The 135109-nt window shown below is 46.3% G+C and overlaps 1 protein-coding gene across 3 annotated transcripts; it reads left to right on the forward strand.

The window, feature by feature from the left end:
- Window positions 1-41639: 41639 nt before the first annotated feature.
- On the forward strand, window positions 41640-120524 carry get1 (guided entry of tail-anchored proteins factor 1). Of its 3 annotated transcripts, XM_072513266.1 has the most exons (6): window positions 41640-42003; window positions 87273-87446; window positions 106658-106880; window positions 108458-108525; window positions 112546-112660; window positions 117343-120524. In XM_072513266.1, the coding sequence occupies exons 1-6, from the start codon at window positions 41914-41916 to the stop codon at window positions 117414-117416; spliced, it is 744 nt and encodes a 247-aa protein (XP_072369367.1). In that variant the 5' UTR covers window positions 41640-41913; the 3' UTR covers window positions 117417-120524. The 3 variants fall into 3 exon arrangements, with proteins under 3 accessions (XP_072369367.1, XP_072369368.1, XP_072369369.1); XM_072513267.1 differs by lacking the exon at window positions 87273-87446; XM_072513268.1 differs by lacking the exon at window positions 87273-87446 and having other exon boundaries at window positions 106658-106823.
- The last annotated feature ends 14585 nt before the right edge of the window (window positions 120525-135109 follow it).

Genomic DNA, 135109 nt, shown 5'->3' on the forward strand with positions numbered 1-135109 from the left:
TGGAAACGCTATAGTTCGAGTACTTTAGATGGGTCCGTTTTTGTACAATGTGTGCAGGAGGGTTTCCTGACACAGTATGTCGATAGGCCAACGAGAGGCGAGGCCATATTGGATTTGGTACTGGGTAATGAACCAGGACAGGTGTTAGATTTGGAGGTAGGTGAGCACTTTGGTGACAGTGACCACAATTCGATTACGTTTACTTTAGTGATGGAAAGGGATAGGTATATACCGCAGGGCAAGAGTTATATCTGGGGGAAAGGCAATTATGATGCGATGAGGCAAGACTTAGGATGCATCGGATGGAGAGGAAAACTGCAGGGGATGGGCACAATGAAAATGTGGAGCTTGTTCAAGGAACAGCTACTGCTTGTCCTTGATAAGTATGTACCTGTCAGGCAGGGAGGAAGTGATCGAGCAAGGGAACCGTGGTTTACTAAAGCAGTCGAAACACTTGTCAAGAGGAAGAAGGAGGCGTATGTAAAAATGAGACATGAAGGTTCAGTTAGGGCGCTCGAGAGTTACAAGTTAGCTAGGAAGGACCTAAAGAGAGAGCTAAGAAGAGCCAGGAGGGGACATGAGAAGTCTTTGGCAGGTAGGATCAAGGATAACCCTAAAGCTTTCTATAGATATGTCAGGATTAAAAGAATGACTGGGGTAAGAGTAGAGCCAGTCAAGGACAGTAGTGGGAAGTTGTGCGTGGAGTCCGAGGAGATAGGAGAGGTGCTAAATGAATATTTTTCATCAGTATTCACACAGGAAAAGGACAATATTGTCGAGGAGAATACTGAGATTCAGGCTACTAGACTAGAAGGGCTTGAGGTTCATAAGGAGGAGGTGTTAGCAATTCTGGAAAGTATGAGAATAGATAAGTCCCCTGGGCCGGATGGGATTTATCCTAGGATTCTCTGGGAAGCTAGGGAGGAGATTGCTGAGCCTTTGGCTTTGATCTTTAAGTCATCTTTGGCTAGAGGAATAGTGCCAGAAGACTGGAGGATAGCAAATGTTGTCCCCTTTTTCAAGAAGGGGAGTAGAGACAACCCCGGTAACTATAGACCAGTGAGCCTTACTTCTGTTGTGGGCAAAATCTTGGAAAGGTTTATAAGAGATAGGGTGTATAATCATCTGGAAAGGAATAATTTGATTAGAGATAGTCAACACGGTTTTGTGAAGGGTAGGTCGTGCCTCACAAATCTTATTGAGTTCTTTGAGAAGGTGGCCAAACAGGTGGATGAGGGTAAAGCAGTTGATGTGGTGTATATGGATTTCAGTAAAGCGTTGATAAGGTTCCCCACGGTAGGCTACTGCAGAAAATACGGAGGCATGGGATTTAGGGGGATTTAGCAGTTTGGATCAGAAATTGGCTAGCTGGAAGAAGACAAAGGGTGGTGATTGATGGGAAGTGTTCAGACTGGAGTCCAGTTACTAGTGGTGTACCACAAGGATCTGTTTTGGGGACACTGCTGTTTGTCATTTTTATAAATGACCTGGAGGAGGGCGTAGAAGAATGGGTGAGTAAATGTGCAGATGACACTAAAGTCGGTGGAGTTGTGGACAGTGCGGAAGGATGTTACAAGTTACAGAGGGACATAGTGGGCCGGATCTCGAACAACGATGAGTCCGAATACAGGTGGGAGATAGAGAACCTAGTGGAGTGGTGTAGCGACAACAATCTCTCCCTCAATGCCAGCAAAACTAAAGAGCTAGTAATTGACTTCAGGAAGCAAAGTACTGTACACACCCCTGTCAGCATCAACGGGGCCGAGGTGGAGATGGTTAGCAGTTTCAAATTCCTAGGGGTGCACATCTCCAAATATCTGTCCTGGTCCACCCACGTCGACGCTACCACCAAGAAAGCACAACAGCACCTATACTTCCTCAGGAAACTAAGGAAATTCGGCATGTCCACATTGACTCTTACCAACTTTTACAGATGCACCATAGAAAGCATCCTATGAGGCTGCATCACAGCCTGGTATGGCAACTGCTCGGCCCAGGACCACAAGAAACTTCAGAAAGTCGTGAACACCGCCCAGTCCATCACACGAACCTGCCTCCCATCCATTGACTCCATCTACACCTCCCGCTGCCTGGGGAAAGCGGGCAGTATAATCAAAGATCCCTCCCACCCGGCTTACTCACTCTTCTAACTTCTTCCATCGGGCAGGAGACACAGAAGTCTGAAAACACGCACGAACAGACTCAAAAACAGCTTCTTCCCCACTGTCACCAGACCCCTAAATGACCCTCTTATGGACTGATTTCATTAACACTACACCCTGTATGCTTCATCCGATGCCAGTGCTTCTGTCGTTACATTGTATATGTTGTGTTGCCCTATTATGTATTTTCTTTTATTCCCTTTTCTTCTCATGTACTTAATGATCTGTTGAGCTGCTTGCAGAAAAATACTTTTCACTGTACCTCGGTACACGTGACAATAAACAAATCCAATCCAATCCAATCCAATCCAGATAAGCTGCAGCGCAGGGCTGAGAGGTGGCAAATGGAGTTTAATGCAGAAAAGTGTGAGGTGATTCATTTTGGAAGAAATAACAGGAAGACAGAGTACTGGGCTAATGGTAAGATTCTTGGCAGTGTGGATGAGCAGAGAGATCTCGTTGTCCCTGTCCATAGATCCCTGAAAGTTGCCACCCAGGTTGAGAAGGTTGTTAAGAAGGCGTACGGTGTGTTAGTTTTTATTGGTAGAGGCATTGAGTTTCGGAGCCATGAGGTCATGTTGCAGCTGTACAAAACTCTGGTGTGGTCGCATTTGGAGTATTGCATGCAATTCTGGTCGCCGCATTATAGGAAGGATGTGGAAGCATTGGAAAGGGTGCAGAGGAGATTTACCAGAATGTTGCCTGGTATGGAGGGAAGATCTTATGAGGAAAGACTGAGGGACTTGAGGCTGTTTTCGTTAGACAGAAGAAGGTTAAGAGGTGACTTAATTGAGGCATACAAGACGATCAGAGGATTGGTTAGGGTGGACAGTGAGAGCCTTTTTCCTCGGATGGTGATGTCTAGCACGAGGGGACATAGCTTTAAATTGAGGGGAGATAGATTTCAGACAGATGTCAGAAGTAGGTTCTTTACTCAGAGAGTAGTAAGGGCGTGGAATGCCCTGCCTGCGACAGAAGTGGACTCCCCAACACTAAGGGCATTCAAATGGTCATTGGATAGACATATGGACGATAAGGGAATAGTGTAGAGGTGCTTTAGAGTGGTTTCACAGGTCGGCGCAACATCGAGGGCCGAAGGGCCTGTACTGCGCTGTAATGTTCTATGTTCTATGCTCTATGTTATGAACCCCCAGGAATTCGAGGTCGCAGCGACCAGTAGAGTAGGACAGTGTCCCGTTTGGGAAGATGAGATCAGGAAATATCTCAAAGGGAAAGGATGGCCCCTTTGGAGTGAATTCAGCACTAATGAGGAAACAGGTCCCGGGAGTATCGGACATACTTGGTGGGAGAACCTGTCAGAGATCCATAAGAAGAGCTTGGGGAAAGCTCACAAGCCAATGGCAATCATGTCCTGCTTGGCGCAATTGCAAGGCACAGAGGAGGTCGTTAGGACGCTCTGTAGAGAGATAGAGAGACAGAAGTAGTGAGGTAGACGTGAGCGAAGTAGAGAAGGAGAATCGAGATTTAAAAGATCAGTTTGCAGCAAGGGACAGAGAGGTGGATGATGCCAAGCGGGCACACCAGTCTTGTCTCGCGCATTTGAGTAGTTTCCAAACGCAATACGATAAGGCCTACCAGGACATGCAACGTGCGGTCTTGGTAAGACAAGCGACAGAACAGCAAGTGGAGAAATTGCAGAAACAGTGCAATGATCTGAAAGCAGCCCTACGAGCACTCCATACTTCCACAATGGAACAAAGGCAGAGCTCCGTAGACCACGCAAAGTGCCGGAAGCAAATTGCAGAATTGCAATCTCTGCTGTCCGTTCAAAATGGGTTTCAAAGCACATTTGGACCACAATTAGATCAGGAAAACGGCCCCGATTGGCAGGAATTGAACGAGAATGTCTATAGATACGTACATGGGACATGCACGCAGGAAACATCCCAGAAAAGGAAAGCGCCCCAACCCCCAACCGACCAGGCAGAACACACCCCCATGAACCCTGTAACCACACACCGCAGGGCCACAGCAGAAGGAGACGCAGATTTCCTTTACACAACCTCGTTAACCGTGACCCAATTATGGGATGGGTGTGGAAACATTATACCGTTCCTTCCCACATCAGACCCCCACCAATTCTTCGCGAAAGTCAAACAGCAGGCAACCGTGTACGGCCTAGACGAGAAGGAGCAAGTGAAGCTCACGGTTTTAAGCCTCGACCCTTCAGTCGTGGCAGTCCTTCCCGACCCACAGAATGTAGGAGGAGGAACACTCCAAGAGATGCACAGCGATCCTTGATGCGATCGGCTTTAACAGAGGAGACCCCGTAGAAGGCCTAAATAAGTGTAGGCAAAAGAAGACAGAGCATCCCACAGCGTTTGCTGGAAGCTTGTGGATTCACTTCACAGCAGTTTTTGGAGAGTTAGCCCGCGCCCATTTGTCCCCAGATAATATGGCCAAATGGACCTGAATTCTAGTCTCCACGCCACAGATGCAGGACAAAAAGCTTGCTCAATTTATGACCCCTCAGGCAATGAAAAATGGGTTTTGAAAAGATTGTCCCGTGCTTGGGAGCAATCACTCCAAGGAAAAGCCACATTGATAAAACCCAATGAAGAGCAGGCAGATATGAATCCAGTTGAAGCACACCAGAACCCCGCATGGGTAAATGAGGGCAGGAACAGCCCACCCCAGCCCAAAGCTCAAGAATGTTACAACTGTGGACAGTTAGGACACTTTGCACGAGAGTGTCAAGCGCCCCAAAAGCAGCAGAAAGACCAACTGACAGGCACCCTAAACAGGAATAGGGCAAAGCCGATCCATAGCGTTAGCGCCCGTTCAGAGAATGCAGACATGAACGGCACCGACTGACGGTGTTCGGGCTCCCCAACTTGGGTCTGCGACACCCTTTGGGACAAATCCGATAGACTGGTAGTAGCAGGCAGAGTTGGGAGACACCCCGTAGAATTTCTTTGGGGCACAAGAGGGTCCCGCACCACACTCAATTCCTCCACGATGTTTCAACGAGACACATGGCCCACAACAGACACCATCACACTCAATGGTTTTACAGGCCATTTACAACAGGGACACATCACAGCCCCTGTAGCAATACAAATAGGGAACATCACAACTAAGCACCTTGTAGTTTTGGTTGATCTTCCCCAGACAGCAGAACGTATCCTTGGGATCGATTTTATGAGCTCCCATAACCTTTCTTTTGACCCAGTTAACAAGTGTGTTTGGGAAATGGCAAAGGCAGCACGAGCCCCCGCCACGCTCACAGTAGGAGAGTATGTAAACAGGATTAGCTCAGTAGGAGACTTCTGGTTTGACCCTCGAGCCATTAGTGCAGACAAACAGGTTAGGGCAGTCCTGCAGGAACATAAAGCAGCATTTGCACAGCACAAGCATGACTGTGGCAAATTGGCTGGCTTTGTGAACATTACAGGTCCCGACCCTAAACCCCAGAAGCAGTACGGATTTCCCCAGGAAGCAGAGGGAGAAATCTCCAAAGTAATCGAGAGTTTGTTGGATCAAGGCGTACTCAGATCAGTAGCCTCCACAAACAACGCACCGATTTGGCCCAGTCTGGAAACCGGATGGATCGTGGCGACTGACCATTGATTACCGGGGACTGAACAAAGTAACCCCCACCGTAGCCACGAGTCCTGAGACCATGCTCAAACAGGGACTCCAGTCAAAAAAAATTTCGGTTTTGGACATTAGTAACGGCTTTTGGTCCATTCCATTGGCTAAAGTGTGCCAGTACAAATTCGCCTTTACATTCTAGGGACAACAATATACGTGGACGTGCCTTCCACAAGGCTTCCACAACTCCCCCTCCATTTTCCACCGACAGCTGGCAAATTTTCCCGCCCCGATTGTCTGGTCCAGTATGTAGACGACTTGTTACTACAGACAGACACAAAGGGAGAGCACAATTTGCTTCTCGCCGAACTCCGAGCACTCCTAAAAGAAATTGGTTGTAAAGTCAACCCCAAGAAGGCCCAGATTTTGAAAGAGAAAGTGATTTACTTGGGAACAGTGATCACTCATGGTAAACGCGAGATCGAGCAAAAGAGAATTGACTCGATCGTCAAATTGCCCCTTCCCCACAATGTCTCAGCCCTCCGGACATTTTTAGGACTGGTTGGCTACTGCCGAAACCATATTGACGGTTTTGCCACTAAAGCAGCGCCCCTCTCCGAACCTCTCAAGAAGCAGGCACCTTGGGAATGGCTTCCACAGCATACAGATGCTGTGGATGCTTTAAAAAGAGCTCTCAGTACAGCCCCCGCACTACAGGTCCCTGATCCACTTTCCCTGTAAGCTATCGAAGTAGCAAGCACCGACCGAACCCTTTTGGCTGTACTCCTCCAGGAATGCCATGACCAATTACGCATACACCTCACGCGTGTTAGACCCCATAGAGCAAGGGTTTTCTGCCTGTGAAAGGCACCTGCTCGCAGTTTTTTGGGCAGTACAATACTTCGCCTATATTACAGGACTCAACCCCATCACCATCCTCATAGAACACACCCCGACACAGCTATTGTTAGACGGCCGACTTAAGGATGGCACAGTCAGCCAAATCCACGCAGCCCATTGGACCCTTCTTTTACAGGGACGGGACATCACAGTAAAACAAACCAAGATCCACACCTTCCTTGCCGATAATTTGCAGTATGCAGGCACCCCTCATGAGTGTGAGATCATCACCACAAAACACAACACAGGCCCATTTATTCTGAAAACACCTCCCAGGAAACCAGGTAGTACACCCCAGAGACCCCAGCCCACAGACACGTGCACACCCCTGAAGATTTCTGTGGATGGCTCCTCCACAGTGTTAAATGGAAAGAGAATTACCGATTGCGGTATTTACGTAGAGGACGCGCAGGGACGTGCCCTAGATGAGATTTCACTAAAGTTGCCAGGACACTTAGGCTCGCAGGCAGCAGAACTGGCAGCGATTGCTTATATTGTAGACCACCCCGACTCGTTCCCGACCCCAGCAGACATCTATTCGGACAACTTGTATGTATGTGATAGTTTGACGGAATTCCTACCCGTGTGGGAAACGAGAGGATTTGTTTCCGCGGATGGTAAACCCCTACCCTCAGCCCTATTACTCCGCCATATCTTAGAGACAGCGAAGGATAGAAAATATGGAATAATTAAGGTTCGCAGTCATCACCGTTCTTCCCCCCCCCCCCCCCCCCCCCACCCCGGTAAGGTTAAAGCAGACGCCCTAGCGAAGGCAAGCTTCAGCCATGGTTATTTTTGGAACCCCCCCGAAAGCACCCCAATACACGCAGTTCAGGTCTCACAGACCAATATTCAGGATCTAGCGAAGGCACAGAAAGAGAACGAGAAACTCAGGGAAGTTCTAAAGGGAATTTCCCAGCCCCATATGATAAATACAAAAATGCAATCACCCCACACGACGGAGTGATTTTAAAGGATGGCATTTATATAGTTCCCAGCCAGGACAGGAACCAGATCATTTGTCAGGTCCATGACAGTCATGGACACCAAGGTATTGAATCCACCCTAGCCCATCTCAGACCACTCTGCTGGTGGCCTGATTTAAAAACCGATGTAACGCACTACATAGAGAATTGCTTAATCTGTGCCCAGAACAATCCGGACAGATATGCGAAAAAGGCTCAACTTAGTCATACCGCCCCGTTAATGGACCCTGGACAAATCTCCAGATAGATTATATAGGACCCCTATCCCCTTGCAGAAATGGTTATAAGTATGTGTTGGTGGTCATAGACATCTTCACAAAATGGGTGGAAGCATTTCCATCAAGAACTAATATGGCCAAGACAACGGCTAAAATATGAACACACCACATCTTTACAAGATGGGGCCTCCCCCACAGTATAGATTCCGATCAACGCTCCCATTTCACAGGATGTGTAATGAAAAACGTCCTCATGATTTTCGGCATTCGACAAAAGTTTCATATCGAGTGGTATTGTAGAGAGGATGAATAGGACATTAAAAGCCACCCTCAGGAAAATGGTTCAGCAGAATAACAGCACCTGGGATTCAGTTGTCCCATTTGCTTTAATGTTTTTAAGAAACACGGTATCCACGTCCACAGGATACACCCCCCCCCCCCCCCCCCCCCCCCACTCTCATGACCGGAAGCCCCATGAAAGGCACTGAGTATTTATTAGGACTGGATTCGGCCAGTCCCGCAGTTACAGCCCTCACGCATGAAAATGCGGTTCAACAATTGATACAGAACATAAAGGCGGCCCAACTCGCAGCAGCTGTGAGACTTGGGACCAGGAAGAAACAGAGCAAGGCTTGTTTCGACAAAACAGTGCACGCCACTGAGTTTGCAATAGGGCAGCAAGTCATGCTTTCCCTATACAACCCCAGTTCATTCCTACCCCCTAGATTCTCCGGACTGTACTCCATTTTGGACAAAGTCAGCCCCTCAGTATACAAAATTACATATCCCAATGTTAAGTCTGCGTGGTTTCACAAAAACCAGCTCAAGGCTTATGGCTCGCAGAATAACCACACACACCACATCCTGCTCGCAGTAGCAGACGAGCACGCCCCGCCCACAGATGACGTTTTCCTACCCTCCCCCAACCAGTCCAGCCCACCCTCAGACACAACCTCAACTCCACCCCCAGAGGCACGACTCCGCCTCTCCCTTCCTTCAACCAGCAGCGGCAGTGATAGCAGCGGCAATGACGACAGCGACAGCACACCACATTATGACTATACCACTGCACCAGGCCCCACTCCCAGCGAATTCGAGCATGATTCCACTGACCCCTTTGAGATTACAAATATCAAAGCCCCTGACTCACCCGACGATTAAGGATTGAAACCTAGTAGCTCCAACCTCGACACACAATTCTGTGTAGCCATCTGGGTTGGCCAATTCCCGACGTAAAATAGAGAACAGCAAAGGCTGAAGGGAAATTTAGCCAACACAGGCAGAAACTAGCAGGCACAAGTTACTGTGTATTAGACTCTGCAAAAGCCCAGACAGCATCGATACCAGCAACCATCGGCATAATAATGTAGCAGCCATCTACATATTAATGAGCGATCCCTGGGAACAATCGAAACATTTAAGGTAAACAAGGCCAAGCCAGACTGCTCAGCACCAGCAGGAGCCAACACAAAAGAGGTTAACGGACACCTAAAGACTGCCCAACGATCAGGGAACCGCTCCAGCATTGGAGAAATCGAACCAAGCGATTGGAACGAAGTCCAATCACTTGAAACCAGGTACGGGGTCTGCCCCGAAGGGCGGGAAGCCCCATGGGACTATAAAGTAAAGCCCCCAAGTTCAAATCGTCCTTCTTGACAGGGTCACTCAGCAACGCGAACCAACCCTTGACAGTGACCTGTCCAGCTGCCTCCAAAGAACGTAAGTCTCAAATCAACGCTTGCTACAAGATAGGCGCTCCTAGCTACCAGTCCATACCAGCTTTGAATCCCGCAGACTCAGAACCCGAACAAAAGGCAATTTGTTCCCCTGACGTGGTGGGCCAGTCCGAAGCTAAGTATAGGCCTGTTGGTTATAGAAATAGCTTAGAAAGTAGAGTTTATGCATGAGTAGCAATTTACCGTGTATAATAAACGTGCTTTGATTTGAATCTTACTAATTGGTGTATTGAGTTATTGATCAATACACTTGAACCTTGTGGCGGTATCATAAAGATACATGGCGACTCTAGATCAAAGGTTATAAAACAGAGCCAATTGAACCAACCAAAAGTTAGCAACATCTGGCACCGAGACAATTTGTTCAGGCTCATCCGAAATGATGAGATGGGCCCCAATTCGCCCCAAGCAGCTTTAGCACGGTTACTACAGTCAAGAGTTTGGCAGCCGGGAGAAGATGATGACATAGGGTCTGACCCCCACCAAACAGATCCCTTTGCAACCCTGTTCGCTATTGGGCAGTGATGTGTCCAGATGATGAAGAAAAAAGGAACCGATGGAGAGATAAGGTGTCCTTTCTGATGGAACCTGCACCATGTTTGTTGTATGTTTGTTCGTTAGTGCTAATGTTAAGAGTTGTTCGTAAACTCGAAAGTTTTCACGGCCCCACGTCACCACTCCTTTGACGCCCAATGCCTGTTAGAGGAACAACTTTGTCCCCAGACAACAGTTCAGAGGAACTAGTTTGTCAACAGAAACCAGTTTAAAGGTACAAGTTTGTCGCCAGACAACCGTTCAGAGGAACTAGTTTGTCAACAGAAACCAGTTTAAAGGTACATGTTTGTCGCCAGACAACCGTTCAGAGGAACTAGTTTGTCGACAGACACGACTCATAGCTACTCTCCTGATTCGAGAGGAAGCCCCACGATGACCACATTCTTACCCGTTCTTGCCGGTTGCTCAGACAGTGGAGAAATGGCATTGGTCCCCGCCCTGCCTGAGGACCCCCCCTCTGGTCAGCTACGCTCGGGTAGAGCACATACGGCATTGATCACTGTCCTACCGAGGGATTCCACCACATTTTTTACCCGCCGAGGCCCATACGCACCCCATTTTGACACTTTCATTTGGAAATTCTTTTGTTTGGTTTTTGCAACCCTTCGGTTGCTTCCGTATGCTATTTACATCCTAAAACACTAGGATGGTAGATCGCACAGGCTGCGAGACAGCTCGCACTATGTCAGTATTTTCTCGGATGTCTTGTCCCGAATATTTGGTTTAAAAAATTAAAAAAATGAGGGAGTCACAGATGGTGACCAATTATAAAGGGAAATTGGCAACAAAGGACATTCAGACAGACATACGAGATCTTAAGCAAGATAATAACAGATATTATGCTTGTGTTCACAGAACTCCGGAACCTCAGGAACCCCAGAGGAAGACAAAGAAGAAGACAGAAGGCGACCTCCATATTTTTCACCTGGATCTTAGCGGGATCCCTTCAGTTGCGCCCGGACGCTACCCCCTGACCCCTACAACACAAGCCGTAAATGATTCCCACCCCTGCAATACACAGAACCCCGCGACAGCTAACAATACCCCGACCTGGTGTGATAGGTTTATCACCTGGTACTCACGATCATATGTAGTAGAAGCCCTCTTAGTACTGCCGATACTTTGCAGTGTCATGCAGACACTTAGAGTCAGAAAATGGCGAAAAAGAGCCTTCCACTCTCGCACCCCGGTATACAGGATTAGGTCCCTTTTTTCGGATTTCACCAGACCCCCGAACCCATTGAGACGGATTAAAGTGCATCCATTTCTCCTTATGTATTCTGTGAAATAAAGAGATGCAAACCTCTGTGTCTGACTGCCAGGCCAGAGAAATTTGTGTGCTGCTATTTTGTATAGTTTAAGATGTTGTAGATTTTTGGATTGTTTGAATGGGGATAGTTTATTGAGAATAGTTAGAGGTTCCAGGTTTTTTATTTTTCTGTAATGCATGCATTAATGTCATAGCGCCCCGTAGAGTTTTGTAATAATGTATGTATTTAAAATGATTTAGGTAAAATTGTGTTTCATAGGATAGGACAGAGTAGAGCCTGATTATGGGTGCCCCGTTTGGTCAGAGGACGAAGACGACGCAGTAATGTGATCCTTCACGCTGCGCGTTGAGGATCACAAGGAGGGTGTGTAGCCACCTGGGATGGCCACGTCCCAATTACAAAATGGACACTTGCAAAGAATGCAGGGAAAATTGGACAATACCAAAAAAGCAAGCAGGTGCAAGGTCTGTCTGTTGATTAGAGCCTTAGCTCTCAGACAGGACCGGTACTGCTAAGCCATCAACATACTAATGAGCCATCTCCAGGAACAAAAGGCAACATTTAGGTAAACAATGCTAAGCCAGACATCCCGGCGCCAGAGGAGATTAAAACAAAGCAAACCAATGGCCACCTAGGACACGCCCAGCAAACCAGGGAACCCACCCCTCTATTGGAGGAAAATCGATAGGAACAATTGGGAAACGGCCCAATTAATTGAGGCCAAGTTCAAGGCCCGCCCAAAAGCGCGCGAAGCCCTTTTGGGGTATAAAAAGGACTCCCCAAGAGAGGATCTCTCTCTTGGCCTTGGCTCTCAGTGAGGAGAGACTGCCTAGCAGCTACACCAGACCAAGTAAGTTCCAAGTCAACGCACGCTATGAGATAGACGCTCCTAGTTGCTATCCTGTAAACAGCTCAACCCAGTAGCCTCAGAACCGAGCAACGACCATTGTTCCTCTGACTGAGTGGGCACCCAAAGCTAAGTATAGGCTTTTAGTAATAGTGATGGTTTAGGTTGTAGAGTTTTATGATTGAGTAGATTTGACTGTGTGTAAATAAATGAGCAATGCTTTTGAACTTACTAACTGGTGTATCGAGTCTTTGATCAGTATTCGGTTTTGAACCTTATGGCGGTGTCGAAAGATACCTGGCAACTCTTGAGCAAACATAATTAAACAGAGCCAAATTAAGAGACAACAGCAAGTTAGCAACACAACCATTAATTCAAATACAACCCCCAAAGAATACAATACTAAGTAATCCTTACTAACTTCCCAAACAACATCCAGAAGACAAAAGACACACCTTTTAACAGAAGCACATTAGGTTTACATTCACTACTGAAAACATTTATAATTCTGAATTCACCAAATGATCAAGAGATGGTCTGTTCATGACAGAGAGATCAACAGTACACCTGCTCTGTCTGGCTTCAGCCCCAACACTGAAAACGAAACTAAAACACACCCTGCAGCAAACAGCCTAAAACAAAAGTAAAAAGCTGGCAGACAGCCCAGCTCCACCCACACTCTGACATCACTTATAAACACCCATTTCTGGGGACTTCCGTTTGCGGCTATGCAGAGCTAAGTCGCATGTTCGACGGCTCCCGCTTGGAACGGACTTTTGGGCTCTTTTCAGGGCCCCCAATGGAATTTCCCGGTGTAGGAAGAAGACTACAGCATTCCCCCGACAGTGTATGGCTTGGACCAGGAGCGGGGCGACTAAAAAAATGGTGGTGAGCCCAAAGAAAGTGCGAGGGAAGAAGAGCAAGATGGCGGCGGGCATGGACGAGGCAGCATGGATGCAGTGGGCGCAGGAGCAGTAGGAGGTTATCCAGCGCTGCTTCAGGGAGCTCAAAGCGGACCTGCTGGAGCCGATGAAGGCTTCTATTGATAAGCTGCTGGAGACCTAGACGGCCCAGGGGGTGGCGACCCGTGAGGTCCGACAAAAGATCTCTGATAGCGAGGACGAGATCTTGGGCCTAGCGGTAAAGGTGGAGGCACACGAGGCGCTCCACAAGAAATGGCAGGAACGGTTCGAGGAGATGGAGAATCGGTTGAGGCGGAAGAATCTGCGGATCCTGGGCCTCAGTGAGGGGCTGGAGGGGTCGGACGTGGGGGCCTATGTGGTCACCATGTTAAAATCGCTGATGGGAGCGGGGTCCTTCCAGGGGCCGCTGGAGCTGGAAGGGGCCCATAGAGTGCTGGCGAGGAGGCCCAAGGCTAACGAGCCGCCGTGGGCGGTGCTGGTGCTGGTTCGGTTCGCTGATCGGGAGTGTGTACTCAGGTGGGCCAAGAAGGAGAGGAGCAGCAGGTGGGAGAACGCGGAGGTTCAACTATATCAGGACTGGACTGCGGAGGTGGCGAAGAAGAGGGCCGGGTACAACCGGGCGAAGGCGGTGCTGCACCGGAAGGGGGTGAAGTTTGGCATGCTGCAGCCGGCATGACTGTGGGTCACCTACAAGGACCGGCACCATTATTTTGAGTCCCCGGAGGAGGTGTGGGCCTTTGTTCAGGCCGAGAAGCTGGACACAAACTGAGGGTCGGGATGGGGGGTCGGGCGTGGAGATGGTCGGGGATTGTTGTTGCTGTGTTACATTTTGAGGGGGGGTTCTTTGTTCTTGTTTCTTTTTGATTCGGTGTGGGTGGTTAGGGTGGGTTGGGCAATGTTTTGGTTGGGTCTGTCGGGTGGGCTCTTGGAGGAGGGCAAGTAAACGGAGTAGGGGGTGGATGGCCGCTAGGGCGGATGGGGCCCTGCGCGGGAGGGTGAGGCCCGAGTCGGGGGTGAGGGGACTGGGCCTGTAAAGGAGCTGCGCCAGAGGAGGCGGGGCCGGGCAGTTGGAAAGCACGGGCTTTTTCCCGTGCTGAAGGCTGGAGGCGGGGAAGCGCGGGTTTTTTTTCCCGCGCTCGGGATGGAAGGGGGAGGTGGAGAGCCTGCTGTTGGGTAATGGAGGGGGAGGGGAAGTCCCACAATGGGAGGAGTCGAAGGAGAGGTGGGAGTGGCCGGGGTCAGCAGGAGTCAGCTGACTTGCGGGAGTGCAATAGGGGGAGCAAAGCAGCTAGGAGGGGTCCTAGCTGGAGGGGGGGGGGGTGGGGGGGGGGGGGGGGACCGGGTTGCTGCTGGTATGGTCAAGGGGGAGCTGGAGCGAGTACAGGGGGTTGGGACGAGGGTCTGCCACCCTGGAGAACGGGCCGGGCGTGGGGTACGGGCGCGTGGCTGGCCGAGGAGGGGTTATGGCTAGTCGGCGGGGGAGGGGGGCGGGTAGCCCCCTGATCCAGCTGATAACCTGGAACGTAAGGAGACTGAACGGGCCCGTTAAGCGGGCCCGGGTGTTCGCGCACTTGAAGGGGCTGAAGGCGGATGTGGTCATGCTCCAGGAGACACACCTGAAGGTGCCAGACCAGGTAAGATTGAGGAAGGGGTGGGTAGGTCAGGTGTTTCATTCGAGGCTGGATGCCAAAAATCAGGAGGTGGCGATCTTGGTGGGAAAGAGGGTGTCGTTTGAGGCGTCGAGCATTGTGACAGACAATGGCAGCAGGTACGTAATGGTAAGTGGTAAGCTGCAAGGGGAGAGGGTGGTGCTGGTCAACATGTACGCCCCGAACTGGGATGATGCGGGTTTTATGCGGCGCATGTTGGGTCAGATCCCGGACTTGGAAGTGGGGGGCTTGATAGTGGGGGGGGGACTTTAACACGGTGTTGGATCCGGCACTGGACCGCTCCAGGTCTAGGATGGGTAGGAGGCCGGCGGCGGCTAAAGTGCTGAGGGGGTTTATGGACCAGATGGGAGGGGTGGACCCTTGGAGACTCGCAAGGCCGGGGGCTAGGGAATTTTCATTCTTCTCGCACGTTCATAAGGCCTACTCCCGGATCAACTTTTTTGTTCTGAGCAGGGCGCTGATAGCGAGAGTAGAGGATACCAAGTACTCGGCGATAGCCATTTCGGATCAAGGGACTGTTGAGGGAGAGGATTGGATTGCACTCTGGTGTCTGGGTTTGATTGCACGCTGGCATCTGGGTTGGATTGCACTCTGGTGTCTGGGTTGGATTGCACTCTGGTGTCTGGGTTGGATACCAGAGTGTGAGGGTCTGCAGCTGGTCGTTGAAGGTGCTGACTTAACCACCACCGCACAGTCCCTCGGAAGCACGCCAACACGTGATGTCTCTGCAGATGGCCCACAAAGCACTGATTCCATGACGCAGGCCATCAGCATGATGGGTACTATCAGAGCCAAACGAAAGAAGAGATGTAGTCACAACATCGCACTCAGAAAAGACAGGATGAGTGGTCACAAAATGGCACTCAAATCAAAAACGAGGAAGAGTAGAAGAGTGGGGGATACCGTGTATGTTATCCTTCCACGTGTTCATCAATAAAGCATCATTCTACTTAAGTCATCAGCAGTTCTGAGAGCATCATTGCAACAGCAAGACAACAGAACAGTACAGAAATTTTTTTCAGGAAAATAATGAGATTGAAGGCCGATAAATCTCCAGGGCCTAATAATCTTCTTCCCAGAGTACTTGAGGAAGTGGCCCAAGAAAGAGTAGGTCCGGGAAGCATGGTGGTGCAGTGGTTAGCACTGCTGCCTCACGGCACCAAGGTCCCAGGTTCGATCCTGGCTCTGGGTCACTGTCCGTGTGGAGTTTGCACATTCTCTCCGTGTTTGCGTGGATTTCACCCCCACAACTGAAAAATGTGCAGGTAAGGTGAATTGGCCACGCTAATTTGTCCCTTAATTGGAAAAAAATTAATTGGGTACTCTAAATTTATTTGAAAACAAATAGGAGGTCCATTGGTGATCATTTTCCCAAATTCTTTGGACTCTGGAATGGTTCCTACAGATTGGAGGGTAGCTAATATAAGCCCGCTATTTAAAAAGGGAGGTAGAGAGAAAACAGGGAACTGTCGACCTGTGAGCCTAACATCAGTAGTTGGGAAGTTACTAGAGTCCATTATGAAGGTTTAATAGCATAAAATTTGGAAAGCAGTGGTGTAATCAGATAATGTCAACATGGATTTGTGAATGGGAAATCATGCTTGACAAATCTACTGGAATTCTTTGAAGATGTAAATAGTAGAGTTGACCAGGGACACCACCCGGTGGATGTGGTTTATTTGGACTTTCAAAGGGCTTTCGACAAGGTCTCAAATAGCAGATTAGTATATAAAGTTAAAGCTCTTGGGATTGTGTCTTGAGATGGATAGAAAGCTGGTTAGCAGACAGGAAGCAAAAAATTGCAGAGTAAATGGGTCTTTTTCCAATTGACAGGCAGTGACCAGCGGGGTGCCACAGGGATCTGTGTTAAGACTCCAACTGTTCACATTATATATTAATGATTTTGACGAGGGAACTAAATGCAGTATTTCCAGATGATACAAAGTTGGATGCGAGGGTGAGCTGCGAGGAGGATGCAGCGATACTTCAGTGGGATTTGGACATGCTGGGTGAATGGGCCTATGCATGGCAGATGCAGTATAATGTGGATAAATGTGAGGTTGTCCACTTTGGTAGCAAAAATAGGAAGGCAGATTATTATTTGAATGGGTATAAGTTGAGAGAGGTGGATACTCAGCGAGACCTTGGTGTCCTCGTGCATCAGTCGTTGAAAGTAAGAGCACAGGTACAACAGGCAGTAAAGAAGGCGAACGGTAGGTTGGCCTTCATTTAAAAAAAATATATCTTTATTGAGCTTTTTACATTTTATATCACAAATTCACAAAGCCAACACATATATCAACAAAACAAGTTCCAACCTACAACTGTAACAATAGCCTCCCGAAACAAATATATGTCTCTTGCGGATTTTACGTTGCTAGACTTGGCCAAAACACATATTCACAGTGGTTTATGTACAGTGTGGTTCCGGCATTAATTTGCCAGCAAACCAATCTCTTTCTGTTTTCCTCCCTTCTGCCTGTCCCGCATGATCCTCAAGGGTGCTTTCGCCCCCATTCCCTCCTTCACCCCCTTCCCGAGTCCTTCCACACCCTTTCTTTCTCTTCCTTGTTCCGTGACTTGCTCTGTGTCCCTTCCCCTTCCCCCCCCCTACTTTATTGGTTGCTGGCTATGAACAGGTATCCATAAAATCCCTACAGTGCAGAAAGAGGCCATTTGGTCCATCAAGTCTGCACCAATCCATCCACTCAGGTGTGTCTCTTGCAGGAAGATAACATTGGCACTCAGTTTTCAGATGGGCGCAGACTCTAGATCTTTTCACTGGGCTGTTCAGTCCCCTGAAGTTCCAGGTGACTATTCTAATGGGGGTTTCTGTCCCCCCCAACTCCTGCAGGGTCAACCATACATATCTTGTGGATGCGCCCCTGTATTCCTGAGTTTCCCTTTGGGGGCCATCCGAGATGGCCACAGTCGTCATACTCACAAGCGGCTGAGCCCCTGCATGCCTGGGTTTCCCTAGGTTCAGTGGCCATCCAAGATTTCCGTTGATGCCATATTCAACATGTGGACGGGCCCCTGCACTCAGGCGTTTCCCTTTCCCTTCCCCCTGAGAGCAATCTTTACTTCCCGTACCTGCTGTGTTCCTTCTCCCCTCCACCCCACGCGTTTTCTCACCCCTTCCTTCCTGGGACTCGTAGCAGACCAAAAGCGAGGCAGTTCTATCCTGCGCAATTGTCCACACAAATTTCGGCCAATGAGGTGAAGTAATATTCCTTCCAGTGGAAGGTTATAATAATATAATAATCTTTATTAGTGACACAGGTTACTATGAAATTCACTTAGTCGCAACACCACAACTTCTGTTCGGGTACTGCAGCCAATTAAAATGGCTAACTTCCGATTTAGAATGGCTAACTCCCAATTTAAAATGGCGAATGGCAAAGGCTGATGAGAAAGTCAGCCAACAGGACACAAATGAGCAGCTGCAGGTTGAGTGTGTATTTACCTCTGGAATGGCCAGACAAGATCGATACCGGCAACCATCAGCATAACAAAACACCAGCCATCTGCATATTAATGAGCAATCCCCGGGAACAATGAGCAACATTTAGAAACATAAAGCCAAACCAGACTCCGTGGCGCCAGCAGAAGCCTACACAATGGGAGGTGAACGACCACCTCAAGACCGCCCATCGATCAGGGAACCGCTCCAGCATTGGAGAAAATCGAACCAAGTGATTGGGACAAAGTCCAATCACTTGGAACCAGGTACAGGGTCCACCCCGAAAGGCGGGAAGCCCCTGGGGACTATAAGAATCAAGCCCAAGTTCAAATCGGCCCTCTGCTTCTCTTCTGGACCGGGTCACTCAGCAACACGAACCAACCCTTGACAGTGACCGGTCCAACCATCGCTGATATCTAGTAAGTCTTACTTCAACGCTCGCTACGAGATAGGCGCTCCTAGCTACCAATCTGTACCAACTTCGAATCCCGCAGGCTCAGAACCCGAACGAAAGGCCATTTGTTTCCCTGACCTGGTGGGCCAGTTCCAAGTTAAGTATTGGCCTGTTAGTCATAGAAGTAACTTAGACGTAGAATTTATACATGAGTAGTGATTGCTGTGTATAATAACTGTGCTTTGATTTAAATCTTACTAAGCGGTGTATTGATCATTACTCGGACTTGAACCACGTGGCGGTATCACAAGGATACCTGGCGACTCAAGAGCAAAGGTGATAAAACAGAGCAATTAAACTAAGGCAAAAGTTAGCAACATTTATTTGGCGACATCCTGACGGGACCCAATCTAGAAGTGGAAAACCACTCCGGGAGAACCCAAGATTTTGAATTAGAGATCCAATTGGAAACAGAAAACCACAAGTGTTCAAGCGGTTCTGATCAATACTCATAATTCGGAAGTGTGTGTATGTATGCGTAACTAACAGGGCGATAAGGTAAAACTGATAGATTTTTGTTGCGTCAAAACTGTCGGAAGTTTGTATATCGGAAAGTAGCGAAAGCCGTACCCGTATTTACAGCACCGCCTTAGCTTCCCTGTTCCAAATTTAAAAGAAGCATTCAGATAGGAAAGATGGCAATGCAGGCAATGCAGCGCTTCATGAATCCTGAGGAATTTACGGTCGTAGCGACCAGCAGCAGTAGAGTGGGACATGTCCCATTTGGGAGGAAAAGATCAGGAAATATTTCAAAGGGAAAGGATGGCCCCTTTGGAATGAATTCTGTGACAATGAGGAATCAGGCCCCGGGAGTATAGGACATACTATGTGGGAGAACCTGAGCGACAACCACAAAAAGAGCTTCGGGAAAACTCGCAAGCCGATGGCAATCGTGTCCTGCTTGGCACAATTGCGAGGCACAGAGGAGGTTGTTAGGACGCTCCGGAAAGAGGTAGAAGGCATACATTGGATGAGTAAGGTCGATGTAAGCGAGGTAGAAAAGGAGAATTTAGACTTGAGAAGGAAATTGGCAGCAAAAGATGGAGAGGTGGATGACGCCAAAAGGGCTCACCAGTTTTGTCTGGCGCACTTGAGCAGCTTCCAGTCTCAATACAAAAAGGCCTATCAGGACACGCAACGTGCAGTCCTGGTACGAGAAGAAACGGAAAAACAGGTAGAGCCATTACAAAAACAGTGTAGTGACCTCAAGGCAGCATTGAGAGCACTCCATGCTGCCACCACAGAACAAAGACAAAGCACATTAGACCACGCAAAGTGCCGGAAGCAGATTGCAGAGCTGCAGTCACTGCTTTCTGTTCAGAAAGGTTTTCAGGAAACCTTTGAAGAAAGATTAGATCAGGAAGACAGCCCTGATTGGGAAGAATTGAATGAAACAGCACAGAGATATGTTCAGGGAACATGTGCGCAGGGAAAGCCACAAAAGAGAAAAGCGCCCCAACCCCCCACACAGCAGGTAGTTCCAGCTCCAATGAACCCAGTAACCACCCACCGCACAGCCACATCGGACGATGCGGAATTTCTATATTCCACCCCCTTAACAGTGACCCAATTACGGGATGCGTGCGATAAGATCACACCGTTCCTCCCCACCACAGACCCCCACCATTTCTTTGCCACAGTTAAGCATCAGGCGACCATGTACGGCCTGGATGAGAGAGAGCAGGTAAAGCTCACAGTTTTAAGTTTAGATCCGTCAGGAGCAGCAGCCCTTCCCGACCCACAGAATGTAGGAGGAGGCACCCTTGCAGAAATGCATACCGCGATCCTGGATGCGATCGGGTATAACCGGGGTGACCCCGTAGATGGCCTCAACAAATGTAGGCAAAAGAAATCCGAGCACCCCACAGCGTTTGCTGGACGCCTGTGGATCCACTTTGCAGCAGTCTTTGGAGACTTAGACCGCGCCCATTTGTCCCCAGACGACATGGCCAAATGGACCCGCACCCTTATCTCCCATGCCACAGAAACAGGACAGAAAGCCTGCGCGAGTTATGATCCCTCAGAGGAGGCCCATAACGAGAAGTGGGTAGTGAAAAGTTTGTCCCGCGCTTGGGAGCAATCTGTTCAAAGTAAACCCGCAGTTAAGAATACCGAGGAAAAGCAGGCCGGCGCAGATATGCAGGCAGTAAAGACAACACACCACGAGCCCGCATGGGTGAATGAGGGAAAGAACAGCCCCCCACCCAAGTCACAGGAGTGTTACAACTGCAGACAGTTGGGACACTTCGCAAGAGAGTGCAATGCCCCTAAAGATCCACAGAGAGCCCAGCAGACGGGCACTCTGATTAAGAAAAAGACAGAGCCCATTCATAGCGTTAGCGCCCGTTCAGATCAGACGGTCCTGACCGGAACGGACTGACGGTGTACGGGCTCCCCCAGTTGGGTCTGCGACACCCTTTGGGATAGGTCTGGACGACTGGTAGTTGCAGCAAAAATTCGGGGACAGCCCATCAAATTTCTCTGGGACACAGGAGGGTCCCGCACAACCATAAATTCCTCCACCCTGTTTCAAAAAGACACGTGGCCCACTACAGCCACCATCACCCTCAGCGGCTTTACAGGTCACTCACAGCAGGGACACATCACAGCCCCTGTACCCATTCAAATCGGAACCATCACCACCAAGCACCCCGTGGGTTTAGTTGACCTGCCCCACACAGCAGAACACATTCTGGGAATCGATTTCATGAATTCCCATAACCTTTCATTCGATCCAGTCAACCAGTGTGTCTGGAAGATGGCAAAATCCGCAAGAGCCCCCGCAACGCTCAACATAGGAGAGTACATGAACAAAATTAGCGCCGTAGGCAAATTTTGGTTCAACCCGACCACGCTTAGTACGGACAAGCAGGTTAGGGGAGTTCTGCAAAAGAACAGGGCAGCATTCGCGACCCACAAGCACGACTGTGGCCGGATGACTGGCTCCGTACAAATAACTGGACCTGACCCTAGACCCCCAAAACAGTATGGATTTCCCCAAGAGGCAGAGGGAGAAATCTCAAAGGTAATAGAAAGCTTATTAGAGCAGGGCGTGCTTAGATCAGTAGCCTCCACTAATAATGCCCCGATTTGGCCAGTGAGAAAGCCCGATGGATCATGGCGACTGACCATCGATTACCGGGAACTCAACAAAGTCACCCCCGCAGCAGCCCCCACAGTAGCCACAAGTCCCGAGACCATGCTCAAGCAGGGACTCAATTCCCGATACTTTACAGTTTTGGACGTCAGTAATAGATTCTGGTCCATTCCATTGGCAAAGGCGTGCCAGTACAAATTTGCCTTCACCTTTAAAGCACAGCAGTACATGTGGACATGCCTGCCACAAGGCTTCCACAACTCCCCCTCCATTTTCCACTGACAGCTGGCAAATGGTTTAGCCAAATTTTCTCGCCCCGAATGTCTAGTACAGTACGTAGACGTCCTACTACTGCAGACAGACATCAAGGATGAGCACATTGAGCTTCTGTCCAAACTCCTGGAACTATTACACTCAATCGGTTGTAAAGTCAACCCCAAAAAGGCCCAGATTTTGGAAGAAAAGGTGATATATTTGGGAACAATTATCACGCACGGTAAACGTGAAATCGAGCATAAAAGGATTGACTCGATTGCTAAATTGCCCCTTCCCCAGAACGTTTCAGCCCTCCGGTCGTTTTTAGGACTGGTTGGCTACTGCCGAAACCACATTGACAGTTTCGCCAGCAAGGCAGCGCCCCTCTCAGACCTCCTAAAGAAAGGAGCCCCCTGGGAATGGCTTCCGCAGCATACGGATGCTGTGGACTCTTTAAAACAGGCACTCTTAGCAGCCCCCACACTACAAGTTCCAGACCCGCTTTCCTCTTATGCCATAGAGGTAGCGACCACAGACCGCACCCTTTCAGCCGTGCTCCTCCAGGAACAGCACGACCAGTTAAGGCCCGTAGCTTACGCCTCAAGAATTTTAGATGCTGTGGAGCAGGGATTTTCAGCCTGTGAGAGGCACCTGCTCGCAGTATTCTGGGCAGTCCAGTATTTTTCAGATATTACCGGACTGAACCCCATCACAATTCTCACCGAACACACCCCCACCCAACTTTTACTGGACGGACGACTCAAGGGCGGTACAGTTAGTCAGATTCGAGCAGCGAGATGGACCTTTCTCTTGCAGGGACGGGACATCACTGTTAAAAGGACAAAGACACACACCTATTTAGCCGACAATTTACAGTACCCCGGAACCCCCCATGAATGTGAGATTATCTCTCCACACCACAACACAGGCCCCTTTATCGCTAAAACACCCCCCAGAAAGATAGATAGTTCAACCCAGAGCCCCCAGCACACGGAAACGTGTGAGCCCATAAAGATCTATGTGGATGGATCTTCCACAGTCTTGGATGGGAAGCGCATAACAGGTTGCGGTATATATGTCGAGGACGCGTAGGGACGCTCCCTCGGGGAAATGTTGTTACAACTACCCGGACACTTAGGCGTGCAGGCAGCAGAGCTTGCGGCCATCGCATATATAGTTGAACACCCAGATTCCTTCCCCAGCCCAGTAGACATATACTCGGACAGCCTCTATGTCTGCAACAGCCTCACGGAATTTCTGCCCCTGTGGAAGGCAAGAGGATTTGTTTCCGCAGACGGAAAACCCCTCCCTCAGCCCCATTGCTCCGTCATATTTTAGAAAGAGCCCAGAACAGGGCTTATGGGATAATCAAAGTCCGCAGTCACCATCGTTCCTCCCCCCCCCATGAAATGTGAAAGCCGACACACTGGCTAAAGCAGGTTCCATGCACGGATACTTTTGGACACCCCCGAAAGCGCACCAGTGAGTGCAGTTCAGGTCTCACAGACAAAGATCGAGGATCTAGTGGAGGCCCAGAAGCAGGACAGCACTCTCAGGGAGATTGTAAAAGGACAATATCCAGCTCCCTATGAGAGATTTAGAAATGCACTGACCACACATGACGGTGTGGTGTTAAAAGACACCCTTTATGTGGTTCCTGAACAGGACAGGAATCAATTGATTTGCTTGTTCCATGACGGTCATGGACATCATGGAATCGATCCCACTACAGCCCATCTCAAGCAGCTTTGTTGGTGGCCGAATTTAAAGGAGGACGTAAACCATTACATAGAAAATTGTCTTATCTGTGCCCAGAATAATCCAGACAGATATGCCAAAAAGGCTCAACTCAGCCACACCCGACCCGTTAATGGCCACTGGGCTAACCTCCAGATTGATTTTATAGGACCATTGCCCCCGTGCAGGAATGGCTATAAATATGTACTTGTGGTAATTGACACATTTACAAAATGGGTGGAAGCATTCCCAGCCCACACAAACACTGCAAAAACCACAGCCAAGATTTTGACCCACCACATCTTTACAAGATGGGGACTCCCCCACAGCATTGAATCCGACCAAGGCTCCCATTTTACGGGACGTGTCATGCAGAACGTCCTCACAATATTAGGCATCACCCAAAAATTCCACATAGCATACCACCTGCAGCCATGTAAAATGGCTGCGTTCCGATTAATCTGGCCAAAACCCAGTTTAAAATGGCTAACCCGAAAGACTGCTGGGAAAAGCAGCCAAAAAGACACAAGCAGGCAGCTGCAGACAGGTTTGCAGCTTCAGCTCTGGGAACGTAGCCCAGATCGATACTCAGGGCTACCAACAGCCCATCAACCCAGGTATCCGCAGTTTCATTCAGGACTGTTTACACCTAATCTACTCAGACATCCACAGTTAAATCGGCTATCCCCGGGAACAATTGCAACATATTAGTAATTGAATACCGGGCCAGACCTGTCGGCGCCTGCAGTGGCCGAAACAAAGACAGGTGAGCGACCACCCTCCGATCAAGGAATCGCCTCACCATTGGACACATCGACCCCAGAGACTGGGGACAGAATCCAATCACTTGGGACTCAGGGTCAAGGGCCGCCCCGGGAGGCGGGAAGCCCCTGGGCCCTATAAAAGTAAAGGTCCAAGTTCAGATCTCGCTCTCTCTCATCTTCGCCTGCTCGAGACCTTCACAAGACCAGCCACCGGCAAGTGTAAGTTTGAATCCAACGATCGCTATCCGGTAGAGACACCTAGCCACCGACCTGTAGCAGCCTTTTGAATCCCGCGGGCCAGATTTGATTGGACAAGCCATTCGTTTCCCTGACCTGGTGGGCTCTTCCTAAGTTAAGTATTGGCCAGTAGTGATAGGTTTGTTATATAAATAGTAGTATTAGGGGATTAATATTGCTTGTTGTATATAATAAATGACCGTTGTTTTAATCCTGACTAAGCGGTGTGCTGTGTTATTAATCATAACCTGAACTTGAACCACGTGGCGGTATCATAAAGATACCTGGCGACTCATGAGCAAAGGTGACCTAAACAGAGCAAATAGACTAAAGCTAGAAAGAGCAACACACCCACAGTCGAGTGGTATCGTGGAGCGCATGAATCGGACCCTAAAATCCACCCTCAGAAAGATGGTCCAGCAGAACAACACCACTTGGGACTCAGTCCTCCCTTTTGCGCTGATGTTTTTGTGTAACACAATTTCTACTTCCACAGGTTACACCCCACACACCCTCATAACCGGACGCCCCATGAAAGGCACAGAATATTTGTTAGGTTTGGACTTGACCAGCCCCGAAGTGACGGCCCTCACACACGAGAAAGCAGTAGAACAATTAGTGGAAAATGTTAAAACGGCTCAGCAAGCAGCCGCAGCAAAATTAGGCACAAGGAAGAAACAGAGCAAGGCTTGTTTCGACAAGACAGTGCATGCGACTGAGTACAGTATAGGACAGCAAGTTATGCTCTCTGTATAGAACCCCAGCACATTCCTGTCACCAAAATACTCGGGTCCGTACTCCATTGCGGATAAAGTAAGCCCTCCCGTTTACAAAATAAAGTACTCCAATGGTAAGACTGCGTGGTTTCATATAAACCAGCTGAAGGCATATGGAACACAGTCGAACCACACACACCACGTCATGCTCGACGCAGCACAGCGCACCCCGCCCACAGCCAACGTAACCCTACCAACCCCCACCACGTCCAGCCCAGCCACGGACTCGACCTCGACTCCACCCCCAAAATATACACTCCGCCCCGGAACGCCCACAGACTGCAGCATCAGAGACAGCGACTGTGACTCGGACGATAGCCACAGCACCCCTCCCTACTATCCCCATGCAACAGGATCCACACCCAGCGATTCCGACTACGATCCAAGTGATCCCTTCATGATCACTTTCCTAAATAAACCCCACCACCGAACCACACTGACAACCCCGATTTTGTCCCCACACAGCTAGACACCAATTATTGGCACCGAGATAACTCGTTCCGACTCGTCCGCAACGACGAGAGCGACCCCACCTCACACCACACAGCCCTCTCAGCCCTGATACACTCAAGAGTTTGGCACCCGGGAGAAGAGGACGACCTTGGGTCTGACTCCCAAACCGAGAACCCCTTTGCGACCCTGTTCGCAACCGAGAACTGAGGTGTCCAGATGATGTTTTAAAAGGAACCGCTTGGGAGAAGTGTTGTCATTTCTGATGGAACCTGCAGAATGTTTTATGTTGTTTGTAAGTTTGTTAAATGTTGTATGTCCGACAGGAGAATTTAATTTTCTCACTGCCCCATGCCTATTCAGCCGAAACCTCTGAGGACTTGCCTACAGAGACTCACCATTGCCAGACACTAGTTCAGCAGAAACCTCTGAGAGCTTGTCTGCAAAGACTGGTTAAGGAACCAGACGCCCGTTCGTAACTGCCCTTCTGGTTCGAAGGTAGAACCACTACGGCAGCCCCACCACGATGACTACATTTTTTGCCCGTTCTTGTCGGTTACTCAGGCAGTGGAGAAACGGTTTGGGACCCGCCCTGCCTGGGGACCCCCCCCCTCTGGTCAACTACGTTCGGGTAGGAGAGATATGGCATTGGTAGCCGTCCTACCCGGGGACTCCATCCAAATCGTACCCGTCGCGGCCCATACGCACCTCATTTTGACATTTCAGTTCAAAAAAGTTTTGTTTTGTTTAGGTAACCTTTAGGTTGCCAACCCCATGCTATTTACATCCTGAAACATTTGGATGGTAAATTGCGCCGTCTGCGAGACGGCTCGCACTGGTTCATTATTGGGAAGTGTGTCTTGTCCGAAAATTCAATTTTTGAAAAAAAATGCGGGAGTCACACATAGTGACCAATTCTAAAGGGAGTAATTGGCACTACAGGAAAGACACACTATCGTACAAGATATTAAACAAAGATAGTTACAGACACTATGCTTATTTCCACATAACTCCAGAAGCTCCAGGACCGGAGAAGAGAAGAAAGAAAAGGAAAGAGAAGAGCCATGAGGACTTCCTTCACATGGATCACCCTCACGTATATGGACCTTTGGTTGCGCGTGAACGCGAACCCCATGACTTCAAGCCCCCCAGCCGTTAATGTTTCACTTCCCCGCAGTACCCAGAACCCAGTCACCAGCGACACCACATCATCCTGGTGTGCCAGGTTTATAACCTGGTACTCCCTGTCCTATGTAATCAAAACTTTACTAGCATTAGTGATACTCTGCTGCATTGTGCAGACTATGCGTCTACGGAAATGGAGGAGAGCCTACCGCACTCGAACCCCGGTATATAGGATCAGATCCCCTATGTTCGGATATGACCAGACCCCCGCGATCTATAATAAAGTGCATTCACTTGCGTTTATCGTAAATAAAGAAATGTAAAGAACTGTTCATGAGCAAATTGTATGATCCTGAGCTTGACTGCCAAGCCAGGAAAGACTGTGTATGAAATGCTATGATTTTGTTGTATGATTGAGGAAGGTAGGATAATGAAATGTTTAAGTGAGTGTAGTGTATTAAGAATAGTTAGAGGTTCCCAGTTTATTGTTTTGTAATGCATGTCCCTGTTTGACATAGTGCTCTTAGAATGGTTAGTTAAAATTTTTTTGCATAGCTATGGTCAGTGCAGTGGCCATGAAGGAAGTGTCCCCGCCAGGTCAGGGAATGGAAAGCAACATAGTTATGTGATCCTTCATGCTAGGATCACAAGGAGGGTATGTAGCCAGTTAAAATGGCTAACTCCCGATTTAGAATGGCTGACTCCCGATTTTAAATGGCGAGCGGCAAAGGCTGATGGGAAAGTCAGCCAACAGGACACAAACGAGCAGCTGCAGGTTGAGTGTGTATTTACCTCTGGAAAGGCCAGACAAGATCGATACCGGCAACCATCAGCATAACAAAACACCAGCCACCTGCATATTAATGAGCAATCCCCGGGAACAATGGGCAACATTTAGAAACATAAAGCCAAACCAGACTCCGTGGCGCCAGCAGAAGCCTACACAATGGGAGGTGAACGACCACCTCAAGACCGCCATTTGATCAGGGAACCGCTCCAGCATTGGAGAAAATCGAACCAAGTGATTGGGACAAAGTCCAATCACTTGGAACCAGGTACAGGGTCTGCCCCGAAAGGGGGGAAGCCCCTGGGGACCATAAGGATCAAGCCCAAGTTCAAATCGGCCCTCTGCTTCTCTTCTGGACCGGGTCACTCAGCAACACGAACCAACCCTTGACAGTGACCGGTCCAGCCATCACTGATATCTAGTAAGGCTTACTTCAACGCTCGCTACGAGATAGGCGCTCCTAGCTACAAATCCGTACCAACTTCGAATCCCGCAGGTTCAGAACCCGAACGAAAGGCCATTTGTTTCCCTGACCTGGTGGGCCAGTTCCAAGTTAAGTATTGGCCTGTTAGTCGTAGAAGTAGCTTAGACGTAGAATTTATACATGAGTAGTGATTGCTGTGTATAATAAATGCGCTTTGATTTAAATCTTACTAAGCAGTGTATTGGAGTATTGATCAGGGGCTGTTTAGCACAGGGCTAAATCGCTGGCTTTGAAAGCAGACAAAGGCAGGCCAGCAGCACGGTTCAATTCCCGTACCAGCCTCCCCGAACAGGCGCCGGAATGTGGCGACTAGGGGCTTTTCACAGTAACTTCATTGAAGTCTACTTGTGACAATAAGCGATTTTCATTTTCATTCATTTCATTACTCGGACTTGAACCATGTGGCGGTATCATAAGGATACCTGGCGACTCAAGAGCAAAGGTGATAAAACAGAGCAATTAAACTAAGGCAAAAGTTAGCAACAGTACACAGAGGGAGAATTTATAATGTCCAATTCATCTAACAAGCACATTTTTCGGGACTTGTGGGGGAAACTGGAGCACCCAGAGGAAACCCACGCAGACACGGGGAGAACTTGGAGACTCCGTGCAGATAGTGACCAAAGCCGGGAATCGAACCTGGGTCCGTGGCGCTGTGAAGCAACATTGCTAACCTCTGTGCTACCGTGCTGCCTTACCCAGAGCTTGGCCGGGTACAGCATCTCAAACTGCACCTTGCTCTTGTACAGGGCTGCCGTGGCTGAGTTGAATTTAACCCGGCGCCCCAATGTCTTGGTGACACGGATCAAGTGTCCCTCCCACTTACAGGACCATGTATGCCTTGCCCAGTACAGGATTTGCTCCCCATCTTGGTACCGGTGCAGCTTCGCGATGGTGGCCCAGGTCTGCTCCGCCGTTTTGGGGCTCAGCCGAAGTGACTCCTGGGCTCTGTCTATCTCTGGAGGTTTGGGGAGGTCCTCCCCCTTCCACAACCAATTTCCCCAGCATCTGGGCCACGTGCTCCGTGGAGCTCCTGCCCTTGATGCCGAGGATCCGGTAGGTGCACAATGTGGAGATGCTGCTGTCATGACCGTTTCTCCTAGTCCTCGACCTTCCTGTTCAGCGTCCCTCGTGTTGCCACCAACTTTGTCATCTCCATCTACAATGAGGCGATCCGGTCACTCTGGCCAGTTGCTGCCTTCTCAAGTTCCATGATGGTTGCCTCCTGTGCCTCCAGCAATTGCTCTGTCTTTTCCAGTGCCACCTATAGGAGGCCAAGGCATCTGCGGCTGCCACCTTCACCTCTAGTTTGATGGAGTCTCTGAGCTTTAAGAGCTCCCGTGTTAGTAGGTCCATCCACTCGCGTATCAGTGGGTAGTCCAGCATGTTTCTTGCTGACTCGGCCTGTTGGGGTACAGCCAGCTCTTCCCATTCTGCAAGCTCGTCGTCACCCCATCCTTTCTTTCAAGGCTCTTACTGATCCTGCCGTATTTTCAGCCTCTAGAATTGTTTGCGGACATTTTTTGGTATCTGTGGTGATCTTGAAGAAGGATGGGGATGGGGGGGAGGCGGATGTTCACAAAATTAGGTGCCTATTTTGGGAGTAAAAGTGTCAAATTCCAGCTTCCAGGAGGAGAGCCACCTTTCCTGCATCTGCTCAGCACACCCACATCACCGGAAGTCACATTGGCATTCATAGCCAAGGTTTTGAGTAAAGGAGCAGGGATGTTTTACTACAATTGTATAAGGCATTGGTGAGGTCACACCAGGAGTATCGTGTAGTTTTGGTGTCCTTATCTGAGGAAGGATGTTCTTGCTACGGAGGGAGTGCAGCGAAGGTTTACCAGGCTGATTCCTGGAATGGCGGGACTGTCATATGAGGAGAGACTAAGTCGGTTAGGATTATATTCATTGGAGTTTAGAAGAGTGAGAGGGGATATCACAGAAACTTAAGAAATTCTAACAGGATTAGACAGGGTAGATTTAGAGAGAATGTTCCTGATGGTGGGGTGTCCAGAACTAGGGGTCATAGTTTGAGGATAAGGGGTAAACCTTTTAGGACTGAGCTGAGGAGACATTTCTTCACAGAGAGTGGTGAATCTGTGGAATTCACTACCACAAAAAGTAGTTGTGTCATTTCAAGAATAAATTAGATATAGCTCTTGGGGCTAAAGGAATTAAGGGATATGTGGGGAAAGTGGAATCAGGATATTGAACTTGATGATCAGCCATGATCATAATGAATGGCAGAGCAGGCCCGAAGGGCCGAATGGCCTCCTCCTGCTTCTATTTTCTATATATGTTTCTATGTATTCCAGGTGGAAGCCATCCATCGCCTTCTTCAAGTATCTGTTTGTGACCAGCAGCAAGGGGAAGGGAGAGGAGAGTAGTGAAGCGTGAGGAATTGAACCTCAGTCCCTGGCACTGTGAGGCAGCTGTGCTAACTACTATGCCACTCCAAATGTATTAAAAGGTGCCAAGGATAATATAACAAAGAAAAGTGAGTATTGTCAACTATGCAATGTTTTATTTTGTTTAAACCATTATTTTGAACATTATGGATGGAATTCTCCCACCTGGGGACTGGGTCTTGTGACCGGGGCAGGAAGGTGTTTCATAGCACCAGGGACCTGGGATCAATTCCTGGCTTGGGTCACTGTCTGTGTGGAGTACTTTCTCCCTGTGCCTACTTGTGACGCTAATCTTTTTGGAACATCTTTATTAGTGTCACAAGTAGGCTTACATTAACATTGCAATGAAGTTACTGTGAAAATCTCCTGGTTGCCGCACTTTGGCGCCTGGTCAGGTACACAGAGGGAGAATTCAGAAGCTCCAAATTACCTAACAGCACGTCTTTCGGGGCTTGTGGGAGGCAACCGGAGCACCGAGCGGAAACCCATGCAGTCACGGGGAGAAAGTGCAGACTCCGCATAGACAGTGACCCAAGCCAGGAATTGAACCCAGGTCCCTGGTGCTGTGTAGTAACAGTGCTAACCACTGTGCTACCCTGCCACCTCAACTTTGTCAAATTGCTTCCTTCTCAGGGCAACAACTACCGAGAATACCCAATAAAAATAAATCTGGGGATTTGGAAGAATATAGTGGATTTAGATTGGCAGATTCCAGAGGGGTGGCTCCAGTGGGAAATTGTAAGAGTAAATGCCTGACAGCATAGGATGGCGGTCATCTCATCTCACTGTACACCAGTGAGTTCACATTGGGGGAAGCCGTTCATCTCTCAGTCATCCATCCTACTGAGGCACCAAAGAGTTCGATAGTAGCCATGATGTGGAGATGCCGGCGTTGGACTGGGGTGAGCACAATAAGAAGTCTTACAACACCAGGTTAAAGTCCAACAGGTTTGTTTCAAATCACTAGCTTTCGGAGCACTGCTCCTTCCTCAGGTGTTGTAAGACTTCTTACCAAAGAGCTCATCAGTGATTGTTGCTGTTGAAATTTGTTGTTTATCACCTCCAGGACTGAAGTATATTTATTGGTGTTAATAAACTCCAGCCCAGTTATAGGTGTTAATATTTTGTATAAAAGTCAAATAAATGAGCACGAAGATAAAAGCAAATTACTGTGGATGCTGGAATCTGAAACAAAAACAGAAAATACTGGACAATGCTGCTTTGAAAGAGTCATCCGGACTCAAAACATATGCTCCCCTCTCTCTCCCCAGATGCTGTCAGACCTGCTGAGGTAGTCCAGTATTGTCTATTTTTGTTTCAAATAAATGAGCTTTGTGTTAAAAAAGGACAGAGACTAAGCTTTGCAGGTTTAGTAGCAGTGGCTTGTAGGTTAACAGATCTCCCTATATATTGTTTTTCTGCCTTTCTGGAGAAATACTATTCTGCTCAAGTATACAAGTGTTATTTGTATTCATAAGGATAGCTACTGGTCTTTTCAGAGTAAAAGACAGATACCGGCTTCAAACACTTGCAGAAAAATGTATTTTTTTGCTACTCAATATGGGAAGTGACGGCTCGCAACTAACAACGTCCATAAATGATTCTTCACGTCAATTATAAATTATGCAATGCGCAACCAGATTTCTTCAGCAGCTCCAGAGATCAATAGTTGAAAGGAACATGAGAGAAGCCAGGAGTTCACAAAGAGCGTGAGGCGATGGGAGTTTTAAAAAGAGCGCAAGAGGAGCTGGGGATTTAAAAAAGAGCAGGAGAGCCAGGAATTCGCAAAGAACGTGAGTGGATGGGAGTTTAAAAAAAAAGAGTGCAAGAGCAGCCGGGAATTTAAAAAGAGCGAGAGAGGAAGTAAATCTAACAGAACCAGGTGGGTAAAAGACTAAAAGAAAGAGCGGAGTGCAAGTTTCTATCACCTAAGGAAATCTAAACAAGCTGTTTGGGAGTACAGTTGGGTAGGTACTTACAAATCTTATTAGTTATAATTAAGATATCATTCAGTGATTGTGTGTGATATATATTCTATAATAACAAAGACTTGAGAAGAAGGGACCTAGTTGATAGTTTGATATTAAAAGGATTAATTTAACTTAAAGGGGCAAGATATGGCAGGAGAACTCCCAAATCGTGGTCTGATCTTATTGCTCCATGTGGGAGACCAGGAACAGCACGTGAAAAAGGAAATGTCTCCAGCTGCAGCTCCTGGAAACCTGAAAAGGTTTCTATAGGTAGGATAGAGAAAAAGATTGACAAAAATGAAGGTAGCACCTTTAGTCAGAAACAGGGGCATTCAGAACGGGGAACAAGGGAATGGCTGAAGAACTAAATTCATACTTTATTTTGGTCTTCACAAAGGAAGACATGAATAATGTCCCGCAAGTTCTAAGAAACATATGTTTTAGTGAAGGAAATCACTATCAGTAGAGGACGGTTTTGTGGAAATTAAAGGGATTGAAGGTAGATAAATCTCTCTCCAGGGCCTGATAGTCTTCATCCCACAGTACGTAAGAAAGTGGCCCTAGAAATAGATCCATTGGTGATCATTTTGCAAAATTCTTTGGCACGGTTCCTACAGATTGGAGGGTAGCTAATATAAGCCCGCCATTCAATTCCTCCAGGTGTTCCAGTTCCCTCCCACAAGTCCTGAAAGATGTGCTGCTAGGTAATTTGGGCGTTCTGAATTCTTCGTCTGTGTACCCGAACAGGCGCCGGAATGTGACGATTACGGGCTTTTCACAGTAACTTCATTGCAGTGTTAATGTAAGCCTACTTGTGACAATAAAGATTATTATTATAAAACAGGAGGTAGAGAGAAAAGAAGGAACGATAGACCAATGAGCCCAACTTCGGTAGCAGGGAAGTTGCAAGAATTTCACAGCACAGCATTTAGTAAGCAATGGTACAATCAGACAAAGTCAGCATAGATTTACGAAAGGTAAATCATGCTGGACAAATACTGGAATTCTTTGATCAATCTAGTAGAGTTGACCAGGGAGAACCAGGGCATGTGGTTTGTTTAGTCTTTCAGAAGGCATTTGACAAGATCTCACACAACAGATTACTATGTAAAGTTAATGTGCATGGGATTTAAAGCACATGGATTGCAGCCAGTATTTTGAGGTGCATAGAAAGCTAGTTAGCAAACCAGAATCAAAGAGTTGGAATAAATGAGTCTTTTTCCGATTGGCAGGCAGTGACTAGTAGGGTACCGCAGGGATCGGTGTTAGGACCACAATTGTTCACATTATAGATTAATGATTTGCACAAGGGAACTAAATGTATTATCTCCAAATTTGCAGACGATACAAAATTGGGTGGTAGGGTGAGCTGTGAGGAAGATCTAAGCAGATGGTTCAGCAGGATTTGGACAGGCTGAGTGAGTGGGCATATGCAGTATAATATGGATAATTTGAAGGTATCCACTTTGGTAGCAAAAATAGGACGGCAGATTATTTAAATGGGTGTAAATTTAGAGAGGTGGATACTCAGCAAGACCATGGCGTTCTCTTGCACAAGTCGCTGAAAGTAAGCGCACGGGTGAAACGGGCAGTAAAGAAGCGAGAGGATTCGAGTAAAGGAATAAGGATGTTTTACAACAATTGTATAGGGCATTGGTGAGACCACAGCTGGAGTATTGTGCAATTTTGGTGTCCTTTACGGGAGGAAGAATGTTCTTGCTATGGAGGGAGTGTAGCGAAGGTTTACCAGGCTGATTCCTGGGATAGCAGGACTGTCATATAAGGAGAGACGAAGTCAGTGAGGGGGGAAGTTTCTAACAGGATAGACTCAGAAAGAATGTTCCTGATGGTGGCAGAGTCGAGAAGTAGGAGGATAAGGGGTAAATCTTTCAGAACTGAGGTGAGGAGAAGTTTATCCATCCAGAGTGGTGAATCTGTGGAATTCACAACCACAGAAGAGGCTAAAACATTGCCTGATTTCAAGGAATTAGATATAGCACTTGGGGCTGAAAGGATATTTTTTGGGGGGGGGGGGCGAAGAGAAGGCAGGATCATAATATTGAATTTGATGATCAGCCATGATCAGAATGAACATAGAACAATACAGCGCAGTACAGGCCCTTCGGCCCACGATGTTGCACCAATGAATGGCAGAACAGGCAAGGGCCGAATGGCATCTTCCTGCTTCTATTTTTTTATTCAAGTTTCTAACTATTCTGACTTGGACAAACTGCCATTGCTTCACCAATCAGAATCCTAGCACTCCCCACCTAGTAGAACAGTGTGAGCATCTTCACCACATGGACTACAATGGTTCAAGGTAACTGACCTATCTTCTCAAGGGTATTGGCAGCAATGGTGATGTCTCAGGAATGAATTAAACAACAATTAAAGTTGGTCTTCTCAGCACATTTGTGAAAGCCGACTCCTTACCCAAGAACAATCTGGATAGTCAGGCTTAAATTGCTGTCAAAAGGCGAGTTTTTGCTCCTTACAGTTAGACCATAAGACAGGAGCAGAATTAGGCCACTTGACCCAGAGTCTGCTCCGCCATTCAATCATGGCTGATATTTTCTCATCCCCATAACCCCTGATTAATCAAGAACCCATCTATCTCCATCTTAAAGACTCAGTGAATTGGCCTCCACAGCCTTCTGCGGCACCACCCTGACTGAAGAAATTCCTCATGTTTTAAAGGATCGTCCCTTTAATGTGAGATGGTGTTCTCGGGTTCTAGTTTTCCCGACAAGTGGAAACATCCTCTCGACGTCCACTCTATCCAGGCCTCGCAGTATCTTGTATGTTTCAATAAGATGCCCTCATCCTTCTAAACTCCGAGTACAGATCCAGAGTCCTCAAACGACAAGTTCTTCATTCCAGGGATCATTCTTGTGAACCTCCTCTGGACCCTTTCCAAGGCCAGTACATCCTTCCATAGATATAGGGCCCAAAACTGCTCACAATACTCCAAATGGAGTCTGACCAGAGCCTTATACAGCCTCAGAAGTACATCTCCGGTCTTGTATTCTCGCCCTCTTGCCATGAATGCCAACATTGCATTTGCCTTCTTAACTGCCAACTGAACCTGCACATTAACTTTCAGAGAATCATGAAGTAGGACTCCCAAGTCCTTGTGCTGCTGCTTCCCGAAGCATTTCCCCATTTAGAAAATAGTCTACGCCTAAATTCCTCCTTCCAAAGTGCATAACCTCACTTTTCCATTGTATTTCATTTGCCACTTCATTGCCCACTCTTCTAGCTCGTCCAAGTCCTTCTGCCGCCCCTTCCTTGCTTCCTGTCCCTCTACAGATCTTTGTAGAGTTACAAAGGTTTTTTTGTCACTGGCCTTGAAATCTAGATACAGCTGATCAAAAAGCCTAGGGTCATGAACAGAAAACATCTAAATAATTGCTGCTTACATCACTTTTTATACAGCACCATTCCCATATCACAGTGCAGGCCCTTCGGCCCATCAAATCTGCACCAGCCCTTGGAAAGCATACCCCACCCCCTTAACCCCAATTAACATTTTTGGACACCAAGGGCAATTTAGTATGGCAAATCCACCTAACCTGCACATCTTTGGACTGTGGGAGGAAACCCGAGCATCCGGAGAAAACCCACGCGCACAGGGAAAACATGGAGACTGACCCAAGCCAGGAATCAAACCTGGGACCCTGGAGCGGTGAAGCAACTGTGCTACTATAGCAGTGTGCGCTATATTTGAAAAGCAGTTGTTTCACATCAGCCCCATATCAAGCATAAGGTATATGGAGTAACAGAACAAAAGAGAAGCAAATATGTAGCAGCAATTTAAAGAATGAGTGTAATCTGTGCACTTTTATGTTCGACTTGGAATTAGAGAACAAAGGCTAACTCGGAACCGAAACTAATATATGTTCTTCACTTCAGGTTCCAGCAGATGACTACTGCTATGGTTGAATCACCTCAGGTAATTGATACCCTCAAAACAGTTAAGAATTCCTGCATTGGAATGGCAGCTACACTGAAAATTAACTATTAAATCTGAACAGTATTGGTCCTTCCTGAAGCCAACTGTCAAGTCTTCACATTTGTTTGTTAGTCTGCAGGCAATTGAAAACAAAACTCCCTTCCAATGATAACTAATGCATTTTAAACTAATGCATTTTCACCCCCCTTCTGATAGCTAGGTGTGGACAGCTGTACTAACGACGGTTTCCTATTAGGCTCACCCTGAACTTAAAATACAGAAGGGTTGTTAGTGCATATGGAACAGCTTTGCCAGTATTAATAAATGAGACAAAATTGTAGTTTCACCCTCCGTACAAAATCTTCTTGAGCATAGATTGAAATCTAAACAGAATAATGTGCCAGGATCTCGACTCAGTGCGAATTTCAAAAGATGCAAACCTGAATTTCATGTTCACGGACATTCAGATTGAAGTGGACTGTAACCTCTGACTACTCAAGAGGACTTAGTGTTGGACAATTTAAAGTCATATTGCAAGAATTATCACAAAAAACCCAAAGCATGTCAGTTACTTACACATTGGATGCCAGGATCAAATCCATCACTAAACCTTTAAGATTACACAAGATTTGGATGCAAGTACAAGGTAGATCGTGGAATTTGCATGTGGCATCTTTTAACTTTGGCAATACATTTCTTCTCATATCAAGACAGTCTGAGCAGTTCAGTTTTGGCCAACCATTGCTTAAGATCCAACCTCCCACACATATCCCTAGAGCACTGGTGACTTTCTTTTACTTTGTCCTGTACGCACCGTATGCCCTCACTCACTTCACACCAAATCCAGACAAAACTTTCATCCATCACTGAACAACTTATCAGATGTTTAACTATATTGTAATAAGCTACTTATTCCCTTAGACTTTGTCCCCTATCTTAAAACTCTCCATTAACCGGTTTATCCAAAACTGCTGCCTGTATCCAAACCTTCCACGAAAGTCCCCTTCATCAATCACTCATGCTTGCTGACATAGATTGGCTCCTCGTTTGAAATTCTCACATGTTCAAATCTCTTCATGGTTGAGCCCCCCCCGCCAAAGCTCTCGAAATGTCTCAATTCTGCAGCCATCAAGCTGATACTCCAATGCTGGTTTGTTATACATCCCAATTACCTTTACCAAGCCTCCAGTTAGCAAAGGCCCTAAACTATGTAGTTCCTTGTCAAAATCTTTCCATCCTCCTGGAGCCTCTTTATAACCCATCTCTTTGACCAACTGACCTAATATGGCTTGGTGTCAAATATTCCTTAAATGTCTTGAAACCAGTGCTCTGTTAAATGGGGCTGGTTTAGCTCACTGGGCTAAATCGCTGGCTTTTACAGCAGACCAAGGCAGGCCAGCAGCACGGTTCAATTCCCGTACCAGCCTCCCCGAACAGGTGCCGGAATGTGGCGACTAGGGGCTTTTCACAGTAACTTCATTGAAGCTTTCTCGTGACAATAAGCGATTTTCATTTCATTATTGTAAATAGTCATTTTTATATTAAAATCCATGTTCAACATCCAACTCAAAACATGATTTTAAAAAAATCAGTCCATTTCTATAATCTAAAAATCCACAAAGTCTATGCTTGAGCTTGTATTTTATTGATTTTTATTTTAAATCCACCATTACACAGATACAGCTATGAACAGTCTGTACAATCCTACACAGAACCTGTACGGAAATAGAAATTGAATGCCTTCAATACATGTAGTTAAATGTTAATATCATAATTCTACAAGTTCCAGTGACTTTTCAGCATGATGTTTTTGAAAACAATGTCAGTAACTACGGGACAGAAACGTTGACCAAATATGTATAACACTCCTGTTATGCACCCATGGTGGTCAATCTTTTCTGTAGGCAACTTCACCTATCCATACTGCTGACAAGTCACACTATAAACCCCCAAAACTATCTTACTGAACCCATTCACAGCAGTTTTTCACAGAAGAAAAGAGAAATCCAAGAAACACGATCACAGATATAGCCAAGACAACATTGCCACAGATTAAGAGGGAAATCCATGCTAAAGCAGGTTTTATTAGGCAAAGTTATCTATTAAAATTTCAAACAATGGGCACACAAGTCACCTAACATTTAGATTGTTTAACATACAAATGAATGTAAGATATTTTCAAAAAAAGCCAAAATTTAATATTTTTCCTTTAAATGTCCATGACAGCCATGTTAACAAACTTTTCCCACCCTTGCCCATGGAATGTTACATATTTGGATTAAAAAGTGACTTTCAAACTCACTAACATATCTCAAGTGTGTTTGTGGATTTCATGATAAAAATCCCTGTAACATCCAAGTACACAATTCTTTTATCTTTAATATAAAAAAATTAACATTTACAGACATGAACACCTTTAGATGTAAAATGGGTGGCAGGGGAAGGAAGAACAGATGTAGTTGTGCTGGGATTCCCTCCTATTTCAAAATGTGTTGCCTATTATTGAACTACTAAAACCTTGCATTTACAAAATAGTTGATAAAAATATTCCTCTGAATTGTACAAGAGGTACATCGACCAAAGATAAGGGGACAAGACAGATGTTATTCTGACTTGGCTTCGTTCTCTCCAGCAGCAGGTGCCTGCAAAATATGAATCTGCATTAATATCCAAAGTAAACAAAAAAATCATATAATCATTTTGATTAATCTATTTACCTCATTGTTTTTCCGTTCACCGTTTTCTGCAGGTACTGAATCATCAGTGGCTTCCTGATTAGCCTGTGGGGGATTTGCTTTTGCTGCTCTGGCCTTGACCTTTTTCTGCATAAGAAAATCAGTTCTGGGGCATGTTTCAGAAAAGAAAGTTTCAGAATTTTGAAAAACAACAAAAACTCACTTGAGCAGCTGGTTTCTTTTTTGGGTTTTCATTGGTTGGTTTTATACGTCTCTAAGAAGGTGCAAGACAATAAATAGGTCAGCCACATTCTTTAAAAAACTACTTGAATAAAAAGTAAATTTCCTTTACAGCTTACCTTCCTCAATTGCATGGAAGTTGATGGTAGGGACTATAAGAGAGCAAAAAAGAGCAAGTTTATAGAACAGAAATACATATCCTCCCCAAAGTTTAACATCTTGCACTTCATTTTTGTTGCTTACACACGTCAGTATAAACATCTGCAAGCAAGCTCAACATTTTGAAAACTAAGGGGAGTGCAGAAGCCAAATTAAGGCCAATAATCTATTGATTCCTCACAATGTTCACTTTCCTGATAACGAAACATTAATAAACAGTCAAGTGGTACAACTTAATTTTACCCAAAAATAAACTAGTGAGCAATTTACATTTTCAGTCACGGTGCAGTACTATATGGAAGGGGCAATTACTCCACTTCAAGACAAAGCAAAAATTAAAACTAGGTTATGACATTCGTAAAAGGATACCACTTTTAATAATTTTAATTAGTTATTCAGTGTGAAGGTAATGAACTCCTAATGTTTCAAAATACAGCAAACCTGTTGCACAACTGCAATCTATGACAAGGCACACCAGACCTTTATAAAATCAAACTATCAAACATGTGGACTAAAACTGTTATGACCTTGCCAACAAGATAATAAAAATGCATCTTACTTTGTCTATTACTCGATCAGAGGCCTGTTAAATAAAAGATATGGTAGTTAAAAATAAATAATTTAATAGCTTCACGTCACGGAGGGATAGAAACAGAAAGCCTTCAGGACGAGGATGGTACTGCTGAAGTGTTTGCAAACAGTGCAGCGCCTGTTAAGATGTAGGAAACGGGGCGGGGGGGGGGGCGCAGTAAGGGACGTAATGCAAATCTTCCCGCCTATTTGTAACCTGCTGGACGAACTTCAGAACTCCGTGTTGCATTCTCACCCCTCCAAATGGTTATACAGAACATTCGAGATTCTGAATGGAGCTGCCAGTTTGCAGCAGCGACAGCCTAAAAGCAACATGGCTCTTTATCACCCCCCTCCCCCTTTGTCTGCGGGAAAAGCCCGCCTAAAAAAAGGTATGCGGGAAGAAAACATTTGCAACATTTTTTTTTGCGCGGGAGGTAATAAGCCACCGTTTGAGTCATTTACTTAAAAATAAATTGCCCTTCCACCGAATTAATGGAAGCGCATTTTCCCCCAGTCTGTTTGTACCAGAGGATTGCCCCAAATTTCAAAAACAATCGTATTACTTCACAACAGGCTATTTAAAAAATATAAATATATATTTATAATGCCCTATTAAATTCCTTGCCCCGAAGACTGCAGAATTCGGAATACAATTATACGCATAAATCGAACATGCAATCTACTCGCAATTTCTTTCGCCCTTTATTTTTCTAAACCCACTTATTTCCTCTTAACAAAATAAACGAAATTGAAGCTACTCACCCCCTTCTTAGGCATGTTTGGAGAGTTTAAAAAAAAAATACGTATAACGAAAAATTAAAATTTTGGGGGGAAACTAAAAGGCAAACAGATTGCACTCCTGCACAGCAAATTGTGCAGAGAGCCCCGAATGCTATACAACTACCTTGTTACAATACAACTATGGAACGTTAATACATCCAAACCAACTAGTTCCAGCCAGATCCCTTCCTTTACTCAATGTCACCCAACGCGATGATGGCTCCCGCGCGTCTATTGGCCGCCGCGGCTCATTAACATGCATTCAAACCATAACGAGCCACCTGAATGGTGCTCCCGCGCTGTCAATCACTCCGCCCCTCCCTTCCCCCCGGTTTCAGGGTTGGTTGAGGCGGGCGCGTAGGAAAGATCTCTGCTGATTGGAGCTGTCCTCTCACATGGCGGGGTGGCTTTTTTTTGGGGGGGGGGGGGGGGATCGCTGCTTTCAAAAAGGCACCATGTAAAACCTATTCGTCTTTCTTTTTAAATCTCCATGTAGTGCATTAAATCCATTGCATCCCATTCCTCTCACTGCGGACTTGTTTCATGCTGTGTCTCCCTCAAGCTGACCACTTGACAAGCAAAGTCCTTTAAATTAGTTTGGAGGGGGACATTGAGCCGAATGCCTGGAGTTTAACTCTGTTCTTGTCGGTGTGTGTGTGTGGTGTGTGTGTTTTCCTGGGGTGGGGTTAAATGACAGCAATATGGCGGAGAGCTATGCGTGGTTGTTAGTGCTTGGCTCAGTTTTGCTATGCAGTCTGTTCAAGATGCTGCTGCCGACCCTGTCCTCACTTGTAAGTATCCATTTGCAAGCCTACACCAACAATAACGAGCAGAGTACTTCTCTAATTGCAATATAAGATCATTTCAAATTATGTCAGCCCTCTCCTTTTTTTTGTACAAACATTGCACTGAAGAAAAATATGTATTTAGAAGCGGAAAACGTCAAGCTTTGGATTGGATCTTATGATTTTAATAATTTTAATAGTTTTGCAGTTCTGGGCAGAATTAAAATGCATTCCAAGCAAAACCTCTTATTAGCGATGGTTCCTTTTGAATAACATTTGGTCATTTATACTGTGCATCTAACTAGAGTTATTTAGAATGAGTAAATTTGTGGAGAAAGGTGTGTCGTAAACTGAAATGAATGATTCCTGCGACCTATTAAATGAAATGTAAAATGAGGATTGCCTTGGATTGGTGAATAACTGCCTCTAGCTTGAGAAATGTGTATATTTATCGAAGGCCATGTTTTTACTTTTTGAAGACTGAAACTTTGATTGTATACTTTTATTGTGGGTCTATCCTGTGGCTTATTTTTTTTGTATATTTAAGGAAGATTAATAAAGCTGATCATAAAGTTCGAAGTACAAAATTTATAATTGTATTAAAAATTCCAGACGGCAATCGGCAAATAAATATTTGAAATAACTTGATGTAAAGCATTGTGTTAAACCGAGCAACTAATAATTTTAGGAAAGTAAGACTTTAAGTGGTGGACGCTGTAATGCCATAATTAAAATGTTTTGCCAGTTTTGTTTTAATCAATTGTATGGGTTAAAAATGTTGGTTAAATGAATATGTGCAGCATTGTCACTTGAACGCACAGCTTGCATCTGGGGTAAACTTTTAAGAAATCAATTTCTTTGAAGTAAGAGTCATTTAAAATTGATATCACTGAAAAGTGCAAATTGCTGAAATGAAGCGCAACTTAACCAGAGGGCTTGACCAAATCTGTTTTTTTAAAAGTGAAATAAGGATTCTAAGTCCACTGAATTTGTAATTGATTTCAATCAAAATTATTTGAGTGGGAGGACAAACAGCCAATTTTTCCCCGGCCCAAAAGAAATTAAATTGGTGGGATGAAATGAGGTTCAAACTCTAACTTTTCACAGTTTTTTTAATGGATGAAAAAGCAGCGTACACAAAAAACTGGCAATTGTGTGACAGTAATCAGTTTCCAAAAGAGGGAAAAATTGACTAACCTTTGGATGAAGGTATTTCATAATTTAAAATAAATACAGATCTTGTAGCAAAGTATGTGGCAAACATTGCATTGGGGTTTATTTATTTTCCACTGAACATGTTGACACATAGTATTTTTGTTTCTAAACTTAATGCATGTCACTACTTGAATTTAATCGAGAAACAGCGTATGATGCAGCAGTAACAGATAATTGCCATCTACAAGTACCTGAAGTACAGAACACCAGATTTCTTGTAATTTGGGGAAAAGGATCTAAGATCTAGTTACCTGATGCCTTTGTTAACTTTCAGAAAAGTTTTTGAGCCATTTTTGGTTGCATTTCGAAATTAATAGCTGTGTGGCTGAAAAATGTGATCCTCTAGGATGGTTTTTTTAGAAAATGGATTGTAAGTTTTAACTACAAAATGTATAGATTCTGGAGAGGAAAGTAAATTAGCAATGTTCAATCCACTATTGGCATATAGAAAGAGATGGGACACGTCTGATGACATTGATGGGGAGGCATAGCTTGCTGCCATATGTTGTAATATGTCAGGTTCTCTAGTGACTGCAGCTGTGGACTCCACTAAACGTTTCTTTAATGAGGTGAACATTTTTTCAAATTTGTTTTCAGATTACAGGGGGATGTCATTTGAAAATAGTGTCATTAATTTTTTTGTGAAGAATGTAAGATTATTCAAGGATCTGGGTCTGAGCATTGTTTTGTGGTTTGCACACTTCTAAAGAAGATTACAGAATTGTTTCGACCAGTGCATCCAAGTGGCGGGGCTACCTGCGAGTCAACTGCATCCACTAAGGGTTCCATGTACTGCCTGGTAACTGCCTTCACTACAGGCATGTCCTTTCTGTTGCTCAGCCTAACTGTGTTGCAAATGGTGACTCAACAGGGTAACTGGAATGTTAGTCGATTGAGATTTTTTTTAAAGAAGTGTAACATTTTTATTCTATTGAAACATTGCCATATTGATAAATTGTGCTATTGGAAACCTATGGTGCTGCAACTATTTCTATATCTGGATAATTATTTTCATATTCTGGAATGGGAAAACTTGGGTTGACACTTAGGTTGAATTTATCGGAGCAAACTTTGTCATGTTAATCAGGTGGCCAAAATAACAATTGTGCCAAAGCAACAGTGGATGCTACTAGATCATGGCAGATAACCAGTTTTAAACTTAGCTGAGTGATTATCAGAACTGATTAATGATCACTTGGCATTGCGTATTCAAAATGCTCAATGAATTATATTTAAAGCCTCATTTAGTTTGCTTTCATAAAGCAGTAAATTAATAGACAACTGTTAGTTTCACTCTGTGTTTGAATCCACAACAATAAAAGGCCATTGAAACCATATGTGCTAGCACCATCCTTTGGCTGATTACATGCCCGTCGAGCAATCTGTTAGTCTTCAACTCCTGAGAGGCAAAAGCTCGAGACGTACAGCTAATTTGGGAGTCTTTTAAAAAAAACATTCCTCTGCTCCTAAGTCTCAATGTCAGACAACTATTTTCTAGGATTACTTGCTTTTCTACACGTTGTGGTCTCTTTTCCAGAAATCCACCTGATGCCCTTTTGAAAGATTATCCTGTTTATCATCACTATCTGCACAAATGGAATTGGCGAGGGAAAAGAGTGCTAACTTTTTTTTTTCAAAAGAATGTACCGTATTCACACTTTTCAACCTGATGGGTAGTTAAGATGTCAAGCTAGTTACAAATTGATTCATAGAATACTACAACACAGAAGGCCACGAGTCAGCACTGGCTCTTCCCACTCGCCATCTCTTTCCCCATATACCTACAATTCTTTTTTTCCCTTCCAAGCATTTATTTAATTCCCTCTTTGAAAGCTAGCATTGAATCAGTTTCCACCACTCTTATCGAGCAATGCATTTAAAATCCTAACCAGTCATTGCAATAGTAAACACATTTCTCTTCATGTCATCTTTATCAATTGCCGTAAATGTTTGCAGTCTTGTTCACAAGAGAATTAAAAATGAATTTGGAGGAAGTCCATATTGAACTTAAGTGTTAACTTTAGTTTCTCACCCTACCGATGCTCCTGTTGAGCTTTCCCAGCACTTTTCATATTTATTTCAGATCTCCAGCATTTGCAATATTTGCTTAAATTGCCATCCAAGATAGAGCAATCCGCTTGAATGATACCCCCACCCACCACCTTCAATATTCATTCCTTCCGTTGACAGCAGTGTGTTTGCCTCCGATCTTGCACCCTCCATTTACTTCAGTTTATCCAAAACTGTTGCAAATGTCATTTCATATAGATAGACCCGAATTGACCTCGAGGCTATTTCTAAAATCTATCCAAATTCATTTTCAGTGTTGTTCCCTCTTCCAACAAACAGTTCTGCAATATTAACGCAATCATTAATTGAAACTTGGATCACAGCACTCACTATATACTAGAACAACATTCCTGTAGTGACTTTATATGGAAAATGTCCTATGGTGTTTCACATAGCATAATCAGCCAAAACTCACTACGCTGACAGAAATATTAAAGGAGATTAAAGGTTTGGCCAGAGTTTTAAGGAAGAGGTTTGGAAGGGATTTTCAGAGTTTGGGGCCTAGTTGGTCGAGGGCACGTCCTTCAATGGTGTGGCCATGGGAATTCAAGATGTGAAGTGTATAAGTGCTTTTGGAGCGTTGTAGGGCTGGTGAAGGTTACAGAGATCGGGGTGATGAGTCAACGGAAGGACTCGAGCACAATGATAATTTTAAACTTGGTGTTAGGGAACTGGGAGTCAATATATGTATCGGAGAGGTGATTGATAAATAGGATTTGGTGTGGGTTATGATGAAGGCAGAGTTTTGAATGACTTGGTCTATGGAGGATGGGAGTAAAGTCAGGATAGTATTGACGTGTCATGTCTGGACGTAACCCAAGGCATGGATGAAGATTTTTGCAGAAGCCAAGCTGAGGTAGCGGGAGGTTGTTGAGGAGGTTTGCAGAAGCCAAGCTGAGGTAGCGGGAGGTTGTTAAGGAGGTGATAGGCAGTCGTTTATGAACAATTTGTCATTTGAGTTCTCGGGTCAAATCGGGTTGTAAATGGCCTGCTTCTATCTAAAGCAGTGACCAGGGAAATGGGTAAGATTCAGTGGTTTGGGTATAGATGTGATGGGAGCTGAAAACATTGGATATTGCTTTCCTGCTATTTACCTGGAGGAAATTGTGTCTCATCCAGAGCTTAAGATGTCTTCTAATAGTTTGTGATTCCTCAGCCAAATTGTCAGATTCATATTCCCATTTAAATTCCTGTACTTCATGATTTAATTTCCTTTCTATCCCTCGTGACATGGAAATCCAAATAATTTGGAGTTCGGTGAAAAGGGAAGGATTATTTCATTTCCTAACTTTCTTCAGCTTCCAATAGCTGACTCTTAACTTTGCTACGGGGAAAAGATGATTGATGAGTAATTGGTTTATTCAACTTTCCCTAATTGTAATGAATAGTTTTTACTGTTACTGTATGGCTGGTCAGCTCGCCCAGGTGGAATGTGCACCTGTGGGATGTGGGAAGTTACGGGTGCAGCATGTGTTCCAGACCAATACATTGCAGGGAGTGGCGACTGGCTGCAGAAGCTTGAGCTCCAGAGAACTTAAAAAAATTTTTTTTAGAGTACCCAATTAATTCTTTCCAATTAACGTGCAATTTAGCATGGCCAATCCTACTCTTTAGCGTGGCCTACTCTGCGCAACTTTGGGTTGTGGGGGCAAATGGGTTGTGGGGGAGAAGGTGCAAACTCCACACGGACAGTGACCCAGGGCCGGGATCGAACCTAGGACCTCAGCGCCTTGAGACAGGAATGTTAACCGCTGCACCACCATGGTGCCCTAGATTTCAGAACTTGAGCGGCGGCTGGAAGTCATTGTTGTGCACCCACGAGGTAGAGAACCATGTGCATAGCATGTTTAGGGAGGTGGTTGCCTGCAGTTAGGAGCATGCAGGCATAGGGAATGGGAGACCACCAGGCAGTCGACCTAGGCAGGTAGCACAGGAGTCCCCTGAATCTATCTTGCCCATTCATTGGTTTTCTAGTCTAGATAATGGTGAGGGAAAAGATCCTCTGTAACCAGAGCCATGTCTGTGGCACCATGAGTGGCTCAGCTGCATAGGAGGAGAGGAACAAGAGTGGGAGATCAATAGTGATTGGGGATTCCATAGTCATAATAAACCAGGCATTTCTGTGACAGTTAACCTGACTCCATGATGGTGTGTTGCCTCCCTGGTGCATGGGTCAAGGTTGTCACTGAGCAGCTGCAGATGGGAAACGGCCAGAAGTCATGGTCCACATTGGTACCAATGACATGGATAACAAGGGTAATGAGGTACTGAAAGCATGTTTTAGGGAGTTTGGAAGGAAATTTTAAAGCAGGAATTCAGGAGCAGTGATCCCAGGATTATTCCCAGTGCCACATGCAAGTGAGCATAGGAATAGGAGGATTGAGCAGTTGAACACTGGGACTGGTGAACTGGTGTCGGAAGGAGAGCATCAGATTTCTGAGGCATTGGGACTAGTTCTGGGGAAAGTGTGACCTGTAGAAGCTGGATAAGTTGCATCTTAACAGGGCCAAGGCTAATATCCTCGCAGGGAGATTTGTTCTGTACTGTTGGGGAAGATTTCAACTAGCTTGTCAGCGGGTTGAGAACCTGAGGGGTAGTTCAGAATGGTAAATTAATCGGTGGAATCGGATGAAGGGAGAAAGTAATGAAGTCTAAATCAGGGTTATGCTGCATTATGTGAATGCATGGAATATTGTAAATAAGATTGAGTTACAGGCAGAGATTGCCATGTAGAATTCTGATGTTGTGATAAGAGATCTGGCTCAAGCAAGTGCAGGACTGAGTGTTAAATATTCCTTGGTATACAGTGTTCACAAAAGATAGGAAAATAATAAAAGGAGGAGGGGTATGCAGTATTGGTTAAGGAGAGCATTGCAGTTCTGGAGAAAGAAGATGTCCCAGAGGATTCCAGAACAGAATCAATTTGACTAGAGCTGGTTCCTCGGGGGAATGCAGCCAAAGCCAAGTCGGTGGCACCGTTGGGACGTTCAGCTGCACAGAAGGAAGCAAGAAAAGTGGGAGATCAGCCGGTACTGGGGATTCCATGGTCAGGGAACAGACCGTATGCAATCATATTGTTCAGTGTCGTAGTGGAAAGGATGTAGAGGAACAAATCTGTAGCGAAATTACAGAGTTACAAACATAGAGTAGGTATAATGTGGACCTAAATGACCCAAATATAGACTGGGATAGAAGTCGTGTCAAGGGCAGCGAGGCACAAGTGTGCCTAGCTTTGTGTTCAGGAAAATTTTCTGCAGCAGTTTGTGTCCAGTCCCAACAAGGAAACAAGGCACCTCTTGACCTGGTTCTTGGAAATGAGGTGGACCCGATAGGTCACTTGTCAGTGGGGGAACATTTAGGAGACCGTGATTATTGTATCATACCGTTTAGGATCACGGTAGAAAAGAACAATCCAGAGTAAGACTAATAAACTGGGAGAGAGCCAACTTCAATGGGACAAGAAAGGAGCTGGACCAGATAGACTAGAGCCAAAGGTGGCTGGAAAAACTGTAGCTGAACAATGGGCTACCTTAAAAAAAAAAAAAAAAAATTGTCTGGACACAATTAAGGTATATATTCCCTCAAAAATGAATGGTAGGGCAAACAAATCGGAGCTCCCTGGATGAAGAAGGAGATAGAAATTAAGATAAAGAAGAAAAAGTGCACTTATGACGGGTGTTAGGTAGAAAATACAATTGAAAACCAAGAGGGGTTAAGAAGGGAGATAAAAAAAGGAAACGAGAAGCGAAGAAGGATTATGAGAAAAGACTGACAGCCAACATGAAATGAAATGAACATAAAGTGGAACCCCAATAGGCACATAAATTGTAAAAGTATGGTAAAAGGAATCGGGCCAATTGGGGACCAAAAAGGGGATTTTCACATGGTGGCAGGGAGCATGACTTGAGGTATTAAATGAATACTTACATCTGTCTTTACCAAGGAAACCGATGTTGCCCTGACCACAGGTGACAGAAGAGGAAACTCACTAGAAGGGTTCAAAATTGACAGGGAGGAGATATTGGATAAACTGTCAGTACTGAAGTTGACAAGGCATCGGGACTGGATGAGATGCATCCAAAGATATTGAAGAAAGTGAGAGTGGAAATTGCAGGGCCACTAGCCATAATCTTTCAGTCTTCCCTGGACTTGAGAGGTATAAGAAGACTGGAGAATTTCAAATATTACACCCTTTTTCAAAACAGGTTGTGTAAGGATAAGCCCACCAATTACAGACCAGTAAGTTTAGGTTCAGTGGTAGGGAAGCTGCTGGAAACAATTATTTGAGATAGAATTAGTAGTTACAGGGGGAAAATGTGAGTTGATTAGGAAGAGGCAGCATGGATTTTTTTTTTTGAGGGAAAATCATGTTTAACTTACTTGACGATTTTTGAACAGGTAACGAGAGGGTTGATGCAGGTAATCTTGTTGATGTGGTATACATGGACACAAAACGCATTTAATACAGACCACAGAGTTGAGAAAAAATAACTTTATGGAATAAAAGGACAGTAGGAACGTGGATATAGAATTGGCTAAGTGATTGGAAACGGAGCGTAATGGCTAATCAATATTCTTGGGTTGAAGGAAGGTTTGTTGTGGAGTTCTCCAGGGGAATTGGGACCCTTTTCCTTTTTTTTGAAAATTGTCCCCCCCGTCCGCCCCAACCCCTCCTTGGTCATTCAGGGTGTACTGTCCCCTGGCTCCTATTCTCCACCTCCCCCCCCCCCCCCCCCCCTTCCTTCGTTTTCCACCTCCTGCCTTGCAGGTTTGAGGGGGTGCTTTTGCCCCCTCCCCCTCCCTCCGTGCTTCTCCCTGTAGTTCCCCTGAGTTCCCTCCTCTCTTCCTCGCTCCAGAGTTGTGTGTTCCTGTCTGTCTTCTCCCATCTCACTTTTTTCCCTGTTGGCTTCGAACAGGTCTTGGAACAGACCGACTAATTGTCCCCATGCTTTGAGGAAGCCTTCTTCCAACCCTCAGATGGTGTATTTAATTTTCTCCAAATGGAGAAATTCCGCCAGGTCTGCCAGCCAGTCTGCCACTGTGGATGGTGCTGCCGATTGCCAGCCGAGCAGGATTCTCCGGCGTGCGATTAGGGAAGCATATGCTAGGGCATTGGCCCACTTCCCCATGTGTAGCTCTGGCTGTTTGGATACCCTGAAAATTGCCACTCTTTGGCACGGCTCCACCCTCACCCCCACAACCTTGGACATTGCCTCGGAGAAGGCTGTCCAGAACGCTGCAAGTTTGGGACAGGCCCAAAACATGGGTGTGGTTGGCTGGGCCTCTCTGGCACCGTTCACATCCTCCACCTCTGGGAAGAACTTACTCATTCAGGTTCTGGTTAGGTGCACTCTGTGCACCACTTTGAACTGTGCACCACTTTGAACTGCATGAGGCTGAACCTTGCGCAGGAGGAGGTGGAGTTGGCACTGCTCTGTGCTTCGCTTCAGAGTCCCCAGCCCACTTGAATGGGATTCCTTCCAGTCCGCCGGGAACCCGTACAGTCCAGGCGACTTTCCCGCCTGAATGGAACTGATGCTCTTGATGATCTCTCCCAGATCTATTGGTGCTTCCAGTTCCCCCCTGCCTGTCTTCCCCTTCAACTGGCATGTCCAGTCTGTCGAGGAACTGTTTCATCCCCGCATCCCCATCGGAGGTTCGGAGGTGTACAGCCCTCGGTAGAAGGTCTCAAATGCCCAATTGACCTATTTTGGTTCCGTTACCAGTCTGCCTCTGCTATCTTTTACCTGCGCTATTTCCCTCGTGGCTGCTGCTTTCTCAGCTGGTGAGCCAGTTGGCGGCCAGCCTTTTCTCCGTGTTTGTAGAATGTCCCCCGTGTCTGGCGGAGTTGGTGTATTGCTTTCCTAGTGGATAGCAGGTTAAAGTCTATTTGTAGCTTTTTCTTCTCCGCCAGTATATCTATAGTCGGGGCCTCAGAGTACTTTCTGTCAACCTCCAGGATGGAGTCAATCAGCTGATGCCTGGCTGCCCCCTCTTCTCTGTTTCTGGGCGCCTTGAAGGCTATAATTTCCCCTCTGATGACAGCCTTTAGTGCCTCCCAGAACGTGGAAGGTGAGACTTACCCGTACCGGTTGTCACGTAGTCGCCTCTGGCCTGTGATGTTTTCTGGCAGTAGGTCTTGTCGGCCAGGCGGTCTGTGTCCAACCTCCCATGTGGGGCATTGGGCATGGCCCATCTCTAACCTCACATCCACGTAGTGTGGAGCGTGGTTGGAGATGACTAACGCGGAGTATTCCGCTGTTACAATTCCTGGAAGCACTGATTTCCCCACTGCAGAGAAGTTGATTTGGGTGTAAACCTTGTGGACCAGTGAGAAGAATGAGAATTCCCTCTCGCCAGGGTGCAGAAAGCGCCATGGGCCCACCGTCCCCATCTGTTCCATGAATGTCTCCTATTCCCTAACCATGCCTGTCTTTTTCCCCGTTCTGGGGTTTGATGGGTCGGTCAGCGGGTCCTGCACGCAGTTAAAGTCGCCCCCCCCCCCTGTAGTCAGTCTGTGTGTGTCGATGCCGGGGAGTTCCGCCATGGTCTATTTTATGAAGTCTGTCGTCCCAGTTGGGCTCGTACTCATTTACCAGTACCACCGGTGCCCCGTCTAGGACACTGCCTACTATGATGTACCATCATCCTTGGTCCATAACCGTCCTGGTCTCCATAAACCTCGTCTTCTTACTGATCAGTATGGCTACTCCCCTAGCCCTCGTCCCGTAATATGAATGGTACGCTCTTTCTTACCAGCAGTCTGTCCTTTTTCCTCGGGTGTGTCTCCTGCAGGAAGATTATGTCAGCGTTCAGGCTTCTTAAGTGGCCGAAGACTCTGGATCTTTTCACCGGACCATTAAGTGCCCTTACATTCTACCATACTTACCTGGTGGGTGCACTCCGGAGTTTCCCTTTTGTTAGGGGGCGTCCAAAATGGCCACGGTCACCGTTCTCATCATGAGGCCGGGCCCTTCCTCTCCGGGGTTTCCCTTTGTCAAGGGGGCACCCAGCATGGCCACCAACTATGTGCGCACCTGCACTCTCAGGTTTCTCTTTGTTTAGGGATCCTCCAAAGTGGCTGCTTGCAGTGCCATTTTGATTCCTCGGCTTGCTCCCTGCCTGCCCAAGCCAATCCTGTTGCCAACTCCTTTTCCCCGTTCTGTCCCATGCCTGTTCCATATTCCTCCCGCTGCCCCCCTCCCTACGTGTCTCCCTCCCTGACTTTTCTCTCTCTTCCCCCCCCCCCCCGGGCCAGGCGCTCCCTCTCTGCCGAGAGGTGCGCCGCGGCCCCCTTCCTGTCTTCCCATGCTAGTCCACCCTGCTAGTCTAGCCCTTTGCCTGTGTTCTCTGACTGCCTGTATTCCCCTCTCTGCTCCCTCACGTGCTTTCCCTGTCCTCGATGTCTGCTCTCCTTGGTCTTTCTGTTCAGAACAAGGCAGTACATGCCCGTGCAAACACGGGACCAGGTTGTAACAACATGCCAAACCACACCCCACTCTTGTAGAGCGCTGATTTTGCCCCGTTGAACTTGGACCTTTTCTTTGCCAAGTCTGCCCCAATGTCTTGGTAGACCCGGATTCTGAGTCCTTCCCACGAGCTCGCTTTCGTTTGCCTGGCCCACCTCAGGATCCCCGAACAGGCGCCGGGACGTGGCGACTAGGGGCTTTTCACAGTAACTTCATTTGAAGCCTACTTGTGACAATAAGCGATTTTCATTTCATTTCAGGATCCTTTCCCGGTCCTGGTATCGGTGCAGCTTTGCTATTATCGCTCTCGGCTGCTCCCCTGCTTTGGGCTTCAGCTGGAGCGAACTGTGTGCCCTGTCGAGTTCCGGGAGGTTGGGAAACAGTCTCTCCCGACTAGATTGCCCACCATTTGGGCGATATAGTCTGTCGGGCCTCTGCCCTCGATGCCTTCCGGCAGGCCCACAATTCGAATCGTCTGTTGCTGGGACCGGTTCTCCTGGTCCTCAACCTTCAAACACCCCTGGACTGCCACCAATCTTTTTACAACTGCTCCAGAGCAACAATCCTATCGCTCTGGTCTTTCGAGGTCCAGGAATGTTTTTTCCTGCCCCTCCACTTTCTTCCCCAGGTTATCGATCGTGCATTGGAGGGAGACCATTGTCTCCGTCACCACCTCCTTCACTGCCACTAGAATTTTGTTTTTATTGCCCCCTTTATGGCGGCCAGCTCCTTATTTAGGAAGACCTTCCACCCGTCCCCTGGTGGGGAGGAAGAAGTTGTTGATGGTGTCGGCGCCAGAGCTCGGGTCACCGGTCTTCCCCACTCTTGGGCGGCCGGGGCTTCCACCTCGCCTCGTGAGTCCACCAGCTCCTCCGCCCGCTGGTCATGGCCCTTTCTGCCACTTCTGTCCTTTCGTCAGCCCCTCGAGCTACCGTTTGCCGGCATCTTTTTCACCGCTGTATCTCCTTTTGGGATTCTTTTCAGTTTACTTTTCAGGCCAAATTCTTCTGAAACTAACTTTTTTGGTTCTAGTTGGGAGGAGAGCCACCTGATGGGCGTCCGCTCAGCACATCGCCGACACCGGAAGTCTTGGGACCCTTTTCTTGATGTTTATTAATGATCTAGACATTAGTGTGCAGGGGCAAGTTCAAAACTGGAAGGATTGTACACCGTGATGAGGACAGGATACACAGGAATTATTTGCTTTTTCTTGGAAATAGGAGACCTCCGGCTACAGTTTGCTGACTTGAGGTATTTGTGGAAACATATCTCAATAAGCAGTCATTTGGTTTTGGGTGGGAGTTGCATTTCTGGGGAAAAAGAGTGCAAAGTGCTACTGCGAGTTAACTGTGCAGAAGGAGTATCTACAGGAAATAAATTTAAAGAGAAGAGAATTGATTTAAAAAAAAAAAAACTCCTCAGTTGTAATTGCAGGCGCTGACTAACCTGGACAATCAGCTGCTGCTGAAATGGGAGGCGTTCCTGGAGGCTGTGTCGGTGACTGTAACAGTGACCCAGGGGGCAAGAAAGTCCATGGCTCCGGTTTCTACATCAGCCTCATATGGTCATACACTGTACTGCAGCAAGGATTTACCCAGAGAGAAAATGGGGGGGGGGGAGGAGAAGGAAGTCGAGCAATCTTTGGGGATCATTTTTGGTGACCAATTCTACATCATGTGACCCACCTGCAGGTCATGACCCCCACTTTGAAAAACATTGTTCTAAAGGGTGTGCAGGAGCAGAGGGACCTGTGTGTATATGTGTGCATAAGTCGTTAAAGGTAGCAGAACAGGTGGAGAGAGTAGTTAGTAAAGCATACAGTATCTTATCCTTATTAGTGGCATAGTGTACAAGAGCAAGGAGGTTTTGCTGAACTTAAATATTTTAAAAATAAATTAGAGAACCCAATTCATTTTTTCCAATTAAGGGGCAATTTAGCGTGGCCAATCCACCTAACCTGCACATCTTTGGGTTGTGGGGGCGAAACCCACGCAAACACTGGGATAATGTGCAAACTCCACCTGGGACCTCAGCATCATGAGGCAGCAATGCTAACCACTGAGCCACCATGCTGCCCTTTGATGAATTTTTATAAGACACTAGTTAGACCTGGGCAGCACGGTATCATAGTGGTTAGCACTGTGGCTTCACAGCACTAGGGTCCCAGGTTCGATTACCTGCTGGGTCACTCTGTGGAGTCTGCACGTTCTCCCTGTGTCTGTGTGGGTTTCCTCCGGGTGCTCCGGTTTCCTCCCACAGTCCAAAGATGTGCAGGTTAGGTGGATTGGCCACGCTAAATTCCCCTTCGTGTCTAAAAAAGATTAGGAGGGGTTATTGGGTTAGGGGGATAGGGTGGAAGTGAAGGCTTAAGTGGATCGGTGCAGAATGGCCTTCTTCTGCACTGTATGTTTTGTGTTCTAGACCTCAGCTGGAGTGTTGTGTCCAGTTCTGGTGCCACACTTTAGGAAGGATGTGAATGCATTGGAAGAAGAGTTGACAAGAATGGTTCCAGGGATGAGAAACTTCAGTTATGAAGATAAATTGGAGAAGTTGGGACTGTTCTTGGAGAGTAGAAGTTTGAGATTTGACAGTGGTGTTCAAAAATCATGAGGGGGCTAGACAGAGTAGACGGGAAGAAACTGTTCCTGCTTGTAAAAGGATAGAGAATGAAGAAGCACAGATTTAAAACGTTGTGCAAAAGATGCAAATGCAAGGGCAGCACAGTGGTTATCAATGCTGCCTCACTGCGCCGAGGACCCGGGTTCAATCCCAGCCCCGGGTCACTGTCGGCGTGGAGTTTGCACATTCTCCCTGTGTCTGCATGGGTCTCGCCCCCACAACCCAAAGATGTGCAGGATAGTTGGATTGGCCACGCTAAATTGCCCTTAATTGGGAAAAAGAAATAATCAAGGGGAGATGGTTAGAAAAACCAACATTTAGAAAAAAAAGCAAATTCGATGTGAGAAAAAACTTTCTAACAAACTTTCTAACATTGCAAGTAGTTGGGGTCTGGAATGCACTTTCTGGAAGTGTGGTGGAAGCAGGTTGTATTGAGGCATTCAAGAGGGCATTAGGTGATCATTTGAATAGCAACAAAGGGCCGGATTATTTGTTTCTGCAGGGTTATGGGGGTATGGCTGGGGAATGGCACTAAGTCATGGTGCTTATTTGGAGAGCCAGTGCAGACATAATGGACTGAATGGCACTCTTCTGCACCGGAACAATTCTAATGACGATCACTACCTACTGGATCTCCTTCACCCAATATGCTAATCATATCCTCAAAAACGTGACCACAAATTTATCATACATCACAGGTATATTAAGTACCTCCGGCAGACTCTTTGTTCTAAATGCTCACATAGCTTTTTCTCCTACCTTATCAGCCTTGTTTGGCATTTATCTGACTTTGTTATACTGATTTAATTTGAATTGGTTGCTTGTTTGTCCTTGTTTGGTCATTGAATATTGGGAGGAAGTACCCTCCCAATGGGAGACTACTGGATCCCCATGCAAAAACTGTATTATTTGGTGGGGTTGTTTTGCAGTGGTTTCTTAGCTTTAAATTGAGTAATGTCAGTTGCCGAATATGGGATGCTGTGTATCGTTGCAAGATCAGGGAGATGGTGCTTGTCATATGATGACTAGTACAGAGTGTCATTTTGAGTACAGTGCGTTCTTATAAGCTTTTTGTCTATGTAATTGTTTTTCTGGCATCTGCTGAGGCTTCTGAGCATGTGCAGGCTTTCCAGTCTGCAAGAGGGAGACCTGTAAGCAAGACCTGTTTTACTTTGGCTCCTGTATTAATGTATTTATTACTGTTAGTACTGCTCAGCTGAGTTACTGTTGTCAAATTTCATTATTTAAAAGAAGGAACTTCTTTATATAAATAGACAGCACATACTTGCTTTGTGGTCTCAAGTTACCATATCTTTTTCGTGACGAGAAACGTCAAGATTTCCGAAGAGTATCCAGTGCTGAGTAAAACGAGCATTTTGTTGCTGTTGCCCTTCACAACAACCTATATGTGCGAGGCTGAATTTTCCGTCCTCAAAGATGAAGACAGTACAAAGGAACCCTGAACTCTGCATCTGATTTACGCATTCTGATTTGCGCATTGCTCTCACTCCTCCTGTGAACCTGAATTGATGAGATCGTGAGGACCAAGCAGGCTCACCAGTCGCATTAAAGTTAAGAGACAATGGTGGGTTGTGAAGGTTGACTGGTGTGTGTCCCAAAGGCTGCCAGTTGGTAAATGTGGGTCCTGGGGGGAAAAGTGAGAAAAACGCTGGACAGCTCAGAGCATGCGGAAGAGCAAGTGTATGGCATGTTTAATGTGAATGAGGCCTATTTTTACTACAGTGGTGGTCGATGGTAAGCAAATCAAAATGGAGGTGGGCACAAGCATCCAAGCCTGTAATTGGTAAAGAGACCTACAAGTTGGTGTGAGACACTAACCGAGCACAAGCAGAGGTTAATTTTCGAATGTACAGTGGTGAGTCCATCCCTTTGCTCGGGGCGCTGGAAGTCCACATGCTCAATGATCAAGAAGCAAGGGCACACCTCCTTGTGGACAAAGGGAAGGGACATGTGTGCTCGGGTGTGACGAGCTCAGCAAAATTCCACTGAAGTGGGGTGAGATTATGCACACCAGCGGGACCAAGGATGTCAAGAAGTATGCGGACGTGTTTACTGATGAACTCATTTTTTAAGCCCAGTACAGGGCCCTATGCCATGAGAAGGAAAGTGAATGAGGAGTTGGATCAGCTGCAAATAATTGAGCCTATTCAGTTTCCTCGTTGGGCAGCTACAATGGTTCTTGTCTGATGGTACGGTGCGCATGTGTGGTCAACTCTTGATAGAGTAAGTTTCAAAGCAGTAAGTCCCTATCAACACTCAAAGGGCTGTACTTGTTCAAGTACAATCATCTTGGTTTTTGGCGTATCCTCCAATCCAGCGATCTTTCAAATGACAATGGACAACCTGTTGCAAGGTATTCCTCAGCTTAAAGTCTACTTGGATGAGATCTGAATTGCAGGGAAGACCGAGGAGCACCTATGCAATCCTGGATAATGTTTTTCAGAGGCGTGACTGTGCCTGAAAAGGAGCAAGTGCATTTTCCAGACACACAAGTATAGAGTATCTAGGCCACAGAATCACTGAACAAAGCTAATGTCCTTGTGGAAAGGGAAATTTTCACCAAAGTGAAGCAGTTCAAACAGTTCTGCCCAAAACTCATCAACCTGAATCATTAACCATTTTCCTCTCCACATTTTCCATATTTAGTTCGGGGTTCCTTTGGTACTTTGTGGAATAGTATTTAATTATTCTTGTTAAGAAATTGTCTCAGAACTTCTCATTCCAACCTCCAACGCATAATGTTTAAGCAGTTAGATGCCTGAGATCTCTGCTGCTCTTTGAGCAGTTCTCTGTGTCTTTCACATCTATCTGAGAAGCAATCATAGGCTTTGTCTAATGTGATGCCTGAAAGCCCACACCTTCCAGCATACAGCAATCCTTCAATACTGTACTGAAGTCTCAAAGGGCTGGGCTCACCCTCAACCTACGAAGACACTGCATTGCAGTGCTAAGAAAATGTTGTTCCAATGTATGAGGCATTGAGGTGGGATGTTAAATCCATTCCAGCATTGGTGTTAAAAGTTCTCACGGAACTATGTGATAAGGAGATGAGAATTTTTCTGGCAAGTGTTGTTTCTTCTGGTTATCATTTCCGTCAGCAGAATGCTGTTTGCAAAAATGGCTGTTCTGTTTTTTCATAATTGTCACTGCACTTGTCTGAAGGCCAAGATGCAACAAGGTGTCCTATTAATTCCACCCTTTATTTTTATTCCGGTCACTAACTTCCTGCTTTATGTCCAATTATTTCTTTCTATATTAAAAGAAAGCTATAAACTAGATTCACCACAATCTGGAAAGTGGATAAATTATTAGAACATTGGTTAACAGATCCTAAATGAAAAAATGAAAATGAAATGAAAATCGCTTCTTGTCACAAGTAGGCTTCAAATGAAGTTACTGTGAAAAGCCCTTAGTCGCCACATTCTGGCGCCTGTTCGAGGAGGCTGGTACGGGAATTGAACCGTGCTGCTGGCCTACCCTGGTCTGCTTTAAAAGCCAGCTCTTTAGCCCTGTGCTAAACCAGCCCCATATTATCTGACATTCCTGTGTCTATTGATTTCCCTCGTGAAAGAGATGGGCTAAGTATGTGGCAAATTCAGACTTGACCAAAGGTTATTGGTAGATGTCAGTAAGCACAGAACCCATTCATTTCTAAATGCTCTTGGGACTTTGTGTTTACAGCCATGCCCTTCAGAACAGAGAAGGTATTGCCAAGTCCTGGTGATGATGGTTTCCATTCTGACAAGTGGAATTCAATCCGTAAAAGTTTTGGGGAGGGCAAACAAAGCAAGGGAATACTCAATAAACAAGAAGATATTGAGAGGGGTGCGTAAGTGAGGACCTTGGGAGTGCATGACCACAGGTCCTTGAAGGTGACAGGGCAAGTGGACAAGGTGGTCAATAAAGCATATAGAATGCTTTTTTTCTGGGGCACAATATTGAATGCAAGAGTGGGGATGTACTGATGGAACTGTATTAATTGCTGGTTAGGCCATAGCTGGAATTTTGCATACAGTTCTGGTCACTACATTAGGAAGGGCATAATTGCTCTAGTGAGAGTGCAGAAGAGATTGACAAGAATGTTACCAGGGCTTGAAAATTGAAGCGATGAGAAGAGATTGAATAGGGTAGGGTTGTTGTCCTTAAAACAGAAGGCTTGGGGGTGACCTAATTGTGCACAAAACTGAGGGGCACAGACAGGAAAACTTGATTTCCCTCAGCTGAGGGATCAATTATCAGGGGGCATAGATTTTAATTTATTGATCGAAGGATTAGAGGGAACGTGAAGAAAAATCTTTTCACCAGTAAATGGTGGGCGTCTGGAATTCCCTGCCTAAGTTGGTGGTTGAGGCTGAAACGCTCAACTCATCTAAAAGGTACCGAGGTTGCATCTGAAGTGCTGGAACCTGCAAGGCTAAATGCGCGCAGTATACGGAACAAGGTTATTGGGCTTGTTGTGCACATTGAAATTGGCCGGTACGATGTTTTGGGCATCACAGAGACGTGGCTGCAAGGGGATCAAGGCTGGGACCTAAATATCCAAGGATATGTATTCTATTGAAAGGACAGGCAGATGGGCAAAGGGAGCAAAGGAATGAAGTTAAATCGATAGCAAGGAGCGATACAAGATGAGAAGGCATAGAATCTCTGTGGGTAGAGTTGAGGAATCGCAAAGGTAAAAAGACCCTAATGGGAGTTATGTATACAGGTCCCCTAGCAGTAGACAGGATATGGGGCAGAAAATAAATCTGGGAAATAGAAAAGGCATGTAAAAATAGCAATATTAAAATAATCATGGGTGACTTCAATATGCAGGTGGACTGGGAAAATAAGGTTGGTAGTGGATCCCAAGACTGGGAAAATCAGGTTGGCAATGGATCCCAAGAAAATAATTTGTGGAATGTCGAAGAGATGGTTTTTTGGAGCAGCTTGAGACAGAGCCTACTAGGGAACAGGCAATTCTGGATTTGATGTGTAGTGAGGCAGACTTGATTAGGGAACTTAAGGTGAAGGAACCCTTGGGGAGCAATGACCACAATATGATAGAATTTACCCTGCAGTTTGAGAGGGAGTTGCTGCAATCAGATGTAACGGCATTACAATTAAATAAAGGTAATTACTAAGACCATAAGACATAGGAGCGGAAGTAAGGCCATTCGGCCCATCGGGTCCACTCCACCATTCAATCATGGCTGATTTCAACTCCATTTACCCGCGCTCTCCATAGCCCTTAATTCTTCGAGAAATCAAGAATTTATCAACTTCTGTCTTAAAGACACTCAACGTCCCGGCCTCCACCGCCCTCTGTGGCAATGAATTCCACAGACCCACCACACTCTGGCTGAAGAAATTTCTCCTCATCTCTGTTCTAAAGTGACTCCCTTTTATTCTAAGGCTGTGCCCCCGGGTCCTAGACTCCCCTGTTAATGGAAACAACTTCCCTACATCCAACCTATCTAAGCCATTCATTATTTTGTAAGTTTCTATTAGATCTCCCCTCAACCTCCTAAACTCCAATGAATATAATCCCAGGATCCTCAGACGTTCATCGTATGTTAGGCCTACCATTCCTGGGATCATCCATGTGAATCTCCGCTGGACCCGCTCCAGTGCCAGTATGTCCATGAACATGAGTGAGAAGCTGGCCAGAGTTTATTGGAAAAAGAGCCCAGCAGGGAAGACTGTGGAACAGCAATGACAGGGGTTTTGGGTGTTATGTGGGAGGCACAGCAGAAATTCATCCCAAGGAGGAGGAAGCATGCTAAGGGAAGTTGAGCACAGCATAAAGCAAACAAAAAAGCATGCAAATTGGCGAGAATTAGTGGGAAGCCAGAGGATTGAGAAGCCTTTAAAAATGAGCAGAGGTCAGCTAAAAAAGCAAAAAGGGTGGAGAAGATGAAATATGTGCAAGCTAGCTAATAATATAAAGGAAGATAGGAAGAGTATTTTTTCAATATATAAACAGTAAGAGAGGCAAAAATAGACATTGGACCACTGGAAAATGTGGCTGGAGAAGTAAATCTAGGAAACAAAGAAATGGCAGAGGAAATGAATAGTTACTTTTATATAAGTCTTCACGATGGAAGACACCAGAGGGATGCCAGAGCTCCAAAGAATCGGGGGGGGGGGGGCAGAGGTGAGTGCAGTGGCCATCACTAAGGAGAAGGTTCTGGGGAAACTGAAAGGTCTGAAGGTGGATGAGTCACCTGGACCAGATGGACTATACCCCAGGGTTCTAAAAGAGATAGCTGAGGAGATTGTGAGGCATTGGTGGTGATCTTTCAGGAATCATTGGAGGCAGGAAGGGTCCCAGAGGACTGGAAAGTGGCTAATGTAACACCACTGTTTAAGAAGGGAGGGAGGCAGAAGACAGGAAATTATAGGCCGGTTAGCCTGACTTCGGTCATTGGTAAGATTTTATGAGTCCATTATTAAAGATGAGATTGCGGAGTACTTGGAAGTGCATGATAAAATAGGACAATAGGACTGAGTCAGCACGGCTTCGTCTAGGGGAGGTCATGGCTTACAAATCTGTTAGAGTTCTTTGAAGAAATAACAAGGAAGTTAGACAAAGGAGAACAAGTGGACGTGATTTATTTAAATTTCCAGAAGGCCTTGGACAAGATCCTGTATAGGAGACAGTTAAATAAGTTAAGAGCTCATGATGTTCAGGGTAAGATCCTGGCATGGATAGAGGATTGACTGACTGGCAGAAGACAGAGAGTGGGGATAAAGGGGTCTTTTTCAGGATGGCAGCCGGTGACTAGTGGTGTGCCTCAGGGGTCGGTGCTGGGACCACAACTTTTCACAATATGCATTAATGATATGGAAGAAGGTACTGAAGGCACTGTTGCTAAGTTTGCAGATGATACAAAGATCAATAGAGGGACAGGTAGTATTGAGGAAGCAAGCGGGCTGCAGAAGGATTTGGACAAGCTAGGAGAGTGGGCAATGAAGTGCAAATGGAATACAATGTGGAAAAGTGTGAAGTTCTACATTTTGGAAGGAGAAATGGAGGCATCGACTATTTCTAAATGGGGAAATGCTTCGGAAATCAGAAGCACAAATGGACTTGGGAGTCCTTGTTCACGATTCTCTTTAGGTTAATGTGCAGGTCCAGTTGGCAGTTAGGAAGGGAAATGCAATGTTCGCATTCATGTCGAGAGGGCTAGAATACAAGACCAGGATGTACTTCTGAGGTTATACAAGGCTCTGGTCAGACCCCATTTGGAGTATTGTGAGCAGTTTTGGGCCTGTCTCTAAGGAAGGATGTGGTGGCCTTGGAAAGGGTCCAGAGGATGTTCACAAGAATGATCCCTGGAATGAAGAGCTTGTCATATGAGGAACGGTTGAGGACTCTGGGTCTGTACTCATTGGAGTTTGGAAGGATGAGGGGGATCTTATTGAAACTCGCAGGATACTGCGAGGCCTCGATAGAGTGGATGTGGAGAGGATGTTTCTACTTGTAGGAAAAATGAGAATCAGAGGACACAATCTCTGACTAAAGGGAAGATCCTTTAACAAAGAGATGAGGAGGAATTTCTTCAGCCAGAGGGTGGTGAATCTGTGGAACTCTTCTGCGGCAAAATCACTGAGTGTCTTTAAGACACAGATAGGTAGATTCTGGATCAATAAGGGGATCTGGGGTATGTGGAGAAGGCAGGAGAAGGGGGTTGAGAAAAATATCAGCCATGATTGAATGGCGGAGCAGACTCAATGGCCTGAGTGGCCTAATTCTGCTCCTATTCTTATGGTCTTATGGTCTTAGGCTACGGACCAGGTGCTGGAAAATGGGATTAAAATGAGTGACTGGTGTCATGATATACACCAGTATATCATGGTGCAGATACACACACACTGATGGACACACAGCAAGACCAATCAACACACACAACACCGCAGCCAATCACCAGTTAGAGCACACTCACTATAAAGACAGGGGGCATCAGAGTTCCCGCTCATTCGGGATGCAGCCTCCTACAAGGACAGAGCTTACAGCACAGATCCTCACCATGTGTTGAGTGCAGAGACTGGTTTGGACAGGCATGGGTCTTTAGTTTAATCTAACATCGTGTTAACCCACAGTGAAAGTATGTTCAACAGCTTCTAACTTAATAAAATAGTGTTGCACTAATTTAAGTGTTGGTGGCCTGTATGTGTTCCACGGATCCAGAACGCCCAACACATCAACTAATTTCTGTTTTTTCTCTGGCTGGCCCAGACATGATGGGCTGAATGGCCACTTTCTGCACTGTAGTTTGTCTTTGGTTCTAAGCGTTGGGGATTATGTAGCAGCATATGTTTGATAACATTGCCATATTTGTTTGCATGATGTGCTCCCATACCTGCAAAGCAGGGTTAACAGTTTGAAACCAAAAGATGCATCATTGATATAGTTGTGGGATTGTGCTTTGGTCAGTGTATGGATGGGGAAAACCAAGATCTGACCATGTGAGCAAAGATATCATTATATCCTGGCCTTCCCAAAGATATGAGTATAGATATTTCTCAGGTTTTAATCAACCTCCCTGACCGAAAAGCCAAACCTTACGTCAGCTGAGGCAGAAAGAAATTGAGTTTGAAAAAATTCCTGCGTGCAGATTGCTCATTTCTAGCATGACAAATTATCTTTTACAACATTTAGAATGAGGTTGGAAATTAGGCAATGTTCTTCAGATTTTTTTCAAGAAAAGGATCAACTAAAGTAAGTGCATAAATCTTAAACAATATTCTTGTACATGTCCAGGGGTGCTGATATACAGGTCCGAGTGTAGGTAGAAAAACTAGGCATTGACTCTATAAGTGAAGTGATTACAAAGAAAGATTTGCATTTATATAGCATCTTTCATGACCTCAAGTGCTTTAATGTTAATGAAGTGAGTGTTTTACAGCCGTTGGAGTACTTTTTGAATTGTGGTCACTGTTGTAATGTAGAAAAAGTGGCAGTCCTTTAGTGCACAGCAAGCTCCCAAAGACAGTAATGTGATGATGACCAGAATTTTTAGTGATTGATGATCGAGTAATGAGTATTTGCGAGGAGACCGGGGAAAACCCCCCTTCCTGGTGATTAAGTAAGGCAGACAGGGCCTCATTTCACATCTTGTCCAAAAGACAGCAGCTGCAACAGTACCTGCAACAGTACCTCAGTACCGCACTGGAGTACCAGACTTTGTGCTCGAGTCTCCCATAACATGGGGAGGCGTTGCAGTAACTTCATTGCAGTGTTAATGTAAGCCTACTTGTGATAATAACGATTATTATTAGGTGGTGACGGCATAGTGGTATTGTCACTGGACTAGTAATCCAGAGACCCAGGATAAATATTCTGGGGACCTGGGTTCAAATCCCCACCAGGGCAGATGGTTAAATTTGAATTAAATAAAAATCTGAAATTAGAAGTTGAATGCTGACCAGGAAGCCATTGTCAATTATTGTTAAAATCCTATTTGGTACACTAATGTCCTTTTTAGGGAAGGAAATCTGCCACCCTTGCCTGCTCTGGCCTACATGTGACTCCAAACTCGCAGCAATGTGATTGACTGTTAAATGCCCCAGTGGAAAGCTACTCCGTTCTTAGGGATTGGCACTTGGGGATTGGCACTAAAATGTTGGCCCAGCCAGCGACACCCATATCCCTTGAACGAATTAAAAATAAATTCTGACTGGGAGGTGACTGTGCTAGCAAGTGAATCATGGCTGATATTTAAATTTGTACAAGATATTGATTGGGCTACAGAGAACTTTACAACACAGTAACAGGCCTTACTTCTCTGTGCAGTCTAGTCACATTATGGGATGAATATTAAACCATGGAACAGGTAAAGTGAATTCTACCAAAAATAATATCATTGAACGTAAAATTGAGTAAGTGGAGCTTTATCATGAAAGTTGACCGAGAAATCTTGACCAATATCCAAGTTCATGGTACATGTTAATATTTTTAAAATAATGTTTAATTATCAGAAGTTTGGCGTTGTGAAGATAAAGCATCTACATTGCTGGGACTTGGAGATTGCTAAAACACCTAAAAGAAAGGGCTGCTCAGAATGTAACCCAGGCTCCAGATAGAGAAAATGAAGTCGTAAAACAGGAGGTGAGCTTGCTTGAGAACTGGCGATGTGATGTCTGCACTACTTGCAAAGACGTACAACCCAGAGAGATGTTTTGTTATGGGAGTTGAGCTAAATTAGTTTGTCAGCATTTAGTGAGTCCTGAAAGGCTATGTTGTCATGGCAATGGGTGGAGCTTAAGAAGGTCCTTTGGTTACAATGTATCTGAGATTATGCTGTACTGAATATTCAAAGGGATACAAACCTAATCCATGCAACCTGTTCTTATAATTTAACCCTTTTAGCCCTGATATCAATCTGGTGAATATGCATTGTACTCTTCCAAGGCCAGTGTAAACTCCATGCAAGTGCATGAATGGAATGCGGAAACTGGATGTGATTTACCAGAGCTCGAAAGCTATAATGTAACTTTAGAGAAAGGCCAACATTCGATTAGCCTTATTAATTACGTTTTTAACCTGTCCACTAACTTTGATTTCAGTACTTGTGGCCCCAGATCCCTGCTCAACAATCGCTCCGAGCTTCTCATGGTTGCAAAAATACCTTGGTGTATCTTTCTTGGGTTCAAAGTGGCTGATCTGTTTTTCCCATGTTGAGATCAATCTGCCATAGCTTTGCCCCCTCACTTCATTTATTAATGTTCCTGTTTCAATTTGCTGCTCCCATATATGGTACTTTTTTTTCATTAATGTGCTGGTGCACATTTCTGGCTGGGCCAGCATTTATTGTCCATGCCTAATTGTCCTTGAGGAAGTGTTGGTGAGCCATTGACATGAACTGCTGAAGTCTGTCCCCAGAAGATATTCCCACAGTGCAGTGAGACAAGAGTTCCCAAGATTTTGACCCAGCGACAATGAAAAACAATATATTTTGAAGTCCGGATTGTATGTGACTAGGAGGAATTTTGTAGGTAACGGTGTTTCCCTGTGCCTGCTGCCTTCCCAGTTGGGGGTGTAGTGAGTTTGGGAGAACTTGGCAAGTTGTTGCAGTGCAGCTTGCAGATGTACACACTTCTGCCACTTGTGCATCAGCGGTGGAGGGAATGAATGTTTCAGTTGGTGGATGGGTACTAATCAAGCAGGTTGCGTTGTCCTGGGGGCGTTGAGCAGAGTATTATTAGAGCTGCACTCATCCTTTCAAGTGGAGACTACTCCATCACACTCCTCTTTGTTGACGGTGGAAAGGCTTTGGGGAGTCAGGAGGTGAGTCACTCATTGCAAAATACCTATTCTTGTAGCCATAGTATTTATACGGCTGATTTAGACTTTTTGGTTAATGGTGACTCCCAGTCACCACTGTACTACCACCAACTCCAGGATGATAATGGTCAGGAATTCATTGATGGTAATATTATTGAATGTCAAGAGGAGGCTGTTAAATTCTCAACTCTTGTTGGAGATGGCCATTGCCTGGTAATCAGGTGTGTCTCGTTTTTTTTTAATGTTAATTAGAAAAATAGTGGAAAGCTGCAGCCCTCTAGTTGGCTGGCATCAACCCTATTCACATCCTTGAGCGCATACCTATTACCCATGACTCCGCTGTGTCCCAGTCAGGTACCTCTGGGTAGAGTCATCCCGGAGCTGATGCAGATGCTAGAACAGGGCATTGAGATTCAGGAGGGGATGTCACCGACTCCAGCAAGTGTATAACATTTGGAGGAGCCCCAGAGGCTACGGGTGCAGGAGATGCGGCTGGAAATGCATGGCAATGAGGCCAAAACGGTGGCGAGCGCTGGAGAAAGCCTGGAGCACAATGTCAGCACCTTGAGTGGTGGTGTCCAAGGCGCACTCGGTCAGTGATGGCCTTGGCTGAGGGCCTCGACATCATGTCCCACTCTCTGAGGGACATGTCCCAAAAACAGGTGGACAATGCCGAGGCACTGCAGAACATGTCCCAGTCGCTGAGGGCATCAACACCATGGTGCAGACAATGGGGAGTCAGCATATCCAGATGACACAAGAGGCCTCCATCCCATGGAGACCCCGAGGACCCGAAGTGCACCTTCGGGGAGGAAGGAGCGTTGTAGGCTGACCCCAGTGCCTGCCACCTGGGAGACAACGGAGGTCTCCATTTCACCCCCTCCTGACACCGGTGCGTCTCCAGGTCAGCGGGCAGAACAAGATGGCGTAGCGATGCCATTGAGTCCGGTAAGCCGGCTGGGGCCCTCCTCCAGAGGATGTCCACCATGGACATTAAAAGCCACAGGGTGCAGGTCTCGCGAACTTGATGGAGGGTCTCGCGGACTTGATGGAGGGTCTCGCGGACTTGATGGAGGGTCTCGCGGACTTGATGGAGGGTCTCGCGGACTTGATGGAGGGTCTCGCGGACTTGATGGAGGGTCTCGCGGACTTGATGGAGGGTCTCGCGGCCTTGATGGAGGGTCTCGCGGCCTTGATGGAGGGTCTCGCGGCCTTGATGGAGGGTCTCGCGGCCTTGATGGAGGGTCTCGCGGCCTTGATGGAGGGTCTCGCGGCCTTGATGGAGGGTCTCGCGGCCTTGATGGAGGGTCTCGCGGCCTTGATGGAGGGTCTCGCGGCCTTGATGGAGGGTCTCGCGGCCTTGATGGAGGGTCTCGCGGCCTTGATGGAGGGTCTCGCGGCCTTGATGGAGGGTCTCGCGGCCTTGATGGAGGGTCTCGCGGCCTTGATGGAGGGTCTCGCGGCCTTGATGGAGGGTCTCGCGGCCTTGATGGAGGGTCTCGCGGCCTTGATGGAGGGTCTCGCGGCCTTGATGGAGGGTCTCGCGGCCTTGATGGAGGGTCTCGCGGCCTTGATGGAGGGTCTCGCGGCCTTGATGGAGGGTCTCGCGGCCTTGATGGAGGGTCTCGCGGCCTTGATGGAGGGTCTCGCGGCCTTGATGGAGGGTCTCGCGGCCTTGATGGAGGGTCTCGCGGCCTTGATGGAGGGTCTCGCGGCCTTGATGGAGGGTCTCGCGGCCTTGATGGAGGGTCTCGCGGCCTTGATGGAGGGTCTCGCGGCCTTGATGGAGGGTCTCGCGGCCTTGATGGAGGGTCTCGCGGCCTTGATGGAGGGTCTCGCGGCCTTGATGGAGGGTCTCGCGGCCTTGATGGAGGGTCTCGCGGCCTTGATGGAGGGTCTCGCGGCCTTGATGGAGGGTCTCGCGGCCTTGATGGAGGGTCTCGCGGCCTTGATGGAGGGTCTCGCGGCCTTGATGGAGGGTCTCGCGGCCTTGATGGAGGGTCTCGCGGCCTTGATGGAGGGTCTCGCGGCCTTGATGGAGGGTCTCGCGGCCTTGATGGAGGGTCTCGCGGCCTTGATGGAGGGTCTCGCGGCCTTGATGGAGGGTCTCGCGGCCTTGATGGAGGGTCTCGCGGCCTTGATGGAGGGTCTCGCGGCCTTGATGGAGGGTCTCGCGGCCTTGATGGAGGGTCTCGCGGCCTTGATGGAGGGTCTCGCGGCCTTGATGGAGGGTCTCGCGGCCTTGATGGAGGGTCTCGCGGACTAGATGGAGGGTCTCGCGGACTAGATGGAGGGTCTCGCGGACTAGATGGAGGGTCTCGCGGACTAGATGGAGGGTCTCGCGGACTAGATGGAGGGTCTCGCGGACTAGATGGAGGGTCTCGCGGACTAGATGGAGGGTCTCGCGGACTAGATGGAGGGTCTCGCGGACTAGATGGAGGGTCTCGCGGACTAGATGGAGGGTCTCGCGGACTAGATGGAGTTTTTCAAGGAGGTCACAAAGATGATTGATGCAGGTGGGGCAGTGGGTGTTGTCTATATGGACTTACGTAAGGCCTTTGACAAGGTTCCTCATGGCAGACTGGTACAAAAGGTGAAGTCACATGAGATCAGAGGTGAGCTGGCAAGATGGATACAGAACTGGCTAGGCCATAGAAGGCAGAGAGTAGCAATGGAAGGGTGCTTTTCGGATTGGAGGGCTGGAGAGTGTGCAGAAGAGATTTACCAGGTGTTGCCTGGTATGGAGGGCATTAGCTATGAGAAGAGGTTGAATAAACCCGGTTTGTTCTCACTGGAAAGATGGAGGTTGAAGGGCGACCTGATAACAGGTCTACAAAATTATGAGGGGCATAGCTAGGGTGGATAGTCAAAACTTTTTCCCAGGGTAGAGGGGTCAATTACTAGGGGGCATAGGTTTAAGGTGCGAGGGGCAAGGTTTAGAGGAGATGTACGAGGCAAGTTTTTTTAAATTTTTTTTATTTTTTTATTACAGAGGGTACTGGGTGCCTGGAACTCGCTACCGGAGGAGGTGGTGGAAGCAGGGCTGATAGTGACGTTTAAGGGGCATCTTGACAAATACATGAATAAGATGGGAATAGAGGGATGCGGACCCCGAAAGCATAAAAGATTTTAGTTTAGACGGGCAGCATGGTCGGCGCAGACTTGGAGGGCCGAAGGGCCAGTTCCTGTGCTGTACTTTTCTTTGTTTGTTCTACCGCTGCTCTCTGACTTTTCTTCAAGTCAGTAGGTTGCCTCCAATTCCATGCCTGTTCGGTTTTTAAGTCTTAAGTGGAGCCGTGTTGAATGCGTTCTGGAAGTCTGTATAAGTGACATCCATTCTCTACCACATTAGTCATGAATGCAACTAATAGGCTAAACGCAACGTGGTCTTTACAAATCCAAACCTGCTCTCTTAGCTTATTTATCCAAATGCTCAGTCACTCTGTTTCTAATAACAGATTGTACTGCAGTGGTGGGCAAACTAGGCTAGTGGGTGGGCCACATGGGTGGCCCACCATCTCAGTGGGCCACATGATTGAAATTGGGCTTATTCACTATGACCCCATGAAAAAGATTAAATATAGTTTGTAATGAGTGATAAAAAATGCTTAATCATTTATGTATTAATAGAAATATCAAATGGTAAAAACAAAATTTGCACTTTAGACACAGAGGGAGCACACAGCTCTCCCAGTCAATGTTGTGAGCAATCAGCGTACACCTCAATTCGCTTGCCCTTGCATGTGCATATCGCTTCAGTCAAACCGGTATGAAAATGACACCAACAGATGTTGTTGGAATTTGGCAACCTTGTGGGTGGGCAATGGTCAACAAGATGTCTTGTGCCGCACTTGGAACCCTAATGGGCCATGTATGACGCCCGGGCTGCAGGTTGCTCATCACCGTTCTACTGACTTCCCAGAACTGACTGACTAATAGCTCTATATAATGTTTTTGTTTCTCTCTTTCAAACAATGTAGTAATAGTGGCAGCTTCCAATACTTGGGACAATTCATGAATCAAGGGACACTTGCAATATCAACAGTTTGCTCACTTTTCAATGTTCTGGGGCGGAAATCTTTGGGTTCTGCATGCAAATGTGTCCACCTTTCATTCATTTTTCCATTTCTAATTTAAAAAAATATATATAAAATTTTTGTAACTCTGATATTTTGGTGAGGCAGTGGTGTACTGGTATTGTCACTGGATTAGTAATCCAGAAACCCCGGGTAATGCTCTGGGTTCCGCTGTGGCAGATGGTGAAATTTGAATTCCGTACAAATCTGGAACTACGAAGTCTAATGATGACCACAAAACTATTGTCAATTGTCGTAAAAACCCATCTGGATCACTAATGTTATCCTTACCTGGTCTGGCCTACATGTGACTCCAGACCCACAGCACTGTGGTTGACTCTTAAATGCCCTCCGGAATGGTCAACAAATGTTGGCCCAGCCAGCGACGCCCACATACCATGACCGAATAGAGAGAAAATATGATCCTCCTTTACTGTGAAAACCCATATAAGGTACATATTCACCTGTTGTTTTCTTGTGTGTCTCTGTGTGTCAGCAAGAAGAAGGCTTTTTAACCCATGTCTGTGCCAACCAGAACAGAATACTGCGGCCTGATCCCATTTTCCAACTCTTGGACATTAGCCCTGTAACTTGCCACATACAAGTGCATATCTTTTTTTTAAAATAAATATTTTATTGAAAATTTTTGGTCAACCAACACAGTACATTGTGCATCCCTTACACAATATTATAACAACACAAATAACAATGACCTATTTTATAAACAAAAAATGAATAAATAATAAATAACAAAAATGAAAACTAACCCTAATTGGCAACTGCCTTATCACAAGTAACACTCTCCAAAAATATAATTTAACAGTCCAATATATAATTATCTGTCGCAACGACCTATACATATTATACAGTATATATTAACAACCCTGAGAGTCCTTCTGGTTCTCTTTCCCCCCCCCCCCCCCCCCGATCCTGGGCTGCTGCTGCTGCCTTCTTTTTTCCATTCCATCTATCTTTCTGCGAGGTATTCGACGAACGGTTGCCACCGCCTGGTGAACCCTTGAGCCGACCCCCTTAGAACGAACTTAATCCGCTCTAGCTTTATAAACCCTGCCATGTCATTTATCCAGGTCTCCACCCCCAGGGGCTTGGCTTCTTTCCACATTAACAATATCCTGCGCCGGGCTACTAGGGACGCAAAGGCCAAAACATCGGCCTCTCTCGCCTCCTGCACTCCCGGCTCTTGTGCAATCCCAAATATAGCCAACCCCCAGCTTGGTTCGACCCGGACCCCCACTACTTTTGAAAGCACCTTTGTCACCCCCATCCAAAACCCCTGTAGTGCCGGGCATGACTAAAACATATGGGTATGATTCGCTGGGCTTCTCGAGCACCTCGCACACCTGTCCTCCACCCCAAAAAATTTTCTGAGCCGTGCTCCAGTCATATGCGCCCTGTGTAATACCTTAAACTGAATCAGGCTTAGCCTGGCACACGAGGACGACGAGTTTACCCTGCTTAGGGCATCTGCCCACAGCCCCTCCTCGATCTCCTCCCCCAGCTCCTCTTCCCATTTCCCTTTTAGTTCATCTACCACAGTCTCCCCTTCGTCCCTCATTTCCCTATATATATCTGACACCTTACCATCCCCCACCCATGTCTTTGAGATCACTCTGTCCTGCACCTCTTGTGTCGGGAGCTGCGGGAATTCCCTCACCTGTTGCCTCGCAAAAGCCCTCAGTTGCATATAACTGAATGCATTCCCTTGGGGCAACCCATATTTCTCGGTCAGCGCTCCCAGACTCGCGAACTTCCCATCCACAAACAGATCTTTCAGTTGCGTTATTCCTGCTCTTTGCCACATTCCATATCCCCCATCCATTCTCCCCGGGGCAAACCTATGGTTGTTTCTTATCGGGGACCCCCCCAAGGCTCCAGTCTTTCCCCTATGCCGTCTCCACTGTCCCCAAATCTTCAGTGTAGCCACCACCACCGGGCTTGTGGTGTAGTTCCTCGGTGAGAACGGCAATGGGGCTGTCACCATAGCCTGTAGGCTAGTCCCCCTACAGGACGCCCTCTCTAATCTCTTCCACGCCGCTCCCTCCTCCTCTCCCATCCACTTACCATTGAAATATTAGCGGCCCAATAATACTCACTTAGGCTCGGTAGTGCCAGCCCGCCCTATCCCTGCTACGCTGTAAGAATCCCTTCCTCACTCTCGGGGTCTTCCCGGCCCACACAAAACCCATGATGCTCTTTTCAATCCTTTTTTTAAAAAAAAAGCCTTCATGATCACCACCGGGAGGCACTGAAACACAAAGAGGAATCTCGGGAGGACCACCACCTTAACCGCCTGCACCCTCCCTGCCAGTGACAGGGATACCATATCCCATCTCTTGAAATCCTCCTCCATTTGTTCCACCAACCGCGTTAAATTTAAACTATGCAATGTGCCCCAATTCTTGGCTATCTGGATCCCCAGGTAACGAAAGTCCCTTGTTACCTTCCTCAACGGTAGGTCCTCTATTTCTCTACTCTGCTCCCCTGGATGCACCACAAACAACTCACTTTTCCCCATGTTCAATTTGTACCCTGAAAAATCCCCAAACTCCCCAAGTATCCGCATTATTTCTGGCATCCCCTCCGCCGGGTCTGCCACGTATAGTAACAAATCGTCCGCATACAAAGATACCCGGTGTTCTTCTCCTCTAAGTACTCCCCTCCACTTCTTGGAACCCCTCAACGCTATTGCCAGGGGCTCAATCGCCAGTGCAAACAATAATGGGGACAGAGGGCATCCCTGCCTTGTCCCTCTATGGAGCCGAAAATATGCAGATCCCCGTCCATTCGTGACCACGCTCGCCATCGGGGCCCTATACAACAGCTGCACCCATCTAACATACCCCTCTCCAAAACCAAATCTCCTCAACACCTCCCACAAATAATCCCACTCCACTCTATCAAATGCTTTCTCGGCATCCATCGCCACTATTATCTCCGTTTCCCCCTCTGGTGGGGGCATCATCATTACCCCTAACAGCCTCCGTATATTCGTGTTCAGCTGTCTCCCCTTCACAAACCCAGTTTGGTCCTCGTGGACCACCCCCGGGACACATTCCTCTATTCTCATTGCCATTACCTTGGCCAGGATCTTGGCATCTACATTTAGGAGGGAAATAGGTCCATAGGACCCGCATTGTAGCGGGTCCTTTTCCTTCTTTAAAAGAAGCGATATCATTGCTTCAGACATAGTCGGGGGCAGTTGTCCCCTTTCCTTTGCCTCATTAAAGGTCCTCGTCAATACCGGGGCGAGCAAGTCCACATATTTTCTATAGAATTCGACTGGGAATCCATCCGGTCCCGGGGCCTTTCCCGCCTGCATGCTCCTAATTCCTTTCACCACTTCTTCTACCTCGATCTGTGCTCCCAGTCCCACCCTTTCCTGCTCTTCCACCTTGGGAAATTCCAGCCGATCCAAGAAGCCCATCATTCTCTCCCTCCCATCCGGGGGTTGAGCTTCATATAATTTTTTATAAAATGTCTTGAACACTCCATTCACTCTCTCCGCTCCCCGCTCCATCTCTCCTTCCTCATCCCTCACTCTCCCTATTTCCCTCGCTGCTCCCCTTTTCCTCAATTGGTGTGCCAGCAACCTGCTCACCTTCTCCCCATATTCGTACTGTACACCCTGTGCCTTCCTCCATTGTGCCTCTGCAGTGCCCGTAGTCAGCAAGTCAAATTCTACATGTAGCCTTTGCCTTTCCCTGTACAGTCCCTCCTCCGGTGCTTCCGCATATTGTCTGTCCACCCTCAAAAGTTCTTGCAGCAACCGCTCCCGTTCCTTACTCTCCTGCTTCCCTTTATGTGCCCTTATTGATATCAACTCCCCTCTAACCACTGCCTTCAGCGCCTCCCAGACCACTCCCACCTGGACCTCCCCATTATCATTGAGTTCCAAGTACTTTTCAATGCACCCCCTCACCCTTAGACACACCCCCTCATCTGCCATTAGTCCCATGTCCATTCTCCAGGGTGGGCGCCCTCCTGTTTCCTCCCCTATCTCCAAGTCTACCCAGTGTGGAGCGTGATCCGAAATGGCTATAGCCGTATACTCCGTTCCCCTCACCTTCGGGATCAACGCCCTTCCCAGCACAAAAAAGTCTATTCGCGAGTAGACTTTATGGGCATAGGAGAAAAACGAGAACTCCTTACTCCTAGGTCTGCTAAATCTCCACAGGTCTACACCTCCCATCTGCTCCATAAAATCTTTAAGCACCTTGGCTGCTGCCGGCCTCCTTCCAGTCCTGGACTTCAACCTATCCAGCCCTGGTTCCAACACCGTATTAAAATCTCCCCCCATTATCAGCTTTCCCATCTCTAGGTCCGGAATGCGTCGTAGCATCCGCCTCATAAAATTGGCATCATCCCAGTTCGGGGCATTTACGTTTACCAAAACCACCGTCTCCCCCTGTAGTTTGCCACTCACCATCACGTATCTGCCCCCGTTATCCGCCACTATAGTCTTTGCCTCGAACATTACCTGCTTCCCCACTAATATAGCCACCCCCCTGTTTTTCGCATCTAGCCCCGAATGGAACACCTGCCCCACCCATCCTTTGCGTAGCCTAACCTGGTCTATCAGTTTCAGGTGCGTTTCCTGTAACATAACCACATCTGCCTTAAGTTTCTTAAGGTGTGCGAGTACCCGTGCCCTCTTTATCGGCCCGTTCAGCCCTCTCACGTTCCACGTGATCAGCCGGGTTGGGGGGCTTCCTACCCCCCCCTTGTCGATTAGCCATCCCCTTTTTCCAGCTCCTCACCCGGTTCCCACGCAGCTGTATCTCCCCCAGGCGGTGCCCCCCCGCCCATCCCCTCCCATACCAGCTTCCCCCCCCCCCCCCTCCCCCCCCCCCCCCTCCCGCTAGATCCCCCGCTAGCGTAATTACTCCCCCCATGTTGCTCCCAGAAGTCAGCAAACTCTGGCCGACCTCGGCTTCCCCCCGTGACCTCGGCTCACACCGTGCGACGCCCCCTCATTCCTGCTTTACAAGTGCATATCTAAGTATCTGTTAAATGTGGCAAGTTTCAGACTCCCCAGCACCAACCTCCAGGTGGGGAGAAAAAAACCTCAACTCCCATTAGTTTAAATGTTAGGACTTCGTTATTGAGCTCACCGCAAAGTAAAATACATTCTTCCTCTCCAGACCCCTCACAATTTTATCCACCTCAAATATAGTCCTCTGTTCCAAAGATCAGCATCCCAGCACAAACCAATATTTCTTTCTAACTAAAATTTGCCAATCCAGGCAACATTATTGTGATCTCCTCTGCATCCTTTATAGAATGATCATTATGCTTCTACGTGCTGATCTGAACAAGGGAAAAAGACTCATTTATTCCAATTTTTTGCTTCCTGCTGCTAAAGCAGCTTTCTATCCATCTCAAGATTCTACCTGCAATCCCATGCGCTTTAACTTTACATAGTAATTTGCTTTGTGAGACCCTGTCGAAAGCCTTGTGAAAATCTAAACAAACCACATCCAGGTCTCCCCGGTCAGCTCTACGAGTTACATCTTCAAAGAAGTCTAGTAAATTTGTCGAGCATGATTTCCTTTTCATGAATCCATGCTGACTTTGTCTGATTATACCACTGCTTTCCAAATGCTGTGCAATGAAATCCTTGATAATGGATTCCAGCAACTTGGATTGGATTGGATTGGATTAGATTTGTTTATTGTCACGTGTACCGAGGTACAGTGAAAAGTATTTTTCTGCGAGCAGCTCAACAGATCATTAAGTACATGAGAAGAAAAGGGAATAAAAGAAAATACATAATAGGGCAACGCAACATATACAATGTAACGACAGAAGCACTGGCATCGGATGAAGCATACAGGGTGTAGTGTTAATTAAATCAGTCCATAAGAGGGTCATTTAGGAGTCTGGTGACAGTGGGGAAGAAGCTGTTTTTGAGTCTGTTCGTGCGTGTTTTCAGACTTCTGTATCTCCTGCTCAATGGAAGAAGTTGGAAGAGTGAGCAAGCCGGGTGGGAGGGATCTTTGATTATACTGCCCGCTTTCCCCAGGCAGCGGGAGGTGTAGATGGAGTCAATGGATGGGAGGCAGGTTCGTGTGATGGACTGGGCGGTGTTCACGACTTTCTGAAGTTTCTTGTGGTCCTGGGCCGAGCAGTTGCCATACCAGGCTGTGATGCAGCCTCATAGGATGCTTTCTATGGTGCATCTGTAAAAGTTGGTAAGAGTCAATGTGGACATGCCGAATTTCCTTAGTTTCCTGAGGAAGTATAGGTGCTGTTGTGCTTTCTTGGTGGTAGCGTCGACGTGGGTGGACCAAGACAGATTTTTGGAGATGTGCACCCCTAGTGCACATCTTCCCTACTACCAACATTTAAGTCACTGGCCTATAGTTCCCTGTTTTCTCCCTATCTCCCTTTTTGAATAGCTGGTTATATTAACTGCCCTCCAATCTAGGAACAATTCCAAAGTCCAATGAATTTTGGAAAATGACCACCAATGGATCCACTATTTCTTGCGCTACTTCATTAAATACTCTGGGATGGAGATTATCAGACCCTGGAGATTTATCCACCTTTAGTCCCATTAATTTCCCCCAAACCATTTTTCCACTAATACTAATTTCTTTCAGTTCCTCACTAAAACTTGGGTTTCTCAGAACTTCCAGTACATTATTCATGCCTTCCTTTGTGAAGACAGACAAATTTAGTTCCTCTGCCATTTCTTTGTTCCCCATTATGAATTTCTTGTTTCTGACTGCATTGCATCCTACAATGTTTTTATCAATCTTTTTTTCTTCACGTACATACCTAGAGAAACTTTGCAGTCAGTTTTTATGTTCCCCACTAGCTTACGTTGAGATTGTATTTTCCCTCGATCAATCCCTTGGTCCGCCTTTTGCTGAATTTAAACTGTTTTCAATCCTCAGGTCTATTGTTTTTTTGTTAATTTGTATGCCCCCTCTTTGAATCTAATACTATCTCTAATTTCCCTTGCAAGCCATGGTTAGGCCATAGTTCCCTTTCTACTCGTCCGCCAAATAGGAATAAAGAACTTTTGGGGTTCGCCTATTCGTTCCTTGAATGCCTGCGACTGCCTGTCCGCTGTCCTTTCTTTCAGTAATGTTTTGCAGTCTGTCACAGCCAACTCATGCCTCATACCATCATAGTTACCTTTATTGAGATTCAGGAGCTTGGTCTCAGAATCAACTACCTCACTATCCACCTTGATCAAGAATTCTATCATATGGTCACTCGTCCCCAAGGGTTCTCTCACAACTAGGTTGCCAACTAATCCTTTCTCATTGCACAACACCCAGTCCAAGGTGGCCTGTTCCCTTGTTTGTTCCTCAACGCATTGGTCCAGAAAACCATCCCATGGACACTCCAGAAAATCCTCCTCTATTGTATTGTGACTAATCTGGCTTGCCCAATCTATATGCAGATTAAACTCACCATAATCACAGATGTTCCTTTATCATATGCATCTCTGATTTCCTGTCTAATGCTATTGCCAACATTACCACTGCGGTTTGGTCTGTATACCACTCCTATGAATGTTCTTTGCCCCTTAGTGTTTCTTGACTCGGCCCAAACAGATTCCACATCGTCTGTGCTAATATCTTTCCTCAATAATGTATCAATATCTTTTTTTAAAAATATATATTTTATTCAAGATTTTTTGGCCAAACATAACAGTACGTAGTGTTTCTTTTAAACAACAATAAAGCAATATAAATAACAGTGGCCAATTTTAAACAAATAAATAAATAATATATGAACAGAAACAAAAACTAAACTAAATGGCAACTGCCTTGTCAAAAATAAATACTCTCCAAAGATACGATCCAACAGTCCAATCTACAATTACCTATAACAAATGCCTATACATATACAATAACATCCCGGAGAGTCCGTCCGATTCCTCCCCCACTCCCCCCTGGGTTGCTGCTGTTGTCTTCTTCTTTTCCATTCCCTCTATCTTTCTGTGAGGTAGTCGACGAACGGTTGCCACCGCCTGGTGAACCCTTGAGCCGAACCCCTTTTAATACGAACTTAATCCGTTCTAACTTTATAAACCCTGCCATGTCGTTTATCCAGGTCTCCACACCCGGGGGTTTGGCTTCCTTCCACATTAACAATATCCTGCGCCGGGCTACTAGGGACGCAAAGGCCAAAACATCAGCCTCTCTCGCCTCCTGCACTCCCGGCTCTTCTGCCACCACAAATATAGCCAACCCCCAGCTTGGTTCGACCTGGACCCCCACCACCTTCGAAAGCACCTTTGCCACCCCTGTAGTGCCGGGCATGACCAGAACATGTGGGTGTGATTCGCTGGGCTTCTCGAGCATCTCGCACACCTATCCTCTACCCCCAAAAATTTACTAAGCCGTGCTCCAGTCATATGCGCCCTGTGTAACACCTTAAATTGTATCAGGCTTAGCCTGGCACACGAGGACGATGAGTTTACCCTATGTAGGGCATCAGCCCACAGCCCCTCCTCAATCTCCTGCCCCAGCTCTTCTTCCCATTTCCCTTTCAGCTCATCTACCATGATCTCCCCCTCGTCCCTCATTTCCCTATATATGTCCGACACCTTACCATCCCCCACCCATGTCTCTGAGATCACTCTATCCTGCACCTCCTGCGTCGGGAGCTGCGGGAATTCCCTCACCTGTTGCCTCGCAAAAGCCCTCAGTTGCATATACCGAAACGCATTCCCTTGGGGCAACCCATATTTTTCCGTCAGCGCTCCCAGACTCGCAAACGTCCCATCCACGATCTGATCTCTCAATTGTGCAACCCTGCTCTTTGCCATGCTCCAAATCCCCCATCCATTCTCCCCGGAACAAACCTATGGTTATTTCCTATCGGGGACCGCACCGAGGCTCCTGTCTTTCCCCTATGCCGTCTCCACTGCCCCCAAATTTTCAATGTAGCCACCACCACCGGGCTTGTGGTGTATTTCTTCGGTGAGAACGGCAATGGTGCCGTCACCATTGCTTGTAGGCTAGTCCCCCTGCAGGACGCCCTCTCCAATCTCTTCCACGCCGCTCCCTCCCCTTCTCCCATCCACTTACACACCATTGAAATATTGGCGGCCCAGTAGTACTCACTTAGGCTCGGTAGTGCCAGCCCCCCCCCCCCCCCCTGTCCCTACTACGCTGCAAAAATCCCCTCCTCACTCTCGGGGTCTTCCCAGCCCACACACAACTCATAATACTCTTCTCGATTCTTTTGAAAAAAGCCTTCGTGACCACCACCGGGAGGCACTGAAACACAAAAAGGAATCTCGGGAGGACCACCATTTTAACCGCCTGCACCCTACCTGCCAGTGACAGGGACACCATGTCCCATCTCTTAAAGTCCTCCTCCATCTGTTCCACCAACCGCGTTAAATTAAGCCTATGTAGTGTACCCCAATTCTTGGCTATCTGGATCCCCAAGTACCGGAAGTCCCTTGTTACCTTCCTCAACGGTAAATCCTCTATTTCTCTGCTCTGCTCCCCTGGATGCACCACAAACAACTCACTTTTCCCCATGTTCAGTTTATACCCTGAAAAATCCCCAAACTCCCCAAGTATCCGCATTATCTCTGGCATCCCCTCTGCCGGGCCCGCCACATATAGCAACAAATCATCCGCGTACAGAGATACCCGTGTTCTTCTCCTCCCCTGAGTACTCCCCTCCACTTCCTGGAACCCCTCAATGCTATGGCCAGGGGTTCAATCGCCAGTGCAAACAATAACGGGGATAGAGGACATCCCTGCCTCGTCCCTCTATGGAGCCGAAAATAATCAGACCCCCGTCCATTCATGACCACGCTCGCCATCGAGGCCCTATACAGCAACTGTACCCATTTGATATACCCATCTCCAAAGCCAAATCTCCTCAGCACCTCCCACAAATAATCCCACTCCACTCTATCAAATGCTTTCTCGGCAACCATCGCCACCACTATCTCCGCTTCCCCCTCTGGTGGGGGCATCATCATTACCCCTAGCAGCCTCCGTATATTTGTATTCAGCTGTCTCCCTTTCACAAACCCAGTTTGGTCCTCATGAACCACCCCCGGGACACAATCCTCTATCCTCATTGCCATTACCTTGGCCAGAATCTTAGCGTCCACATTCAGGAGGGAAATGGGCCTATAGGACCCGCATTGCAGCGGGTCTTTTTCCTTCTTTAGGAGGAGCAATATCGTTGCCTCTGACATAGTCGGGGGCAGCTGCCCCTGTTGAATCCCAAATTTCTTTCTCCGTCATTCTGGCCTCAATAAAAGTCGAGATGGATTTGCAAGTAAAAAGAAGTTATTTTATTCAGCTTGCAAGCTACCTAGTCCACAGTGATACAGATAACATGTTGCTTCCTGCAGCCCCGGGAACTAAGTGAAGGTCCCAGACAAAGAGATCAGTACTCATACATTCAAATGGCACCAAGTTTCACATACTCGACACCCATAGGTCATCCTATGTCCCTCCTGACTTGTTTGATCTATTCTGATTGGCTCACTTCCAATCCCTTTCTCCGGCCCCTATCAATGCAGCATCACTCTCATAGACACACCTCTTCCTGCTTTTTCCATGCGGTCTAAAATCCTTTGTCTCTACTTGCCAGAATCAAAGTGGCTTATTTCTACATTACATTAACTAATATCTCTAAAGTAACTATTTTATATCACATTCGTCACCCCCTTTCCCTCGCCTCATTGAAGGTTCGCATCAGTAGCGGGGCCAGCAAGTCCATATATTTCCTATAGAATTCAACTGGGAATCCGTCTGGTCCCGGGGCCTTCTCCGCCTGCATGCCTCCAATCCCTTTCACTACTCCCTCCGTCTCAATCTGTGCTCCCAGTCCCGCCCTCTCCTGCTCCTCCACCTTAGGAAATTCCAGCTGATCCAGAAAGCACATCATTCTCTCCTTCCCATCCGGGGGCTGAGCTTCATATAATCTTTCATAAAATGCCTTGAACACTCCATTCACTCTCTCCGCTCCCCGCTCCATCTCTCCCTCCTCATCTCTCACCCCCCCCTATCTCCCTCGCTGCTCCCCTTTTCCTCAGTTGGTGGGCCAGCAACCTGCTCGCCTTCTCCCCATATTCGTACTGTACACCCTGTGCCTTCCTCCATTGTGCCTCTGCATTACCCGTAGTCAACAAGTCAAATTCTACATGTAGCCTTTGCCTTTCCCTGTACAGTCCCTCCTCCGGTGCCTCCGCATATTGTCTGTCCACCCTCAGAAGTTCTTTCAACAACCGCTCCCTTTCCCTACCCTCCTGCTTTCCTTTATGTGCCCTAATAGATATCAGCTCCCCTCTAACCACTGCCTTCAGCGCCTCCCAGACCACTCCCACCTGAACCTCCCCATTATCATTGAGTTCCAAGTACCTTTCAATACACCCCCTCACCCTTAAACACACCCCCTCATCTGCCAATAATCCCATGTCCATTCTCCAGGGTGGACGCTGTTGTTTTTCCTCCCCTATCACCAGGTCCACCCAATGTGGAGCGTGATCCGAAATAGCTATAGCCGTGTACTCCGTCCCCGTCACCTTCGGGATCAGTGCCCTTCCCAAAACAAAAAAGTCTATTCGTGAATAAACTTTGTGGACATAGGAGAAAAACGAAAACTCCTTACTTCTAGGTCTACTAAATGTCCAGGGGTCTACTCCATAAAGTCCTTAAGCACCCTAGCTGCAGCCGGCCTCCTTCCGGTCCTGGACCTCGATCTGTCCAGCCCTGGGTCCAGCACCGTATTAAAATCTCCACCCATTACCAACTTCCCCACCTCTAGGTCCGGGATACGTTCTAACATACGCCTCATAAAGTTGGCATCATCCCAGTTCGGGGCATATACGTTCACTAAGACCACCGCGTCCCCTTGCAATTTGCCACTCACCATCATTTATCTGCCCCCACTATCCGCCACTATGGTCTTTGGCTCCAACATTACCCGCTTCCCCACTAGTATAGCCACCCACCTGTTTTTTGCGTCTAGCCCCGAATGAAACACCTGCCCCACCCATCCTTTGCGTAGTCTGACCTGCTCTATCAGTTTCAGATGCGTCTCCTGGAGCATAACCACATCTGCCTTAAGTTTCTTTATGTGTGCGAGTACCCGTGCCCTCTTAATCGGCCCGTTCAGCCCTCTCACATTCCACGTGATCAGCCGGGTTGGGGGGCTCTTTACCCCCCGCCCTTGTCGACTAGCCATCTCCTTTTTCAATCCAGCTCCTCACCCGGTTCCCACGTAGCCGTATCTCCCCCCAACGGCGCCCTCCCGCCCCGACCACCCCACCCCATACCAGCTCCCCCTTCTCCCCAGCAGCAGCAACCCAGTTAACCCCCCCCCCCTCCCCACCGCTAGATCCCTCACTAGCGTAATTGCACCCCCCACGTTGCTCCCAGAAGTCAGCAAACTCTGGCCGACCTCGGCTTCCCCCCGTGACCTCGGCTCCCACTGTGCGAGGCCCCCTCCTTCCTGCTTCCCTGTTCCGCCATAATTACCATAGCGTGGGAACAAAACCCGCGGTTCCCATTTGGCCCCGCCCCCAATGGCCGGCGCCCCCAGCTCCTCATCCTCCCTCCCCTCCTCCCCCACGACATGGGGAAGAGAGAAAGGTTACAGGGTCGCAGGATTTCTCCTCGACAATAAATGCCCACGCCTCTTCTGCCGTTTCAAAGTAGTGGTGTTTCCCTTGATGTGTGACCCACAGTCTTGCCGGCTGCAGCATTCCAAATTTAGCCTTTTGTGCAGCACCGCCTTGGCCCGATTAAAGCTTGCCCTCCTTCTCGCCACCTCCGCACTCCAATCTTGATATACGCGGATCACCGCGTTCTCCCACCTACTGCTCCGAGTTTTCTTTGCCCATCTGAGGACCATCTCTCTGTCCTTGTATCGGAGAAATCTCACCACTATGGCTCGAGGAATTTCTCCAGCCCTTGGTCTTCGCGCCATAACTCGATAGGCTCCCTCCACCTCCAGCGGACCCGTCGGGGCCTCCGATCCCATTAACGAGTGCAGCATCGTGCTCACATATGCCCCGACGTCCGCCCCTTCTGCACCTTCGGGAAGACCAAGAATCCTTAAATTCTTCCTCCTCGCATTATTCTCCAGCACCTCCAGCCTTTCCACACACCTTTTTGTGTTGTGCCTTGTGCATCTGTCTTCACCACCAGGCCCTGTATGTCGTCCTCATTCTCAGCAGCCTTTGCCTTCACGACCCGAAACTCCTGCTCCTGGGTCTTTTGCTCCTCCTTTAGCCCTTCAATCGCCTGTAATATCGGGGCCAACAGCTCCTTCTTCATCTCCTTTTTAAGTTCTTCCACGCAACGCCGCAGGAACTCTTGTTGGTCAGGGCCCCATATTAAACTGCCTCCTTCCGACGCCATCTTGCTTTGTGCCTGCCTTCCTGGCCGCTGCTCTAGAGGATCCACCGCAATCCGGCCACTTTCCTCTCCTTTTTCCATCCGTGTCCAGGGGGGATTCCCTTCTGGTTTACCGCACAGTGTTTTTAGCCATTAAAATTGCCGTTGGGGCTCCTATTAAGAGCCCAAAAGTCCTTTCCACCGGGAGCTGCCGAAACGTGCGACTTAGCTGGTCATCGCCGCACCCGGAAGTGATCAATATCTTTTTAAATCAACAATGCAACTCCACCACCTTTTCCTTTCTGTCTGTCCTATCTAAAACAGCCCTCAATATTTGCTTCCCATCTTTGGTCACCTTGGAGCCATGTCTCCGTAATCCCAACCATATCATGCCCCTTTACATCTATCATACAACAGTGCTCAATCTAACAGGATTATGGTTACTACAATGCTGTCCCAATAATGCCCCTCCCGCCCAACTTTGTTTCCTAAAACCAAGTCCAAAACCTCCCTTCCTTTGTGGGCTTTGCTATTTACTGGCTGAAATCGGTTGGTCAAGTGCATTTTCAGAATTCTGCACCTCTGTACCTTATCAGTAATGTCCTTTTCCATATACTTCTCGGCAGTTTACCTGCATATTGGACTTCAGTGATGGGGATGTGTTGAGCAGATGCAGGAAAGGTGGCTCTCCTCCTGGAAGTTGGAATTTAGTGCTTTCAGCCCAAAAATAGGCTACTAAATTTGCGAAAAAACCTTCCACCCATCCTCCTTCAATACCCCCACAGCCACCGAAAAATGCCCACAAACAGTTCTAAGGGCTGAAAAGGTGGCCGTCTCTCTGGTTGCCCAGCCAAGAATGTTGCTAGAATGGGGATCGACAAGACTATCGGGAGTGGCGGCCTGGCTAGGCGAATTGAGGGGCTCAGCGGAAGGCTTTGAGGCACGGTGGGGATTGTTCGTGACCGTGTTCGAGGAATTGTTTGTCGGGGTGGAGGGGGGGGGGTGGATGGAGGGTGTAAAAGGGGGAAAACTTGTACAGACTGATTGTGAGTTGGGGAGAATGTTCCCCAGATTATTTATGTTTTTGTAATTTTAAATATGTTTGGAATAAAATACATTTTGTAAAACAAAAAAGAAGAGATGGCAGGATCAGTGAGCCTGGAAAGGAAGGAGCCTGGGACTACGGCGCTGAGGACCTGGGTTCGAATCCCGGCCCTGGGTCACTGTCCGTGTGGAGTTTGCACGTTCTCCCAGTGTCTGCGTGGCCAAAAACAGGGGAGCAGACCCGTGTCATCATCGCGAAGCTGCACCGGTACCAAGATAGGGAGAAGATCCTGAACTGGGCATGGTACTCCCGGTCCTGTAAGTGGGAAGGTCACACGGTCCGTGTGTACCAAGACATTGGGGCAGGCCTGGCCAAGCGCTGGCTGAATTCAACACCGCTAAGGCAGTCCTATACAAGAACAAGGAAGTGCGGTTTGGGATGCTGTACCTGCCAAGCTCTGGGTAACCTTCCAGTGAAAGGAGTATTACTTCACCACGCCGGCCAAAATGGACACATTTATGCGCAGGCATGAACTGGGAAGGCAGCAGCAACAGCACTGAATACGAACTTCTTAAAAAAAGGAAAATCGCTGGATAGAGCTGCCTTGCTTTTGATCTGCTACGAGTCCCAGGAAGAAAGGGGTGAGAGAGTTGAGGTGCAGAAACGGGGGGGGGGGGGGGGGGAGGGCAAAAATTAACAGTGTGTCAGGGAAGGTAAAGGTCACTCATGGGGGGGGGGGGCACTACACAAGCCAGCGGACTATCGCAGGGAAGTACAAGAGAAGGGGTGCTGCGGCACAGCTCCTGGTGGAAGAGTGCCTTGTGGAAGTGGGGGTGGGTGGAAGGCCCACAGGGGCATAGGAGTGGGGGTATACGAGCCTGGGGGGAGGGTAATGGGTAGAAAGCTGGCAACAACTGAAACAAGTCCACTATGAATGGCTATTTTTAGCCCCCAAACAAAGGGGAAACCCGGAATGCAGGGCGCACCCTGTAAGTGGAAACAGAATTAAACGGCCCAGCGGAAAGGTCAAGTCTTCGCCCATCTGAAAAGCCTGAGGGCTGATGTTATCTTCCTCCAAGAGACACACCATTTTTTAAATGACTTTATCAGAGTTACAAAACCAGAGCTCAAGAGTGTGGACTTGTGGGCAAACCCCTCATCCAGCTCCTAGCCTGCTCCCAAAACAATTCAAATTGAATCCAATTCATGGTCCCCACAAGAGAGACGTACCAGATCCAGGCATTACTCCTGACCTCACGCTCACCTTAGCCGAAAGGCCGAGAAGTGATCCAAGAGACACATCTAAGGGAGAAGGACCGACTGTGGGTAAGAAAGATCTGGGTGGGACAGACTTGCCAATCGTGCTGAGGGACGAGGGTTAGGAGGGTTGACACACTGCTCAACAAGAGGACAGCCTTCAAGGCAACAAAGATGGTCTCGGACCCAGGGGGACAATAGGTCGTGGTTAGCGGTGTCATGGAAGGGACACCAGTGATCCTCAAACATGTACGTTCCCAACTGGGACAACGTGGAATTTGTAAAGAAAACTGTGGACAAAATCCCAGACAGACTCTCACTCATTATGGAGAGGGACTTTTAACTGCGTACAGGATCCACGGACTGTTGGTCAATCAAACATGGTGAGAGAGTTGCAAACCTTCATGGAGCAGATGGGGGCAGTTGATCCTTGAAGGTTCACTCACCCAGGAGAAAAGGAATTCTCTTCCTTCTCCAAGGTACACCGTTTGCTGACTTTGTAGTGGGGAAAGTGACACTTCCAGGGATAGGAGGAGTGGAGTTCTCTGCAATCGTAATTACCGACAACGCTCCTCACTATGTGGATGTGAAGCTGGAGACGAACCACCCGAAGATTAGGAAGAAAGTCCTGCAAGGGAGGTGAAATGTGGGAGGCCTGGTATCCCAAACCTCCAGTTGTATACTGAGCGGAATGGGTGAGGATGAAGGCACGTTCCTATGCCGGGGCATCCCTCTGAGCGCTAGACCCCCCTCCCCCTCCCCCTCCCCCAACCCAGGTACTTAAAGCCCCGTGATAGTATTCACACTCTGAACATGGAATCAAATGCAGCGGCTCTTTGGACTAACCAAAATGGCTCTCATCTGCAATGTTCACAGGTTCACTCCCGCAACAATGACTCCGTCAAAAGGTGGGAACAGGATGAAGGGACACTGTCGGTTAGGGATGTGTACATGGACTGTGGAGCAGCGACCCTGGGAGAACGTGTGGAGAAGTTTCCCTCTCTGAGAAGGAGCGACCTGCGATGCATGTTTAAAAACTTCCTCTGCAAGGTAACGACTACATGCCCCCAGATACCAGTACAGCCACTACTAGAAAGACTACTGGACACGGGCAACGTGGGGGAGGGGAACTGTATGGACATGTGTAAACGACTGTTAGAAGAGATACGTTCACCCCTGGATGAGACAAGTGGTGGGAGAAACAGAGGGGAAAGACTCTGGGTGGAAGCTCTGCAGATGTTTTGGTATTACCCAGACTAGTTGTGTACTGGACATCCTTCTTTAAGGTCAGGTCCATGGTTGTGAGAGTGGAGCCATTCTCACTCGTGGCAGTCATCAGGGTATCAGAGCAGCCAGAGCTCTTCACTGGGAGGGGGGCTGACAACTCAAGCATTTGTCTCCCTGATCGCCTGCCGAAGACTCCTGCTTGGCTGCCGATTGACAGCACCACCCAAGACTACAGACTGCTGTCCAACCTGACGGAATTTCTCAGGCTGGAGAAGATAAAATTTGGCATCAGAGGATCGAAAGAAGGATTCCACAAGGTGAGGAAACCGTTCACCAACTTGTTTCAAGACCGGTTTGTAGTCAGAAGCCAATAGACAGGAGGTGGGGTCACGGAACAAGGAAGAGAAAAGGGGGGGGGGAAGAGGAGGAAGGGCACGGGGTGGGAATGAGCGCACCCGAGAGGAACACTAGGGACAGGCAGAGCAGAGGAAAACTACAGGAGACCGGTTTCCTGGCAGATTAGTGCCTGAACCACATTGTACGTAAATCACTGTAAATAATGTAAACTCCGCAAGAGAAGTATTTTCGCTAAAGGGTGTTGTTGGAACCTGTTACAGTTGTCGGTTGAAACCACTGCTTTTATGTGTTGGTTTTGTTTGGCTTTGTAAACTTTGATATAAAAGGTTAGAAGCTCAATAAAACGATTTTACCTGCATATTTTCTCTTTTATCTCTGAGTCTTGTGGGGGCCTAATCATTTTACTCCAAGAAGGGTGGCAAGGAGACCTCTTCCCTTTCTTCTGTTCTAATCTTTTCACTCTTGCACCAGAATATCTATATGATGATTTAGAAATGTCTAATGCTGACCATTTAAATCAGAGCAGCAATATTCTGATTTTGTATTGCCCCATAATATTCTGTTCTATGTGGACTCAAAAGCACAGATGTGCTGTGGTATTCATGCTTCATATAGCCAGTGATACATAGTTTAGCCAGATCAGCATTTTGGGCTGTGTCTTAATCTTTACCATCCACATAAACCCTTTACATTCCACCAGCTGTCATTATCCTAGAAAAATTGTCTGTGCACGGAACACGCAAAGGGATCTATTCATAATACTTACTATTGAAACCCTAAACACTGCTGAGTACATGTCACTGCTGGCCAGTTAGTATATTACACATGTATAATCTACCTAAATGGAGACAGATTAAGGTGATGGTTCTGCCACTGTGGATGATGGTACAGATGTTCATCGTTAAGCTTTCAACTTGTTGATCCCTCCATGGCTTCAGTCTGCTCCATATCTCTAGCCAAGTTTTTGATCACCTGTTCTAATCTCTTATGGTAAAGGTGTTGCATAAATGCAGGTTATTGTTTCGATTACCTCAATTTTTTAATGTGACAGTCAGTTGTTAACTAACACTTTCTTTTTTTCCCTCCATCACTGCAACCATTTCACGAGTGTGAGCTAGATCTGCATTTGCTTTGGGTTAATTATGTAGTATGTTTTGACGGTATTTCTCCATAAACTGTTGGCTGCTGGGAATGAAATGGAATCCAAATCATTATTGACCTGAAACCCGTATCTTTTCTGAGTTGCTGAACCCATTCATTTCATCAAATAGCATTGTTTCAACCAAGATTAAATTGGCAGCTGTTTAGATTGAAACAATATCGTGGTTGAAGAACTGCAAATCTGGGAGGTGTGATTTTAACTGGAGAAAACCTGACCACTAATGTCAGGCAATAACAAAAGTTTGGCCTTTTTAAATAAGATTGTGCACCGATATAATTAGTGTGACCTTTCCAGAACGAGTGAGTCTGCATCCTCTCCTGATGCAGGATGGTGTAAATCTGGTCCACGTGTAAAATTAATCTTGGATGAGTAAATTGGATTGGGGATGATTTAACTTTCAAATCCAGCTTGAGACAACGAGGTCTTTCCCATTTGTTGTTGGAACCCAATCCGAAGACCTTAGGAAAATATATAATATACAATGACCTTATAGACAAAGATGGCTTTGGTAAAGTCAGCTTGAAACTTAAATATATCATTGTCCGAACGATTTGTAGTTTTAATTTTTTTAAGAAGTTTTTTTATTTTGTGACTTTAATTAAAATGAGAGTTAGTTTCCTTTATCAAATGACAACTCTCACTTCTTAAACCGTCCAATAAGAATTGCTCAAGAAGGGACACAGTTATTGCTACTTGCCATCTTATTGATAACTGTGCCAGTCACTGGGAGGTATAACAATACTGTTGATTTTCTTACCCTGTGGCATCTGCTTCCCCAACAAGCTATTCAAGCTGGAGAGGAACTATAAATGTGAGCCTACATCCTATGTCTACGGATCTGGGCATTTCATTTCCATTAAGTTAATCAGAGTGAGGATTTCTATTTGGGATGTGAACAAATTTCACATCCCTTCTGTAGTTGTCAAAAGATGTGGTAGATCCCCTTCTGATTTGCTGCCATCCATGTGGTGATTGTGCTTCCACGGTGGGGTTCGGGAGGGAATTCCGGGCTTCTGATTCTGTGATGATGGAAGAACAACAATCCAAGATGGTGGTGTTTCACCATCAGGTGGTTCTGCGCTTGCTGTTGGGTGGCCAAGACTGCAGGGGAGGGAGATGCTGTCAGTGATATTGGTGAGTTGCACCCTGTAGGTTATCCATATTGCAGCCAAAGTGTGTCAATGATAGAGGGTTGGCTATCCAGTGGAAGGGGCACAAGTTGAACAATCTGCTCTTTCCTAGATGGTTTCAGACTTTTGAAGTATGATTACATTCATCCCGGCAAGTATTCCACTTCACTCCTGATTCTGATTAGAGCCTTCTAGATAATCTTTATTGTCACAAGTAGGCTTACATTAACACTGAAATGAAGTTACTGTGAAAAGCCCCTAGTCGCCACATTCCGGCGCCTGTTCGGGTACACCGAGGGAGAATTCCGAATGTCCAAATTACCTAACAGCACATCTTTCGGGACTTGTGGTTCGAGTCTTGTGGGAGGAAACCGGAGCACCCGGAGGAAACCCACGAGACACTGGGAGAACGTGCAGACACGCCACAGACAGTGACACAAGCCGGGAATCTAACCTGGGACCCTGGCGCTGTGAAGTCACAGTGCTAACCACTGTGCCCGTGGTAGATGGTGGAGAGGTTTTAATGGTCAGCAAGTGAGTCACCTATCCGAGAACCCAGCCTGTGTCCTGTTCTTGCAGCTGCAATGTTGATGTGGCTGGTCCAGTCAGATTTTGCTCATTGTTAACGGTCAGGATGTTGATGGTGGGTGCCTCCGCGATGGTGGCATTTGAAGCCGGGGGGGGGGGGGGGCGATGGGGGTGGCTGTTTGGGCTTTTCTCTTTTTTTTTTTTTTAGATGGTCATTACTCCTCATTTGTGCAATGTTAATATTCCTTCACGCCTTCTGATCCCAAGTCTGGATATCCAGGTCCGGTTGTAAATTGTCTTGGGCAGCTTCATTATCTGAGGTATTGTGAATGTAACTGAACACTTGTTGTCAGCAAATGGCTCCATTCTACATCTTAAGAGGGAAATTTATCAACGAAACAGAAAATGTTTAGACTGAGGAAGCTTCCTTAAGGGTCCTGCAATTTGATCTGGTCTCTGGTAACCACGTCTACCTTTTTTTGTGCCAGGTTTGAATCGGACCATTGGAGGACGTTTTCCCTTAACTGACCCCAATTCAGTTTTGGAAGGCCTCAAATGGTGAATGCTTGCTTGATGTTGAGGACGGGCAGCCTTTCCTCTGGCTTTTGACTCTTGCATCTGTGTCTAGATTTAAGGTGTGGTGAAGAATGGTGCTGAGTAGTTCTGTCGGAATTCTAATGATCATTGCCGAGTAGCTATTGTTTGATGGCTATTTCATGACTCCTATCACTTTATTGTTGATTGGGAGCAGACTGGAGGATGGAGATTAGCTGGGATATAATTGTCTGTGGAGGACTGTCTGGGCAATTTTCCACTTATGTCTGTCTGGTAAATGACAGTGTCACAGTTTAGCTTGGCGAGTAACTAACTCTGGTGCACAGGTCTTCCAAGACTTCCAGCAGGATATTGTCAGTGTCTGCCACTGAACTGAACTGAATTCTGCTGATGGCAGACAGATGGTGGGGAGATCAGGCTGAGTAGGATCATCCACTCAGCACTTTTGGCTGAAGATGCTTGCAAATATTTTAACCCTGCCCAAGAGGCCAATCTTTAAATAAAAATAGTGAATGTTGACAAAAGATGAGCTTTCAACCAAATGTCTGTGCCATCAGTAAGTGTCTATTTCCATCTAATTAACATCACCTCTCACTGTCCCACCCCTGCTGTTAAAACCTCCCCCATGCCTATTCTATGTCTACATTTAACCACATCTTTTTAATTTTATTTATTATTATTAGTTTTATCTGGCTGGCCTCTCCCATTTTACCCTCTGTATCCTTGAGGTAAACTTCAACTTTGACAGCCATGTCCTTTCGCACACCAAGTCCTGTTAATCTATCACCAGTTTTCCCTCTGCCTGTAGCTTTGGAATTCTCACCCTAAATCTCTCATCACCACTTTCTTCCTTCAAGACACTACTTAATCCTAACTATTTTCACCAAGTGTTTGGTTCTGTGGCTCTGTTTTATATTTTGTTCCATCACATACTGAAATGCCTTGGGATGTTTTATTGCATTAAAGTAACTAGAAAATTGGTCCGATTTGTAGAGATCTACCATGCGGATCTAGTGGCACTTGCGAAACGAAAACTCAGTAGAAATTTGAGTGAAGACTTCTCGGGTGCAAATAAGAATTGTTTATTACCTCTATTTGATTACAATTGAGAATCACTTAAATCTTATTCTCTCAGTCCAGCTAGCAAAAAGGGCTTAAAGAGAAGCAACTTGTATTTAACTTTCAAAATAATACAGAAATGGTTTCTTGCTTACGGCAAAACAGCTTGCATTTACTTCAAGAGTTAGTGGAAAAGTGAAAGTATAGAGACAGCGAATAATTTAGATCAAAGTATAAATGATTCCAGAATAAAGTTGGCCATACGGACCCTCACGGTTATACAAAATCATATCAGTCTTTAGCCATCTATCTACACCCCTATGTAATCCTAATCGGTTTGGGTTGGAATCAAATGAGTTTGATTTGACGGTTAGCTGTCAATCTTCAGTGTGCAACATTAGTTTTAAATGTTTCATGTCTGCATACTTGTGCATGTTATGGAATGCGATTCTGTGCTGTTATCGCGACCAGCTTAAACTGGCCTTCTGCTGACTAGCTGTTATCAATATTGTGAACAAGGGTGCCTTCATATTACAATGTCGTTGCTATGGTGTTGCTATGTCCTTTTGATCTGATAAATGGCACAGCACAAGTAGTGTCAAATTGTCTTGCAAATGTATTTGTTAGCTCAGTAAAAGTGCCGTTTTAATTTATCATGGAATTATGCTGTTTCATGCTGTTTTGTGTCTCATGTATGTTATGAGATGGCCTGAGGTTATGAATGAATGTAAAATGGGTATTTAAAGACTAGGGCTTAATATTTACACGAAATAGCTATCTTTTGCCTATCAGGTGTATTAGAAAATAGTCGGTTTCTACAGTCCCGGCTTTGATAAATCGAAAGAATAAGTGAGATATATCACAATAAGATAAATGACACCATTAATGCAATAGGATAGGTAAAAGCGCAAAGAATAACTCATTCATATTGTCATTGCAATTTTAAATAATAGAGTGAGCAAGCATTGTATTACAAGCATTTCAGCAAAAAATTATTATAATCCTGAAAGAATCATTATTATAAAATAACTATCAATCAAATTTGATTCTACTGATTCAGTATTAATATATTAACAATATGTTAATAATACAATCAAATAATTGATTGATCAGTAACATTTTAACAATAATACTTAATTTCTATTTCATCTAATGGTGGTGCAGTAGGGTTAGTGTGAATCATTCTGACAGTTGGACCCTTTTGTTTCGTAAATAGTTCTTTGATGCACTTGATACATTGGCATGTTATGTAAATGATGAATCCAGCTACACAGGAAAATAAGATTATTCTTACTGTGGACATTCCAGTGTGTCACAGCCACCCGCAAAGTTTATCCCAGAGAGAGATAACTGGGGGTGGATCAAGTTTCTTGATCTCTTTGTGGATATGTGATGTGAGATTAACTTGTTTTGAGTTATCTGGAATGCAAGTGCAACACTCCGCACCAATCAGGGCGCAGGTGCCACCTTTTTCGGCTAGCACATAGTCAAGTGCCATTTGATTTTGTAATGCCACGGTTCGAATTGCTCGCATTTCGTCAGAAATTTTACCTAGGGCAGTGGCGGTGTAATCGGCTACGTTTTGTATGGTAATCGTTATTTTATTCAATTCATTGCCCATCCTTATTTCCCAATAGAAAGGAATAATTCTAGCATTTATTTCTTTGAGTGGCTGGTTCTGTAACATAATGGAAATGAGGCAAATGACGGATGGCAGGTACTAAGTATCCTAAATAGCAAGATCCTGACCAATATTTTGGGAGTCAGGAATATGCTCTATCATCACAAATAAAATAAGCCCCATTCTAAGCAGAATACAAGTAAATATCTTCTAAGTACCAATGATCTGAGAATGTTTTATTATTTGTGATGTTATGTATGCCTGTTATTGTTGAGGACCGTTTAATTCTTTGTAATAAATTGTGTACGTTTATAAGCTGTGTTAACATCTAAATAATTAGTGCAAACATTATTGCCCATTTTCATCCCTTCAGAGTGATTACTAATGAGGCATATTGATCCTTTTTGCTTAATATTAGTTGGGAGGCTAATATAGTGAGGATTTCTGTTGGGGTTATATTTAATTTGGTGCCATCCTGAAAAGGTGTTTAGTGGATGGCCTGCAGATTTCCATAAATTAATAAATTTCTGTAAATAAATCTTGCACCTTTTTTCACATGAATATGCTCCAGAACGGACCACGACAGAGCGAGGGACACTTTGATAAATGTACCATTCTCCTGTTTGTGAAGCATTAAAGGGGATAGTTAAGAAGGGAATACCCTCTCCTGTGTTAGATGGGGTTGCAATGCATACTCAACAATTGGAAATGTTGAAATTTTTAGCATATATCTTAGATGTGTAAAGGAATGTGTTCTTATCCAGTTCTGGTACAACATTTACAAAGCCAATTAAATAACTGAAAATGAATATTATGGTAAACATTTTACAGATTTTAATATTTATACGCGCGCTTCACATGTGACGCGTGGATCCAACTTTTCTTTACTTTTAATTTTACCGGATTGGGTGGTGAGAAGGATTACGAATGGCCCTTCCCACTTGGATCCTAGGGGTTCTTTTTGCAGCTTTTTGACATACACTTCTTCACCGGGCACCAGATCGTGCCCACCTTCTGGAGGATCTCCCCACGCAGCTAACACCTGTTGAGAAGCAGAACTAACAGCATTTGTTAGATTTTGACAATAAGTCAACAAAGTATCACCCATTAAATGACAGTCTGCTTTCCGCAAATCAATAGTTCCTGGCAGAGACATTGGTCTGCCTGTGATGATTTCAAGCTCTAATACTGCATGATACTATTGGCAAAGCTTGGACCCAATTCATGCCTTCTTGGCTGTACTTGTCCTGATGATTGTGGATGATAAGGACAGTGTAAATTCCAGTTAATGTTTAGTAGTTTACAGACTTCCTTACAAACAGCACCTGTAAAGTGGGTTCCATTGTCTTGAGTCAATGCTAGCTGGTACTCCCTATCTGGGGATAAGGTCTTTGCATAGCACTTTGGCTGTATGGGCAGCTGTCCCTCTTCTAGCTGGAGCAGCTTCCACCCATCTGGAGAATTTATCCACTATTACAAGGACGTCATTGTATTGTTGACATTTAAGAAGGGTGATGTAATCTACCTGTATGTCCTGGAATGGTCCTGCAGGAGCTATAAATTGAGGCATTGATATTATGGGTCCCAAGTTATTCTTTTGACAGGTTACACACCGTTTTATACTAATTGTGCATGTTTTTTTGAACCTTTACCACACCAATTTCTATGGAATCGATCCATCATTTGTTGAGGTGGTAGATGTCCCCATTAATGAATTTGTTGAGCTAAGAAGGGCACTAGTGATTGTTGTGCGACTGGTTTATCAGTTTGAACTTCTCTCCAAATATTGTCATCATATGGCTGAATACCTGATTCTAACCATGTCCATTTTTCTTCTTTTGTGCAATCATGCTGCATTTCACGTATATCATGTAATAAGGTGGTTACTCCCAATTTGTAAATGTGATTGAATTCCTTATGCCATTGCGGGGCAGCTTCCCTTGCTGCTTGGTCCGCAAGAGCATTTCCTCTTGCTTCCATAGTGTCCTCATGAGTTTGGGCTTTACATTTTAGAACTGATACTTCTTTTGGCAAGGCCATAGCTTCTAGAAGATCTCATACTTCATTTCCATTTCAGAAAGGTGCACCTGCTGTTGTGAAAAATCCTCTTTTTCTCCACAGATGGCCAAAATCATGTGCTACTCCAAAACCACCTCTTGCCACATGACATGCTTCTGTTAGTGCTTTTAATTCGGCCTGCTGAGCTGATGTACCTGGGGGCAAACTTCCTTCAGCTAATACTCCGTATGGGCTTGTGACTGCCCACCCAGCTTTTCTGATACCCTTGTCAATAAAAGTGGAACCATCAGTGAATAGGACTAAATCTGGGTTCTGTAGTGGCTCTTCTACTAAGCATACTTCTTCCATTTACTCTATTATTTTCACACAGTCATGCCCTTCTCCCTCTCTTCCCTTTTGTTCCTTGGGAAACGGGAGCAAAGATGATGGGTTTACAGGACTGGCTCTGTGAAAATGCAGGTTGGGAGCTTCCAAAACTGCTGTCCATCTAGCTGATGTAACTTGTGATACTCTGTTCATGGATAGGAGAGAATGGACTGAGTGTGGACATTTAATGCTTAAGTTTTGGTCTAGGACAAGGCCTGATGTTGCCATTGCAGCTCGACATGTGGCTTCCATTGCTCGTAAACAGCTGCCAAATGCCAGTGCCACATTGTCAATTTTAAGGGAATAGTATCCAACCGGTCTTAACAGATCACCATGTTCCTGGGCTAGTACTGCAGTCAGGGAACCATCTTTTTCATGCACAAACATGGTAAAAGGTTTGCCGTTGTTTGGAATGCCTAAGGCTGGTGCTGAACACAGGGCCTTTTTCAAATTTAGAAATGATTGCTTCTGCTCTGAATTGAGTTTAACTGAACCTTTTGATTTCCGGCTTCCTTTTAAAAGATCACTTAATGGCTGCGCTAACTTGAGTGTAAGAATCAATCCAATTTCTGTTCAAATTACAGTCCCAAAAAAGATATTAATTCCTGAACAGTTGAGGGTTCTTTAGCTGCTTTGATGGCAGCCGTTCTGTCCTGAGTGAGTTCCCTTTTGCCTTTGGATATTTTCTGACCTAAGTAGATAACTTTTTCCTGGGAAATCTGGGCTTTGGCAAAGCTAGCTTTGTGACCATTGTCATTGAGGTGGTTCAGGACCACGCGTACGTCTTTCTCATGATCATCTTTATTGATGGAGGCTATCAGAACGTCATCTACATACTAGATAATGGTGGAAGGCAGATCAGGCAGTTGCCGGAGATGATTCTGTAGAGCCATGTGGTAAACAGTTGGGCTATTGTGAAAACCTTGTGGTAGTCTAGTCCATGTGTACTGTTGTTGATTAACGGTGAAAGCAAACCATGGTTGTACTTGCTTAGCGAGTGGTACTGACCAAAAACCATTTGCCATGTCAATGACTGAAAACCATTGAAGGTCAGGAGTTAAAGAGTTAAAGATTGTAGATGGATCTGCCACTAAAGGAGCTTTTCTGACAATGAATTGATTTGCCTTACTGTAGTCAATAGTAAGGCGCTATGTGCCATTAGCCTTTTTTACAGGCCATACAGGGTTGTTTGATGAGCTGTGAATGCACACTAAAATACCCCTTTCTTCAAGTTGTTTTATTATAGGTAGAATGCCTTGAATTGAAGTTTTGTTAATGGGGTATTGTTTGGCACAAGGTGGAGCTGATCCCATGAAAGTGACTGGTTCCATTTTCAAAAGGCCACAATCATTTTTATCTTTTGCCCAAATTGGATGATTTTGTATTTCATCTTTTTTGATGTGTCTTACGGACCAGGTGATTTTTCCATTATTGAAATTGAGTGAAGAATTTAGTTGAGATAAGATGTCCATACCTAGAAGTGCTTGTGTTACCAGACCGACCCAAATTGATGCCATCAGTTGATGTGGTCCAAATTCTAAAAGCAGTGGCTCAGTTTGTCACAGAATTAAAGAATCTCCTCCTGTAGCAAAAGCGTTAATTTTTCCTTCAGTTAGGGGAAATAAAGCAGCATAGTTTTAAGTAACACAGTAAGTCCAGGTCCAGTGTCAAAAAGAAAATCGATACGAATACCTCCCACTCTTAGTGAAATATATAGTCCATTCTTTTTCTGTTCCAAAAGTGCATGTAGAGAAATATGGAAAGAATCATCAAGAGTGGGGTTCAGTAGTTTTTTTAATGATCAAACATAGAACGCCTTTGAGCTGGAGTGCAGCTGTTTAACATTTCGTTCATGCCATTGTCGTCATCGCGTGCATCCCTACGTGGGAATGGCTGGGAGGGTCTAGAATCCCTGTACACAAGTCTGGGTGTGTCTTGTTGGAACGTAGCCCTAGATGTGTCTTGTCTTGCGTGGTACGTGATTGGCCACGAGGCGGATACGTATTGTAGGAATCATTGCATACTGCATTATCATCTCTTGACTCGAGCCATTGTTTAAAATAACATGATGCCATCCAATGTCCTAGTTTCCCGCAGAAAAGACATTGTGGTATTTTCTTATGTGATTTTAATGGAGCAAGGGTGCATGCTTGCCCCGATGCTTGTGGGAGGTTGTAGTTACTGCTGATACCCCTGCAGGGGCTGCAGCAGCTGCCGCCGGAGCAGCAGGTAACACAGGCTGAATTTGAGCAGCCGCAGTGTTATAGTTTGTCTGGTTATGCATACCGCAATCTATCTGAATGCATGGGTCAACTATTTTGTGATATGTACCAGAGCGATATGTACCAGCTGTGGCCCAAGTTGGTAAAACCAGATTCAAAGCATTAGAAATTTCAGGTTTAATACCGGCTATAATAGCCGTCTTAAAGTGCTTGTGTCCCAAGTGTCAGTCTCCTCTTGGAGTTGCAATCCTGAATGTTCTATCCAGACATGTAAAAAATTTATGTTCGAAATCCTGTACATCTTCAGTATGTTTTCGAATGTAAGATGTGATTTTAGACCAATCGGTTTTTGGAGGGCGATATTTTAATAGCCAATTTTTGACTGCTAGCCAACCAGCTTCTAAATTTAGCAAATCATCTCCAAGGGCAAGTTCAACCTCTTCTCCAAGAGTTGCACTGTCACGAAAGCCTACCATTATAGACAGAATTTGTACTCCATCGAATGGGTGAAGATGATAAATGGATTGCAATCTGTGAAGTTGTTCCCATGTGGTCAAACCACCCCATTTTGGGTGATGAAGATCTTTCGACCATCTGTCAAATTTTTCAGTGTCTGCGGCCTCATGTACCCAATGATGGCCAAATATAGTTTTAGTAAACGTCAAACCGTCTTCGTCTACTTCTTTGCTTCCAATTTTAACCCGTTTGCGTTTAAAAGGGGCAAATCGAATTACTTTATTATTTTGCATTCTAGGAAAGCTTGTTTTATCACTTTCTTTATATGAGTCAACTGGCCAATGAAATTTAGGTTTTGATTTAGCACTGACACTTGATCTTTGCTTTGGAACTGGAGCTGATTGTGCAACTGGGGTTGCTTGTTGAATTGGAGCTATTTGAGGAACTGAAATTGTTTTCGAAATTGAATTTGGAGGTGAAACTGGAGTTGGAACTATGTTGCTCAGAGTACTTACTCCAGCACTAGAACTAACATTCAGGTTTGTGCTTTGATTTAAATTATGAGCTGCTAGATTGTCTGTCAAGATTTTGCACTGTCCTTTAAAATTGCTCATTTCACCTTCCAAAACACATCTTTCCTCGATCAACTGACAATTTTGACTTTTGATTTCATCAAATTCTCTTTGTAACCATTGGTATTTGGACTCTGATTCAATGTTTTTACATTGCAATTATCCAATTTGAAATGATTGTTGTTGAACTTTAAAGATTTTGTTTTCCAATAATGTTCTAATTTGATCACAGTGCTCAAGTCTAGCTTTTGCATCTCGTAATTCCTCAAGAACTGCGGCTAGTTGGTCTTTAGTGGACTTAAGGTCATGATCACTTTTATTTTTAACGATTACCTCTTGCTGTCTGCGAAGCTGTGCCATTATTGCAATAGACCATTGTGCACGTTTTTCACCGTTTAAGCGTGTGGTTTTTCCCCATGCCCTTTTGATATTATTGAGAGACCACTGTCCTTTGGGGATATCCTATTTTGATTCACTTTTTCTTAACTTCAGGCAGTCCAAATTGGCTACGAATCATAGATCTAAAATCACCCAATACATCGTCAATAGAGACATCCGGTACAGCGCGACCTCCCTTGGTAGTTGTGGGAAGTAGTTCTTTCCCATTTAAAGGTAATGAATCTATTTTAGGATTCATTTCGACCATAAACTCAACCTTACACCCAGTTTTTTGGTCGTCGACTATGTGTAATCTGTATACACTACCGTGACTATTTTTTCAGTCCCGTTTTATTTTAGTTTCAACGACCAGCACCCGATTGAATTAACACAGTCTATAAAAATGTCCTTTCTTTTTTGATTTGATTTGATTTATTATTTTCACATGTATTAGTATACAGTGAAAACTATTGTTTCTTGCATGCTGTACAAACAATGCATACCATACATAGGGAAGGAAGGAGAGACTGCAGAATATAATGTTACAGTTATAGCAAGGTGTAGAGAAAGGATCAACTTAATACGAGGTAGGTCCATTCAAAGGTCTGATGGCAGTAGGGAAGAGGCTGTTCTTGAGTCGGTTGGTATGTGATCTCAAACTTTAGTATCTTTTTCCTGACGGAAGAAGGTGGAAGAGAGTATGTCCGGGGTGCGTAGGGTCCTTAATTATGCTGGCTGCCTTTCTGAGGCAGCGGGAATTATAGATAGAGTCAATGGATGGGAGGCTGGTTTGCGTGATGGACTGGGCTACATTCACAACCTTTTGTAGTTTCCTGTGGTCTTGGGCAGAGCAGGCTCCATGCCAAGCTGTGATAAAACCAGAAAGAATGCTTTTTATGGTGCATCTGTAGAAATTGGTGAGCGTCGTAACTGACATGCCAAATTTCCTCAGTCTTCTGAGAAAGTAGTCGTTGGTGGGCTTTCTTAACTATAGTGTCGGCATGGGGGGACCAGGACAGGCTGTTGGTAATCTGTACACCTAAAAACTTGAAGCTCTCGACCCTTTCTATTTCGTTCCCATTGATGTAGACCGGGGCATGTTCTCCACTACGCTTCCTGAAGTCGATGACAATCTCCTTCGTTTTGTTGACATTGAGGGAGAGATTATTGTCGTCACACCAGTTCACCAGATTCTCTATCTCATTCCTGTACTCTGTCATGTCATTGTTTGAAATCCGACCCACTACCGTGGGGTCATCAGCAAATTTGAAAATCAAGTTGGAGGGGAATTTGGCCACACAGTCATAGGTGTATAAAGAGTATAGTAGGGGACTCAGGACGCAGCCTTGTGGAGCATCGGTGTTGAGGATGATCGTGGAGGAGGTGTTGTTGCCTATCTTTACTGATTGTGGCCTGTGGGTTAGAAAGTTTAGGATCCAGTCGCAGAGGGAGGAGCCGAGGCCACGGAGATTGGACATGAGTTTCGTAGGAATAATAGTGTTGAAGGCTGAGCGGTAGTCGATTAAATAGGAGTCTGACATAGGTGTCTTTGTTATCTAGGTGTTCCAGGGTAGAGTGCAGGGCCATGGAGATGGCGTCTGCTGTGGTCCTGTTGCAGGGTAGGCTAACTGTAGAGGATCAAGGCAATCCGGGAGGCTGGGGTTGATTCGTGCCATGACTAACCTTTCGAAGCACTTCATGATGATGGATGTCAGAGCCACTGGATGATAGTCATTAAGGCATGCTGCATGACCTTTTTGGCACAGGGATGATGGTCGTCTTCTTGAAGCAGATAGAGACCTCAGATTGTTGTAAAGAGAGGTTGAAGATGTCTGCGAATACACCCGGCATCTGATCTGCGTAAGACCTGAGTGCTCGTCCGGGTACCCCATCCGGGCCAGTGGCTTTCCGTGGGCTGACCTTCGAGAAGGCTGCTCTGATGTCTGCAGTGGTGATCTTAGATACAAGTTCATCCGGGGTAGAAGGCTCGCTCTCGCTGACCTCTTGCTCAAAGCGGGCATATATTGCGTTGAGCTCATCAGGGAGGGGTGCGTTGGCGCCGACTATTTTACATGCCTTCATCTTGTAGCCCGTTATGTCTTGCAAACCTTGCCATATACGGCGGGGATCCGTGTGGCTAGCCTGGGACTCGAGCTTGGTCCGGTACTGTCTTTTGGCATCTTTGATGGATTTCTTTAGATCATATCTGGCTTTCTTGTACAGGTCGGGGTCGCCTGACTTGAACACCTCAGACCTAGACCTCAGCAAGCAGTGGATATCCCTGTTCATCCAGGGTTTCCGGTTGGGAAACACGCGGATTTGCTTCTTTGGCACACAGTCTTCTACACACTTACTAATGAAGTCAGTTACTGTAGTGGCGCACTCGTTCAGGCTGGTTGCATAGCTTTTAAATACTGACCAGTCCACTGACTCTAAACAGTCCCGTAGGAGATCATCCGATTCCTCAGACCAACAATGCGCGACTTTCTTTGACGGATTCTCCCGCTTCAGTTTTTGCTTAGAAGCCGGGAGCAGGAGCACAGCCTTGTGGTCAGATTTGCCAAAGTGTGGGTGGGCGATAGAGCGGTAGGCATGTTTGATATTTGTGTAGCAATGGTCCAGGATGTTTGGGCCTCTGGTGGAACAGGTGATGTGTTGGTGGTAACTTGGTAGTACACACTTGAGCTTGGCCTGATTGAAGTCCCCAGCTACAATGAACAAGGCCTCGGGATGTTTTGTTTCAAGGCTATTTGTGATGGTGAATATTTCATCCAGTGCGATTTCCACGTTCTCATGGGGTGGGATGTAAACTGCTGTCAGGATAACGGAGCTGAACTCCCGCGGAAGGTTTAGCGTCTGGTATTCTAGATCCGGGGAGCAAAAACTCGCCAGTGTTGTTACATCTAGGCACCAGGAGATGTTGATCAGGAAGCAGACCCCACCTCCCCTAGCCTTACCTGAGGCCACCGTACGATCCATTCGGTGGATTGAGAAGGCCTCTGGTTGTCGGGCACAGTCCAGTGAAGCAGGAGTGAGCCATGTTTCCGTGAAACAGAGCACACAGCAGTCCCTTAGTTCTCTTTGAAAAGTGAGTCTGGCTTTAAGTTTGTCTAGTTTGTTTTGTAGAGATGGGGCATTAGCAATGAGTTAGCTAGGCAGAGGGGCTTTGGGGCCGCGTTGTTTCACTCTCTCCTGCAGGCCTGCACGTTTTCCACGCTTCCTGGAGTGACGGCTTCTTTTCGAGCCTGGGAGACGGAGAGAGTATGCAGTGTTAAAGGAATAGTTGTGTCCAATGAGGTTATTCACTCTGGTCGGTGTGTGGATGGAGGACTTGTTGCCTTGCTTGGGGTTCCTGCGTCGGTAGGTGGGTTGAAGCACTGCTTGGTGCGGCTTTAAGACTTTTAATGGGTGAAAAAGATGTTTCTTGCCCTCGTCTAGCCGTTTTTCTTTGGGTCTTCCGTCCTTCTGGGCTTCCGTTAACGATACGATCATTCGTGTTCCGACATCCTCCGATTCTCCCTGATCGTCTCCGACTCGTTCCGAAGGTTTCCGAAACTCTCTGATTTTGTCTCAACGCTCCTCCCTTTTTGCCGTTGTAGATATCTACCATGCGGATCATGGTAGAAGTTTTCATCCATTAAAACGTCTCGGGTGCAAATAAGAATCGTTTATTGCCTCGCTTTGATTACAATTGAGAGTCACTTAAATCTTATTCTCTAATAAGTCCGGCTAGCAAAAAGGACTTAAAAGAGAAACAACTTGTACACAATTTAACTTTCAAAATAATACAGAAATGGTTTCTTGCTTACAGCAAAACAGCTTGCATTTACTTCAAGAGTTAGTGGAAAAGTGAAAGTAGAGACAGCGAATAGTTTAAATCAAAGTATAGATGATTCCGGAATAAAGATGGCTGTACGGACCCTCGCGGTTAAACAAAATCATATCAGTCTTTAGCGATCTATCTACACCCCTATGTAATCCTAATTGGTTTGGGTTTGAATCAAATTAGTTTGATTTGACAGTTAGCTGTCAATCTTCAGTGTGCAACATTAGTTTTAAATGTTTCATGTCTGCATACTTGTGCATGTTATGGAATGCGATTCTGTGCTGTTATCGCGACCAGCTTAAACTGGCCTTCTGCTGACTTAGCTGTTATCAATATTGTGAACAATGGTGCCTTCATATTACAATGTCGTTGCTATGGTGTTGCTATGTCCTTGATCTGATAAACAAGTATAGTGTCAAACTGTCTTGCAAATGTATTAGCTCAGTTAAAGCGCTGTTTTAATTTATAATGGAATTGTGCTGTTTTGTGTTTCTGTATGTTTTGTGATGGCCTGAGGTTATGAGTGAATGTAAAATGGGTATTTAAAGACTAGGGATTAATATTTATGCTAAATAGCTATCTTTTACCTATCAGGCGTATTAGAAAATAGTCGGTTTCTACACTACTGTTTGACTCGGAGTATTATTACAGTCACCATTGATCCTGTCTCAGCTAACTGTGTGGTTTGGGTGCAGGAGGTGGCAAGGAGTTAAATGCCAGTTTCTCTACAGATGGACACTTCACAGCTCTGGTCACCACAATACAAGGAGGATGTGAATGTCCAGAGTGGATTTGGAGGTGATGTACAAAGAGATTGCCAGAACTGGAGAATTTTGGCATGGGAAAGATTGGATAGATTAAAGTTATTTGCTTTCAAACAGAGGAGAATGAGGGGTGATTTAATTAAGGTGTATAAAATTCAGGAGTCCAGACAGAGTGGCTAGGAGAGACCTATTTCCCTTGGCCTACAGGTCATTATAATAATCTTTATTATTGTCACAAGTAGGCTTACATGAACACTGCAATGAAGTTACTGTGGAAAATATCCTAGTCGCCACACTCCGGCACCTGTTCGGACACACTGAGGGAGAATTCAGAATGTCCAAGTTACCCAACAGTACGTCTTTCTGGACATGTGGGAGGAAACCCACACAGACACTGATAATGTGCAGACTCCACACAGACAGCGACCCAAGCCGGGAATCGAACCTGGTGCTGTGAAGCCACAGTGCTAACCACTGTGCTACCGTGCTGCCCATTAACTAATGAGAATAGATTTAAAGTGGAAGGGTTAGAGTCAAGTTGTGAATTTTTTCCAATAAAAGGTAGTGTTGGGCCTGGAACTCACTGCCTGAAGGGTGGGAGAGGCAGAAACTCTCATCTCATTTAAACAAAAACATTCAGATGTTCACTTAAGTACCATAACCTACAGGGTTACAGACCAAGAGTTCAAAAGCCGGATCGTTCTTTTTCAGGCCAATCAGCCTTCAGTGCTGCAATTTCTATAAATTTAGCGTTCAAATACTTGTGCCGGAATTTTCGAGCCACGCCAGTGGTGAGAATCGGTGCAGGCGGGACCAGAAAATTTGGAGAGCAGCCAAACATTAGTTGACTTTGGATGAGAACTGGGGCGGCATGGTGGTACAGTGGTTAGCACTGCTGCCTCACAGTGCCAAGCACCCGGGTTTGATCCCGGCCCCGGATTTGCACGTTCTCCCCAAGGGAAATAGGTGGGTCTTGCCCCAACAATCCAAAGATGTGCAGGATAGATGGTTTGGGCATGCTAAATTGCCCCTCAATTGGAAGAAAGAATTGGGTACTCTAAATATATATGCAAAAAAAGTTTGGATGAGAACTTCCAGTTCTGCCCTTGTTGGATTGGAAAGTCCCACCCTTGAGTACAGATTGGTTAACTCCAAGGGATAAGAAGCACTGAAGCTGTGGTCTCCTTGCTATGGTTCACCTTGTACCAAATATACTTCCATGGTATAAAAACAGCAAATGTTGAAAACATTTGGGTCTGTATATCCCAGCATTTTGTGTTATTTCAGATTTCCAGTTTTCATCACTTCCGTGGTGATTGGTCCTGATGTCCTGTATAAACCATTCCACATGATCTCAATTACAAGTTATCTTCTGAAATGGAACTTGGAACCCATCACTTTATTACTTACTGCCCTCATTGGAATATGGCCATTCAAATAGAAACAGCCTCCACACTGCTTCATGTTTGAATTAGTAGCGATTGTATTTATCAAGAACCAGTCAGCAGATCATGCCTATACTGCAACAAGCAGAACTAGAAAAGAGGGATTCAATTCTCTTCTGGAGTTTACTGTCCTCTTATTTTGCATGTTGCTGGAACTCCTGCAAAAGAGCATTTAATTAAATGCACAGAGATTTTGAGTGGTACGTTACTAAACCTGCTCAGGTGGTGAGGTAGCACAGTGGTTAGCACTGTTGCTTCACAGTGCCAGGGACCCAGGTTCAATTCCTAGCTTGGGTCACTGTCTGTGCGGAGTTTGCACGTTCTCCCCGTGTCTGCGTGGGTTTCCTCCGGGTGCTCCTGTTTCCTCCCACAAGTCCCAAAAGAAGAGCTGTTAGGTAAATTGGACATTCTGAATTTTCCCTCAGGATACCCGAACAGACGCCGGAGTGTAGCGACTAGGGCAATTTCACAGTAACCCCATTACAGTGGTAATGTAAGCCTACTTGTGACACTAATATAGATTATCATTATTAAATGGTGCTGCCTCTTTCTAAGAGTGCTTGTTTTTTTTCAGATGGCCAAACTTCTGCAGAAAGATGGAGAGACTGAGCTCCAAATGAGAATTGAAATTGGAAACATGAAGCAGGAGTTAACAATGATCAGCATGATGGATGAATTTGCTCGATATGCACGGCTGGAGCGCAAGATCAACAAAATGACTGATAAACTGAAAACTCACGGTACAGAGAAGCTAGTTGTCGATTTTAAAAAGCAAGCAGCAGGCAAAAGCAAAAAAAGTAACAATTACGGAGTTGTTTTTTTTCCTTTTGAGAGTTATGGGGAAAAACGTATGTTGTCTCTTACCCCACTCTGTCCCACCACATAATGCTGACACTTGAACAAGGAGAAGGAAGTGGAAAATTATGCTGCAAAATGAGATTGGTCTGAATGACTTTTTCCCCCTGACTCCTCTTCCGTTGCAACTGTTCTCTCCCCATCACTGACTGAGCCTGGGGAGCCCTTTGAATCTCAAATTCAATATTATTCTGCTCTCCCTTCTCTTCCAATTCCTCTCCTCTGCCTTATTTTCCTGAATCATTAACTCCCTCAGAGGTGCAGCGCTTTGGGGCTCCGTTAAATGTTCATTTTTCATGTGGGAACCATAAAGTTTAGTGCCAAAAAGACTGTAGAAGAGATCATATGGGCCCTAATCCATCTCCTTTTCCACTGTACACACTTGCTAACTTTTAGGATGTCTCTGTATAGAATGATCAGGAACATTTCCAACACCACCACAATCCAGTTTCAGTTCATTGTATAATCTACGCTATTGCCCTTGCTGAGATCTATTAATCGGGGAGGGTCACCTACTGCTTTTGCCTTGAGATCTTGCTTTCAAGCTATTCAGGTAGCACATTTTCAAAAACAAATCACTGCTGGAAATTTGAAATAAAAATAGAAAATGCTGGAAATACTCAACAGGTCTGGCAGCATTGGTGGGGAGGGGAACGGGGAGCTTTTTCTTTCACAAGCCCATTATTCTTTAAAATGTGATCCATTCCACAAGGCAGCATAATATTCCACCTAAAAAGCTGGAGGAACAGCACCTCTCTAATTGTTTTCAGTTCTGTGGTAGGTGAGGAGAACCATATTACAACTAGATGAATATTCTACGCCAGGGAAGAGGGAAAAACCAGGTTGGTTATCTGTAGCAGATCGCCATCGCCAGTGACAGCTTGTATCTGAACCTTGAACAAAACCAGAATCATGTTTGATTAATGTTTACGGACAAATAAGTGGCCAATTTATTTTCCAATTTGCCTGAGTTTTCCTGCCTTTGCTCTCATACTCTCATTGATTCTCTTGTGGTATTATTCCAGTTTTTCTAGTTTACAGTGATTCAGAAACTCATGGCAGCATTGAATCTTGCAAAACCAAAGGACCATTTGGCCCAAATGTTCTTTGAAAGTGTTGCCTAATTAATTCCACTCTTTCATCATAGTCCTGCAATATTTTCCTTTTCACATACGCATCCAATTCCATTTGGATGATTATTATTGAACCTGCTCCCCTCCACCTTTTGAAGCAGTGCATTCATTCAATGGAAGTTGGTCAACTGTACAGATTATATCCCAACAGTGAGGTTGTAGCTGATTCTGATTAAGCAACTGAGGAAATAAAATTAAATGCTACAATGGAGGATGTCTTTTTCCATGAACGGTAACTCAGTGACCTTAATTTCTCTTTTTTGTTCTTGAAAAATGATGGCTTCTGGCTTGCACTAATTAGGACCGCACGGGCATGAAATAAAATTAGATTATCTTCTGTCAATTGCCCGGCGATTTGTACTGAGCAATGTGTCCTCTTTTTATAGTCAAAACAAGGACAGCACAGTTAGCGAAGATCAAGTGGGTGGTGAATATTGCATTTTATATTGTTCAGGTAAGTCCATTTTAATGTTTTTAACCTATTTTGCCTAAATTAGCCATCACGTTGCTATTAGTGCAGAAAATAGTTACCCGCATAGGAGCAGAATTAGGCCACTCGACGCATCGAGTCTGCTCCGCTATTCAATCATGGCTGATATTTTTCTCATCCCCCATTCTCCTGTCTTCCCTCCCTAACCCCTGATCCCTTTATTAATTAATCCCCTTATTAATTGGCATGGGTAGCCTGGAGGCAGAGTTCATTGAATGCATTAGAGATTGTTTCCTGGACCACTGTGTTGGGTAACCAATCGGGGCAGAGGCTACTCTCGATTTGATATTCTGTAATAATGAGGAGGGATTAAGTAATGACCTCCTAATTAAGGATCCACCAGGGAGAATTCAGTTTGGGGGCGAGGAAATGGAGTCCCACATTAATGGTCTGGAATTAAACAAAGGAAATTACATAGGCTTGAGGATAGATTTGGCCAGTATAGATGGGCAGAAAGGCTAAAAGGTGGGACAGCTGATGAGCAGTGGCAGTTGTTTAAGGAGATACTCAATTCCTCACAACTAAAATATATCCCAGTGAGGAAGAAAGATGGGAAATGGGGTAAAAAACATCCATGGCTAAACCAGGAGGTCAAGGACATTATAAAGACAAAAACTAAGTTGTATCATAATGCAAAGACCAGTGGCAGGCTGGAAGATTGGGAAGCTTTCACAAAGGGATACTAAAAACATAATAAAAAGAGCTAAGGTAAATTACAAAAACGAACTAGCACAGAATATCTGAAAGGATAGCAAAAGCTTCTACATGTACAGAAAAGGGAGTCGCTAAGGTGAATGTTGACCCCTTGGAAGGGAGTCGCTAAGGTGAATGTTGACCCCTTGGAAGGGAGTCGCTAAGGTGAATGTTGACCCCTTGGAAGGGAGTCGCTAAGGTGAATGTTGACCCCTTGGAAGGGAGTCGCTAAGGTGAATGTTGACCCCTTGGAAGGGAGTCGCTAAGGTGAATGTTGACCCCTTGGAAGATGAAACTAGTGAGTTAATAGTGGAGAATGCAGAAATACGAAATCAATACTTTGCCTCAGTTTTCACGATAGAGGACACTAGTACCATCCCTGTAGGAACAGGCAATTCCGAGCTAATAGAAAGGGTGGAACTTGGAACAATCAGCATCAATAGGGAAACAGTACAAAGAAAAAAGAACAATACAGCACAGGAACAGGCCCTTCGGCCCTCTAAACCTGTGCCGATTATGATACCTGCCTAAATTAAAACTGTCTGCACTTATGGAGTTTGTATCCTTCCATTCCCACCCGATTCATATATTTGTCTAGATGTCCTTTAAATGCCGCTATCGTACCTGCTCCCACCACCTCCCCAAGCAGCGCGTTCCATATATTTACCACCCTCTGTCTTTAAAAAAATAAACTTGCCTCGCACATCTGTTCTAAATTTTTCCCCAAGCACTTTAAACCTATGTCCCCTAGTACATGACTCTCCTACCCTAGGAAAGAACATCTGATTATCCACTCTGTCCATATCACTCAATCTTGTAGACCTCTATCAGGTCGCCTCTCAACCTCCGTCGTTCCAATGAGAACCGACCAAATTTATCCAACCTCTCCTCCTAACTAATACCCTCCATACCAGGCAACATCCTCTTAAACCTCTTTTGTACTCTCTCCAAAGCATCCACATCCTTCTGGTAGTGGCCTAATTCTGCTCCTATATCTTATGCACTTATAATTCAGAACCTATCTATCTCTGTCTTGTGATTTGGCGTCCACAGCCTCCTGCGGCAAAGAGTTCCACGGATTTACCACCCTGTGGCTGAAGAAATTCCTCCTCATCTGTGTTTTAAAGGATTGTCCCTTTAATGTGAGGTTGTGCCCTCTGGTTCTATTTTTTCCTACTAGTGGAAACATCCTCCTACATCCAGTCTATCTAGGCCTCGCAGTATCTTTTAAGTTTCAATAAGATCCCTCCTCATCCTTCTAAACTGCAATAAGGACAGACCCAGTATCCTCAACCGTTCCTCATATGACAAGCTCTTCATTCCAGGGATCATTCTTGTGAACCTCCTCTGGACCCTTTCCAAGGCCAGCACATCCTTCCTTGGATATGGGGCCCAAAACTGCCCACAAAATGGGGTCTGACCAGAAGTACATCCCTGCTCTTGTATTCTAGCACTTTTGACATGAATGCTAACATTGCATTTACCTTCAACTGCTGACTGAACCTGCACATTAACGTTAAGAGAATCTTGAACAAGGACTCCCAAGTCCCTTTGTGTTTCTGATTTCCCCATTTAGAAAATAGTCTATGCCTCCATTCCTCCTTCCAAAGTGCATAACTTCAAAGTAATTATTTGAGATGTTTCTGAGACATTATGAGCTATATAAAATATGTCTCGAGTGAAAATTGTGCTCATTTAAGGGATGTTATTGAAAGATCAAATTTTATTTATTACTGTGTCATCATTGAAATCTAGATGCAGAGTTTTGTAAATATATGTATTATATATGTATCATACTTGGGAATGTACCTCAATCCCAAATGTTAACAAAAGGCTTTGCTGCAATATGATACTTGCGCCTTACATTAGCCATCCATACTTCCTTTGAGAATGTCAGGATGTGCAGCTTTGATTTGCAATCTAAAATCTAGACTTGAAATGAAAATCGCTTATTGTCACAAGTAGGCTTCAAATGAAGTTACTGTGAAAAGCCCCTAGTCGCCACATTCTGGCACCTGTTCGGGGAGGCTGTTACGGGAATTGAACCGTGCTGCTGGCCTGCCTTGGTCTGCTTTCAAAGCCAGCGATTTAGCCCTGTGCTAAACTGATACCTTCAGTTCTGCAGACTGCCCAATCTCATTGTATAAAGGATTTATACTGCTGGCAAAGAGAGAAGACCATCATGTCGTTTAGATTCAGACTATAGTCCAGCAAAAGGGGCCTAGGTTAACTTGCTGTGTTGTATCGTAAGATATTGAAACAGAAGGAGAGAGTCGATCTTGGGTTTATTCACTGAAACCATAGAAGGAAATAGGTGTGATCTTAGGGGCAGGTTACCAAGACAGTTGGAAAATGGGATGAAATTTCTAGTTACCACCAGAAACTGAGACAAGAATAAAAATAAAATTGGGGCGGCATGTGGTGCAGTGGTTAGCACTGGGATTGAGGCGCTGAGGACCCGGGTTTGAATCCCGGCCCTGGGTCACTGTCGGTGTGGAGTTTGCACGTTCTCCCCGTGTCTGCGTGGGTTTCACCCCCACAACCCCAAAGATGTGCTGGTTAGGTGAATTGGGCATGCTAAATTAGCCTTAATTGGAAAAAGAAAAATAATTGGCTACTCTAAATTTATTTTAAAAAGAATCAAAATAAAACTGGAGTCAGACGGTAATGCAATAGATGTAATATGTTGTAACTCGGAAATAAAGGAGTCCAGACTTTTTCATTTTGAAGGTGTGAAATTGAAGGACAGATACATTTATGATGCATTGAAAGCCTTGTGTATTACATACACTTTTTGCAAGGGTCGCATTAATACTCCACCCTCCTCCGATTCAATGGTACCGTTAATATTACAGAACCGCAGGTTGGCACTGCTGGCTCATGGTGCCGAGGTCCCAGGTCCGACCCCGGCTCTGGGTCACTGTCCATGTGGAATTTGCACATCCCCCCCCCCCCCCCCCCCCCCCCCCCCGTGTCTGCATGGGTTTCGCCCCCACAACCCAAAGATATGCAGGATAGGTGGATTGGCCACGTTAAATTGCCCCTTAATTGGGAAAAAAATGAATTGGGTACTCTAAATTTAAAATAAAATATTACAGGGCCGCATAACCTGTGATTTGAATCACAGGAAATCAACCATTGGTTGCAGGTGAAGCTCTGCAATAGTTTGTTAAGAGAGGTCTTCAATGCTGACCACTGAAAAATGTTCGAGTTTGAGGATGAAGCATGTAAATTACATTATTCTTTGCTGAAATGTCCATTGTAAATGATTATATTATGTTTTTCTGTCAGGCAGTGCTAATGATTTCCCTGATACTGAAATATTATTCTGAACCTGTTGCTATGCTCCCACGAAAATGGATGGCGCCTTTGGAGCGGATGGTAGCTTTCCCAACTGGAATAGAAGGTACAGTATAATTAGGCAAAGTTTCATTTAAATTGTCCTTGTTTTAAACAAATCAGATCTCTGGAAAGCTTGTCTTTTTTTTTTTCTTTTTTTCCCCCTTTTTTTCTCTCTTCCCATAACTAGCTCTTCTGTATTGCTCTATTCACACAGCAGCCCTTGGCATCTTACCCAAGTGGCTTTTCCAAATATCAGTGCAAATTATTGAAGGTTAGCGGCCTTGTTGGGGACAACTGAGCTTATCATTATTCTACTTGTGCACTCCATGTCTAGTAAATAAGAATTTTTTTTAGTAGCTTTGGAATGAAGGCATGCAATCATCAGGATAAGCTTTATATACGTGAGACACCTGACTGACTAAAACAAAATCCCTTGCAACAAGATCAGTAGAAATCCAGCAGCAGGTTTAACTCACAACAGTCAAATTCTGGTGGTGACCAACAGATGTGGCATGCAGATGAGATTTCTAGGAACATAGGAATAGAAGTAGACCATTTGGTTTCTTGAGCCTGCTCCACCATGGAACTAAATCATGGCTAATTTTTTACCTCGACACCATCCTCGCGCACTATTCTCATATCCCTTGGTGCCATTGATATCTAGAAATCTATTGACCTCTGATTTGAACATACTCAATGACTGAGACTCCACAGCCCCCACTGGTAGAGAATTTTAAAGATCCACTATTCTCTGAAGAAATTTCTCCTCATCTCTATCTCAAAGGACTTCCCTCTTATTCTGAAGTTCTATTCTCTAGTTCCAGATCCCCAACTAGGGGAAACATCCTTTCTGCATATATCATGTAAGAATTTTGTACACTTTAATGAGTTCACCTTCCGTTTTTATAAAGACTAGAGAATACAGGCCCCGTCTCCTTGGATGTTCTTCCAAGAACAACCCCGCCAATTGTGGGATTAATCTGGTGAATTTACGTTGCACTCTGTCTTTGACACTGACACCAAAGCTGTACACTGCTGCTGATGCTTTGTCACCAGACTCTATAACAATTTCGAGAATCACGGCTGGCCGCTGGGAGAATCGGCGCTCGCCGTTGGCAAAAGGCGAGCGGCGATTCTCCAGCCCGGATGAGCCGAGCGGCCGCCCCAACATGACAGGTTCCCGCCGGCGCCGTCCACACCTGCTCGCTGCCGGCGGGAACTGCGCGAATGCTGGGGGGGGGGGGGGGGAGCGCGGCCTGTGGGGGGAGGGAGGGGGGGTTCCTGCACCGGGGGGAGGTGGCCTCCAATGGGGTCTGGCCCGCGATCGGTGTTCACCGATTGGCGGGCCAGCCTCAAAAGGAGGACCTCCTTTCCTCCCCTGCCCCGCAAGATCCATCCACCATCTTCTTGCGGGGCGGCATCGGGGAGGACGGCAATGTCATTTACGCGGCACTGCTTTTTACGCGGCGCCAAGGCCCAGCGTGCGTAAATGACGCGACGCCGCTCCTAGTCCCCGGGGGCGGGAGAATAGGGGGCTGGGAGCGGGCTCCAACACTGGAGTGAAACACTCCGGTTTTCACTCCGGCGTCGGCACTTAGACTCCCGATGGGAGAATCACGCCCCAGCTTTTCCCAGTCTCTCCCCACTTACTAAATACTCTGCATTTCTGTTTTTCCTACTAAAGTGGATAACTTCAAATTTCCCACATTCTCTTTCATCGGCCATATTTTTACCCACTCACTGAGTCTGTCCAAGTCTCTTTGAAGCATCTTTGCATCCTCCTCTTAATGGTCACACATTCAAATCATTGATATAGATTGTGAATAGCTGGGGTCTAAGCACTGATCCTTGCAATACCCCACTAGTCACGACCTTCCAACCTAGAGAATGATCCGTTTATTCCTACTCTGTTTACTGTGCGTTAGTAGAGAGACAGTGGTGTAGTGGACTAACAATCCAGAAACCCAAGGTCATGCTTTTGGAATCCTGGTTCGAATCGCACTCATGCAGGTGGTGAAATTTGAATTCAATAAAAATCTGGAATTGAAGTCCAATGTTGACCATGAATCCATTGCCGATTGTCGTAAAAACCAATCTGTCTAATGGATTTAGGAAGGAATGGGCACAGCTAATATTGAGAAAGTACTAGGATGTCTTAGTGATCCAGGTTCCATGTGGGGGCAAATGGAGGTGAGTTCTTGCAAGAGTTCCAGCCTCGGTGCTGAAGTAACATGCATCCTTGCCTGTTTCTCAGGCAAGATTTTCTTCAAACTCCGTGTCCATCCTGAGTTCAGACAGCATTTTAAACTTAGCTCTGTCTTTGGCCTATATCTGCAGTAATCATCTCTTTTTGCCAGTGGGTTTTAGATTTGTCATTTGGGTCATGGGAGGGGACGGATTTGGGTACCCTAAATTTAAAAAAAAAAAAAAAAAAAAAAAAAAAATATTTGGGGTATCAGACTCACCAGTGCTGCGGATGAAGGTGAAAGGGGATGTTCTCTCCTTTGCCTCATTAATTTCCCGGAGACGAGGTTCTGCTTGGGTGGAGATCTTCCATTCGATCTGTGCCTCGGCTTAGTTGGGTGATCTCATGTCATTCTTGTATTTGGGGAAGATTAAGTACACCATTTGAAAGTTGGTAGTAGAGTTCTACCTAAGATGACCACCATTAATTTCCTTCTTTTAAAGAGTTGATGATGAGGTTTGATTTAATGTTGGGGGATTAAGTTAATGAGGATTCTTCACTGTTTGTGTTCATTTTGCATTGTAACGTATATTAACTGTTTCATATTACTGTTTATTTTTACATATAAATTTAAAGTACCCAATTTTCTTTTCCCAATTAAGGGGTCATTTAGTGTGGCCAATCCACCTACCCAGCACATCTTTGGGTTGTGGGGGTGAGACCCATGCAGACACTGGGAGAATGTGCAAACTCCACACGGACAATGACCCAGAGCCGGGATTGCACACTGGTCCTCAGCACTGTTGAATTTCAAGTCCTCTCTAATGCCCTAGTTATATGACTTGCCAGAACACTGGTTCTAGCATGGTTGAGGTGAAGACTGACCTAACCGTATCAGCTCCCACTTTCCCCAGCACTTGATGTCTGCCCAGGAACCGTTACTAATTTCTTCCACACAAATCTTAACTGTCTAATTTTATTTACCCTATGCCAATTTGCTTGTAGCTCGGGTAATGATCCAGTGATTATTACCTTTTTTGAGGTTCTGCTTTTTGTTTTAGCCCCGAGCTGCTCATACTGTCTAAGCAAAACATCTTTCTTATCCCTACCGATGTTGTTCGTATCAATTGTGAACCCAGTGCTCCAGCTCAGAGCAGATGTCCTTAACTCTGGCACTGAGCAGGGCTCACTGTTGACTTGCTGCCCCCTATCACTACTACGTTCCGCTTTGCTCCCCCCACTTGAATGCCATACTTCATCATGGTAACATGCTCTGACTTGCAGCCCTTCTCCTCATCCACATTGGTAGCAAGCCCCTTGTATGCGTTGGCAAAGTCACAGTCTGAGGCTGCTCCACCATTACCCCCTGATTCTCCTTAACCTAAATGACTCACAATCACACTGTCCTGTACCTGACCAATGATCAACTCTAAAGTTCTGCCTAACCTTCTGGAACAGTGTCCAGGTAACTATTTTTTCCCCCACCCCCCCTCCCCACCCATTTCAGCTCAGCAAATTGCCGATGAAGACACCTAAGCTGCAGACAATTGCTGCAGATGTGCTTCTCTGGTCTGACAGTACATTTCACAGACTCCCACATACTACAGACATGCATACCACTAGCCCCGCCATTTCTATCCAATTTTATTTAACTAGTCAATTAGTTGATAATTAATCATAATCTTTATTTTTATTAGTGTCACAAGCAAGCTTACAGTAACGCTGCAATGAAAGTTATTGTGAAAATCCCATAGTCGCCACACTCTGTTCGGGTATACTGAGAGAGAATTCAGAATGTCCAATTCACCTACCAGCACACACAAAGTGATAGAAAGTTGCACTCGGAAGAAAGATTGGGAAGAAAACTCACCAATTGCTGGAGGCTGAAAAAAAAAGAAGAAAAAGCAGCCCCCCCTTGCCCCACTGCACTGAATCCCACCTGAACCAAAACTACTCATTAAATCTGCGACTCACTCAGACATAGTCTGTTTTGATATTTCCAATATCAATATTTTATAAACATGTTTAACAAGTTTAATGCGAAGCATACAGAAAGATGAATCATCCCATCAAGATCGCACCTTGTATCTGCCGTGAGCAAAACTGCCCCCGGGAACGTTCTGTAAAACGTCTGAGCTCTTAAAGGTTATTGAGCAAAAATCCAGAATATCTAACTTTCCAGTCCTTGTTTCTCCATTATTCAACTCCGTCCTGTCGCTTTCTGTCTTCATGATTCTAGCAGCATAGGAACTATTCTAAATATTTGAACATTTGTGTATCTCAGAACTGTTGGACCCATTTCTGACTAATCATTTGGAGCAGTTGATTAGCTGGGTGCATGTCACGCATGTCTTTGGGTAGGCAGGAGAGATGAGCAAGAGAATTTTGGATTTCCTAGCTAACTTTATATTGTGCAGTTGCTTTCCCTCTAGTTTACAAATGGCACACTGATTCTACTTCATGTTTCAGTGACCATGAATGAAAATTGATGCACTTTTGTTATATATACACAGGACTCTGTATTACGATGCACATCTGACTTGCTTTGTTTTTCTTTGCAGGTGGCGTTGGAATTACCTGCTGGCTCCTGGTGTGCAATAAAGTTGTGGCTGTAGCATTGCAGCCATTTGGCTGAAATGTCACCCTGGGAAATTTTGTTAACTTGCATTTAATTTATTACTCTGGATTCATTTAAAAAAAAAAAAAAAAAATTCTTTGTGGCTTATAAATTACTTGCAAAGCCATTTTGTAAAGTAATTGTGTTTAAACTGCATCAATTTAAATGGGGATGGCGAAGAGGAGTCAGTAATTAAATTGTGTGACGTACGTAGATTTTGGAGACCAATGTAATAGAATTGGAAGATTCTAGTTGTTTTGAAATTAGAAGAAGGTCTTTGAGAGTAGTTGTGAATAACGATCTCTGTAAACGTTAGTGCCTGAGAAAGCACAATTTTAAGTTGTGATGCCAAACTATGTTTTATGATGGTCCGTGTGAACCAATTCAGGAGCTGCTGTCTAGGAGTTGCATTATCTTCATTTCATCATTGGTCCACATCTCGGAGCAATTTGTTTCAAATGGTGATTCTTTGCATTGCAGTTTTAAATACAAAATTCAATTTCCAGTGCTGACAGGAAACAAACTAATTGAAATAAGAGCTTGAACAGAACCTGATGGTATACTATGCACCCTTTGTTAGCGAAGCTGGAGCTGAAAGCCTTGTAATTAGCTAACTTGGTCATCAAAACAATGAGGTGTCATAACTTGCATTTGGGGTGGAGAATGTGCGGTGCCCCCATTCTGAAGTTGTCAAGAGCTGCAGGTGGACATGTGGGAGGGTATTGGATGAGAATGGGGTGAAACAAGGAGGGCAAGAATAGTTTTCATGTAAAAATAGCTCACTGGAAATCACTATCTTGGTATAAGCATGAAAACAGCTCATTTGGTGTTCATGCCACTAATGTTCTTGGAACCTATCCCAAGGTAACATATTGGATCTGACAGAGGAAAGTGAAGGAAAACAATCAAACTACAGGAAGCCTAGCAGTGAGTGGCTGCACATTGCAAATCTTATACAATATTGTGATTGTGTATAGTGGGCTTTGTGCGGCAGTTGCAATTGACAATGTCCCTTGATCAGATGTTTTTGAAAACATAAAACAATGACATGCAGATAAGTCAAGAGCTTTTACTTTAAGAATACTGTAAATATTCTTGCAAAAAAAAAAAAAATTGTTTTGGCTGAGTTAATTTTGTGGTTCGTTGTTTTAAAAAAAAAAAACTTTGCTCAAATCGGCAATTGACAATGGGTAGATGTACTGATTTTCAGAAAATTAAGATTGGGGTTATCTCACAGCGCCGAGGACCCAGGTTTGATCCCGACCCCGGGTCACTGTGTGGAATTTGCACATTCTCGTCATGTCTGCGTGAGTCTCACCCCCCACAACCCAAAGATGTGCAGGGTAGGTGGATTGGCCCCTTAATTGGAAAAATTAAAGAGTGGGGTTTCCTATCTACTACAGACTGATTAGTGGGAACGATAGAGCGTTGCAAAGCTGCAGTTCAGAGAAGAGAAAAAAATCAGTACTTTTTGCTGTCCTAGTCTGAGGGAATTGGAAGGTTTCTTGCTCCTTAACACTGTTCTAATTTTGTTGCTAGGTGCTGTGTGGTCAGAAGCTCAGGAATTACCTTTTTGCTTTCATTGCTCCCTTCAGTTGAACTGGATCCGAGGTCTCCAGTAGTACTCCCTCAAAATAACTCCTGTTGAGATTATGCACTTATTTACAAATTGCACAGTGAAAAGTGATTACACCTATGCAAGGAGGAACTAAGTGCTATGGATGGAACCTGTATTGCAATGGCAGTTTCTAGATGAGGAAATGGTCATTTTCTCTAGTCTTCATTGCAATTGTTTCCAAGATTCTACGAATGAGAGTTTAGAAACCTGGAGTTCACACAAATATATTTTCCATTGTGTGTGACTTGTCCTTTGAAACCAGGGGATGTAGGTAGTGTCATACGGCATAGGAGGAGGCTATTTACACGGTCCACGCCATGCTGGCTCTTTTACAGCACTCCAGTCGGTCCTATTTCTCTGCTCTATCCCCGTAACCTGCAATTTATTTCCCTCTAGTAACCATACGATTTTCTTCTGAATTTATCATCTCCGCTTCGACCACCCTCTTGCCAGCAAGCTTCAGGTTATTACCACACTCTATTGCTTATAAAAATTTTAAAAAATGTTCTTCTGCACATTTTCCCTGTATCTCCTGCCCAATATCATAAATCTATACCCCCTGGTCCTGGTATTGTCTGCTAATGGGAACAGCTTTGTTTTTGTCCTTCAAGCTACTGTCAGTCTTTAACCTGAGAATAAAGGTGGTTTAAATTATATGCTGGTGTAAATGTTAATTTTTGACATTCTCTAAGCATGTAAGAAGCAGTCTCTGAATTTATTCTAACTGTCTTCATGTTTCAAACATGAGAATTTCTTGCATGTTTTGTGTACGTGTTTGTTTCAATGTTTTGAGTGTTGTTTGGAGTTGAACATAATATTTATTTTCTTCCAGTCTGCACCAGTATTTGTTAACATTGCATTTGTTTGAAAAGAAAAAGACTGTCTATAGATTGTTGCTAAGCTGGCAAGATCTCTTATTTTGTATTATTCTGCCAGAGCCATTTTCTCCCCTCTTGTAGTCAAGCTTCATGCTGATGAGGTACATTCTCCATGGAAAGTGGGTTGCCTTGTGGTACGTTACCCAATTTCCATTCTCTATCTGTGGTATTCACACACTGTACAGTGGCTGCAAGAAAATGTCCTTCGTGTATGTTACCTCAATGTGTCTTGTTGCACAGAAGTCACTAAATGTAGGACTTCTCTTTCAATGGTGCATTGAAGCTGCAGTACGTAATGCCTCAAATGAGGACATCAGTTTAATGCCCCTCCTAATTGTGATCTTGAAACAGTTCACCAAGCAACATTGAAAGGAATATTTCTTTTCTGTACCTTGCCCAGCAGAACTACTTTATATGAGAACCAGTGACAAGTAAGGTCAGAGAAACCTAATTTATGTAAAATCAATTAATTTTCTAACTTTGTTGGGGGACAAAATGGTTATATGAAGATGACTGCACCATACACTTGGGAGAGATAATGGAAGCAAATCTATCATAGTCTTTTGTATTATTAGTTATATTGTACCTGATTAACTGTATTACCTGTTAATAAACATTTGCTGCTCCTTACTAGATGTTTTTTAAATCTTTTATAATGTCTACAGTGAACATAGAGACATTTTCTTATTGATCTATAATTTAAAGGAGAAATTTGAATTAACTATATCCCATCTGAGACTACATAAAAAATTAGTTTTAAAAAATCACACTTTTGTTTAACACCCATTTCAATCGAGGTCTCTTCTCACACATGGAATTGCTACCACGGCCTTTGCAAATAAAGAGCTTTCATTTAATTAATATGCTGTGAGAACTAAACATGGAGATTGATGCTTGATTTGCAGTAGCCACACTTTATTCTATTCCTGTTTGTCATCCTGTCCCTCTATTTAATGCCATTCCTATCATTCTTGGGTGGATTCTGCATAAAACCTTCTATACTACCCATCACGTCTTGCAATGTGTTTCATTCACTCATCAATGGATAGTTGTGCTTCGAGTATAGCATTCCTTTGCAGTTATCCAGCTTCAGGTACAATTCACAATTTGGTATGAGGTGGCCTTGAACTGTCATGATTCGCGGGCATATCAAATTCAGTGGGAGGTGAAAACATAGCAGCAATGGGGATGTGGGTTGACTGTTTCTATGATCTCCACTTCCAACACATCCAGCCCCATTCCCTTCAGGTGGGTTTAAGACTTCAGGTTCGGAAGCAGCAAGAGAAATTGGTGACTGTTTTCACAAGCTCTCATTGCTCTATGATTGGTCACTGACTACCAAAGCATCATGCCAAGGATGTGACGTGGACAATGGATGCTGATGGAGTCTTTATTTGGCCCTATTTTTTTAAATCACTTAGTGCCATCATTAAAATGTGTGTCATGGGGGGGGGTCACATGATAGGAGTGTGGGAGTGGTTGGGATTTTGAGCGTTCGGGCCCTGCTCATCTTTTTAACCCTGGTACACATTCCATATTTGCTTTCTCTTGGGTTACTTAGCTTGCACTCTATCTCTGGAGACTGATTGGTGTTTTGATGATAAGTTGTAAAACTGCTTGTTTGATCGTGGCTGTCAGAGTGGCCTGGAGTGGGGCCCAGCTTGCAGCGGCGCAGTTGCTGCTGAATGGGCTCTTGCTTCGGTGCTGCTGTGTGCATCCCAGTGATGGCCACCATTGCAAATGTTGCCTTGGTTGAAGATCTTGGCTTTGGTGCCGGTCGTCAGAGCTCACTTTGAGGAATTGTGGGGTACCTTTGGGAGCACACGAGAGAGGTCTTGCACTTGAAAGAACACTTTCCCTGGTGAGGGCCCCTTTGTGTTGTTGAGATTCTACTGTATGGTGTGTTTACCCTGCTGGGTTTGAGAGGTAGGAGCCGGGCAAGGTATGCTTGTGAACCTGGTCCCTGGCGAGGAGTGGGACAGCAGGTCTCAATTGAGTTTGAAAATTGGGTGCCATGTTTTAGTATACCCCCGTTCCCTGTCAGGGCCTTGTCTGTGGACCGCCTGGGCATCAGAGAGACGGCATGTTGGAGGTGATGGTGCCTTGTGCTTGGATCGTTTGAATCCTTGAGAGATCCTGAAGAGTGCACACTGATCCTGGCTTATCCTTTATTTTATGCAATGTGGATGGCATCTTTATCCTGTAATTCTTCTATTAACCTGGATGTTACTCCCTTGTGATTATGTTATTGCTTATTTAATATTTAACATTGTCCTTTCTCCTGCAAGGGAGTGAAAGATGTGAGTGTTGATTATCCTGTTGATATCATCATGTTGAGTCAATCAGGTGCGCGATCTGCGCATAAGTTTACTTTTTTTGTTATTATGTCTTATACTTGTGGTTGTGGTAGGAAGTGTTTTGTTTTTGTCACCTTCTATCTTTGTTTATAAGAAGGATGAGTGGAGCGGAGTGATGGGTGGATGGATACGGTTGGTAGGATTAGTTCAGTCCTCACGGAGATTGAGGGTAGCCCCCCCAGTTAGAACTAATCAGTGTTGGGTTCTTGGGGGGGGGGGGGGGTTTATGGAGTTTTTTAAATGTATGGGTATTTGAGAATCCGTGCCTTTATCTCTTGATGGTTTGGGCAGATGTTGTATCCTGGGGAGGACCCAGTTCAGTCTGACTCCTGATGTTGAGCTTTCCTTTGTTTGGGTTTCTCTCTATGGTCCTCTTTTGAGCTTTTAGTACAGGGAATTTTAATATTGGGACACGCTGAGGTGAGATTGGCTAATTGTAGTTGGGTCGTTGAGAGGGGATTACTCTTGGTATCCTTGCTGTGATGGTGGTCATTCTGAGTCCATTTGGATATCTCTCTCCTGAAGGTCATCTATCTTTCTCCATGCAGGTGAGTAGGGTGCTATTTCTAATCCTGGCCTGGTGCATTGGTCTGGGGAAGGCTCCCCTGGGTTGTCCCAGGGAGGAGGGAAATGCTCCCTCTCAGGACACCCAATTGTTGGGGGTCATGACGATTCTTATTCTTGGAATAGGGCCTTTTCTGACTGGCACTGGAGTCATTATCCTCTTGGTATTAGTAGGGACGGTGCATTTCCCCGAATGGGGTGGAAGATGTATGAGTTTGGTTGGGGTGCACTGGAGGTGCTGGGGCTATAACTTCCTATGTGTTCGGATGTGCTGAACGAGGCCAGGTCCAGCACGGTGGTTGATATCCTGTTGTCACTGGGAGCTTGGGGTGTCTCTTTTGTGGGTGCTTGTTGGGGGCATCCTGGATGGTTTGATTTTTCTTTGGTGCACCAAGGCCTGGTGATGAGCTGGGTGGTAGATATCCTGTTGTTCCTCTGGGGGGGATCCAGTTGTTTGAGCAACCCATTCTCTTCTTTGATGGGTTGCTCAGCATGTGCCATGGAAAAAGGAGCCTGGGTTGGGTCCTGATCCCTTGTTATCCTTTGGGTTAATTCTGGTAGTTAATAATAATCTTTATTGTCACAAGCAGGCTCACATTAACACTGCGATGAAGTTAAGCCCCTTGTCGGCACATTCCGGCGCCTGTTCGGGTACACTGAGGGAGAATTCAGAATGTCCAACAGCATGTCTTTGGGACTTTTGGGAGGAAACCGGAGCATCCGGAGGAAACGCACGCAGACACGGGGAGATCATGCAGACTCCGCACAGACAGTGACCCAAGCCGGGAATTGAACCTGGGACCCTGGAGCTGTGAAGCAATTGTGCTACCGTGCTGCCTGTTATAGCTTTTCCTTCCTTTTTTCTTCCTTTCTTGGGAGGCTCTGAAGGTCTGATCATAATCTGAACATGTTGCTTCTGTTCCTCTTGCACAATAGTACAGAATAATGTTGGTTCTGCACTCGTCCTGTTTGGGGTTAAGTTGAGTTGTGTGTGGTGTACATGTAATTCCCCTTATAACTGGCGTTTTTTGCATATTCTTTACTTTTGTATTGGTGGGTACGAAGAATCCTCCGTGCTTGGTTCCGACATGTGTGCTGATGGGTCTGGTATCCACTGGGGTGAGTCGTCGGTGTCTGGTGTGGCTAGAACTGGGGGAGATGTACGTTGGTGTGCACCCAAGCGTACGTTGGTGTGCACCCAAGCGTGGCGCAAAAAGTTATCCTGATTTCTTGTAGTAATTGCAAGCTGATGTGGCGTGGAAGGGTGTGCACCATTTTACCATGTTTTTCATGCCTCACCCTGTTTCTCGGTTTCTGGTGGGATTGTATTGGTACCTAATTAAGTCTAATGATTGTGTCAAGCTAGTGGTGATGTTCCCCTGTCTCTCTACTCACTGAGCCATTTCTTCTTCATCCTCGCTTATGGCGATGTAATTTTGTTCTGTTATTCTCCAAAATGAAAAATCTTTAAATACACTTTTCTAAAAAAAAAATGTGCATCATTACTGAATATAGAGGGCAGCATGGTAGCACACGTGATTGGGCAGCACAGTGATTAGCACTGTGGCTTCACAGCGCCAGGGTCCCAGGTTCGATTCCCTGCTGGGTCACTGTCTGTGCAGAGTCTGCACATTCTCCCCGTGTTTGCATGGGTTTCCTCTGGGTGCTCCTGTTTCCTCCCACAGTCCAAAGACGTGCAGGTTAGGTGGATTGGCCATGATAAATTGCCCTAAGTGACCAAAAAGGTTAGTAGGGGTTATTGGGTTAGGGTGATATGGTGGAAGTGAGGGCTTAAGTGGGTCGGTGCAGACTCGATGGGCTGAATGGCTTACTTCTGCACTGTATGTTCTATGTATAGACTTATGATTGACAACGCTAAAGTGTTGTGGGCCACAAGACTGAGGAGCAAAGGTAAGTCATTTGGCCCATCTGGTATGCTCCGTCATTCCATGAGATCATGACTGATCTGATGTGATAATCTTCATTCCATTTTGCCGCCTTAACCTCCTAACCCTTACTGAGTAAAATCTGTATCTCACCCTTGAACATACTTAACGATTCAGCCTGTACAGCTCTCTGCGGTAATTTCAAAGATTCATTACCCTCTGAGAAGAAATTCCTCCTCATCTCTGTCTCAAATGGGCGACTTCTTATTCTGAAATTATGCCCTCTGGTCCTGGACTCTTCCACAAGAGAAACAACCTCTCAGCATCTACCTAGTCAAACCTCCTGAGAATCCTATGGACCCGATTTACCAGCCATGTCCCACGGGAATCCGGAGGTGGCTGGTAGAAGCCTCTCCCCGGAGATCTCCATGGGATGTTACCATCTGGATCCCACTTACAATGGGCGGGACCCAGACTTGCAGAGTTAAGTGAGTTTAAAAGCTCACTTAACTCTGCCGACACCAGATCAAACCAGCTCCCGGGATCTACCGGCTTCACGGGAGACACTAGCCAGGCACTGGTCACCACAAACTGGGATCAGGCAGAACAGCACTGGGAGGAGGATGGGCAGTTTCCCATCCAAATTGAATCCCCTGGGTGCCTGATATCTGGGCCAGGTGGCACCTTGGCACTGCTACCTGGACCCAGGCAGTGCCACTTGGGCACCCTGGTGCTTGCAAGGGCACTGCCAGGGTGTCAGACTGGCAGTGACCAGGAACTTGGTGGCATTTTGCCCATGCCGGTTTCAGGCCTGGGGTGCCTGCGCGTGTGAGTTGGGTATGGGGGTGCTGAAGGTTCTTCCAACAGGTGAGTTGGGAGGGTCCAAGGGTTGCGAGATTGGGCCGCCATTTGAAAATAGCTCCCCAATCTCTTCCTGCACTGAGGAACTTGTCGAAGCTTTTCATTGCAGGAAATGCAGCAGAGTGCAACCTCAGTGGGATGTTCCCCGTTGATGCCCGAAAAGAAGAGTACCGTTAGATAGCAGGGTCATTCCTGGCGCTATGACCCATCTAATCCCGCCCAGAACAGACACTTTTAAAATTTTGGTTAGATCTCGCCCTATATGTCTCAATAAGGTCACCTCTCATTCTTAACTCTAATAAGCAGAGGCTCAACTTTTCATTAGAAAAAGGGATCAACCTCGAGGACCTTCTCTGGACTGCCTCTACTGCCAGTATATCTTCCCTTGGATAAGGGGACCAAAACTGTTCAGTGTTCCATGTGTCTAACTAGTCTAGTTTAACCATGTACAGTTTCAGCAAGACTTCCCTATTTCTATACTCCCCTTTGAAATAAAGATCAAGGTCCCATTTGCCTTCTCAATTACCTGCTGAACTTGCATAGCTTTTGTAATTTAGGCATGAGGACCCTGAAATCCCTCTTGAGATGGAGCTTTCTGCAGTCTTTCTCCAATTAAATAATATTTAGCTTCTTTATTCTTCCTACCAATGTGCATAACTTCACATGTCATATTCCATCTACTAAAATTTTGCCCACTTACTTAATCTGTCTATATTCCTCTGTCATCCTCAACACTTGCCTTCCCACCTATTTTTGTCATTCACAAACTTGCCAATGGTACAGATATTTCCCTCACCCAAGTCATTAATATATAATTGTGGCCCCAGCACTAATTGCTGTGACACTCAACTAGTTACAGGTTGCCATCTTGAAAATGCCTTTCTTATCCCAACACACTTTTTTTGAATTTAAAGTACTCAATTCATTTTTTTTTTCCAATTAAGGGGCATTTTAGCGTGGCAAATCTGTTGATCTTTTTAATAATGATGCTCTTTAGAGTCGCCAGGTATCAAATGATACCACCACAAGGCTTTACCAGATATCGATCAAAGGACCACGCAACCAGTTAGTTCAAGTTCAAAGATGGTTCAATTGATCCACTGCCTTCTGAAGTGGGTCCACGTTATCCCGCTTCAACACTTCAAAACTGCTTTTAATCACCTGCAGCATGTTTTCCAGCGCTCGCTGGATCGCCGGGTCCGTAGGTCCGCCATCTTTGCTCTCGGGTCAGCTTCCCCTGCACCGTGCCTTTGTCCCTTCCTCTCCCGTTTTCACCGCTTTCGGCTCTCCTGCGGTTCCATGCAGCTCTGCCCGCTACTCAGCACCTCCGTGGCCGTCTTTCCAGCGCTCAGCAGTCCCCAAAAACCGGGAAACCAGGTCCCCAAATCCTGCCGGAGTGAAAGCCCCTGAATGCGCGGCTTAATGTTGCTCTTTTTAATTTTATTTTTGTAAAATATTTTTATTCTCCATTTTCACATTTTCTCCAGAATTTACACCCCACCCACAAGCAGTAAACGGTAACAAATACAAAGTCAATTTCCTTATCAACAACGATCCCATCCTCCCACCATCCCAAGCAACGACCCACCTGACAATTAAACATCAAATAGAACAAACCCTCCCACGGTGGGACAAATAAAGGAGAAATAAAAGAGAAAGGAATTAGGAATCGCCTATGGTCACCATTAACCTATAGAGTCCCTCCCACTCTCCTCCCCCTTACATTCAATGCCATCCAATCCCCGAAAGAGTACCGCAGATGATACCCATTCATTGCAAGCTTTCCCCCGTCCTCCCCTCCACTTCCTCTTACAAAAATCCTCCCTCAACCTCTGTTCCTTCCCCCCCATCTTTCCACCCCTGCTGGACTCATCAGGACCTACTCTGCCAGGCTCCGATGGCCACAGCCCCTCCCCCACCTCACTCCCGTTCACTGGCTGGTTTAAACCGGCCAGTGTGGAGGCCCCCACCCGGGTCTCTTTCCCCCTTGCCCGGCCCCAGGAAAACCAAGAAATCCCCTTAGCACACAAACCCCGCATACACACCCAAGCTCCAAAGAACCATCATTACAAGTGAAAGTCCCATCTCTTCCCTTGTCCAAATATATTCAACGTTGGCTCATTTAGCACATACACCCGCCGCAGTGAAAAAATACAGTTACATGAGGCTACATCAGACATGACCACTTCTCAATTCAGCCACAGTCCTTCTGCCTTCGCAAACTCCTCCGCTGCTTCCGCCGTCCAGAAATAAAAGTCCTTGGATTTGTAGGTTACCCTCAACTTAGCTGGGTATACTATGCTGCACCGCACCTTACTGATGTACAGTGCCTTCTTCACCCGGCTGAAGGCAACCCGCCTCCTCGCCAGCTCCACCGTAAAGTCCTGATATATATTCTCCTTCACGCTGTACCTACGAAAACACAGAGTCACTACTCTTGGCGGCTCACTCTCCTTTGGTACAGGCCTCCACAACTGATGAGCCCGATCCAGTTCATATCGGGAGGGATCATCACCCTCCCCCAACAGCTTTGCCAACATCGTGGCAAAATAGTCAGTCGGCCTCGGGCCTTCCACACCTTCGGGCAGACCCACAATCCTCAGATTCTGTCGCCTGGATCTGTTTACCAAGTCGTCCATTTTGGCTCGCAGACCCGCGTTGATCTCTATCACCTTCCGCATCTCCTTCCCCATCGAGGTAAGTTGATCACTGTGCTGTAACAATGGCTCTTCCACTTCCTTCAGCACCTCGCCTTGTTCTCGTACCTCCGCCACTGCGTTCAATACCACCGCCCTCACCGGGGCAATCGCCTCCTCCACCAGCACTTTCAATACCGCCCCCATCTCCTTCCTCATCGCCTCCATGTATTTTGTGAACTGCCTTTCAAGTTCCGCGGCCATCACCTTAGTCATTTCTTCAGCCGTGGGCAACGCGGCCTCCCGTGGTGCCCTAGTCTCCATTTTTCTTGCCGTCCCCGCGGTGACCTTTCCACTCCCCGACGGACTTTCAGCTGTTTTTTTCACGGCCGTTTTTATCCTTGTTCTCGACATCTTTCTTCACTGTGCCTTCTCCCTGCTTTTGCCGCCTCTGTTACCCCTGGGACCGAGTGTTAGACCCCGAAAATGCCATTCCCGAGTGGGAGCCCTCCAATGTGCGGCTACCTCCCGCCCGCCATCACCGGAAGTCTGCTGTTTTTAATAATGATGCTCTTTAGAGTAAGTTCAAAGATGGTTTATTTACACACTAGGATTACTTCGACATGCAACACAAAACACTACAAGTTAAACTATACCTAACAACTACAATAACCTATACTTTACTTCAGGGCAACTGGCTCTATGCAGATGGACAAGGCCTTTGTCCGGATCTTGCATGGCTGGGTGGAAGAAGTGGTTCTGTTTCTGCTGGGCTCCTCCATCTGGTAGCAATCGTTGGTCTTGTACTTGTCTGTCTGGTCGTTATACTGCACTTGGGATGGCATAGGCCGGATCCAGGAGAGACCGAGCACATGGTTGTGTCTCTTCTTATCCCTCTGGGATTTCGCGCTCTTTGGGGCGGTCTTTAACTTGGACCCAATAATTTGACAGGCTTCAATCACTGCCTTCGATTTTGGCCAATAAAGGGGCGGGTGCCTTGATGGCTGGGCATGTCCTTAGCGGCCATTGACCTTGGCTGTTTGGGCTCCCTGAGTAAAGGGAGTGACGCCGCTTAGTCTGTATCTGTATCGGTTACCTGAGTACAGTTCTTTTGTTCTGGGGAGGTGGGCCATTAGAATGCAAAGGAGTGGGGGTTTCGATCGCGTCGAGCTATCTGGGTTGCAAAAAAACACACAAGCTCTGAGTCTCTCTCAGACCTGGGTTTGCCATAATTCCCATGGTCCTTTGCAGGTGGCCATCTGAGATGGCTGCAAATCCACCTACCTTGCACATCTTTGGGTTGTGGGGGTGACACCCACGCAGACATGGGGAGAATGTGTAAACTCCACACCGATAGTGACCCAGGTCCTCATCGCTGTGAGGCAGCAGTGCTAACCATTGCGCCACCATGCCGCCCCCCAACTCTGTCTTCTGTCATCTAACCAATCCTCTACCCATGCTAATATCCTACCCCCAACAGCACCATGGGCTCTTATTAAGTAGCTATTTGTGTGGTATTTTATGGAATATTTTTTGGAAATCCCAGTATATGACATCTACTGGTTCCCCTTGATCAATCCTGCTTATTCTCATCGTGATTGTTTTTGAAAGGCTAAAGAGTTCTCAAATTACCACATCTAATGTGACTGAGATGTACGTTTGTTGCTGCCATACCATAATCAGAAAACTCTGGGATGTCCTTCACTCACCGGCAATTCAGGGTTTGAAAAAGACGCTGATCCAAATTATATGAAATTGCAGGCAGTTGACTGTTTTTGATCCTACAAGTCACGAAAGAAAGTATGTATGTCCAAATTATGATGGCTGGCAATTGTGTGCTCCATTGCTTATTGAGGCCAGCTAGTCCAACAGCAGTCAAGTCCCAGAAGTGTCAAATAAATTTTCTGGTCATCCGCTATAACCAAGATGGCGAGTTTATTTTACATTAGCTATCAGCTGCAATGACCAGGCATCCCAAATCCCAGTTTGCTTTTTTCTCTCGTGTTCACAGTGTACTCCCGGATTGATTTTTTTTTTTCTCATTTTGAACAGGGCTTTGCTGATAGATGCCGAGTATTCGGCGATTGTTGTGTCGGACCGTGCCCCACACTGAGTGGATTTACGGGTGAGCAAGGAGGGGGGGCCAGCACCCACAATGGAGATTGGATGTAGGATTGTTAACGGATGAGGGGGTGTGCGGGCAGGTGAGGGAGGCTATCCAGCATTATTTGGAGATAAATGACACTGAGGAAGTTTTGGCAGCAACGGTGTGGGAGGTGCTGAAGGCAGTGTTTAGGGGGGAGCTAATTTTGATACGGGTTCATAGGGAGAAGGTGGAGCGGGCAGAGATGGATAGGCTGGTTAGGGAGATACTCCAGGTGGACAGAAGGTATTCTAAAGCACCGGAGGTGGGATTGTTGAAGGAGCGACAGACGCTGCAGATGGAGTTTGGTCTGATATCCACAGGGAATGTGGTGGGGCAGTTAAGGAAGGCGAGAGGGGCGATATGAGTATAGTGAGAAGGCCAGTATGATGCTGGCACATCAGCTCAGGAAAAGGGAGGTGGCCAGGGAAATAGGAAGAGTGAAGGACAGAGGGGGGGGGGGGAAACACGGTCTTGGACTCAGTGGGGGTGAACGGGGTGTTCAAGGAGTTTTACAGTCAGCTGTATGAGACGGAGCCCCCAGGAGGGGATGAGGCAGTTTTTAGAAGGTTTGAAGTTTCCGAAGGTGGTAGATGGGTTGGTGGATCCCGATCGGGATTGCAGAAGTAGTAGAGGGATTGGAGGCCATGCAGTCGGATAAGGCCCCGGGACCAGACGGTAACCAGTGGAATTTTAATAACAATAATAATAATTGCTTATTGTCACAAGTAGGCTTCATGTGAAATGCCCCTAGTCGACACATTCCGGCGCCTGTTCAGGGAGGCCGGTATGGGAATTGAACCCGCGCTTTGTTCTTTGGCCTTGTTCTGCATTAGCGGCCCGCCGCTGGTGAGAACATTTAATGAGGCAAGGGAGCAGGGTGTTCTTGCCCCAACAATGTCACAGGCTTCGATCTCATTGATCCTGAAACGGGAGAAGGACCCAGAGCTACGTGGGTCATACAGACCAATCTCCCTGCTGAATGTCGATGCCAAATTGCTGGCCAAAATTCTGGGGGTGGAACACAGGGTCTCGTTATATGCTGACAACCTACTCCTATATATTTCAGATCCGTTAGGGAGGATGGGGGAGATTTTGCGGAATTTAGGCCGGTTCCCTGGGTACAAATTAAATATGGGTAAGTGTGAGGTGTTTGTGATCCAGGCGAGAGGGTAGGATAGGAGACTGGGGAGTTGTGGTTTAAAACTTCTCAAGTTTTCGATACTTGAGAATCCAGGTGGCACGGGGATGGGAGCAGCTACATAACTTAAATATGGCCCGGTTAGTTGAACAAATGAAGGAGGACTTCCAGAGGTGGGACTTGCTCCCGTTGTCACTGGCGGGGAGGGTGGGACATGCTCCCGTTGTCACTGGCGGGGAAGGTGGGACGTGCTCCTGGTGTCGCCGGCGGGGAGGGTGGGACGTGCTCCCGGTGTCGCCGGCGGGGAGGGTGGGACATGCTCCCATTGTCGCTGGCGGGGAGGGTGGAACGTGCTCCTGGTGTCGCTGGCGGGGAAGGTGGGACATGCTCCCGTTGTCACCGGCGGGGAGGGTGGAACGTGCTCCTGGTGTCGCTGGCGGGGAAGGTGGGACATGCTCCCGTTGTCACCGGCGGGGAGGGTGGGACGTGCTCCCGGTGTCGCCGGCGGGGAGGGTGGGACGTGCTCCCGCTGTCACCGGCGGGGAAGGTGGGACATGCTCCCGTTGTCACTGGCAGGGAGGGTGGGACGTGCTCCCGGTGTCGCTGGCGGGGAGGGTGGGACGTGCTCCCGCTGTCACCGGCGGGGAAGGTGGGACGAGCTCCCGTTGTCGCTGGCGGGGAGGGTGGGACGTGCTCCCGTTGTCGCTGGCGGGGAGGGTGGGACGTGCTCCCGGTGTCGCTGGCGGGGAGGGTGGGACGTGCTCCCGCTGTCACCGGCGGGGAGGGTGGGACGTGCTCCCGCTGTCACTGGCGGGGAGGGTGGGACGTGCTCCCGGTGTCACCGGCGGGGAGGGTGGGACGTGCTCCCGGTGTCGCTGGCGGGGAGGGTGGGACGTGCTCCCGGTGTCGCTGGCGGGGAGGGTGGGACGAGCTCCCGTTGTCGCTGGCGGGGAGGGTGGGACGTGCTCCCGTTGTCGCTGGCGGGGAGGGTGGGACGTGCTCCCGGTGTCACCGGCGGGGAGGGTGGGACGTGCTCCGGTGTCGCCGGCGGGGAGGGTGGGACGTGCTCCCGGTGTCGCTGGCGGGGAGGGTGGGACGTGCTCCCGGTGTCACCGGCGGGGAGGGTGGGACGTGCTCCCGGTGTCGCTGGCGGGGAGGGTGGGACGTGCTCCCGGTGTCGCTGGCGGGGAGGGTGGGACGAGCTCCCGTTGTCGCTGGCGGGGAGGGTGGGACGTGCTCCCGTTGTCGCTGGCGGGGAGGGTGGGACGTGCTCCCGTTGTCGCTGGCGGGGAGGGTGGGACGTGCTCCCGGTGTCGCCGGCGGGGAGGGTGGGACGTGCTCCCGGTGTCGCCGGCGGGGAGGGTGGGACGTGCTCCCGGTGTCGCCGGCGGGGAGGGTGGGACGTGCTCCCGGTGTCGCCGGCGGGGAGGGTGGGACGTGCTCCCGTTGTCGCTGGCGGGGAGGGTGGGACGTGCTCCCGGTGTCGCTGGCGGGGAGGGTGGGACGTGCTCCCGGTGTCGCCGGCGGGGAGGGCGGGACGTGCTCCCGGTGTCACTGGCGGGGAGGGTACCGACCGTAAAAATGACGGTTCTCCCGAGACTTTTGTTTGTTTTCCAGTGCCTCCCTATTTTTGTCCCAAAGGCCTTTTTTAAGCGGATGAATACGGTGATTTCTGGGTTTGTGTGGCCGGGTGGAACCCCGCGGGTAAAGAAAGTACTGCTGGAGCCGAGGGCGGAAGGCTGCCACTGCCAAGCTTTAGGAACTACTACTGGGCAGCAAATACAGCCATGATTAGGAAGTGGGCAGTGGGGGATGGGTCGGTGTGGGAGCTGGTGGAGGTGGCCTCATGTAAGGGCACAAGTTTGGGGGAATTGGTAACGGCTCCTCGGCCATTCTCGCTGGCTCGATACTCCACAAGCCCAGTGGTAGTGGCGGCCCTGAGAGTTTGGGGGCAATTGGGGAATCTGGGAGTGGAGGGAGCATCGGTGTGGGCTCCAATTTGCGGTAATCACCGTTTTGTGCCAGGGAGTCTGGGGGGTTTCGGAGGTGGCAGAGAGCAGGTATTGAGAGGCTGTGAGATCTGTTTATTGATGGGCGCTTTCCCTGTTTGGAGGATCTGGAAGAGGAGTTTGAATTGCCAGGAGGGGATGGGTTTCATTATCTGCAGGTGAGGTATTTTGTGCGAAGGCAGGTTTTGACCTTTCCGCTTCTACCGCCACTGGGGATACAGGACAAGGTAGTTTCTAGATTGTGAGTGGGGGAGGGGAAGGTGAAGGTATCGGAAATCTATAAAGACCTTGTATAGTGGGAGGAAATCCAATAGAGGAGATGAAGCGCAAGTGGGAAGATGATCTGGGTAAGGAGCTAGAGGCGGGTCTGTGGGAGGATGCCCTGAGCAGAGTCAACACGTCCTCATCATGTGCCAGGCTCAGCCTGATAAAATTCAAGGTGCACTCATGACGGTGGCCTGGATGAGCAGGTTTTTTGGGGTGGAGGACAGGTGTGCGAAGTGTGCAGATGGGCCCGCAAATCATGTCCACAGGTTTTGGGCATGTCCGAAGCGTAGGGGATTCTGGCAGAGATTTGCGGATGTCATGTCCTCGGTACTAAAAACGTGGGTGGTGCAGAATCCAGAGGTGGAGATTTTTGGGGTGTCAGAAGACCCTGGAGTCCAGGGGGCGAGAGCGGCTGACGTTTTGGCCTTTGCCTCCTTGTTAGCCCAGAGACGGATCTTACTAGTGTGGAGGGACTCGAAGCCCCCAAAATCAGGGGTGTGGGTTAGCGATCCGGCTGGATTTCTCAGGCTTGAGAAAATTAAGTTTGCCCTGAGAGGATCAATGTTGGGGTTCGCTCGGAGGTGGCAGCCGTTTCCCGACTTCTTCAGATTCAGTAAGGGGGGGGGGGGTTAGGGAGTAAGGGGGTGTAGGGGTAATTAGGCTTTTTTTGTCCATCTTGGGCAGAAACAGTGGGAGATGGTGATGCGACCATCAATTCACTCGAAGACACGTGGAGAAGTAAACCGTGGTTTTAATCAGCTTAGAACTGAGCCTGCCTGTTACCGGTACAACACTGAAGGCGGCCCCGCAGGCCAGCAACTCTTATACTTCCTGTAAAGGGGGTGGAGCCATGGGCGGAGCCTGTACATGGCCCAACATATCCCCTGTGGGTGAAGCCACACAATGGCCCATAGATAGAGCCCACAGGGTTAATAACATTGCATTGGTGAACTATCAGTAATTATACATTCACCCCCTGTTGAGTCCGGCGGGGGTGACGGGCTCATAGATTCATTCGGTCCGGTGCCCGGATCGTACGTTGCGACTGCCGAAGCACTGGTGTTGCAGCCGCTTCCGGTGGCTGTGGAAGTGGGTCCGGAGCAGGCACAGGCGTGGACTCCGGGAGCGGCTCTTCCGGAGCTTCATTCCTGTGGACCGGTGCGGCGGGTGGGAGGGAGTGCGGGAACCATATAGGGGTGGGGGCGCTGAACATGGGAGGTTGGACGGGACATAGTGTGAGGGATGCAGTAGTGGGAGTGGTGTTGGAGCCTGAGGGCGGCAGGTCCCGGAGGGAGACGGTATCTTGCCGGCCATCGGGATGTTCGACGTACGCATAGTGTGGGTTGGAGTG

The sequence above is a fragment of the Scyliorhinus torazame genome, chromosome 8, assembly GCF_047496885.1.
Source record: "Scyliorhinus torazame isolate Kashiwa2021f chromosome 8, sScyTor2.1, whole genome shotgun sequence".
Lineage (NCBI taxonomy): Eukaryota > Metazoa > Chordata > Chondrichthyes > Carcharhiniformes > Scyliorhinidae > Scyliorhinus > Scyliorhinus torazame.

What these genes read in the sequence shown, in the direction of transcription:
- get1 (XM_072513266.1), top strand. Translation starts at nt 41,914, where the DNA reads ATGGCGGAGAGCTATGCGTGGTTGTTAGTGCTTGGCTCAGTTTTGCTA. An exon ending in TGCCGACCCTGTCCTCACTT is followed by an intron (nt 42,004 to 87,272) that starts GTAAGTATCCAT and finishes CAATGTTCACAG; the next exon opens with GTTCACTCCCGCAACAATGA. An exon ending in TTTCCCAACTGGAATAGAAG is followed by an intron (nt 112,661 to 117,342) that starts GTACAGTATAAT and finishes TTTTCTTTGCAG; the next exon opens with GTGGCGTTGGAATTACCTGC.